Source organism: Eubalaena glacialis, chromosome 3, assembly GCF_028564815.1.
Source record: "Eubalaena glacialis isolate mEubGla1 chromosome 3, mEubGla1.1.hap2.+ XY, whole genome shotgun sequence".
Taxonomy (NCBI): Eukaryota; Metazoa; Chordata; class Mammalia; order Artiodactyla; family Balaenidae; genus Eubalaena; species Eubalaena glacialis.
In genome coordinates this window covers 186,537,668-186,661,210 of record NC_083718.1, presented here as the reverse complement: position 1 = coordinate 186,661,210, position 123,543 = coordinate 186,537,668, and the positions used below count along the sequence as shown (strand labels likewise).

Below are 123,543 nucleotides of genomic sequence, written 5' to 3'. Positions count from 1 at the left end.
TGATTTGACTCCCGCAGTTATCCCCTCTCTGGCGTCATCTGTCTTTTCCCTCGCTGCTGGTTCATCCCTAACAAACTACAAGTATGCTGGCATCTCTCCCAAATAAAAGACAAGACAGAAAACAACACTCCACCCCACACTCCTTCCAGCCACCGTAACATTCCTCTTGCCCTTTATAGGTAAACTTCTAGAAAAGGTGTCTATATGTTCCTACTGTAGTTACCTCCAGTTCTCTGGAACTCCTCCAATCAAAGGTTCCTCCCCATCCACGTCTTAAGGCACTTAGTGTGAACTCAAACATTTGTTACATGAATGCCTGGAAGAGCTCTTGTTAGGAGGTTGGCAGTATTAGGCAGCTCAGGGGTGGATTTGGGAAACCCGGCAGGGTGTGTCCTCTTTCCTAAGATCAGGAGTGACACACCCTTAATACAATTTGTTTGGCTTAGTAAATGTTAGCTCTTATCTTTTTCTTTGGCTGCACCTCACGGCGCACAGGATCTTAGTTCCCCAACCAGGGATTGAACCCAGGCCCCAGCAGTGAAAGCGCTGGAGTCCTAACCACTTGACTGCAGGGAATTCCCATGTTAGCTGTTAATCAGAATATCTTATTAACAGAATGCTTGTTTTTCATTCTCCCTGCCCCCCATTTGTGTACCTCAGGTACACAGGTACCCTGGCCGAACAAAGGCCTAGGCTAGCCTAGTTCATTTTTACAACTAATATTTTGAGCACTTAATACACATAGTTCAACCTAGGCTGTGCTGAATGCTTTACATGGATTAGCTCATCCTCAAAACAACCTTCTGGGGTAGATCCACATTTTCAACGGAGGAAACAAACACAGAGATTAAGTAACTTATCCAAAGTCACACAAATAGGATGAGATGGAGTTGAGATTTGAAACTAGGTAATTTGATACCACAGCCTTGACTCTTACTGCTTTACCTGCCTCCAAGGATTTAAGGCCCTCCCTTCACACAGCTTACATGAAACTATCCTGGATTGATAGGGGAATTAGACTGTCTTTTAAGGCCTCGTTTAGCACCTCACCTTCCTCTGGTAACTCATTTCAGCAAAGTCAGAGGTTTTGCTTAGGTATAACTTAAAACCCATTGGAGGGATTCCCTGGCAGTCCAGCGGTTAGGACTCTGCACCTCCACTGCAGGGGGCATGGGTTCAATCCCTGGTCGGGGAACTAAGATCCTGCAAGTTGTGTGGCCAAAAAGAAAAAACAAAACACAACAAAAAAAACCACTGGATTCACCAAACATCTTAATCCCAAGGACTCTCATGTCCTAAGGAGTATGTCTTTACCACTGATGGCCACCATTTTCCTGAGTCTGTTCTTTCCCATGGCCTTTATCTTTTGTGAATGGTATCGCTGTAGTCATTGATAGTTATTTCATATAGAATCTGATCATATTTTCAGGAGCAAAATAGTTGATACATAGCTTAGGATAGTTACAGAAAATCTGAAGGTATGAGACTTTCTAGCTGTGAGGGTTAAAACTGTTTTATCACTGTTGAGATTTAAATCCATCTTTTGTTTTTGGCCTCGATGTGGCATGCAGGATCTTAGTTCCCTGATCAGGGATTGAACCTGTGCCCCCTGCAGTGGAAGGGCAGAGTCCTAACCACTGGACCACCAGGGAATTCCATCTTTGTTTTTAATAGAGGAGTCCTCCAACAAATGTTTATGGAACACTACTGTGGGCCTGATCTTCTGGCAGATTTTGGGGATACGAATTCCCACAAGATATGGTTCCTGGCCTTATAATTCTCTTGCTCCCCCTATTACAAATTTTTAAAAAAAATTTTATTGAAGTAGAGTTGATTTACAATGTGTTAATTTCTGCTGTACAGCAGTGATTTAGTTATACATATATATATACATTTTAATATTCTTTTCCATTATGGTTTATCACAGGTTATTGAATATAGTTCCCCATGCTATACAGTAGGACCTTGTTGTTTATCCATTCTATATATAATAGTTTGCATCTGTTAATCCCAAACTCCCAATCCTTCGCTCTCCCACCTCTCCTCCCCCTTGGCAAACAAGTCTTTTCTCTATGAACAGAGTGAGTCTGTGAGTCTGTGTCAGTTTTGTAGATATGTTCGTTTGTGTTGTATTTTATTTTTTAAATATTTATTTATTTATTTTTGGCTGTGCCGGGTCTTAGTTGTGGCACTTGGGATCTTCATTGCGGCGTGCGGACTCAGTTGCGGCATGCATGCGGGATCTAGTTCCCCGACCAGGCATGGAACCCGGGCCCCCTGCATTGGGAGCTTGGAGTCTTACCCACTGGACCACCAGGGAAGTCCCTGTGTTGTACTTTAGATTCCACATCTAAGTAATATCATATGGTATTTGTCTCTTTCTGACTTACTTCACTTAGTATGATAATCTCTAGGTCCATTTTACAAGTTCCTTAAATAGCTTTTATGATTCAGTATTTCTTACTGGGTAGCTATGGCCCACAGGAATTTAGAACAAGAGATTTAGTTCAACAACTAAAAACAATATTCTTTGGAAGAACTCTGTAGGCATGCTTTCTCTTCAGAGGAACCTGTATCTAGTACTTGCCAGTTCCATATTCAAGTTCCCTCCTCTCCATTACTCCAACAGTTTTACTAGGCCTTACAGCTTTTAATTTTCTTTCCACCTGTTTGATACCAGTTTCTCTTAAAAACACTACTTAGGTTCTATTTCTCTGTTTTAAAACTTCACGTGGTTCCCTCCCTGTCGTCCACAGCATCAGGTTCAAACTCCTTGCCGCTGAACTGTGAGGCAGGCCAGTCTGGCCTGGTTCTGCTTTCTAGCCTCCTTTTAGTTCCTATTATTCTTTTTCCTATTATTCCTTTTATTTCCCACTGACCACTGAGCCAGACATGCTAAACCATGAGGTCCAAGTGTGTGAAACTGCTGTTTCACGTATAAAAATGGCCAAATATCTACAATCTAATATGGTTCAAGTTAACACTTGCCATTTCTGCACGATACTGTGCTTTCATACTTCTGCTGAGAACGCCCTCACTTGCTTCATCTGACAAACCCCCGCTCCTCCCTTAAGACCCTTGGCAAGTGTCCCGCCTTTCTGTGAGGCTTTCCTGGTTCGCCCAGTGGAATCAGTGGCCCTACCCAAGGCTAGCGCCCTGCACGTGGCTCTCCTCACCACGCAGCCGGCTGGCTTTATCAGTCCGCTCCTGAGATGCCGGCTCTGCCTCGTCCGGCCCGTGAACAAGCCAAGGATGGAGACCACGTCATGTAGACCCTTGTCCTGCACAGCCCCAGTACTCAGTGTTAATGAATGTTGAAGGAGTAACTGCTTCCTTTATGAACTAATAAGTAGGAATAAAAAGCCACTCATATACATGTTTTTAAAATTCTGATGTCATTTATTGGCACAAAAATTATTCAGATACAACATGGTGTCTAGACATGGCTACACTTTATATTTTGTGCATTTAGTTTAATATTTCTTTTGCTCCTAATTCCCAACATGTACTAGACCTTCCCTCTCTGTGTCAGCACCTCCATGACAGCATTCCTGTATTCCAAGGCCTTGCTCTAAACACAGAGCATTCAGACCTCACTGAAAACATCCCAGAACCATGCTGGGGGAGGCCAGCGTGGGCCTCCTACTGCTCTGTGATCCGCTGCGTGTATCTGCTCAGCCGAGGCCGCCCGGCGATCTGAAGAAACTCCCCTCCGAGTGGCTCCGGTCTTGAAGTGTGTACGGTGCAGCATCACGGGTGAGGCAGGAGACGGACCTTTCCCACCCATTTCGGCCCATCTTGCAAAAGTTGTTGCTGCCGTCCACGGACCAGTGAGGTAATGAGATGGGCGCAGGTGACAAAGTCAGCTTCTCATGCTTCCTTACAGTTCAGAACCCTAATCCGTGTCCTCCAGCACCTGAGGCTTCATGACTGTGCTGAGTTTGCTGTGTCCATGTTGAGAGGATCGACTAGGCCATTCTCCTGTCAGCAAACGCTTATGAGTTCTTCTGTGAGTTAAGTCAAAACCCGTATTTCTAAAGTTATGAAATCTTCTGTTCCCCAAAATCAATGGCTTGATTTCTGTAGTATTACTGCGTTTACTGTCCTGGGAACCAAATCAAGCCTTGTGTTTCTGACAATATATTCTTCAATATATTCAACAGCAGCTAGAAAGTTGGTTCAAACCAACTTTTAATATACAGTAGTTCTTTTCATTTACATTTCAAAATATTTAACAGAGCTGAACTTTCTGACCATGGCTTCAGTTTAGTGGAAGCATATACCAAAGTACAAAAGCCTCAAGAGAAATGCTGTGGGCATGTCTGGGCCTCCAGTTACCAGAAAGGACACCTAAGAAGACAGAGAGAAAAGGAGCATTTTAATAATTTGGGCTTCTTCAAAGCTTTACGTGGATACACCGAACATGGGAAGAGCAAGGTCTGACAGCCCCTGGGGCGTTCCCTGAGACCTTTCACAACTCATTGTGCAGGACACGTTCATCATTTCCAGTCCGGGGCTGACGCCTGCTGTGGTCCCAGAAGGACGCCTCCCTGCCACCCTCTCTCTCAAGTTTCTACCTTCAAGCATGCCTCGGGCGATTAATCAAAGCAGACCCCAGAGTGGTCCTTGAGGTTACAATCCTGGATGATAAATTTGTCTTTTCATTTCCTTCTCTCTGTCTCTGCTTTGGCTTCTTCTCCTGCCCTTCCAGTATCTCTGAATTGACAGCAAAAATCCCCAAAGAACCTCCCCACCCCCCAAATAAGGGGGCCTCACCTATTCTTCTAAACCACTATAAAATGTAATTTTAATTTATTTTGGTGTTTGCCTTCCAAATACACATCTGCGTTTCTCCATTTTCTCCTTTTTGGAACAATGAGCACACACAGCAAATACAAACTTTTTTTTAAAGAGATTTGAAACACGATTTCCCTTTATGGATACTGCCCCCCCCCACCCAAATCTTTTTCTGTGACTCTGGGTTTGGGGCACAGGGTGGGGTCCTGACTGCTTATCTGAACAGGTGCTTTGACAGGCCACTCACCACCCGATGTAGCACTGGCAGAGGTTTTCATGGGATGTTGCCTGTTTGATGAGCAGCTCAACTTGTGTTGGGACATCCAGCGTTTCATCGTGAGAGAAGTCCCGACCTAGGACAGGAGAAACAAAGCATCTAGTCTGCACCCGGTTATCCCTCCTTGCCCCCTGTTTGGCTTAACTGTCCCTGCAGCCCAAATCAGTTCCTCCTCATACATGAATATAAAGGCTAGACAATAGTTGGATTTTAAATTCTCCTCCACGTGACTTGGATAAACACCAGTCTCCTCTTAATACACACTCGGTCCTGGAGGGTAAAGTGCTACGGTCGGCTGAGTTCAGGAGTGGCGAAGATCTGGCCGATGGGCTTATGAAGACTCCTTCCTCTAGGCCATAATCATCCCTGAGTTGGGCAAGTGGCCGAGGAACCCGGTTCTTTTCGATCCTTCTAGCCTCCCCTTCGAGTCTTTCCTCCCGCAGGGCCACCTGCTTTCACCACACATTCATACTCTCCCACCTCACTCGCGCGCTCAGCGCTGCCTGGCTGGCTTGTGCTGCTTCTCGGGCAACGTGCCTTCCCATCTCCGCAAGGGCCACTCCAAGCCCTCTACTCTCCTGAACGTCCACACCTCTCCTCTGGCTCCTCACCCTCATCAGTGCCCTCATCTCCCCCTCAACGATGTAATGGACTCGCTAAATGCACAGTGTGTCGGGCAGTGTTCAAGGTCCTGGCTTCCTCTCCTTCCTTCCTGTTACCCCACAGAGCTGTCCCTCCTCCCCTTTAAGGCCGAGATCACCTGCACTTTGCTCCACCGCCTGCTGCCTTCTTAGGAGCCTTACATCGACTCTCCTGCCTCTCACTCATATCGTCAAACTCTCCCCATCACGTTCTCGCTTTTTTTGTAAACACGTTCCTCTCCTACTGAAGGAAAAAAAAGCCTCTCCAACTGCTCCTTCTCCAGCTTCATCCTCTCTCCTCCCTGCACAGCCAAACTTCTCAAGAGTTTTCACACTTGTCTCCGCTCCCTCGCTTCTCCCTCTCACTTCACATTCTCTTCAGTTGCTTTAGTCTGGCTGTCAGGCTCATCACAGCTCTCAGAAGGTCACCAGAGACTTGGAGCCACGCTTGATCCCGCCCCGCCCCTCATGCCCCATCATCAATCCTTTGGCTTTTACCTTCTAAACGGCTATTGAATCCACCTCCGCTGCCGCCCTTGTCTAATCAACTGTCCAGCCTGCATGACTGTGGCAACTGCTTCCTCCCCTTAGCCCCTGCTCCTCCCGTAGCCAGAGCAGGCAGGATTTCACAATGCAAACCTGCCCAGGCCCCCCAACCCCTTAAAACCTTTCAGTGGTTTCCCACTGCCCATAAGACATAGGATAAAAATATAAGGTCCTGTATGATCTGGCCCTGGCCTACCCAGAGTCAAAACATTTTGCATTGTGCTCCTCCCACCCTTCTCTGGGGCAGTTAAGACTGGCAGGCTTTCGGACCTTTTTTCTTGCTATACTCCCTCCTACCCCAGGGCCTTTGCACACGCTGTTTCCTTTACCTGGAACAATCTGCCCTAATCAACTCCTCTTTCAGATTTTAAGCTCATGGGTAGTTTGCTGAGGAAAGCTTGTCCTGAACTCCTGAACTTAAATTCCCTGTTATTGGCATCATAGCCCCAGTCTCTCTCTTCCACTCACAACAGTATTCCTCTTTGGATTCTAAGCCCCACGAAGGCAGGGAAGCTGCCTGTTTTTACCAACACCATTTCTTCAGCATCTAGCACTTGTGGGCGCTCAATAAACCAATGTGCCTTGACGACAAAGCTTATGTGCCAGGCCCTATGCTCAGTGCTGGGCCTCCCACGTCTCAGTTCATCCTCACCACCTGCTGAGGGGTCTTTGGCCTCCCCGCCTCCCACCCCCAAGTCACACCATCTGGTTAATGTGGCATGTCTCCTGTTCAAAAGTATGTGTTTCTCCCCTTCCACGTTCTCCACTCCTTAACAGCTACCTGAGTACAGATGGGCAATGAATCAAGTGGTCAGATTTGCTCTAATATCAAGCCATGATAATAAAAAAAGTTTTTCCTGAATTTGGCTGACTCTGGACCCAACAGAACTTTACTGTTAAACTTCACTGTTAAAACAAGGTTAACAACATTACTTAAAGAAAGTTTATTGGTCATTAGAGAATCAGAGAGGGTCCTTAACCGATGGCCTCAGAGACACTCCCATTAGCAGCATAGGGTCAAAGTTTAGGCACCAACACCACTGGAAACTGGGCCAACCACCCACTAAAGGAGATTTTATGTCCCTTTCAAGTAAACACATACACACACTCACCAGTGAGCTTATCTCGAACTCTGTTAATAATTTGAATAGCTTTCTTATTTAGGGCCTCTGGTTTCACCAAACCGTCTCCAACTGGAATACACAAAAGTAGAAATAACAGTAAGACTGGATCATCACAACAGGTTCAATGGATGCCCCTGTTTTTCTCAAATATTCACTTTGTAAATGTTGAGTAATTCTTCTTCTTTGTCTATCTTTGTCCTCAGAATATAATGAGAAATTCACAGGATCTTTTCTGCTCAAAGGCAGTTTTGTTGCTTCCTCTTACTGACCCTCATCATGGTGCACACAGCTGCTATTTTCTTAATGAGCTAGTCACTGGTGCAATTCCTCAGAGGCTGGACTTACTGAAAGAATGAATAGATTCTGGCACTGTGGTCCCCGTTTTCTTATGGGCTGGTTCCCCAAGTTCCACACCATCCAAAATTTCTAGGAGGAAAAAAATCAGTTAGCAGAAAATTCAAACACCAAGAAGCCACTGTTTCAAGGTATTAGCTCTAATTCTTCATGTACTATATTCCCTTTAACACCTGCCCTACCTATCTCAGAGGGGAAAGGAGAGAGAAAGTGTTATGTTACTCTTTATGTATTTAAAAGTTTTTAGTGAGTTCCTGGGTGGTCTAGTGTTTAGGATTCGGCGCCTTCACTGCTGTGGCCCGGGTTCAATCCCTGGTCAGGGACCTGAGATCCCACAAGCTGCATGGCGCAGCCAGAAAAAAAAAAGTTTTAAAATCTGCAAAGCATGAATTTGCAAACATACAGCATTAATAAAATGTTCTGACATACAGAATAGGATCACGAGTCAAAGATCCGGTAACAAAATTTGGTTGGACAAAAACTGGTAATGACATAAAGAAAACTAGCTTTCAATGGGTCACACACATGACTGAAATGCTATTCCTTGGAGGAGTTTATACATCAATTCTGGGGAGAAAAAGTCCACAAGCTTTAGGGTCACCCTCCAATGACTATGGCCTTCAGGAGAGCAGTCTAGAATCAGAACTATGAAGTTATTTACACATTGTCCTTGGACATCACAGGCCTTCAAACTGAAGCTAGTAATAATAATACTTTTATTAATGAGTCCCTGGAACTTCATTTTTTAAAAAAAATAAATTTATGTATTTATTTATTTATGGCTGTGTTGGGTCTTCGTTGCTGCACGCGGGCTTTCTCTAGTTGCGGCGAGCGGGGGCTACTCTTTGTTGCGGTGCACGGGCTTCTCACTGCGGTGGCTTCTCTTGTTGAGAAGCACGGGCTCTAGGTGCGCGGGCTTCAGTAGTTGGGGCACGCATGCTCAGTAGTTGTGGCTCACGGGCTCTAGAGCGCAGGCTCAGTAGTTGTGGCGCACGGGCTTAGTTGCTCCGCGGCATGTGGGATCTTCCCGGACCGGGGATTGAATCCGTGTCCCCTGCATTGGCAGGCGGATTCTTAACCACTGCGCCACCAGGGAAGTCCCTGGAACTTAACTTTTAAGCCACATAAAAACAACCAGGTCCACCAGCAGCTGGTGCCACCAGAACAGGCTGTCCTAATTCCCCTCTGCAATAATGTATTAAGGAGGTGGACCCTGAGAGTTAAACCAGTTAAGTATCACGTAATTTGGGTGAGGCCAGTCATCTGTATGAGGCCCCCCAGACACCGTGGGTGATTCAGGTATTTATGGTATCCAGTGTAGAGTCCAAGCTATTCATAGACGATACCAATCCAGGATCCCAATTTCCTGCCGAGAACACTCTCTTCCTTTCTACACATCCAGATTCCATCCATCCAGTAAGGCTCAGCTTAAATTCCACCAGCCCACGATCTCCCTAAACCACTGCAGTTCAGAGTGGTATCTCCTTTCTAAGGCCCACCATCCCTCTGTTACCAACCAAATCATGTGGTACCTGTGCAGTGCACTGTTCTCTTTATTATTTCATATATACTCTGGTTAATTCCATAATGGGATTGTGTGCTTCTTCAGGGCATTCTCGGTATCTCACATTCTTTTTGCACCTCTAAACACTATTTGGCTTAGCTAAGTAACTAGTTGCAAATGTTCCGTAAGTATTTGTAGAGAATATTTTACTGTTATACACCCTGACAGTACTTCCCAAAGGATGACTGTGTAGGATGTTGTTAGATGTGGGGGTCAAAGGGTTGGGCTGAGGGTAGGGAGCAAAGGGCAAGGGTAAACAAAGTTAAACAGCTTTACTTTGAGATGTCTCAGAGCATTTAATATGCTGACCCTGTTCTGGCTCTTGGAAGGACATTATCTTCTTGGAACCCTGTTCTGTGGACCACATTCTTGGAAACAATGTTTCATGTGGTTTCCCAGCTCCTCAGGCAGCAGTGTGAGTACATTTCTGCTGCTTCCATCTTCCTATTTCTGAGCTATTAACAAAGCTTTCGGATTAAGGTATTATAGCTAGTAATTATCACAACCCAGGCACCATTAAAGGGCAGGCTAAATACAGGCTAATATTCAGACATACTTTAAAATTATGTTTTTACAGACAGATTAAGATTGGATAGTTTGATCAAAATTTCTGAGCTTTAGCTACCCACTCCTTCCTGAGAGGCATTAAATAAAACACACGTTAGGTGCTTACTACTTTAAGTCATGCTTCCTAAAGGCAGTGACAAAGCTCACCCTCTTCTAGAAACACTATGGACAGAAAAGGACAGAATCTGCAACCCTTCAGGGGATGCGCCCACCTACTGACTGGCCAGCAGAGTAGGAATCTGTCCTCGTTCGTGATCGCTTGTTGCCTTTGGTATTTGCTAGGGAAAGAAATAAAGGGAGGATTAAAAAGTGCTTCAAACTTTGACTTGAAAAAAACTTGATTGATATATTTTCTTATAATCATAAAAATATAATTTTCCCAAAAGCTATAACCCCTAAGAGAGAACCAAAGACGTATTGCTTGGGAGAAAACGGGTAGATGTTAGCACAGGTATCCCATCCTGAGGGACACTTTATATGGTTGAGCTGGATTCAGACAATGTAAACCAGACAACAAGGTGAAAGTATGACAAGCACAGTGGAAAAGACGCCTCTTATTAGTAAACACCTTGTAAGGAGGTAGGAAAAAAGAATAGACTGAGATATTGCTGAGATACCACAACTGCTTGCATCTCCTGTCAAAATTCCATCTGCTACTCAACATGAAACCTAAACAAAAATCATGAGAGCACTTAATTTACCCTGAAAAAGGTTTCAGTTAGTATCTAAACTGATGACTGGAGTTTTGTGTCTTAGTTAATAAAAACACTTGAAATTCATTTCCAGCCACCAGAGCCGCTCTGTGAACATGTAACGCAGCAGCCTCGTAATGTGTCCTGGGCCCCGCGCTTGAAGGCGGACGGGACCGTGAAGTGGAGCGCGTCAGACGCCCCCACCCTGGGAGGGCGCGGGCCCCGGTTCCCGGGCACTTGCTAGGACTCACTGTCCATCAGCCTCCAGTTCAGCAAGGGGTCGTAGACGAAGGCTTCCAGCACGGCCATGACGCTGTCCTTGTGCTCCCGAAGCACTTCCATCACCGTGTGGCATGTGATTCTGTAGTTGCCATCCAGGCCCGTGACCTGCAGACGGGCCAGAGCCATTCACCACAGAGGTCACCAGTGACCACAGAGGTCACCAACACTGGCCCCTGAAGGCCTTACAACCGCAAGTCAGGCAGTCAAGAGGGCGTGTCACCTCCACGCAGGAAGACGGCTTAGCCCATGACTGATGGGCCAGGCTGGGAATGTCTTCAGAGCAAAGGGTCAGGTCAGGACTGTGATTCATATGAAACAAGGTCTGGAGTAAAGGTTGGTAAGGCTTTCAAAGACTGATCACTTCTAACACAACGGAAAATACCAGGAAACGACTACAGAATAACCTGGGCATTTGGGGAACTGGAGACCCAACAAGGAAGGAAGTCTGTCCTCAGAGAGGGTTGGAACTGTATTGGTCCCACTTCAAATCAGCTCGTTACCAATATCCACTCACCTCCATAGCATTGGTCAACATTCTTGTTAGTCTAAATGGAATCTTCTCTGGGAATTTCTCTCTGGTCATAGCAACCTAAGGATAATAAAGGGAAAAACCAAGCCCACTGGTTAGACTGTTTTCCTCAGCTGAAGCCAGGGGCAGGCAGGTGGCTTTCCTTTGCATCACCAGCACTGACAGGAAGCAGCTTGAGTTTAGTGACGGGTCTTGTCACTGGGATCGAATAGACAACTAAAAATGAAAAAGACGAGGGTGGGGGAGAGGGGGAGGGGGAGAAATGGGGAGAGGGGGAGAGAGAGAGAGAGAGGAAAGAGAGAGGGAGAAAAAGAGAGAAAAAAAGAAAAAGACAAGTGTGCATCACGCCCAGGCCTTTGACCAGCAGGCCACGTCGAGGATAAGGGATTCCTCCACTTAAAGAGGGTGTGTGGGGACTTCCCTGGCGGTCCAGTGGCTAAGACTTCGCCTTCCGGTGCAGGGGGTACGGGTTTGATCCCTGATCAGGGAGCTAAATCCCACATGCTTTGCGGCCAAAAAACCAAAACATCAAAAAAAAAAAAACCCAGAAGCAATATTGTAACAAATTCAACAAAGACTTTAAAAATGGTCCACATCAAAAAAAAAAAGAAACTTAAAAAAAAAAATAAAAAGGACTTCTCTGGTGGTCCAGTGGTTAAGACTCCACGCTTCCAATGCAGGGGGCGTGGGTTTGATTCCCTGGTCGGAGAACCAAGATCCTACGTGCCGCGCGGAGCGGCCGAAAAGAAAAAAAAAAACAAACAAAGGAGGGTTGTGAACCGTGCCCCCCACCCCCCTTTTTCTGAGTCCAATTACGGCAAGTATCAAAGAGCATGGATTTCATTCGTTAGACTGATTTTCTATCACCTTGGTAGGAGAGGCAGGGGTGAGGATACTGCATTTTGGGCTTAAGTTTGCCTAAATGGTTGGAGGGGGGTGGAAAGCGGTCATCCGGGAAGGTGAGGTTACGTGGTGTTCTGGAACGCGTGTTCACCTCAAAGCAGTCCCCAAAGTCAATGTGCAGGATCTTCCCGCTCAGCCGGTCCAGCATCAGGTTGGATGGGTGTCTTTGAGAAACAGAAGAGAGACCGGGGGAGGTCAAGAGAGCAGCACAGATGAACAAATCCCCAAGTCTGTGAGACTCTAGGCCAGGGCCTGGCAAACTACAGCACTCAGGCAAAATCTAGCAGCACCCCTCCAACTTTTGTAAGTAAAGTTTTACTGGAACACAGCCACACTCATTTGCTTATATATTGTTTCAGGCTGCTTTTATGCTACAGCAGCAGAGATGAGTAGTTGTGACGGAGATCGTATGGCCAGCGAAGCCTAAAATATTTATTATCTGGCCCTTTACAGAAAAAGTTTGCCGACCCCTGCCCTAGGGCTCAAATGAGAATTTATCTGTGTGAATCACAAGCTGCCCCATGATACCGAGACAATTTGCTTTCCCAAGGTCTTTGGTCACAGAATAAATGGTTTCTGGCAGTGCTGACATCTCAGAGCGACAAGGCTCTATCTTCGCTACTCGGCACCTATCATAGGGTCTCATCTCCCTGAGCCCCTGAGCCAATTCAACAGGTGTTTTACTAAGTTTTTTTTTTGGATCTTAGTTCCCTGACCACGGATTGAACCATGCCCCCTGCATTGGGAGCACAGAGTCTTAACCAGTGGACCACCAGGGAAGTCCCTCTGAGTTTTTTAAAAACAGGAATTTATTATTTCTGTGGGATAAAATTTTTTTCACTCTCAAATAATTGCATGAAACATGATCTCAGGAGAAGAAGAGTAGACGTCGGAATACTAGTTTTTTTTTGTTTTCAATTTCTGAACATTGCTAAACTACTTTTTCAGTCAGTACACTAGGATGAAATTTATTATGTAGGAATATCAGAAGGATCTACTTTGGTTGGTTTCAATTAAGGAAATAGAATTATTTATCTTAGCATGGTGGTGATTGATAAATGTTTATTGAATCAATAAAATCAACTGGATTTAATACGGGTTTTAATACATTAAACCAACCTATGGAGAAAGTAGTACCCTTGAACTATGGTTTTTCTTCTCTTTAGTTTGATGTGTTGTTCTGTTGGCATGGACAATAAATAGGGGACTAAGGTTGATGCCCCAAAAAGCGCCTAAAGTACAAAATACAAATATTTACCAAATGGTCATAAATCTCACTGGAAAACAAAATGAAGCCATTCAAGAAAACTACAATGGCTACAAAATGAAGCCATTCAAGAAACAAGACTCAAAGAAACAAATTCACTCACCTATCGCCCAGGCCCAAAATATACCCAACCATGGACATGACCGCTAAAGAGCGAGTGTAATTGGTTCTTCGATCAAACCACACCTAGAACACAGGAGCACACGTGAACCAAGGCTCTGGAAACTAACTTGTTTCAACATAATTATACCCCAATCAGTTGTTTGCTTATCGTCCATCAATAACCAGTTAGAATATATAAGGGAACCAAAATCACATTCATAATTACAAAGATAAACTATGCTCAGAATAAACTTAATTAGAAATGTACAGAACTTAGATGAATAAATAAATTAAACTTTGCTTAAAAATATACAGACTTGAGTAAATGAAAATATCCATTTAAGGATATCCACTTAAGATTGAAAAGATGTAATATCCTCCCAGATTATTTAATACACTTAATGTAAGTTCAATAAAAATTCATTGGCACGTTTTTCGGGGACCTTGACAAAATGATCCCAAAATTTATCTGGAAAAAAATTATATGTAAATAGCCAATGAGAAGAGACTTGTATTAACAGTGGGATACTTGAGGAGAAACAGGCAGAGAGATCAATGAAATAGAAATTCTAGAAAGAAATCCAAAGGCATATAAGAATTTAGTATATAATAAAAATTGACTCTTTTAAACAGTGGTGAAAGGATGGATGATTTGGTAATACTAAAATATTGCTTAATCATCTTAAAAAAATAAAATTTATGCCCTAACTTTAAATTCCAACTTGGGTTAAGGATTTAAATGTAAACATAAATCTTTTTTTTTTTTTTTCCTTGTGATAAGAACTTATGTAATTTACTCTCTTAACATCTTTTATATTTATCATACAGCAGTATCATATCATATCACAAATCTTATAATTAGTACAAGAAAAGATATGTAATCTTGAGGTGGAGACTTTCTAAATATAAAGCCAAAGGTAGACTTTAAAGAAAAGGATTAAAAATCTATTAACTTCTAACATTTAAAAATGCACATCAAAACCAAAACAAAACAAAAATTTCAAACCGAGAAACATACTGTTAACAAAATTGAAAAACCAAATAAATAGGAAATTTATAATACATACGAAAAAGATTTAACAGCCTTAATAAAATACTATCGTAAAGCAATGGTTGAAGCTTGAAACTACTAACTACTGTTAGACTGCGTGGCTCGCCCATTCAATTTCTGCTCTCAAAGACTGCCCATCACCCACAGCTAATCATTACAGAGACTCCTCCACCAGGTGCACAGGAACAAACAAGAAAACCATTCCTGACCAGAGGGGGTGCACCAAAGGGCAGTGGCACGAGTGGCGGGGGTGGGGGGGGTGCCGTACCTCGGAGCTGGGGCTCTTCAGCCACAGCAGCTTGGCCAGGTCGTCCCCAGCCGTGTTGTTGACGGCGTGCTCAAACACCTCAACCTTCTGCATCAGAGTCAGGTGGTCGTAGTCCGGAGCCATCTGCACCAGGACACAAGGGTTGTGAGGGAGTGGCCTGAGACAGGCAGCTCACAGCCAGGGAGAAACAAGGCTCCGCGGCCAGGCAGGGCTGGGTTCTGATTTCCCCACCACCGCCGAAAGGAGAAGGGAAACAAGGAAAAGCAGTGGCCACTCTAACCCAATGACCACAGGAAGTGCCAGGGCGTAAGGGTAAAACGGGCCTTGCCTCAGTACCAGCCTACCGGTATGAACGAGAACACTGGAAGGTTCAAGGTTTTGGGTAACAAACAATTCTCGTTCTCCTCACTCACACACCTACTAAGCAGTATTTCCCCATATGGCCAGTCAGTGCTCTGTATACATTGTTGGTATTCAGTAGATACATGTTGCCTGATAAATAATGCTGTCCAGTCTCACGGAGGGTGACGGAAACCTAATTTCTGGGCTTTAGGGTCTTTCTGTTTCTTAGAGAAGGTTATCTGCTTTAGGACTCACATCATTAATCCTTCGTCAACAGCTAATTCCCTCAAATAGATTTTTCAGTGATGGACACGTATAGGAGAACGAGAAAAGCAGCTTTGTACAGATTCCCTGACTTGTGAGTTTTGCCTCCGAGACATTAAAGGGTTGGGCCTGGCAGACTCATCACATACCCGCAGCATGATGCGATGCTCGATGTTGAGAAGGATCTTCTTTTTCTCCCTGTAGTCCCGGATGAGGGCGTGCAGCGTGTCACAGTGGGGGACCCAGCCGATGAGGCCCGAATTGGTTGATAAGGGAATGACAGCATATCTCTGGATGCTAAAACCCACGGGGAAGCAGGGTCATTGAGCAGAAAACAGAGTAGAACTCTGATCCACTCACGGCACATGCAAACTGGTTTTAATGAACCTGCCGGCACAGGGCTATTGTGGGGTGTGTGATGAGGGACGTTTTGTGAAGGATAAAGCATCACACAGAGTCAGGGGGCTGATGGTGTGAAGGCACCATCAGCCTTCCCAAGCTGTCTAACAAACTCACTCCTTTGGGGGAACAATCCCGTGATTATTTCTAAGCCTAAAATAACCTCCCCACTTAATATCCATGTTCTTAACAGAAAGAGGAGTAAGAGAAGACTGAGGACAGGAAGGGCTTGGCAGGGCTGTCATCCTGTAAGGATAGAAACACATTGAATTTGTGGAATCTCCAGTCTAAAGGCCACAAAGTGTTCCTTTCTGAATCCTCTGGAGGTTATCAAACGCATTTCCCATGAGAATACTCTAAAAACCTGGAGAATTTTTCTCTTTGACACCTTGGCTATTGATGACTTCCTGTCAGGTATGTAATTATTTATTTGGCAAAGGTACATGACTACCTGGAGAGATGTTAAGAAATAACTAGAAGATTTCTCAAATCAGTGCCATTTTCACGGCATCCTGAATACCTGAGGTTTTTCCGAAGAGATGTTGGGTCATTGGCCAGAAGGGTGTTGACCAGGCCGAAGAGCTGCATCACTCGCTCGTCCTGCCGCAGATCTTCATGGCCCTTCAAGAGGAAGACAAACTCATGCCCGTTGCTGCCTGTAAAGAATGGGGGGAGCAGTCAGCGAGGATCAGAGGGTCTCAATCCCACTGGCTGGTGGACCACCACTGCATTCACAAGTCTGTGGACACATAATTTACCCAGTCATACTGTCCCTACAAACAGAAGAAACACTCCCTAGAACGGATGAAAAGAATGGCCCTCCTGTTAATGGTCCCCCAATGAGATGTTGTTCAAATCAACATAAGTAAAATTTTTAAAAAACTCTGTCTTTGAGGGCCAGGAACAAGTCTGCACAAAGATGGTCACTCTACATGTCCCCTCCCCAACCCACTTTCTGTCCTTCTCTGTCCTGCTCTGACCCGAGAAGCCTGACCCCTAGAGACCACATCCCCTGGGCTCCCCTGTGTGCTTGGCCAATGGGGGCAGTGGCAGGAGGTCAGAGGGTGGGAAGAGGGAGAGGTGAGGGTACTTGCCCCTGACAACTGGCCAGGCTACGGTTCTGGAAATAGCTCCCTCCCACTGTCTGAGCCACGGTTTCTAGGGGACGGCCTCTCTTTCCAGGTTACAGCCCTTGCCGGGCTCTGTGCCCTCTTCAGGCTGGAGGTTGGGGGTGAGTACTAACTTCACACTACTGGCTCTCTTAACTCAGCCACACCTCCGAAAACAGTCCTTCGGTAAAGTCTCTTTAATTAGACGCTGCTGAAAGCTGACCAACACGTGTTTTAGTATTAGAAAAGGCCAGCCCATGGACAGACAATAACCCGTGGACCACCATTCGCTGCTGCCGGTGAATAATCACTGTTTAAAAAACATGAGCACTGTTAAAGGCAAGAGAGCTGAGAGTGCCAGCAGAGCGCTCAGGCCTCCCGAAACCACCCCCCTAGGTAACAAACCTCACTGTTAGAACTGATTTCTACTTCAGTCTGTTCACTTTACACAGCATTTCCCACAAAGACAGAACGTGAGAGTAAACAAGGACACTCAAGCCCGGTGCCCTTCCTTCGACGTGGCCTGTCACCTGCCGTGCTTGCATCTGGGGCCTCCTTCTTGCCTCATCAGCTCCCTGACAGCTGCCCACCCACCCATCCTCCACATCGCAGGCCTTCACAGCTCCCTTCCACCTGTTCGGGGGGGGGGGGGCGGCGGGGGGGTGGAGTGTTATGCTTCACTTAAGTAAGCACAGCTGTATGAATCAACGAGGGGTCCCACGGAGGAGGCAGTAAGGAGAAACCCACTTTTCCCTACTTGGCTCTCAATGAACGGGAGACAGATTAGTCGTGCAGACAGCAAGCAGTCGTTTCAGGAGAGGGAGGGGTCCGCCAGGGTGGGAGGGAGACTTGGGTCCTTACCCGAGTCTCGGGTCCGCACGACGGTCCTTACCCATAAGCGTCAACTTCCGGGGCCTCTGCTTGGATGTGATGACTTGTAGAGATGGTGCAATGGACTGAATGCGAATGATTGGCTGGTTGGGGTCGTATGTTCCCGGCACAGCCAATTCCAGGTCCCGGCACATCAGAAGTTTTGGGGACACATATTGCAGCTCTAAGGATGTGAGCTGTGAATAATTAACACAGGGTTTAGTTTTCTGCCTCAGGGAGGAATTTAAATGCCATTTAAGTATTTTTCAATGGGTTGCTAATAGCGATGACTTGTCCCAAAGTCTGCAGCTAGAAGTGGAACCAGGTGCTGGGGGGTTAGTGTTAGAATGTTCACAGACAATAAAACAGAAAGGACTATAATGACCGTTAACTCTGCTGGAGCCTCAAGATCCTACCTGAGGCAGCTGCTTTGAGATTCGTCTGAACACGTGGTAATAGAGGTCCCAGGCTTGCGTGAGGTCCTTGACATTCCCTGATTTCATGTACTTCCTGCACCACTCTTGGGCCTCCATTAAATCTCGACCATACGCCTGAGAGGGAATGCAGGGGAAATCTGCAAGTTGTCATTTGTGTTGACTAAGCCACAAGGCTGAGTCCCCAAGCAGACAGCAGAACTCCTCGGGAGCGCACCCTGGCCAGAAGGCACTGGCCTGGATCGCTCAGCAGGGAAGCTCGGCAGTATTCCAGCCCCAAAGTCCCAACCTCAGGATGGCTTCTCAGGTAAAGTAAGTTTGGAAGAGAGACGAGATGGCCTCGTGAGGAATCCCATAGTTTTCCAATTAAAGTTTCGGGAGGGTTCTTGTAACTTAGTGGCAAATAAATTTCTGGTGTTTTATATCCTATGACCTCCCTCCATCAGAATACATTTTCTTCAAGTCAGTAAAGAGGTTAGAGGGAAAGGCGTCTGCAAAAGCCTCTGGAGTCCCGTCAGTTGACACTTTTTCATCCCATACCTGGTTAAACGATGTTTCCTTCAGCGTCTGGGGTCCCCGCTCCATCATAGCATGCAGGGGCTCCAGCACCTCGAACATGCCTTTCACGTTCCTCTCCCCAAAGTACAAGCGAGATGCCTCTTCCAGGCCTTCGTGCCACATCTCATGCCACAGAATGGCCACTCGGATCAGCTCCTCACTCACCTGGATCAGAAAGGGGAAGGAGGGAAGCACCAAGGATAAGCTAAGCTCAGGAAGGCCTGTCTCGGAGAAACAGAAGGTACTCTTTCTGGCAGCCAGAGGGAGTACGCAGCCCTGTCATGAGGAAGAAAGACAATCCCACTCAAGACCTCTGCTTGGTGACCAGAGGCCGTGAAATCCGCCCCGGCCCTGACTCACCATCATGGCCTGTTGCACCAAGGTATTACTGTGCTCGCACATGTTCTTCAGAATCTTGTTGGCCGCATTGTGACGGGCCGTGGTGGTAGACTTAGAAGCCACCGTCAGCGGGTAGATGAGGGCCTGAAGCAAATACAGAAGGAATGTCTGCAAACTCGTGCGAAAGGAGGATGACAAGAATATGATACCGACACTCGTCCGAGTCTACCAGGCAGGGGCTATACCATCTTGGCGGGGGTTCTTTCTTTCCCGGAAGGCCCCTGGGTCCCAGAGCCTGCCAGCTGGGCAGGCCCTCCCGGGGGCAGGACAGAACGCTTAGCTCCCAGATGCACTCGTATCTCTGGAGCAGCTTTAGGAAAGGCTGACCACCAAATCAGAAGGTCAGCAGTTAGATGAGAAACTGCCCCGGGTCTCCACGTACCTGGGGGTGGTACCGACCAATGTCTGTGAGAAGCTGGTGAATGAGACGTCCCACCAAGGGCCTCGGCGTATCAATTCTCGCAATGAGCTGAGGTATAACCTGATACTCAGAAAGACACAGTGTGCAGCATGAGATGTGGAAACAACTCCAGTTATTCTTCTGAGCCACGAACAGCTCTTATGACTTATTTGGTAGATGCTGTTGGGCTTGGAAATGGTTCATTCTCTTCAGTTCTCTAAAAGGAACTGAAGAAAATATGGAGTCTTGACCTTGGGGTCGATCCCTACTTCCTCACCACTGTACAGCACATGCTTCCTTGCTACTCTCAACAGTGTGTGATTCTAAGAGGAGACAAACGAGGAGCAAGATCTGACCCATCCCCATCCGTAACCAAGTGTCCTCTCCCGTAACCAAGTGTCCTCTCCTGTAACCAAGTACCTCACCTGTAACCAAGCATCCCTACCTGTAACCAAGTACCCTCTCCTGTAACCAAGTACCCTTACCCATGACCAATTGTCCTCACCTATAACCAAGTAGCCTCACCTGTAACCAAGTGTCATCACCTGTAACCAAGCAGCCTCACCTATAACCAAGTACCCTCACCTGTAACCAAGTGTCCTCACCTGTAACCAAGTGTCAATCTGGATCGCTTTCACCCCTTCCACTAAGGCTTCGTTTACATCTGGCCAGTGACCATAATCAAACCATAAGGTGAGGACTCTGGAAAAGAAAAATGAAAGTCATAGAAAATTTAATTTACCAGCTTTTGTCTGTTTTTTCATCTTCAAGACTCTTGGGAAGAGAACTGGCAGAATTCCAAATCAGTGGCTCTCCAATGTGTTTGGTCTTGGGACTGCTTGGGGGTGGGTGGGTGGGGATGGCCAGCGGTGCTCGGCCAAACACAGGAAGATCATTCCAAGTGAATGATTATTTCATTCCAGGTAACACAGAGGGGTCACCATGGCATCAGCGCATAACTCTAATAGACGAGCCCATGCATAAGCTTTGCTTGTGCACAAAGAGTCGCCTGTGGCACAGCGGCAACTTGGAAACCTGGCACTTAGCCGGTGGAGACCCCCAAACGCAGGAGGGCTGGTCACCTAGAGCCTCTGGACTGGCTGGCCTGTGCCATTTGTTTAGGCCTCTCAGAGTTGCCCCCAAAAGCTGAAGGAATTTCAGCGATATTGTGAGAAACAGCTGGGTTTCTTCTTCGTACATAACAAGCCACACACGGGCAGTCCTTGGGCCACTGCTCCCTCCTCTTTGCAGATTTCACCCGCACAGGTGGGGCCTGGTCAGCTGCGACTCTGGGACGTGCTCATCGGGGTGGGTAGGGAAAGAGGGCTTTATGTGTGACTTCTGTGACCTGCCATCCACATGGCCCGCCAGGGCTTCCCTTCCTTTCCCTGATACCTGAGTGTGTCCTGGAGGTTGTTGCCTCGTGACAAAGAGATGGATCGGAAGAAGCCCTGGACAGCAGGGACGGTGTACATCAAGAGGGTTTTGGACAAATCCTGTTGGAACACACGTATGTTAGTGACACTCTTGCCTCAGCCTTCTCATCTGTAAAATGGGCATAACAGCATACTAAATAGTATCCACTTCAAAGAGTGGTTATGAGGATTAAATCAGCTAATACACCGAAAGCCTTTAGATCAGCACCTGGCACAGAGCAAGCACTCAGTAATAGCAATGGTGCCGTAACTGTTACTATCTTGGGCTAACGGTGGCTTCCTGAACAGGGTGGCAGAGGAGGTGGGGCTAAGGCCCTGAACATGCTGATCTCTGGGCTGGTCAGCTGCCCCAGGCCCTGAACCGACAGCCTCGGGGAGGTGGAAGGGGAGAGAAAAAGACAGGGGATGGACTCTGCCGGGCTCTGTGCTCAGAGTGGGCCCGAAGATGTGCAGGCTGCCTTCACACCGGTGCAGAGCATTAGGAGAATGAGCTCAGTCACATGGGAAGCATGACGAGGACCTCATTCTTCAGCACAGGGGCTACGTCAGTTCCCCAAACCCAAATATATAAACAAAAGTACTGTCTCAAACGATGCCGATGGCAAAGCATGTTTTCTGGCTTCAACCAGAGCTTCAGAGTAGGGCCTCAGGCTCCCATCAGCCTCCATCCCTCAGAGCGCCCGGTGCCTGGGTCAGTCCTTGACGGGGAGGAAGGAAGCGTACCTCAGTGACCTTCTTCTGCAGCGGAGATGGGGTAGGGCTGTTCTCAGTGCTCTCAGCCTCGCTCTCGCTGTTACTACCCTCGGTGCTGGTGGCAGTGGCCGTGGCCGCCGTGGTGGCGGCAGTGGCCACGTTGGTGATGTTGGCCCCGCTGGCGTGACGCAGTTTCTTCTTCTCATCGCGGGCTTGGTTCTGATGTTTGTAGTGGAGCACAGCCTCGAAGTTCATCACAGCCCACGCGTGCCAGGCCTGGGGGCGGGGACGAGAGGACAGACATCGGGGCTGTGACATCAGCAGGGGCAGGAAGCTCAGGCATCAAGGGCCTTGAGGGGCGTGAGGCCACAGCTGAGGAAGAGTGCGGGCCGCCCTTTCTTCTCAGTGGTCAGTAGAGCAAATCCTCACCTCAAGGAACACTGGGGAATGGGGCATTTTACTAAATTCATTCATTTTGTGGTGCACCTGCTGTACCGGGGGCTGTGGTGAGTGCCGTGGGTGGGGTGGGGGGCACATGAGGAGGAACAAACTATGGGCCTTGCCTCAGGGACCTGCTAATCTAGTAGAGTAGGTCACTCAAAAACCTAAAGACAGGCAGAACGCGACCGGGGCAACGAGAGACAGACAATGGGAACGCCAGGGACGGGCGGGCAAGGCGTCGCAGAGGAGAGACTGCGGTGGGTCTTGAGCAGCCTTAGATGGGCAAGGACGGCACAAGAGGGCGGCAGGGAGGGCGTCCTGGCAGAGGAGGAACAGGGACAGAGATGCAGGCGGGGCAAGCACGGCACAGTTAACAGGAAACAAGCAGACAGATGTGACTGAAGCTTAGGGCACACGCAGGAGAGCAGTGAGGGGGAGCCCAGCAAAGCGGCTGGCTCAGACCATGGAGCAGCTGGCATGTGAGACCAAGGACGTCCCATCTCAGTCTGTAGGAAATGGAGTTTTTAAAGCTGAGTTAAAAGCTGGGCTTCAAACATTCCTTTGGCAGCAGATATCAAACAGATTATTTAAGAGAGCACAGGTTCAGGGGGTGAGGGTGAAGGTCTTAACCAGGCCAGAGGACAGTGGGGAAGGGGACACACTGAGAGCACAGGACCACCACGGAGGGTGACTCTTGGTCATCGTTCGTCCCTCGCACCTGGCTTGGGGCCTGTCAGAGAGCCAGTGCTCAGCGACTGCTTGCCAGAAGAAGCCTCAGGTGCTAACCATTCACACCTCTGAGGCTTTGAGCTGCAGTGACGCTATGGAATAGCATTGCCTGGTGTACAGAGCATGAGGGAGAATTTGATTTGGGACCTGGTAAGTTTGCAGTGATAGGAGGATATTAAATAATCCACTCATTGGGCTTTCCTGGTGGTGCAGTGGTTAAGAATCCTCTGCCAGTGCAGGGGACACGGGTTCAAGCCCTGGTCCAGGAAGATCCCACATGCCGCGGAGCAGCTAAGCCCGTGCGCCACAACTACTGAGCCCGCGAGCCACAACTACTGAGCCCAGGAGCCAAAACTATTGAGCCTGTGCTCTAGGGCCCGTGCTCCACAACGAGAAGCCACCGCAAGGAGAAGCCCGTGCACCGCAACGAAGAGTGGCCCCCACTCACTGCAACTAGAGAAAGCCTGCGTGCAGCAACAAAGACCCATCACAGCCAAAAAAAAAAGAAAAAAATCTACTCATAGTTGGATTTTCTGGATAATCAGTAAATTCCTTCGCATCCCTTGCTAAAAACCTTTAACATGGAAGTGTCCATTTCCCCAGCTAAGCAGAGTAGATTGATCATAATCAACCTCTATTTGATGAATAAGAATCCTACAATGACCCAGGTTCAGTTTTGCCATACTTTTGTTTATTCGACAAATACCTCTTATATATGTACTATGAGCTGGGGGTCCCGCTGAACAAGACAGAAAGAGTCCTGCACGCACATGGGACTAACACACACCACTGATGGTAGAAGACAGTATAGACCCAAAAGGGCCCATGCTAGGAAAAAACTAAAACTAAAAGTCCCGGAGCCAGTTTTTTACTTGTGATTTGTTTCTTTCTGAAAAGCTGAATGAAGAAAAGTAATCTGGTTAGGACACAGTTCTAATTAGTAAGGTTCCAACTAACCAAGGGTTCACTGGACATATTCTTCCAGCCTCAGACTGAAGCTGTCCTAGAGAGAATAATTACTGCTGCTTTCACAAAATGAGCATTTTTCAGATCAGACTGAAGCATGCTGAAAGCAGCATAAGAATTTCGTTGTAGATGTTTCTGTGGTCTCCAGATGCAGGTTTGGATCCCAGAGGGATTAATTCACACAGTATCAGCCGGTTAAGGAGACACCGGAGAGAAATGGAGGACACCTGCCACACCACGTAGCTCTTACCAGGAGGCCCCTCAGAGAAGAGAGAAAAACATGAGAATGTGTGCTCTCACCAAAGACGTATACGCCCAAGACTCAGTCCTCGCCCAGTCAATCACATCTTTTATACATTTTCTAATTCTGTTTATCTTCTTGAAAAATTTCCTATGATATAACAGGATGTTACCCAGAGCTCTCCAATAAAAACAAAGTTCAGTTCTTAGATGAGGAGCAGAAAGGGATGGGAATCAGAAAGAAGCTGGGAAGGAACAGATGACCCAAGGGAAGATAAAAGTTCCAGAGACTAACCATGTGTCCAGATGCTCTAGGAAAACAAGCTGCTAAGAGTCTGTAAGACAACAGCATCCCCAGAGCCACGCACACACTCACGGTATAATAAGTCTTTTTCAAGTCAAAGAATCTATCAATTAGACGTGGAAAGGGCCTCTAACAAACTGGCTCCCAGCACTCAAAGAAGCCAATTCGCGATATCAGACCAGGCCACCAAGGCCTTGCTGTAAAGCACGAGCCACTGGGGTGCACAGGCAGGCGTCTGGAGGAGGCAGCGGGAGGTGCCCGTCTCTGGTTACCTTGTACCAGCTGCGGTCGTGCTCCGTGGCGGCGCTATAATACTGCAGGACTTTGGGGATCGTGCTCTCGTTGATGCCCTGCAGGTTCAGCTGCCACTCCCCGAGTTTCAGGAAACAGCTGAAAACAGAGAAACAAGCCCCCAGGTTGCCCCCTCCTCAGAAGAGCCCTTCCAAGGAGAACAATGAATTACGTCGCGGGAGCACAAAAGCCTCCCTGATATTTATTCCTCCTCTCGGGAAGCAACATGAGGGAACCGTCAGAATTCTTAAGCCACGTGGAAGGAAAAAGACGGGCTTTGGGGATCAATTCTTTTAAGGGATGGTCTCTTCTTCTTGCCCTCTGTCTTTCAATGCTAGCATAAACCAGGTACCTGGCACACGGAGGTCTGAATGGACCTACCTCCCCCAAATTCATTATGGTGGGTGGTAGCTGCTGAGAGCAATTTTTCTTTTGATTGCTATATGGCTGCTCCCTTACTTTTTCCTTCTCCTCCATTTTTGGTATGATAAAATTAACAGCTAACGTTTTACTGATGGCTACGCTATTCCAGGTTCTGTGCTAAAGGCTTGATGTATTCTTTCCATTAATCCTCACACCATTTTATTCCACCCTAGGAAAAAGGAACTCTCACTATCCCCTTTGCATATCACGAGGAAACCGAGGCACGGAGAGGTTAAGTAACTCATCTAAAGTCACACATCAAATTAGCAGCGTATCTGGCAGCAGCAGCATATCAAACTGTAAAGCCAGACACCAGGAGAACAGCACGCAGGTGCTCCTGGGCTGCTGGATCCTGGGAGAGTAAGTGGCAGAGGTTTTGGAGTGGCGTGATTCGATGGCTGCCTGGGACCCCTACTGGAAGAGGTGAGGGAGACGTCAGCAAGCGGCTGCCCCGGGAGCCCTGACCACGGCCCTGGCAGCAGAGGCTGCCGGCGGGGCCGGGCTGGCGCGACGGGCCGGGCCGCGGGGCGCTCACCGGGCCATAAGCTTGTGCAGCTCCTGCTTGTGCTGCTGGTCCTCGCTGGCGATGGCGTGCTGGGCTTGCTGCTGCATGGTCTGAACAAAGTGCTGCATGTGCTGGAAGGCATCGATCTGCAGCGGGACAAAGGCACAGGGAGCCACTCGGCATGGGGCCCAACCTCAGGGGACAGGAACCGCTGTTCACAGGCACCTGGGCCAACCCTCTCCCGACGGAACACCCTAGAACACGGGCTGAGGACCCCGTAGGATGCAGGACCGGGGTGTGATGCTGAGAGATGGCTGGGCTTTTCAAGAAGATTCATATTTGTTCAACTCAAGTCTTAGCTCTCCTTGGCCAACTGTAATTACAAGTCTAATAAGCCTTAGAAAAACTACTCGCCTGACTACCCCAAAAAACAATTCATATGAAGTAATCTCAAACCACTGCTTACTTCACTATCAATATATTGCCCTGGGGGAAATCAGGCTTATGGGGAATTGTTTCAGGCTAGTAAAACTTTAGCATGTGTTTAAAACACTGTGGTACCCTGGACACTAGCATAGCAAAAATTACAGTTTAAAAAAATGTGACAGATCTCGTGATAAACCATAATGGAAAAGAATATGAAAAAGAATGTATATATATGTATAACTGAATCACTTTGCTGTACAGCAGAAATACAACATTGTAAATCAACTGTATTTCAATAAAATATTTTAAAAAATCGGACAGAACCCTCAGTACCCAGATAGAACAGAGAGATGGGGTGAGGCCCCTCATACATCCAAGTGGCATGTGTGGGGACACAAGCCAAGCAAGCATTTAGTTGAATAGGGTGGCTTAGGAGCAAAATCTGCAGAGCGTCCTCTAGCAGTTACATCTCTTGACACCACGTGATTTTATACAACGTGAGCAGAGGGCATCTGGGTTAGTAACAGACAGTGGAGCCAGGGGAGAGCAGAGACAGGGTCAGAGATCTGAGAGTCAGCTACAAGCCATTTGTGTTAAGCCTGCCGTGTCCACACATACCAGCATCGTGATAAACGTGAAAAAGGGAGAGAAAAAACCCCAACACTTCAAATAAATGTCAGAATGATCTCCTTACTGTGAATCACGTAAGAGTCTTTTTCTTTTTCTTTTTTTGAATAGAAACGTGTCAGTAACGATGGCCCTGAAGGAAAATTGAAACTCCCTGGCTTGGGGGCCAGGACCCACCTCAGATACTTTTAATATATAAGGAATTAATTAATTGGCATCGAGAGGGCTTAACCCAGAGGCAGAATGACGTGACAACGATTTACCAGGCAGCTAATCCACGCACGAGGGCAGGGCAGACACAGAGATGTTCTAGCAGTTACCAAGACACCTGTCTCCCTCAGACATCTGCCTTCAGAGTTCCACTCCTCACCAGTGGCTTTGAAAAATGAGCTATATTAGCATCTCCCACCTGGGAAGTGATAAGTTCTCCTTTACTTTTTCTTCTATGGGAACTACACTGGCTAGACTTAAATCTGATTAGGAAGAGAAAAAAGAATTGGGAGGGAGTCCTTAAATGATCCCTCATGAAAAAGGTGGAAGATAGCTGAGGGTGGTTAGTGTGTACATCAAGCAGGTAAGAACTGAACTAGGAACTCGGATGCCAGGTGCTTTTCAGAGCCCACAGGTTACGTGTCACTGACTGTCCAGAGAGAGTTTAAATTCTCTTCGGGAGACTCCACAAGAACAAAACAAAAACTGCCAAAACTGGGAAGGCTGGGTATTAGTTTGGATTTGAAGCCCAATGTTAGGTTTAGTCAGTTTACCCAGCGTGCGAGACTCCAGTATCTTTCTACTCTGTGGCATGGAGGCAACTTATTTCCAAGGAATTGAAAATGTTCTACTAAAAACTCCTTCTTTTCTCCATCCCCAGGAAGTGAGGAGGGGGAAAAATGATCCTTTCTCTCTTACAGATGATGGACCGCTCGCTTGGAGGAAGGGGTTTCTCTCAGGCCCAGAGTGTAAGCTGGGCAGACTATTCTGGCTCTTGACTGCCTGTGTGGTTTGTGGGCAAGAACTATGTTCTCGGCTTAGCGAAATTTCACAGAAGGAACCAGCCTGTCTCTAGATTCCGTGAACTGTCTTGTCTAGAAAAGCAGTGGGCATACGCCTACTGCCCGATGCCTTCCTGCAGAACGGGATCTGCTTCTCCCCATTTCCGTCCGCCTGAGGCAAAGCAGAGGGCACAGCCCTTACTTATGGAGGAAGAGCACAGCGCTCAGAGAAGTAAAGCGACCTGCTCAACAGCACAGTTATTATTAAGTAGTCAGCTTTCTTGGAGTAGCTCCTGAACTCTTACGAAGATGTGGCATCTCTAGCTCCGGGCTTGAAGTTCAAGCACCTAATTTTAAACAGATTTCTAAATCTTTAATCCATGTGGTTTTATGGTCTCCCTCCAGAATCTGGGTTCCTAAGAAAAGGCCATAATCTGTGGAGAAGTAGGGCTGTGGTCCTATGTTGAAAGAAGCCACTCCTTGGTTGAAATATTAGCCAAAACACTCCTTCCGCCTGCCTTCGGCAAGACATTCAAAGACTTGGAGGCTACATATAGGAAGGAAACCAGACTGTATTCAGATCCAGCACCTCCTGTTTTTCTCATTTGCCTGGAGGAAGGTCAGGCTTTGAATCAGAAGTGCTCTGGCCTGGGAGGCTCACAGAGACTAAACTAAACAACCCCCTCTCAAACAACAACAAAAGAAAAAACCCCAAACTGCACATTTGGAGAAGGACACTTGGGCCACGATATCTGAAGTATGCCCCAATCAAAGACCCAGTGTGTGGTGCAGGGCTGTGGCTCCCACTCTGGGTGGCATTCAGAGTCACAGAATCCAGCACCCACAAAAGAAATCAGCTTCTGACACAGTCCAGGGATCTCCCAAGTAAGCCTTCAGCCAAGACTCCACTGCTATTTTATCACATCTTCCACAGACACAGCTCCAGTGGCTGCTCTGCATTCCTTTCCCATCTCAGGGACACTGTGGGGACAACAACAGGGAGAGGAGAGCTGGGACTCCCTCCTCTGTTTCCTAAGGACGATGATGGGGGAGCCAAAGCAGGTGCTGATTTTGCCTCCAGGGCCTACTTTTTGTTAATCATCATCATCGTCCAGGGAGATTGTTTTAAAAAATAAAAACAAAAAAGAAGCCACATCTATTTCCCAAGGACCTGTCCGTAAATAAAGTCAGAGGAATTCTACATTGGCTTCAAGGCGACTTTCCCCACTGGTTTCAGCATCACACTCTGGGTGTTGCTGCTTTTGAATCCCAAACTGACGACAGAAGAGGAGACAAGAAGTCTGAAAAACCAAGTTGGTCTTACGAAAGTTTCAGTCTGTGTTTTCACAAACATGCTGCTTTTTTGGGTACTTCTCTTAGGGGGAAAAACAACACAACCCAGAAATTTTTTCTATGTTTTAGCACATTCTAGCTGCTAGTAAATAGAACTGTGACTGCACTCGTTGGTTTGATCAATGGTATATGTGCATCTCCTCGAATATGATTCACTTTTTGAAATCAGGCCAAATAGCCTCCTGGCAGGAGTAAACTCCCTGGCATGGTGGTTTGGACGCTGTTTCCTTTCGGGCCTGGAGGAGGCAGTGAGAAGCAGATTAGGCGAGCATTCTGGAGAAATGTGGTCTCCTGTGGGATTCCGGCACAGACCTTGCGAGCGCTCTTCCACATATTTTTCATGTAGGCGTAGGTCACCTGGGGGTGAACTGTTGGCAGAGGGTGGTCAAGTTGCCGAGATGGATCAACTCCCAGGAGCAGCACTAAGGTTTTATGAGCAAGAGCCTTCAAAACAAGAGGTTGGGGTTATACACAGAACTGGGCCAGGAGCACCCCCTCAGACTCCCGCCCTACCCCCACGGTGGGGACACTCACCAGCCTGCCACTCTTGCCACACAGGCTTGCATACTTGAGCCAGGTCCTCATGTCCTCGTGAGGGCTGACCACTAGTGACCGCACCATGAGGATTTTCTGCCAGTCCTCCACAATACGCTGGCAGCCCTGGAACGTCCAGAAGCGAGGATGAGACACGTGCTCTGCTATAACTTAACCCCTCACAAGCAACAGTGAAACCCACCCCGAAACAAAAAAGAGATTCATTTTTATAATCTCATCTTTCTCGAGTGAAGGGTACTGTGAGTGAAACACCTCTCAGGAACTTCTCAAAATTCAAGAAGCAGTACAGCAAGGACTCTGGAACCTGAATCCTGGCCCGTCCACTGTACTGCCTATGTGACTTTGGACAAATTACTTAACCTCTCTGTGACTGATCTGTAAAATGGGATAAAAATGGTACCAACTTCATGGGGCTATGGTGAGGCTTAAATGAACTAAATTATTTAAATTTCTTTTCTGAATTGTAAATAATGTATTTTTAGCTTTAATTTTTTGCTTCAGTCTCTCTGGTTGAAGATGCCTATCACTGACAAGGAAATTAAATTTAAAATGTATCATTCAAAATTTTAAAAACTAATTAAGTGTAAAAAAAATGGAAATAATTAAATTTTCAATTGATGTTGTTTGAAAGTTGGTGGTGTTTATATTTCTGAAGTTATCAGAGCCTAAACTTGCACTCAGATCTTGACCTTGTCTTTCCTCTACATTTTTATTCGTCTCAGACCAAAAACTGCACATAGAAGGGAAAGGGACTCATTCATTCACACATATAAATTCTTTTAAATTAAAAAGAAACAAAGTGAATTAATCATCATCAAAGGGGCTAAGCTAATTTGATATCAAAAGACTGTTGAGAATAGAGCGAGCCTCTCCTCCTCCACCTTCCTGAGAATAAGTCAGATTCAGAGACATACACCAGGGGAGATGGGTTTCTGAGATCTATCACTTCATCAGAGAGTTCCATGAAACCAAACAACGAGCTGTCCTCCATGGAGGTAAGTCTAAAAGTCTAGTGACAATGGTTGCAGGCTTTTAAACATGACAGGACACAATCTGAGCCTGAATAAAGAACCCGAGGCAAGAAAAGACCCAACGCAAGTAAGGTTGACCTCTCAAACTGCCCCGCGGGAGCCAGTGGCTGGGGAGTTCAGTTTAATTGATCGCAAAACGGCACTCTTCCAGCCTAGGCAGTTGGTTGAGTGTTCTGACAGCAAGCCATCCACAAGAGCCAAATTCCTACCACAAAGTTAACGCTGTATTTTTAGGTCTTGGACCATAATTTTCTGTCCTGTTATGTGTAACAACAGTAATTTGGAAAGTTAGAAAAACAGAAAAAAGTACACTGAGTGACTGTTTTGGTGACTTCTCATCATCTGCTAGTTTCTCCCAGATGCTGAAATCACTTGGCCCCTGGAAACCAAAAAGCATCTTCCTGTCTTAAGGTAGGGAAGTCATGAAGGCCTAAGATGATGATGGTATCTTGGACACAGTAAAGTCAAACACGGGTCCCTCCTCTCTGAGACTCATTTAATCTACCCCCCTTCCAAGTCCACTTGTTAGAACGGCAGAAGATTCATCAGATCTCTGATTTGGAAACTCTTCACCTCATTACAGGCACTTAAAAACACCAGGGTGTGTACAAGTCAAGTGGGGAATTCTGGCTTTGTGGAATTCCTTTCTGGGGTTCAATGGACAATTTTCCATCAAAACATTCACTGGGCACTTCATAATTGCTAATAAAACATGTGAAAGAACTGCATGTGCTCATTTCAGAGCATAAACGACTGTATTCATAGGCAATCCTTTGCCCCGCTCTTTTCCTTTCCAGTGGAATGTGCCCGGAACTTGGTGGGCAGGAATGCAACTTGGAGTCGAAAGGCCCCGCCACAGCCTACTGAAAAGTTGGAAGCACAAACCTCAACTTGTCTGGGGACAGAATTTAGAATTAAGTGTGGATTGGGTCAAGAGGAAACAGCTTAAAATTGACTATGGCAAGCAGGGGGACAAGTGGTTTCTGGAGCAGTGAAGGCTTTGCCGACAAACTCCTCCTCCTCCTCCCTACTCAAGGAATGCGAGAACTGTCCTTTCCAAGGACACTGAAGACTCCTGACTCCCAGATCTGGAACTGACAGCTCCTCAAGCTAAAACGATCAGAATGTACAACGAAAATACTGATGGAGGACTTGGAAAAGTTTCTCGATGAGGGGAAACTTCAGTGGGAAAAAGTCCGCACAGAGCTTATGGGATGACTATGACCTGAGGAACTGTAAACGGCAGGGGTTCGTAAATGAACACATCGGGCCACCCCACTTAAAGGGCTGGATGCAGGTGGCCAGCAAGTGGATTTAGAGCAGTGGTTCTCAGCGTCAGTCACATCCTGGAATTATCTGGGAAGGCTGAAAAGATACTGATCCTGGGTCTATCCCCAGAAATTTTGTTTATTTGGTCTGGGAAGTGGTCTGGGTATCCAGACTTTTAAAAGCTCTCCAGGGGGCTTCCCTGGTGGCACAGTGGTTGAGAATCCACCTGCCAATACAGGGGACACAGGTTCGAGCCCTGGTCCGGGAAGATCCCACGTGCCGCGGAGCAACTAAGCCCGTGCGCCACAACTACTGAGCCTGCGCTCTAGAGCCCGCGAGCCACAACTACTGAAGCCCACGAACCCAGAGCCCATGCTCTGCAACAAGAGAAGCCACCGCAATGAGAAGCCCGGGCACCACAACGAAGAGTAGCCCCTGCTCGCTGCAAACAGAGAAAGCCCGTGCGCAGCAACGAAGACCCAACACAGCCAAAAATAAATAAATAAAATAAATAAATTTATTTAAAAAAAAGGCAAAAAAAAAAAAAAGCTCTCCACGTCATTCTATTGTGTGGCTAAAGTTGAGAACCACTGATTTTGAGGTCAAGTTTCTCAACTGGCTGGCCATAATGTCACTTATTAAAGATATTTTCTTTTGGGAATTCCCTGGTGGTCCAGTGGTTAGGACTCTGCGCTTCCACTGCAGGGGGCACGGGTTCGATCTCTGGTCGGGGAACTAAGATCCCACAAGCTGTGCAGTGCAGCCAAAAAAGAAAAAAAAAAAAAAAAAAAAGATATTTTCTTTTCTTCCTAGAGCAGGGTAAAAGGAGGTCGGAAAAGAGGTCATTCTCTCGCAGCTAGAGGCTTATTAGGTGAGAAGCCTGTGGGTGTTCTGCTCTGAATGCAAACGGAACCTCGGTGAGGAAGCAGGAAGCTTATGCTGAGCAGGGGAGGAGGGGGCAGGCTAAGCGGGGCTCTCTACCAGGCTCACCTGCAGTCTCTCCCACCAGATCTGGCGGATGATCTCCCGGCGCTCGGGGACAAGTTTGTACTGGATGACCTCCTCCAGCTCGGAGAGCATGTGGCAAGAAACCATGGCCTGATGGAAGTAAATCGCATTCCAACTTAATACAGCGTGAACAATCCGAAAGCCAGGCTTCATTTCAGTCATTCCTTTTGGTCCCACAGGCACGCTCTCAGCAGCCTGTGTGTCCTCACGAGCCCACTCTGCAAAAAGAACTGAAATGTGCTTCCAACCCTGCCCCATGCAGATGGTCCACACTCACCCCATACGCCCGGCTGTAGCTCTCTCCTGCCATCGCAGTTAACTCGGCGTCCAGCAGGTCCCGGGCTTTGTCGATGCACTGGAAGAGAAAAAGAGAAGCCCTGGAATTGAGCTGTGGACATGGGAGCTGAGGGGAGGGAGGGCTGTGATTTTCAGGCTTCCCAACTAGCTGCAGAAGTTTACCTGTCTCACTGAAATCCTAGTAACGAAGAGAAAAGTTCACTGAAGGAGGGAAGAAACCTTTTACCAGATTTGAAAGCCTAGAGAAGCGCATTATCTGATTTCTCAGAAAAGACAGAAATGTATGGCAGCCAAAAGCTTAACATCTTAGACCCTGGGTAACAAAGGAAGGGAAATTCGTGCTTAGAAACAGAATCACCGTTTTCTTCCATCTCAAGAGGACAACTTGTGGATCTACCTTCTTTCAACTTCTCCATGCTGGGCATGTTGGTAAGAACAGACTGTGCAAGCACTCAAATGGCCCAGCTGGTTGTCTCTGGCTTTTAAGCACCTTGTCCTCCTGAGGGAGTGCCTCTGAAATTGGCAGAAGAATGCCAATCCTCTCCATGTAAATGGGAGCTTTTGTGCCTGTGACTCGAATGACCCAGGTCTCAGTTCTCATTGTGTAAATCAGAGCTTGTGGGGGGGAGTATGCCATAGGACTGCAGTTTGAGTCTTCTCTGTTTCATCAATTAAAACCCCTGCACGTGGAGCTTTTCCTTTTTTGAATGTTTAAGGTTAATATGACTATGTCCCCGTCCGGTAGCGCTCGGGTCATTTACCCAAGCACCTCACCCAAGACAGTCGGGTGCCTGACAGGCTGGATGTGATTACCTCGTTATTTTAGTCTGCAAGTCAGCACAGGATTTCCAAATCAAGTGCTAACTTTCCTAGAAGGTAACCAGTGTGTGACACGCCTGCAGAGCCAGAAGAACCTTGTGACTGATTTCTGCTGCAGAGGGGGGCGTGCTGCTCTCTGAATTCTCCTTTGGTAAAACAGTTTCTCTCCACCACAAGCAATGCTAAAGCAACATGGTAAAAAGGATGCAACGATGACCCAAGAAGCCAACTCCAAAAGCAATCTAAATGGTAACTTCCAGAACACGTGTCCCTCTCTCAGAGCAGAAAGTGGCCCTGGCTGATATGCTGGGAGTCATCTTCTTACTGAGCCTTGCGCTCCAAAGCCATTCTAACGAGGCCACAGAGCCAAAGGCCAGAGCTGAAGTACAACAGCCTGTTTACACAGGCGCCACGTGCTAGGCGCGGACGGGGCGCACGTGATTACCTTCCCTTTGGAGGTGGTCTGGGTACGTGGAGGTTTGTACCTGCTGCGCCAAGGAGAAGAGGTCCTGATGCAGCGCCAGCACGGCTCTGTAAAATGCCCCGTCGTGGGTATCCCGAGGGATCATGCAGGTGTACTCCTCCATGCTGTCCCACTGACCTACATGCACGCACACACACACACAGAAAAGCATTAGGGTGGTCAGCTTGCTGGGCTAAAGGCAGCATCTCAAATAGGCCTTGTCACTGTTACTTGAATTTAGCTTGGGGTTCAAATAGGACACACTTGAGCCTGCTGTATCCGAATCCCGCAGAGAGCCTCTACACTCTGTGAGGCTGAGAGCCAGTTTAACAAGGCCACATCTGTCTTCCAAACACAGGGCTCCACTGCTGCCCCAGGGAGTTCCATGAAAGATGGAAGGAGCCGCATAAGCACAGGTCAGGAGGGTGCCACGCAGCACCTCATTAACCTAGAGAACTCGCCCAGCTTTCTCTAGGTGAGATGGAAGAGCTTTCTTCCCAACCAACGGAGAATCTCACAGTTCAATGGTACCTTGCACATTACATTTCCCCCTAAACAACTGATATGGCCGTTATCCGGACAGGGGACAGGATGAGACAAACAGTTTGCTTGTCTCACTCTGGCAGTACCTTTGCCTCAGAGGGAGGAGATAAATATTTTAAGAGGCTCTGTTACAACAGAAAGATGGGCTAGGTCATAGCACGGTAGTGTCATATCAGGGCAGACTGGGGAAATGGTGGCATCTGGAAAGACATAGTCACTTCCCCTGGTGGGGTGAGCATGTATCAAATGCCAGGATTTCCAAAACCATCTGCAGGAAAGATACCAGCTTCATTAGCCGCAGACTGCAGGGCTGCTGATTTTACGAGGCCTTTTCCTGCCTTTCACTCCAGACCACTGGTGCATCCACTCTCTATGCCTCTGGGCAAAAGCAAATAACAAATGATGACTCCTCAGGAAGCAGTTTGGTTTTGAAAAACGTTCTGGATCCAGCTCAGAGCTCATGAAAGGAAAGGATATAAGCTCTGTGACTCAGAGGGTGAGAATGGAGGTGGATGTTATGTAACCTTGCTCTGGACTCCACAGGTGCCGCTTCCACCTGGGACATCCATGGGCCCTTTCCCCTCTTACTGAGAACATCCCTGGAACAGACACTGGGAATCCTCTCTGCTGGGGTCTGATGTCAGAAAACGACACTTGTCTGTGGGGATTAGAAGGAAATCACTGCTTGAAAACACTCAGGGAGTGGGAGGAAGGTGGCTGAGTGTTGGGCAGCAAGGAGGAGAACAGAGAAAACAAAATTGCCAAAATGTTTATAACTGTTGGAGAAGGTGAACAGCATATAGGGGTTCATTATACTAGTCACTTTTATATTTTTTGGGAAAATTCTATAATAAAAGTTAAGAAATAAAAGGAGACAGACAGCTGACTTCTCTCATTATTCCTGTAGGATAAAGACATGTTGGTGGAGCTCCAGCAACCATACTGGATCTGGAGGTGGCGACCCCATGCAAAGCAGAAATATGGAAAAAGGCTAATGATGATGGAGCCAGAATACAAACAAACTTCACTAAATATCTCAGTTTTGATGCTTGCTCACTGTTTTCCTTGGCCTCCCTGTGAATAGCCATTATTAGACACATCTAACAAAGTTAGTCAAAGTCATGAGGTAGAAAGGACAGATGGAGGAGGGAGAAGTGGACATGAACAGTTTTATGCTTCTATAGACCTGACATCTCTGCCTGCAGCCACAGTGTCATACTTTTCCGATGTGAGCCCCCAGCCTCACTGTCCTCACCTTGACTGGGTGCCTGGGAGGGGAGCCTTACCTAAACCCCATGCGGCTGCAGCAGCCATCCGGGCCATCTTGGCTTGGGTCTCATCATTAACCAGGGTCCACTTTTCACAGCACTGCTGGTGGAGCTGCCCCCTGAAGGAAAAGAATTATACAGTCGGGTTAACAGATATCACCTCCATCTTTCTCTCTAGCCCCTTAGGTTAGCTGGAGGCTGCGGAGGAACGGGATGATAGGGGCCTGCCTTGAACCGGGAGCCTTTAAAGAAAAAGTACTTTTGACTGTGTGATATAATTGAGAAGTGACTGGCCATTTGTTGTTTCTATGGCCTGGTGGCTCATAATTTGTCTGAGAGCGAGTTTATCTTAAGCTAGGGACCGTGTCTAACTAGGTGTGACGTGAAATGTGAACATCTGGCCCCCTTCATAAATATTAAATAACTTTTCTCCTATGCCAATGAACTCTGGGCTCTTTCCCTTTGGCAGGCCTACAGAGAAAGCAATCGGAAGAGGCACATCTGGACATTCTTTTGGGCTCCAAGCTATAGGGAGAATTGGCTTTTAAAAGTATTATACCAATGGCTGCAGTCTGAAATGAAACGCAAATGAAATCAATCTGCACAGAAGGAAGAAGGCGCTACAACGGTCACATCTACCAGAAATCCAGATGCTGCTTACTCTCAGAATTGCGCACAACTACCGTTGAGTGTGGGTGTGACCAGGAGGCACTGAGATACGTATGGTGCTCAGCAGACTCTGATACACAGAGAGAGCAGAAGCCCTCAAGAAGAGATGTCCTGTTGGCTGTTAAAACTGCTGCCCTCCCATGTTGCACTTCTGAAGGAAAGGAAATAAAACTCTGCTACTGGGCAAATACGAGCTCCTGCTTTCACGTGAGCTTCAAGACTCAGCTAGGAGACTCCTTAATCTTTCCTGCTTTCTGAAAGAGATGCTGCAGGATGTTTTAACTTGGTATTGGGAGTGGAGTCAAGAGAAAAGGTACAAGTTCCAAGTGGCCCAGCTCAGAAGCCTCGTGGGACACGAGCTACACTGCACTATAAGGTGACATGGGGGACAGGGAGGGGGGAGGAGATAAAGATGCTGAAGGGATCTGGGCTGAGCTCACCGAGAAACTGACTGGTGACCACATCTAGGAGAACTGCTCGGGGCCATTATCCAGCATCGTGGCCTGGCAGTCATTACCTTTCACTGTCTCTCCGGCACAAGGTCAAGAGAGCCAGGGACACAAGCATTCTAGCTCAGTACACAGCCAAGATAAAAAAGAGGAAGAGGAAGTGGGCAGCCATCCTGCCCTGTGCACTTACTGAAGCTCAGAGACAGCAGCTGGATGAACCTCAGTGTTGTTTTCCTGCCGTCTAAACTGAGAAACCTTCACTCTGGGTCCTGCTGGAGGTTATCTTAGAGCAGCAGCTCTCAGATTGCTATGTGCATCATAATCCCATGGAGGGCTCCTTACACAGATTGTTGGGTGCCATCCCTTGAGTTTCTGATTCGGGAGGTCTGAACTGGGTGATACTGATGCTGTGCTCCAGGGGCCACAGTTTGAGAACCACTGGCTCAGAGCACAGAACAGCCCCTCTGGGCAGCACATTTTTGCTGGGGTCCTGTCTGGAGGTAAAGAAGAGCGACATGATCTCTGAATGCTCCTTCCAACCCTAGAATTCAAATCTGTATAGCTGGTAGCCACAGGCAATTCAGCCTCCCTCTGCTGTTTCGTCAGGACCCCCCATTTCTGTGTCACAGGTCTGGGATTTAGCTTTCCTCTTCGTCTCGAGGCAGGGAGCGAGTTCAGTGTGAAACACCACAAACTGTTAACTCCAGAGACAAAGCAGGGAGCAGCGCAGGAGCGGCATCCTGAAAGGCAGCCCCGCCAGGGGACACAGGCACTGACTTCAAGCTGAGGCTGTGTCAACAGTTGTCAGAACCTGGTCGGTGTACACAGAGGCGGGGTTCCTCTCCCACAAACATTTGTTACAAATAAGGATGCAGAATATACTGAGTCCTAACTCTCAAAGGCACAGGGGCGAACAAAAACAAATAACTAAAAAGTATGAGACTGTCTGTGGGGCAACCACTAGGAGGCTCTTTGGCACCTCTCACTGACACCGGGGAGGACTGGGTAAAAGGCCCTCCAAGACTCTGACTTTCCCACCTAGTGCAGCAGCAAAAAGTGTAAGCAGCGGTCTTCAATTTGCAACGCCTAAGTACTTGGCTGTCTATGATGTCATTCCTGAGGGGTCTGTCCTCAAGGACCCAGAGGCCAGGAAAGGAACAGTGCGGGCAGGAGGTTTACTTAGGTTCCAGTGGCTGCAGGTGTGGCTGCGGAGCTCGGGGAGGGGGGGCTGTCTCTTGTGCTCAGCTTCCGGAGGCTGATGAGCACGGGGAGGCGGTCTTAGCTCACTGGTAACCCTGGATCATTCCTGAGGGCCGCCTCCGGTGAACACCTGCCTCGGGCATGTTCAGGATACATACTCAAAGCAAAAGCAATCTAAAAGTTGCACTCTAAATAGAACTGACTGAATAAACCATATAAAAAACCTGCATATGATCAGGAAAAGAATTCTACTTCTTTCATCTCTTTTTAAAATCTCTTTTAGCCTACTACATTCTTAAACCCCTTGGTCAGCATCACTAGCCACTTATACTTTACAGGTAATTATAAAACTGGAACAAATTCAAGAGCTCAGAGGTAGATGGCACTGGGTAGTGCAACGTCAGGAGACCTGGATGACTCTGCCCTCGGGAGACCTCGGGCAGGCTATGTCGACTTCTATGAGCCTCAGTTTCCCAACTGTCACACAAGGAGATTAAACAAAATCGCATATAAAGTCTCTTCTAACGCATCCAAGCCAACCCTACTTAACCCACCTAAGGACAGTGGTTGTCTCTAATTATGAAAGGCGGGGAGGGCAGGAAAGGTTTCAAGGAGGGAGAAACAGTTCAGGCGGACCTTGAAAGATGGGGAGAATTTCAAAAAGTAGAAAAAGGAGAAGAGGAGGTGAGCAATTCAGGGCACTGAATGAAAGAATGCAAAGAAAAAAAATTCTGTGGGGTTTGGAGAATGGCCGACCAACAGCCCTTTGGTTAAAGTTCAAACTCTTAACGTGGACCATAAGCCCCACTTGATCTGGCCCCTGCCTAGCTCTCCTGCCTCACCTCTTACCTCTTTTCCGCATCACACTCGACCCCACAGCCTTACTGAACTTTCAGAACCCTAAACATAATAATGTGCTCCCTCCTCCTCATTGTCTGGGTCCGAGTTAGGTATCACTTCTTCCTGGAAGCCTTCCAGAACCTTCCAAGCTAGGATTAGGGCCCCTTCTGATATCCCACAGCCCCTGGGCTTCTCCTCTCCTTTATAACTGTATTCACTCTGTGCTACAGCAGCCTGGTCGTCTGCCCTGTAAGCTCTGGGAAGGCAGGGGCTGTGTCCCTCTTGTTCATGCTGTGTCCTCAGGGCCTAGCACAGACACTGGCAATGAGTAAGCGCTCAGTACGACTGGCTGAATGAATGAATGGGGGCACTCAGTCCCATATGCAAGAGGAAGTTGAGATAATCTGCTCGTGGGGAGGCAGTACGGCATTCTGTTTGTTATTTAAAACTGTAGTTAAACTAGTTCATGAGTGCAGGATGGCATTTTGTTTTAGCTATTTTAAAAACCTGCACTTGATGCTGGAAAACGGAACAGGAACCATTTTTCCTTTAACATCCCCTAACAACTCCCCAGGCCAAGATGCAGGCAAGTGTTCTAAATCAAGCATTACTGTCACTTCTACCTGGCATACCCTTTCCCTCTCCCCATTCTCCTTCGCCTGTCTCCCAACCGTAGGCCTTCCTCCAGGGAGAACTGCAAGATCACCCCGTTTCCCACTTCGGTCTTTCAGAGCTGTGTGCTCAGACCATTCATCGTCCCTGGGCTCTCAGGCTCTAGTAACTGCCTGCAATGTGCTTGTCTCATCAGCCTCACAAAGGAGGAGGCCTTGTTTTTTTTTGTGGTTTTTTTTAATCTCTGGAGCCTGGCATAGTGCTGAGCCCGTAGTAAGCATTCAATAAAGGTGAAGCACCTGAAGAAAGCAGTCATCTGTTCTTCTTTCCTAAAATCATTAGCAAGAGGTAATAAAGAAAAGAAAAAAAATCAAGGTTGCAGAGTAAGAATATGAAGTCTTCATCAGTCAGTCAAGGTCAAGAGGCAGAGAGAAAATAGGTGTAGATCCCAGGAGCACACCCACACCTGTCCTGTCCCAGAGCATTACAAAGTTTAAGTTAAAAAAAAAAAGAAAGAGGGGCTTCCCTGGTGGCGCAGTGGTTGAGAATCCGCCTGCCAATGCAGGGGACACGGGTTCGAGCCCTGGTCTGGGAAGATCCCACATGCCGCGGAGCGACTGGGCCCGTGAGCCACAGCTACTGAGCCTGCGCGTCTGGAGCCTGTGCTCCGCAACAAGAGAGGCCGCGATAGTGAGAGGCCCGCGCACCGCGATGAAGAGTGGCCCCCACTTGCCACAACTAGAGAAAGCCCTCGCACAGAAGCGAAGACCCAACACAGCCAAAAATAAATAAATAAATTATTTAAAAAAAAAAAAAAAAAGAAAGAAAGAAAAAAAGAGTCTTTCTATTTAGCACTGAGACAGAACAGAGAGAGAAACACTCCAAAGTGATAGATGATTCCTGGGAAAATAACCAAGTGAAACAAAAATGAGAGTCTTAGATGAGAACTCTGGTTGGGAGAAGCATTTCAAATGCAACTCGGCCAACATCCCGCTACAGCTTACCATTCCCCCAGGGCCTCGAGGCAGCGCATACGGCCCAGCATCAGCTCTGGGTCATCCTTGTTGGTGTCCATTTTCTTATCATAGGCCACAAGAGCATCCTCCCACTCATGCAGTTTCTCATACCAGGTAGCCTGGATCTCCTGCCAAGTGGCAAAGAAAGAGGACTGTTGGGAGGCACAGAGAACACAGGGGTGCATTTTTTTTAATCCACAGACTCTCTTTCCTGAGTGTGCCGTGCTGTATGCGTGACACTTCACCCATCACAGTATGCCTTGGCTTTGCCTGAAAAGAACTTCAGAATATCCAGAGGTATGTTTGGTGATGGTGGGAATGCTGGTTCCTTGGCACAGTGATGGAACAACCCTGGGATAATCTGAGAGCAGATGTCAGGCCATGCTTTCCCCCCATCACTTCCAGCCCAGACACAGGAGTCAGCAGAACTCCAGCATGTGGGGATATGAGGACAGGGGAAATCATTTAGGACGGCACGAAGCCCCGACCAGGGCTCCTATAAGGATGCCAAGGCCTCGATCTGCTGGAATGCTGACAGTGGGCCACATGGCAGGGATGGCAGCTGCTTTCCTGATGAGGCCAGAAAGACCAGGCCACATCTGCATATTTGCTGGAGGAAAACCACTCGCTTTTTAAAAGCTCTCGATTCTCTGCGTTTCTTAATGCATTTTAAAACTTTCAGGAAATAATAATTTAAAATACAATATAATACTGCCACTTAAAATTCTTTGGAAAAACCTTCCTCCCTTCTTCTAGAGTCTCCCATCCAATGTTCCCTCCTGCTTAGCACTTGGCAGCTTTACCAGTGGCAGGGGCCAAAGGACGGGTTCCATTACCCGGCAGATGGCGCGCCACGCTGCAGTTCAGTGTCGGCCACGTGAATGAGCGGTGCTGCAGTCTAGAAGCTGCAGACTACGGCTCTCTGAATGGCCCGGGGACTGTTTCACGTCTCTGTCTGCCCTCCATCTGCCTCCACCTCAGTCTGTCTTCTGGGCTCCTTCATCACCAGCTTGGTAAACGACCATTTCTCTACTGGGCCAGGGGAGTGGCTCTCCAGGGATTTATTTAACAACAGTATGATCCTGCAGTGGAATTTGTATGATATAATGCAGGGCCCACATTTGCTTCCCCCATTACCTTCCTCTCCTTTCTAAATGAAACTCTTATTTGAGCAGCACGTACACTAACAGCTACTGTGCTAAGCTCTCTGACAGAATCTTTTCTTCTTGAACCTCTGTGAGGAGGTCATTTCTATTTTAGGTAGCTAACTTGTGCCTGCTTCCCCTCGTGTGTCTTCAGCAGAGCCAGCCCCCTCTGCTTCCCCTGGCCTAATTCTGCGGCCACAACAGCCCTTTCCCCAACGTCCGTGTACAATGAGGTTTGCCAAAATGGACTCTGTGGAGGGTAAAACCACCTAAGCTCCATTTCCCAAGCTCGTCTAGAATCATGCCGCTCTACTACGCCTAAATATGAAAGCAAAAACTTACAGAGAAAACAGTGACTGCAGAGACTGTACAATTAAAAACTCTGAAATTAAAAAGTAACACTGGTAAATTTCCCATTTTGAATTTCTGTACTGGGTGGAAAAGAAACAAAGGCTCATGACTAAGGTATGGCACACACTCAGCATGAACAAGCAGAAAGTAGGGGGAGCGGCGCATGGAGCGGGTCACGTAGGGGGCAGGATATTTTGAATTGCAACAGATCGCAGAAACCATAAGGTTTAAGCAATGAATCACACAAAATTCTAATGAGATTGCTGTTACCTAAACTGCGCTGAGAAAGCGCAGGCCCTGCCAAGAAAAAGCAACCACTGTCGAGCTTAATGTGACTCAGCCACCTAAATATAACAGAAAATCTACCATAGGTTTAGCAGTCATCCTGGAGCAATGGCCACCTTTAGAACCTGGAGATGGGGGAACTCTTCATTTAAGGTTGGCACTCTGAGCCACCGGGGTATAAAATCGCCTGAATACCAGATGTTTGTGGAATCCTTGTTTCAATTACTGCGGTCTAAGCGCTAAGGATATCACAGGAGAGGACATCTCTGGGTGGAGTACATGAAGTGCCCTCTTTGCTGACCTTCTTCCCTCTGCGAACAAGGATTGTGGCAAAGACGGATGAGACACAGTCCCTTCTGCTTTGTCATCTGGAGATGCTTTCTTAGTCTAGTCACAGATACGTGCTCAAGATGGCAAGATATTCCCTGAAAGGTTTCAGTCCAATTGACCAGCCCTTGTAGAAGGCAAAAGCCCGTGAAGTAGTCACGTTTCTTCACTCTAACACACTGGGCTCTTGATTAAGGCAGACCAGAGTAAGTGACCTACTTGACTAATAAAAGGTTCCTCATCAAATATATGGACCCAGAACTTCCTGACCTTCCAGGAAGTCAATGTTAAGTTGATTAAGTCGATGCCTTATATATGGTTGGGAGTTACCAAAGCACTCTCCCAGGGCTACAGGGAGTAACGGAATCATTTTAATATCGGTTGGGCAAAGATGGCAGGAGGCAAGAAGCTATATAAGCAATAATGAAATGGAACAATCCCTCAATATCAGGTATAAATTATGGCACATTTTTTCTGGAGAATTACCCATGGTTTCCTCTGAAGTAGGTACTGAGCCTTAACTATGGGCCAGTGGCAATGCTGGCTGTCACAGATGACACAAAGACAACTCTGGTCAGGGTTAAACACCTGGGCTCTGACACCAGACTGCCCGGGGTTCAAGTCCTGGCTCTGCCACTTATTCACTCTGTCAGCTCAGGTAAGGTTGTTATCCTGCTGGGACCATAGTCTCCTCATCTGTAAAACGGGATAACAATAGCACACATTCAAAGGGTTGCTGTGAGGACTGAATTAGATGAAGTACATAAAGCACATAGCAAAGGGCTAGGCGCATGCTGAGAGTTTGATAAATACAAGTTATTACTGTTTTTTAGATTCTGCCCTCACGATCTCTGTTCAGCTTGAATACACTCCATACAGCCATTGCCTCCTTCAACCTCAAGATATAGGTAAGTCAGTATCAGATTTTTAACAATTGGCAAAAAAACAGAGGAGGAAAGTAACTTTCTCAAGGTCGTGGCTTAGTGCCTCCCTAGCCAGGTGGCTACCTCTTGCTCTTCTAAAAGGAATGAGGCAACTTACCAGCTCTCCGAAGTGTTTCATGGCATATTCTAATACCCCGGCAGCTGCCTCTGGCTGCTGTAGCTTATTATTAATGCTGGGAAAACAAAAGGAAGAGGTGGTTACACTCAGCATGTCAGAGGGTGGGAGGTGCAGGGTCATTTGTGGGCAGATGGCTCTCCAGCATGCTGGGGACAATGTCTTACAGATGTAGAAAGAGCATCAATTATCTATTACCACCCAGAAAGCTTGGCCTGAATGATTTCATCTTGATCTCATACTCCTAATTTTGAAGGGGCCACATTTGGTGGACAGGAGGCCTTGCCTGCTCTGGGGCCCTTCCTCCAAGCAGCGGACTGGTTTCCTCTCAGATATCATACGTCAGGCAGCACGTGTCTGTTTTTTAACTAGAAACCCTGGCTCCAGAACCGTTCCTGTTGTAGAACACAACCAGATGAGGTACCTCTGAACTTTTAACTCTTACTTCTTCTCATCAGTTGCCCTTGGTGATAAGAATAACCAAAATGAATAAAAATCATCAGGCTCTGTGGGTGACAAAGAAGTGGCACTGAGGCTGGGTCATCCACATCAATGACAGAGAACCCAGCAACAGTCTTGACTGCTCCCCTGACGGGGCCCATCTCTTTCAAATTCAGACGCTTCCCTAGTCCCTTTTCAAAGACCATGCCCTCCCTCTGCAGCAGGCTGTGAAGGGACCGCATCCCAAGTCACTTGCCTGGTCTCTCTGGCGGAGAGATGCTTTTCATAACAACACACAACTTTGTTGATGTCATCTGTGGGCAGCATATGGCCAGTTGGGGCTGGAGAACTGTTAAGTGTATTGGGGCAACTGGGCAGGAAAGCTGGAAGGCTTGCTGCCTGAAGTTGGTTCATCAGAGAGGCTGTGAAGAGGTCCTGAAAGTAGGGGAGCTGCAAGGCTCAGACCCTTGTTCCAATAGGGACCTATGTAAGAGGGTAAGCAGCAACTAACCCAACACTAAACATAAGCTTGAGTTATGGAAGGAAGGAAGGACGAGAGGGAGGGAGCAGGCTTGAGAAAACCACAGGACAACAACGACGACATCTGTTCATAGGCAGGGAGCAAAATGGGACAGACCAACTTGGCAGTCTAGACTGGGTGTCCAAGCTCAAGGCTCCAGGCTCTGCAACCAGAGGCGAAAGTAACTGCACAGACATCCCTCTCCTTTATTTACAGGAGTAGATGGGCAACCTTGTGTGGGATCTACTGGGCGGACTGTTTGGTGCTTCTACGTGGGTCCCAAGCAAAGCAATGAGCCCAAATGTTCTCCGTAAGTTTTCTGCTGCAGGATTCAGAAATATTTTTAATTTCAAAGTGAAGCTGTAACATCATGGTTTCCTTTAGGAAGCCCTATGAGAGTTCTTCTAAGCTGAGAATGAAAAGCCAAGTCCAAAGGGACTAATTCCACTGCATGCTCATTGTGAAGCAGTTCCCCATTCCTCTTGGCCTCTAAGTCAGGTTCTCAGCTTTGTTGCTCACTCACGTGGGGCTGGGTAAACCGTATTAATAATTAATATTACTGGGTACAGATTTGTGATAATCTAGTTCCTTGAGCCCAAATAAAGATTTTGGAAGCATAAGAAGGCTGGAAAAAAGAAAGCCAGTATATATTCTATATATTATATTATACTCAAATATGTAATATATCATATGTAACTATACATAATGATATAGTCTATGTATTATTTTTAGTCCTAATGTGGACTATTGGGATGGCCCTGGTAGGAATATAAAGTGTTCTGATGAGGAAGATAAGGAAAGTGTTCCTTGCCTGAACCAAAAGAAGTTAACTCTAAGAATCAGACATAAAAGTCCAGGAGTTCTAATAACTGTCTTCCAATCTTATGTTCTGGAACATACTCTAATTTTCAAGAACGAATTATAAACATTACCAAAACTTGCCTCACTCTGGGGAATAAAGCAACACAAAAACAAAAGCAAGCAAAAGTCACTCCCCCCCTCCACTCTCCCATTTGTTATACATAAAAAGGAGAATTTTACAAGAAACTGATCAAAATCAGGAAGTTGTGACTAGAGACCTCAGAGGAGAAATACAAATTTTACCTTAATGTTGCTATGGCTTTGATATACCTCCTCCAAGGACAGACCAACACAGCTTTGCAAACTTAAAAAGAAAACTCATCACATGGCCCCAACTCCTTTAAGAGAAAGTCCACATTAAGTCACCTGCATAGAACTTCCCGCTTGAATATGTGTGCAAGCAGGTGAGGATGCAGACAGAGCCCCGTGGGAAGGAAAGAGGGGCTGGGCTCACTGCGGACCCACACTGACCAGGCCTCGATCAATGGCCAGGAAAACCGGGGGTGCACCTTGAGATGCATGACAAGCTCTTGTCCAACAGTAAGGACAGTCACTGAAAAATGACAACTTTGACTAAATGGACTAAAACAAACCCATGAAAAATGAGTGGGAGCAGAGAGAAAGGGTCCCTTTGATAAATTAAGTTCTGGTTTGAGGACCTGAAAGTAAAGGAGATTGTACACACCTACTTTCGACTGTTCAGAGAGGAGAGATTTCAAGTTAACCAGCTGTTCTCATCCTGTTTATTCTTTCCTCCTCCCTGTTTGCATTCTTCTTTCCTATAGAACTTTCTCCCTAAATGCATTTCTGTCTTCTTTCCTTCCGTGGAGTCTCCCATGTGTGCCTACAAGGCTGCTGGAGAATGCAACTGCAGGGGCCGAGGCTCTGGAGGTTCTCCTGGTGCTCAGGAGAGTCTACCATCTTGTTTGGGACCTTAACTTTTTCTCCCTCCTCCACGGCTTCTGGCACTCCATCACGGGAGGCAATGGATTATAATAACAACAAAAAGATACCTAAATTTACTGAGAGCTCACTGTAGGTGCCAGGCACCATGCTGATGACTGCTGATACGTGTCATCTTAACCCTACGAGGTAGACATTATTAACACTCCCATTTTACGTATAAAGAAACCGTGGCCCAGCCGGTCATCCTTTCCCTTCGAAATTGTACCATTAAAAGGATCTGAAGTAATAACTAAGGGTACAGCTCTGCAGTGGGAGAGAAGCGTGTCAGCTGTCTACTCTCGGCATCAGTGGGCCTGAGCAAATACGTGTAAAATAAGTGACTGAAAGCACGGCATGCGACGTTTCCATGAGCTAACTCTGTATATAATCTGCTGTACGGGAAAAAGGAGCTGTAATGCACCTTCACTTTAGCTTCCTCACCCATACCATGGCTAACACCCTGCTCTGGCCCCTAAGCTCCGTTTCCTATTTTTTATTTCCTTTCAGAAGCCACTGGCGACGCCTCCACACCTCCCAGCAGGACAGTCAGTATACAGCCACAGTGGGCTTTTCTGAGGCAGCTTGTTCGAGGCTGCCAGGCTTACAGACAGAGCCCAGGCTGCAAAGTGGGGGATGAATAAGCCTCTGTGGAAACTCAGTAGTTCCCAGCTACTAAGGCCCCAGTCTCCTGCTTGCTTGGGTGACACAAGACTGTCTGTTCAAATACTCCCTTTTTAAACCCAGATGTGGTTTTATGAGACTGAAGGGAGAGACTGTACGTGTGGCTCATGTGCAGAAACCACCTTTGCTCAAAAGGCCCGCTAATGAGGAGCTCTCGTTTTATGGGGCAGCTGGGAGTTTTCTACAGCCCGTTCAATAAACGCTCCCTTGTGTGTCCCGGAGTCTTTCCCTATTAATGCTGGAGGCTTATAAAGGGCAAACTGTTCAAAGCTCAGCCCAACAGCAGAGGAGAGCTTAACAACACAAACCAGACCTCACCAACGCTAACAAACACGTGTAGAGAGATGGAGGCTTAGGCAGCAACGTGCCCACGACAACAGTGCACAGGATGACAGGTCAACCAGATAGCCTGTCTCCTCTCCACGCTCACCAAGGCCAGAAGGAAAAGATGGCTGCGGCGCAAGAATTTCTAGGCTAGTGGATCCCGTCCCAGTGCTGTCTTGGCATGGGTGGCGGGGTAGATTTGTATCCTACTTCATTGCGCAGTGAGAACATCCAGTTGAGCTCTTGTATAGTTGCGAGTCGACAGAGCAAACAGAAGCTGCCTACCCACAGAATAAAACGCAGAGCCCACAAATAAACCTGGTGTTAGAAATACAATGAAGAGAGACAGACAGGAAAACACAATGAATTAGGATATCAAGAGGGGAAAAGGCAGTTATTCAGACATATTCACTCATTCATTCCCCACCTCCCCTCCCTCACTCCAACATTTAATTTATGTTAAAGGAAGCTGAGTTGAAGAGCTTGAAACTGGGAAATTCTTGGCAATTGAGGGAAACACTTTTTAGAGTTGAGTTGAATTAACAAATAAGAATAAGATATGGCCTCAATGCCTCCTACACCAAACAGATTACACCAGGCATCTTTTCTCCACTATCCGAAACTCTCTTTCCAGGAGTAGGGAAAGTGTGTAAGCTGAGTAAGGGACTCAGACGTGAAGGAGCTTCTCAATGCCTTGGTGGGTTCCTTGTCCAAGAGTGATGGCTGAGAAGCTAGTGCTGGGAGTGGGGACTGTTTACTTCCCCATGACTCGCCCCTTCAATCTTCTCCTCAGTGCTTTTCACAGGCAAGTGGTGACCAGTCTCACTGAGGATGAGACTGAAGAAACAGCGGGTCATTAAATGCTCCACATCCTAACTAACGCTGACCCATTAGCAAACCAATAGGAGGGTCTCTGGCTCGGCATCCAAATGCCACTCCTACCACCTGAAGGGAAACCTGAGGAACCGTGTTGTTTCCTAAGTCATTGCTCCATGGGCTTCTGGACTGATGTCAAATCCCGTGTCATCTGGCCTGGTAATTCCTCCTGGTACGGCTCACTTGGTTATCGACCTCATCTCTTAGCCTTGGTGCCTTGATGACCTTCGGCTACTAAGAGCAGAGTGATGCAGGATCACTCAACACGCGCTGGAGCCCATTGGAAAGCCGGTCACACGAGGAGCATCTGCAGTCACCTCTGGGGGACTACTCAGGCTTTCCTAGTGCTCCCATCAGGAATTTATGAGAACGTCATGCACTTGCCTCCCAGATGGCTCTGGGCCTTCTCTCTCCTATTTCTAGTGCAGACTGTAGTCTACATTTTATTTGGTTCTCTGTCAAGTAAGAATTCTCTGAATTCCCTCGGTGCTGGGCTGGTGACACATGCAACACAGCTGACAGCGGACCTGGGCGGGTCTGGCTGAGGAGCTCCTGAACAGCCAAGTCGAGGCCCAGATGGACCCTGCTTTGGGTCTTCACCACTGTATCAAGCAGTCTTTCTTTTTTTTTTTTTTTAATGAATTTTTTCTGTTGCTTTATCTTTTTTTTTAATTAATGCACTTTAAAAAAATTAATTAATTAATTTATTTTTGGCTGCGTTGGGTCTTCATTGCTGCGCGCGGGCTTTCTATAGTCGCGGTGAGCAGGGGCTACTCTTTGTTGCGGTGCGTGGGCTTCACATTGCGGTGGCTTCTCTTGTTACTGAGCATGGGCTCTAGGCGCGCGGGCTTCAGTAGTTGTGGCACGCGGGCTCAGCAGTTGTGGCGCACGGGCTTAGTTGTTCCGCAGCATGCGGGATCTTCCCGGATCAGGGATCGAACCCGTGTCTCCTGCATTGGCAGGCGGACTCTTAATCACTGCGCCACCAGGGAAGTCCCCCAAGCAGTCTTTCTTATTTCTCTTATAGAGCGGTCGCTGCTTCTGTCCATCCCTGTCACTTCTTCCAGCAGCAAGACTTCGCTCTGTGTCCAACGGATGATTAAAAACAAAACGTCTTGATTCCTGTACAGAGCCAGGAAGATCCAGGATTGGTGGGGCCCTGATGTCTTTTCATCAGGCAGTTCCCCTGGGACTCTGGGGAGCTCAAGGGTGTGACAGTCTCTTTTCGAGTAGGACAGCAGTGAAGACAGAAGGCTACGTGAGAACATCCAAAATGTGCAGCGGAGAAAGGCGGTGAGGGGCAATTCAAACGCAGGTGGGTAGGGAGAGCGAAGGGGACTGGCAGGCCTTAGGGTCCCCCCCTTAAAGCCACAGTCAGGGCATGAAGATAGCACCCCAGGGTCTGGCAGGTCAAACTTTCCTTTCTTGCTTCAGAAACTTAGGAAGAGTAAATTTACTCCTTTTCTACATATTAAGAAAAGGAGGCTGGCCTCATTAGACAGTTTCAAAGCTGGGACATTTGGTGTCCTTGGCACCCTCAGGGACCTAAGGCACCAAGACAAAAAAAATTTGGTGCAAGGGAGGTGGGTGGACTGCCTTGGACAATCAAATGGGTTCCTGACGTCTCAGACCACAGTGGCTTAAGGATAATGAGCTCTTACTTTGTCTTCACCCTTTCCTTTGTCTGCTCGCAGTGTAAATGACACGTCTGCCATGATATCTAGAAGACTTGCCAGATCTGTATGTGAGAAAGTGGGGCCTTAAGAATAAAAAAGATAGAATGCTAACAACTGTGTAGATTAGGGAAAGGAGAAACAAAAACTATCTTTTTGAGACTGGTAGGGGGAAGTATATCTTTTTTTTTTTAAATTAAGAAAAACTGGGGGGAGGGAAGTTCACCACGATATGAGAATGTTACTTTTGCCCATGCATATTCTGTATAAATACATATTTTATACACAGTGCTAGCTAGAGTGATCATACAGTTTTGGATTCTGCTCTTTCACATATCACAGGCATTTCCTACTGTATCCAGAGTCTTCATAATTATTTTTAACAGCTGCATAAGAATGTCACCCTGCTGCTGGATCGCACGTACGAACCCGTCTCGTGGGCGCAGCCTCGTGGCTGGGTGAGAGCAGCACTAGTTAAGCCACCGGGGTGCCAGGAGCGCGGCAGGAGCCCACACTCTCTGCTCACAGGTGATCTGTCCGGTAGAGGTCTGCAGGGTCGGCCCTGGGAATCAGAGCGGCCTCCCTGAGGATGAGCACAGCGCCCAGCAACAAGCAGGGCAAGCGGTCCCGTTTCACCCATCACCTCCAGGCCCCTCCTGGCTGGATGCGGGGCCCGGGTTCCCCAGCACAACCAGCGTCAGGCACTGAGAGGTCGCAGAGACCCGGAGTGTCAAAGCACACGAGTTGTGCTGGCCGGGTTTCCAATCCAGGGGCCTGTCAGAGGCGTGCTGTAAAAATGATGAATGGCTGTCACATTTCCAAGGCTCTGGCTGATTTAGGGAGCCACTGGCATGCGCATCACTCCCAGCATGTCAGCCAGTTAATTACTGCCAACTTCATCTTTCTTGTCAACACTTCTTGACAAATTGGCCATTATCTTTTTATTCTACAACAATGAGCACTGCTCCTTTTCTGGTGATGCCTGGAGGTTTTTCTCCTCCTTTCCGCTTCTTCATATCCAGAGTGAAATGAAGAGCTCTGAGAGAGACGATCAGGAAGAAGAAGCAGTCAGGAAACAACGAAGCGGGGAGGGCTGACAGACTGAAGCCCAAAGCTTATTTTCAACTACCTTGACTCAAAATAGAGTTGAAATTTTGGGTAGAATCCTGATTTCTTGGCTTCTGCGTGTCCAAGAGCTCTGACTCAGTCTATTATGTGGATGAAGTTGGGAAACAAAAATTAAATGACCTGGCATCCAGTGACTCGGCAGCTTTGAACTCTCCACACTTATAATTGTGTGAGCAGATGTGCGCTGGCCTTGTACTCCAGTACGGAGTTAGGCCACATTGTAGAAATACTGATGCCCATTCTGGGATCCGGAAAAGGAAAAAAATATGCCTACCTTTTTAGTAAGGAAAAGCTGACAGACGAGGACCATAACATACTGTAACTGAAGCACCAAGATTCATAGCCAATGAGATGTCCAAAAGAATCTGGAGAGATCAATGGTGTCACCACTGATACATTTCATTGTCACTGGGACAGACTGTGTCAGAGGTGGCCATGGGGCACCTACCGTATTTCATCAATTCTAAGAGGTACACTTTAACAGCTCTGAAACCATGATACAGCTTATAATTCAAGGTTTCAGAGTGCTGTGACCCAGTTTAATTGCCAGCAGTTTGTTCCCCCTCGCAGTGGTACATGAAAATCAGAAGCAGCTTTGCTAACTCACCGTAAGAGTGATCTCACTAAATCTCCCGCCATTCCTGCGGGTGCGCTAGATGCAGTGGAGGAGCAGAGGTTAACTACTGACTGACAGCAAGCGGCACCCTTTAGAATGGTCTTGGGTTACAATGAAAGACCCTCTGTCCTTTTGGTCAGCTTTAGGAGAAACCCCAGGACTCTTCCCTTTGCACAGCTCCTCACTCATGGTCAGCTTTCTGCACTGAAAAGCAGCTTTCCTTGGAGTTTGTAAGATGCTCTATAGAGGCAAGCTGTTGTAAAGTGAACCTGTAAGAAGTCTTTAGAGCAGCCAGAGATAAATTTAAGCTCTACTGATGACTGGTGAGGGACCTGGCCTCTTGGGTAATGGCTGGATGTTAGAGGGCATTAAAGAAAAAGATGGGGCTAAAAAGAAAGATATAATCTGTGCTTGTGCTCTGGCTACACAGGGGTTTCCTCCATCTGCCCACTCTTTGCTGCTTGGAGCTTTTCTACAGGGGTACGGATTCCTCGAGGCACACTGGCACTTTTGAAGGCAGCATGAGTCCAGATGTTTGGAATGTGTTTTTACTGAGAAGTGCGAAGCTTTGAGCAAATCCTTCCCCTCTGGACAGAGCGTTTTCTCTTCCAGCAGAGGTGCGGGAAAAGAACAAGACTGTGTACCTTTTCTGGAAGCCTGGAAACAACTGTAAAAGCCGGGCTCATACTTCCAAGCAACACAACAGAGACACCTTGGGAACGTGTGTTTAGAATTAAGACCCAGGGTGGGTTTGTTTGTCCATCTAGCCCCTTGCCTGTAGGCTGTAAAGCCCAGTCACCCTCACTGTTAATTGGTTGCTCAGGCACAAACTGGTTCAATTTCTTTAACATTCTCAAAGAGTTACAGGCCATTTCCCGTTAGTGCTGCCTAAGTCAGGGAGGCTAAGACCCAGGCTGAAGGGAAGCTCCTCAGTCCCAGGGCAACTGCACATGGACTTGAAATCTTGTCCTGCACCCTGGCAGGAATCCGTCTGTGGCTAAGAGTGATTTTTTGCAATTGCAATGTAATGGGTGTTTGATTTCCCTTTGGAGACAGACAAGATTTGTTGGGTTCCTGGATTAATTACGGGGAATACAGCTGCCCAGAGATATGACATGTTACTTTCTGTGTTCTGTCTTCAACATGAGCTGCTGCATGTGGCCCCTCAGGCCGTGATGAGGGTTAACCGACAGGTCGATGCAGGGTCAAGTTATCGGATATGCCATTCATACAGGCCTCCAGAATCAACGGCGGGGGTGGGGGGCTGGGGGGTACAAAACCCTACCACAATGCTCTATGGCCCTCTCACTCATCTTCATATGTAAAGAAACAGGGGTGAAATGCAAATCGATGGTTTCCAGGGATACAAAGTGATCATACAATCAGGATGCTACCTCAAGTTACTGGTTAAAAAAAAGAAGGCTGAACCAAATGATCTCAACTCTTCCAGTTCTCACTTTCTTTGATTCTATAACTAAAATCTATGGAAGAAAATGTTAAAGCAGGAGAGAAGGCAATCCCCTGCAATGAAGAACTCACCATGATAAAATACTGGCAATGACCATGGACAGAGGCTCTAAGTCTCCATGTCAGATGTTTATTTAGGAGAAAAGAACCTTCTGCTGGGAATTCATTCTTTCATTTGACAAGTTCCAATGCAGTATCTCTTCTGTCTCAGGCTTTGTGCTAAGTGCTGGTTGCTAGAGCTACTATGGTAGATAAGACAGGTATGGTCTTTGATTTCACAGAGCTTATAGGTCAGTGAAGTAGATATACAAAACACAAATGGTAATAAGTGCTGTGGAGGTAAACACCATGAAGAAAACAGAGCACAGAGATGGAGAATGGCACAGGGGACTTATTTTAGATTCAGGTGGGCAGGGAGGTTTTTCTGATGAAATGATAATCGATTACCTAAATATCAATACTACTTAATATTTGCTAGATATAGACTACGTGTCAGACACAATTCAAAGTGTCTTACAGCTCATACAACTCAATAACAAAAAAACAAACAACCCAATCGAAAAATGGGCAGAAGACCTAAATAGACATTTCCCCAAAGAAGACATACAGATGGCCAATAGGCACATGAGAAGATGCTCATCATTGCTAATTATTAGAGAAATGCAAATCAAAACTACAATGAGGTACCATCTCACACTGGTCAGAATGACCATCATTAAAAAGTCTACAAGTAAGGGACTTCCCCGGTGGCGCAGTGGTTAAGAATCCGCCTGCCAATGCAGGGGACACAGGTTCGATCCCTGGTCCGGGAAGATCCCACATGCCACGGAGCAACTAAGCCCGTGCGCCACAACTACTGAGCCTGTGCTCTAGAGTCCACGAGCCATAACTACTGAGCCTGCATGCCACAACTACTGAAGCCCATGCACCTAGAGCCCATGCTCCGCAACAAGAGAAGCCACCGCAATGAGAAGCCCACGCACTGCAACAAAGAGTAGCCCCTGCTCGACGCAACTAGGGAAAGCCCGCACACAGCAACGAAGACCCAACGCAACCAAAATTAACTTAATTAATTTTAAAAAATACTAAAAAAAACCCCAAAGGACTAGTGTTCAAAAAAAAAAAGTCTACAAATAATAAATGCTGGAGAGGGTGTGGAGAAAAGGGAACCCTCCTACACTGTTGATGGGAATGTAAACTGATGCAGCCACTATGGAAAACAGTATGGAGGTTCCTCAAAAGACTAAAAATAGAGTTGCCATTTGATCCAGCAATCCCACTCCTGGGCATATATCCAGATGAAACTATAATTTGAAAAGATACACGCACCCCTATGTTCACAGCAGCACTATTTACAATAGCCAAGACATGGAAACAACCTAAATGTCCACTGAGAGATGAATGGATAAAGAAGATGTGGTATATATACATACAATGGAATATTACTCAACCATAACAAGGAATGAAATAATGTCATTTGCAGCAACATGGATGGACCTAGAGACTATCACACTAATGGAAGTAAGAAAGAGAAATACAAATACCATATGATATTGCTCATATATGGAATCTAAAACACGACACAAATGAACATATCTACCAAACAGAAACAGACTCACATAGAGAATAGATCTGTGGTTGCTAAGGGGGGGTGCTTCCTGGCTGAAGTACAACATATATACACAGGAAAGTATACACCTAATTGTACAGCTTGATAAATTATCACAAAGTGAAGATACCCTTATAACTACCACCCAGACCAAAAAACAGAACACAACACACTGCCAGCATCCCAGAAGCACCCAAGCCTTCTCCCAATCACGGCTTCCCTTCTCATCCCCAGAGGTAACAACTCATAAGAGGTAACAACTATCTCACTTCTGATACAATTGGTTAGTTTCACCAGGTTTTGAACTCTATATAAATACTCAACATTATGTTTACGAGATACGTCCACGTCGTTGCATGCCACAGTAGTTTTGTCTTTTTACTGCTCAATAGCATGTCACTGTATGAACATACCACAATTTATCTGTCTTACTGTCGATAAGGGTTTACGCTGTTTTCAGTTTGGGGCTATGATAAGTCACGTTACTACATTCCTTTTTTTTTTGGCCGCACCACGCGGCATGTGGGATCTTAGTTCCCTAACCAGGGATCGAACTCACGCCCCCTGCATTGGAAGGGCGGAGTATTAACCACCGGACCACCAGGGAAGTCCGGACAAACATTCCTATATGTGTCTTTGGCGCGTGTGTGCTCGCATTTCCGGTGGGAACAAATCTCGCACTAGAATTGCTCGCTTACAGGGGCATGTTCCAGTCTCAGAAGATACTGACAAACTGCCACTTTACATTTCGACCAGAAGGGTATGGAAATCCCAGTTGCTCCACATCTTTGTCAACACTTGGAATTTAGTGTTTTCCATTTCAGCCATTTTGATTGGTGTGTAAGTTGCACCTTCTGGTTTATTTTTTATTTTAAAAAAAAATTTTTATTTTTATTTATTTATTTTTGGTTGCATTGGATCTTCGTTGCTATGCGTGGGCTTTCTCTAGTTGCGGTGAGCAGGGGCTACTCTTTGTCGTGGTGTGGCAGGTTTCTCATTGCGGTGGCTTCTCTTGTTGCAGAGCACGGGCTCTAGGCACGCGGGCTTCAGTAGTTGTGGCTCGCGGGCTCAGTAGTTGTGGCACACGGGCTTAGTTGCTCTGCGGCATGTGGGATCTTCCCAGACCAGGGCTCGAACCCGTGTCCCTTGCACTGGCAGGCGGATTCTTAACCACTGCGCCACCAGGGAAGTCCTGCACTGTATAGTTTAAATTTGAGTTTCCATAATGACTAATGAGTCTGAGCAGTTTTTCATGTGTTGACTGGCCTTTTGGACATAATCTTTTGTGAAATAAGTGCCTGTTCACATCTCTTGCCAATCTTTTAATTGGCTACCTTTTGTTTGTTAGGAGTTCTATATATACTCTGGATACAGTATACACAGAAGTATGTACTGGAGATACTTCTTGCCTTTTCACTTTCTTCATGGTGTTTTCCAGTGAAAAGAAATGACTCCTTTTACTGCATTTAATGATGTTTTCCTTTATGGTTAGTGTTTTTCAAATCTTGTTTAAGAAATCTTTGCTTATCCCAAGATGCTGAAGATAATCTCCTATGTTATCTTCTAGAAGCCCTACTGTTTTCCGATTTAGAATTTAAATCTCCTGGACCTGAGGTTTTGGGTGTGGTATGGGGTAAGGGTCAAGAACCTTTATCCTCCCATAAGGCTATCTAGCCTACCCAGAGGAACTCACTGTTCTATAGTGGTACCTTGTCATAAATCAAGGGTTCATTTATGTGTGGGTCTGTTTCTGGACATTCAAATCTGCTCCATTTATCTATTTGTCTATCCTTGTGCCAATACTACATTGCCATAATTACTTACTGTAGCTTTAAGATAAATCTTGATTTCTAGTAAGGTAATTCCTCCAAATTTATTTTTCTTCTTCAAAAATGCCTTAGCTATTTTTAATCTTTTGCTGTGTTTAACTTAGTCCTCACAAAAATCCTGTGAAATAGTTATAATTTTTTTTTTTTACTTTTTTTTTTTTTTTGGCTGTGCTGCACAGCATGTGGGATCCTAGTTCCCCAACCAGGGATCAAACCTGTGCCCCCTGCAGTGGAAGCATGGAGTCCAAACCACTGGACTGCCAGGGAAGTCCAGGAGTAGTTAAAATTTTTATCCCCATTTCACAGATTGGTCAACTCTGAGAAGTTAATTAATTTGCCCAGGGTCATATAACTATCAAGTGATGGGAAGGGATTAGAACCCAGATTTATCTGATTCTAGACCTAATTACTTTAAGTCCTTCAGATACCACCTCGTTAATCCTCAAGCCAGATGAGCCCTTCAGGGCATTTAATATGAATGCATTACAATTTTAAGAAATTCTAATGTTCTAAGCCACCCACTTCCAGTTAAAAATCTTGTTTGGTAACTACAAAGAGCCACTGTCCTGGTGAGACTCAAAAAAAAAAAACCAAAGCAAGAAGTAAAAGCTTCCTGGCTTCCTTCCACAGCCCCCTGTCTCCCAAGTAACACTTACAGCCTCGCTGGGATGCACAAGGGCCTCAGGCCCGACGCGCCTCCACTCCTCCAGCTTTAATTCCTGTCACCACTCCTCTTCCTTCTTGCCCCTTAACGCCACACTTGACTACTTAGGTTCTATAAGCCCAGGATTTTCATACAGCTGCACCTTGGCTCAGAATGCCTCTCCCACTTCTGGCTACTTCTTCTTTTAAAAAAAACAAAAACACAAAAAAAAGAACAAAAACAACAACCCTGGATATCACTTCCCTCGGGAGACCTTCCAGAACCTCATCTGGGTTGGGCACTCCCCCTCTGCTGTGTCCCCCACCCCAGCATGTCACATTGCCCTGGAGTTCAGCTGTCTGTCTCTCCACCTAGCCTGCGAGGCACCTGAGGCTACAAATTCCTGAGAGGGTTCAGAGACAGACTTTTTTGCTAGGTGCTATAATTAAACAGTAGACTCTAAGAGGAGGCCTGAAAGAAATGGTTTCTAATAAGCCCAGGACACACTCTTTGGGAGAAGTGGCAAACTAGAAAGCTTAGGGAAGAGGTGCAAATACCTTCTGCGATGGACCTGGACTTTGGGCTGAGATGGAAGTAGGACTGAGCGGTAGAAGGGTCAGGGATTAAATGGCCACATGTAGTAAGGCAGCTGTGGCTCATTAGAAGACTTCGGAAGTAAAATATGACCACAGGGCTTCCCTGGTGGCACAGTGGTTGAGAATCTGCCTGCCAATGCAGGGGACACGGGTTCGAGCCCTGGTCTGGGAAGATCCCACATGCCGCAGAGCAACTAGGCCCGTGAGCCACAACTACTGAGCCTGCGCGTCTGGAGCCTGTGCTCCACAACAAGAGAGGCCGCGATAGTGAGAGGCCCGTGCACCGCGATGAAGAGTGGCCCCCGCTTGCCGCAACTAGAGGAAGCCCTCGCACAGAAACGAAGACCCAACACAGCCACAAATAAATAAATAAATAAATAGCGTTCCCTTTAAAAAAAAAAAAAAAATGACCACAAACACACAGCTAAACTAACAACAAGGCAGATTCTTCTGAGATGTATTCATTCAACAGAGCCTGGCACTGAGGGCAGCTGTTCCTCCCTCACCAGTTTGGCAGGATGGTGTAAGAGTAGGCAGGGGCATGAATACACTGGAAAACGAGGAGTCTCTCCAACAGGAACATTTTCAAGAAAATGAGACATGACGCCCCTATTGGGGGAGAAGGAAAGACCAGCTCTAGGCCCTTCTCAGCTCTGGAATTCCCAGGCTGCTCGGACACCTCCAATCCTTGGTGCCAGCCTAAGGCAGCACAGCCCAGACTGTGAAGTAAAAGCTCACTGGCTTTTCCCAAAAGAACATAAGCTTTATTCTCATAAACATCTTTCTCAGGAGCTCCAAGCTGACCCTCTTTCACCACCAGCAAAATGGAGAAAAGGAAAAACTGTGAGGTGTCCAACACAGGTTTTCCATATTTTCTCAATTAATTCCCATTTTTTATGGTCACATTGTTCACCGAAGGGCAGAGAAGGGATTAAAAGCCTCTCAGAGAAGGGAAAACTGCTCTAGTCTTCCGCATTTGTCCTGGTTTTCCCTACTGGCTTAGCTGTACTCAAAACAAGGACTTATTTTTCCTTCTTTCAGAAATTCAGAATCTAGGACACCCTAGGGTTGTAGATGTGTTGGAGGACAGATAATCTTCTGGCATGGGATATACTCTTAATTAGCTATTTTTCTCAAAATGGGGCAGGGGGGTGTTGAAGATTTGGGCAGCTTAGACAATTTAAGAAAATCTTCAAATAAAAAAAGCTTCTGTCTCCAACTTAAGCCTTATGTTAGAAATAAGTTTCCAGAAAACAAATGTCAGAGAGTAGGCACTCATGCTAAAAGCTAGATGCTTCTGATCCAAACTTAGGAACCCCTTCCTACCTTTCCTGGAAAGGACTGCTACATGGGTTGCAAATATGAATGATCGATTCATTTTCTGCCCAGATATGAAAATCTATTCATAACAAGATTTTTCTGTTTGGGCAGAGGAAATGGTTACTGGAAAGAACAAACAAAAAGCCGGCCAGGAATCCATAAAGCGCCATTGTTCCGTGATGTTCTCTACCAAGGCAGCAGCATCATGTGTGATGCCACATACAATTGTGTGCCACACGGTTTAAGCTCAGTGCTGTCGGTTAAGCTGGCTAGGAGATCATCTTGAAGATCCTCACGGAGTTTAGCAGACCCTGCTAAATGACCCCGTCGGATGCTGGCGGTCGGGGCCAGGTTCGCCTTAGTGAAGTGAGCTCCATGAGCTAAGGCTGCAGTGCCCGGCGGGACTAGACATGTGCAAAGAGAGAGCAGGGACTGGCTGACGGTGCCAATTCTAGAAAGACCCCTTTGAGCAGAATGACAAGCTGCTATAGGACTCCAGCGACGTCCTCACTCCTAAGCAGGCAAAGGAGATGAGGAGGTGAGCAAGCAAACCCTGATCCACCTGATCCGCTCCTGCTTTTTGATTTACAGGAAAAAAAAAAAAGTGTTTGGTAACTCCAGCTGCCTGAACAGAAATGACTTCCTGAGAAACAGAAGCCCTGACTGGAAAAAGGCTCTGGGGGTCACGGCGGGAAGGGCTGCCCGGCCTCAGGCTTGTGTGTGAAGGGCCCATACGGAATAGCAACAGTATAAGCACTGCACCTGGAAACAGCGAGAGTATGTTCCGAAGACAGTTACCGTGCATGGACAGAGGGAACTTTGTTTACCTTCTTAGTGAAAAGCTCATTTTAAGGATTTAAGATTTGCTGAAAACCCAGCTTTTTTCCCCATTTGTTTTCAAAGGAGGAATCTCCTTTAAATACAGTACATGAAAAATTACAATATCCCTATTGTCAGGGATATATATATCATATATAGAGAATAAATCTGCAAACCATATTCCATAGGAAAAGGGAAATGAGACTCTAGACATGGATTATTAGGCAATGGGGATGCTTTTCTCTACGTTTTAACATACTTTCCAGGTTTAGAACCATGGGCCGTGGCCGTGCCTGTTCTCTGTTCTGCCTGAACACTGACGGGCGTGCAGGTGCCCATCCCGGGACCAAGTCCTGCGTTTTCACCCCTGCTGCCATCGCTGCCACTTCCATGCCAAATGTCAAGTGTGAGAGGCGAACGCTGGCCCATTCTTTATTGAAGGAGAAAGTATGTAAAAAGAAAGACAACTGGGTAAAGCCTGTGGGTACAAGCTACAAAGTCTTTTTTTGCTTCTTAAGAGATTTCCTCTATCCTTCTATTTCTAAAGCTTTTCTAACTTGGAAATTTTCAAATGTGAGATAGCGTTAGATCCAGGCCAAAAGAGGGTTTTGTAAAACACTGAATGATGATCAGAGAAAGGAATAACGAGCCTTGTTAAAAGCACATTCAGAAGGATGCCAAAATAGGCTAGAGCCTCGTATAAACAGCGTGGATTGCATTAACAGGTCTCCCTGTGAGTGGAGAGTCTTATTCCCAACTCTCTTTGCCTACCCTATGCTCACCCCATGGTTATATAACCTTTAGAATGGAATCTGGAAATTCTTCTGACCCTGCCCTGCTTGCTGATAGAGCAGAGCCAGTGGCTGGCAGGGGTACAATCTAATAGGCAAAACTGGAAACACACGAATTCAGTCCTCTCGTCTTAGCCCAGAGACTGTGCAGGCAAGGAAAGAAAGACTGCCCCTGTCTCTCTCCTCCCCTCCTCTGGCCTAAGTTTACGCTGACTTCACCCAACAGGCACCTGACCCTCCCAGATGAGCTGGGAGGGGCTAAAGCGCTATGCACAGCCATGGTAGGGGTGGAGGTGCAGGCAGCAAACAATATTTAAGATGCTGAGTTTGTCGAGCATTCAGTCTTGGGAAGGAAAGCTATAGGATACCCAATTAAGCTGCGCTTTCAGAAACTCAAGTTTTGAGAAAGGCTAAGAAAGAGCAAGGAGAGAGGAACAACAAAGTGGTAAGTCCACCAAGAGCAAAAGGGCTAGGTTCTAATTTGCCGCAGCTTTGCATACCTCAGCTGGGCACAGCCAGATTTCCCCAGAGGAAGAGCCTTCCTCAACCAGGCCCACGAAAGATGCTGAAAGAGACTCTCTCGGCCGTGGCCTGGCTCTGCATGTTCACTGTGGCCTTTGTCAGCCACCCAGTGTGGCCACAGAAGCCCCCTAAGCGCAAGACACCTGCAGAGCTCACCGTGGCCGGCTGCTGTGAGGAGGCGAAGGAGCTCAAGGCCCAAATTGCCAACCTAAGCAGCCTGCTGAGCGACCTGAGCAGGAAGCAGGAAAGGGACTGGGTCAGCGTGGTCATGCAGGTGATGGAGCTGGAGAGCAATTCCAAGCGCATGCAGTCGCGGCTCACAGAGGCCGAGAGCAAGTACTCCGAGATGAACAATCAGATCGGCATCATGCAGCTGCAGGCAGCGCAGACTGTCACCCAGACCTTGGCAGGTAAGGAGGACGTGTCCTCACGCTACTCACCACCTTCCCCCTCACATAGTCGAGCGCCTCCCGTCTGCAGCATTGCTTCTAGGTGACGTGGTCGTCAGAAGGATCCCTGTGGGTTCTTATGGAACTTACTTTCTTGGGTACGTGCCACCAGCTCTATTTTCTCCTTAGCAAAGGCTTACGAAGTATTTCTTTTGATTTCTAAGGTTCTGTATGTTTACCCAGCTTTTTTTTATCCCTGCAATGTTTCGGCCTATTGAAGGTATGAATTACCATCTCGGAACACAGAGAGATCATGCGGTTTGCTCAAAGTCACAAAGCAAGTCTTAGAAACTGGGTTCAAGTTTTCCTGATTAGTCCACTTCCTTACCCAGAGCTGACCGGCTGTACCCTCAGTCCCAAGGAAGCAGGAATGAACACCAAAATCATAACGTCTCTAGAAGCGAAGTTTTGCCAAAAACAGTTCTCTCGGGTCCCTGGGATTTAGTGGAATGGGCATTAATGGACTTCGGTGTCCTGTCTGCCAACCTAATTCTCACTGGCTCAGAATTAAGTGCACAGACGCCTCCCAGAGCCATCTGAAGGATTCCTTCATGTTCAAAGAGGACTGGCTCCTCAAGGTTCCTCAATTCTGGTGTTTCTATTTTTTCCCACAATTGCAAATAAAATTCTCCCCAGTTATACAGGAAAATGCAATGTTGAAATTTACATTTTTAGTAGGCTGAAAATAAGATACGTTTACTGTTTTCTTTTCCAAAACAATTTTCAGTTTCTACTTAGCTTGGCTTAGACAGGCCAAGGTGAATTTATTGTTCAGACAGAAATTTGGTTTGCTGAAATTATCAGGAAATTATTAGTTACAAGGAGCATAGTCTATAGATATGTCATTTCTTGCTGATATAAAAACTTAAAAGAAAATCTTTTTGGTCATATTATAAACCAAGCCAAGAATAAAGAGCAGAGTAAGTCTCACTGGTTATCCTCAACTCAAATGAAGAAAAAGTTTTAACATGAAATTAAGCTTAAAAATTTTGTGTGGGATGAACTGGGAGATTAGGTTTGACATAAATACACTACCACGTGTAAAATGGATAGCTAGTGGGAGCCTGTTGTACAGCACAGGGAGCTCAGCTCGGTGCTCTGTGACGACCTAGATGGGTGGGATAGGGGATGGGGGGAGGGAGGTCCACGAGGGAGGGGATATATGTATATATATAGCTGATTCACTTCACTGTAGAGCAGAAACTAACACAACATTGTAAAGCAATTATACTCCAATAAAAAAATTTTTGTGTGTGTAAATCACTTTCTAAGCATGTCCTTCCTGACTCTCAGTTTGGGACTAGAAAGGTCTTCTCAGGCCATTTTCCAGACAAGTGAGTCCTGATTTGGTCTGTGTGATGAAACCAGACACACAGGAGACCATGCAAGACAGAGGAATCTGACCAATGTCACGTCCTGCTCCTCCAAACGGGATTTTCTCATCTCCCAGCAAGGAGTTTCTTGGGAGTCAAATGCAGCTGTCTTGCCGGGCCTCTTACTCTTCCTGCCCAGGCCATCATTCCTTACTTTTCTTTTCTGCTACCAGGTGCGGGGTCACCTTTATACTTTGTAAGTAGCTAGCCCCTTGGAGAAAGCAGTAAGTTGATGCTTTCATCAGTAAGAGGAAGTGATGACCTCTGATAGGGAAGACAAGGGTCTCCCATTTCCCCTCCCCAAAGTGCTCTGCCTTGAACAATTCCCACAGCGGGAAACTGCCGACTGTGTCCTCTTCTTGAAGGTCCAGTGCAGCGGTCACCAAGAAAAGAATCCCAAGATACAGTGGGCAGGAGACATCTCCTAGACAGGCGAGAGTTCCTGCTCTCTGAATCCTATCTGGAAAGGCTGTCCCTTCCACAATGCTCTTTGATATTTAGAACAACAAGGAGACAAAATCTTTCATAAAGCACTAGCCCCCAGGGCAGCTGAGGAAACATTAAAATCAACCCCAGAGTGAAAGCCCGCCTGCCCAAAGCTCTCATTTCCTTGTCTTAATAATCGTGTCAGGGGAAGGCCTCCAAGGGTTCCTTAGGGTGTTTGCATTTTCATTTGTCTAGCAGTGTTGGATTAAGGAGGGAAAGATAAAATTATAAATCTCTGCTAATAAGGGACCTAGTAGGCAGTAGCCATTACCTCTGAAAAACAAGAAAAACAAACCGAGAAACAATAAAACCAGACCCTATGAGATCTTCACGACTTATTTAGGAATAGAGGCTGGCTGTCCCAGAAGCTGCATCTATTAAACAGGAGGATCTGTGAGTGGCCCTCACACACTGTATTTCCAGAATTCATGCCCTAGAACTACAGGAGGATCATTTATTTCAGCACAGACCTGAAGCCACCTGTTTGTACCGTTGTGCTATCCAGGTGAAGGGTTTCCCTAGCCCTCAGCCCTACTACCAGTGAGGCCAAAACACACCCGTTCCTGGCCTCCTGATGCCCACCTCTCCCAAGTCCAGACACTGCCCAGCAATGAACACTCCTGTGAATTTTGTGGTAGAAATGAAGTCTCCCTTCCTAAACTTTCAATTTAGATGCAGCAGGGATGCCGGCTAGCCACAGAGCCCCTGGGTTTGGATGCTCACCCTGTGGTTTTCTCCTTTTGTAGATGCCATCTATGACTGCTCGTCTCTCTACCAGAAGAACTACCGCATCTCTGGAGTGTATAAGCTTCCTCCCGATGACTTCCTGGGCAGCCCTGAGCTGGAGGTGAGGTCATCACAGCCCATGTACTACCATCTATCCTCCACCCCCTCAAAGGCTGGGGACAACAGGGCTAGTCACACACAGTCTAAAGAGAGGGAAACTCAAGACAGAGAAGCAAACACATCAATACCAGAGAACTATCTAAACACTCAATTTATGGGGGGAAAAAATCCAGGCGTCTGCTTTGCTCCTTCAAATCATTAGCAACCAAACACTAAACCTTCTAACATAGTTAGATAATGCTATAACCACCACCTAACTAGCTGCGATCGCTTGCCGCATCCTACGGCGGTGACTCTTTGGGGAGGAGAAAAGAGAACATATAGGGAGTGTGTCAGAAGGACCTGGACTTTTTCCCTTCAGACTCTCCGTGCACTTGCTCTTATCCTCCATTTTGATCTCAGCAAACCACCAGCCTGCCCAGCTTGCCAACCCTGGGGCAGAATCGTTGCCTAGTGAGCCAGCATGGCTGTGGAAGGGCACACGTCCCCTGGCTCTGCGGGGTGGGAGAAGGGTGGGAAGCCACGCTCAGGCTCGCGCTGCCTGCCTCGGCACATCCTGACCGGGGAGGGCACCCCCTCTGCTCCAGGTGTTCTGTGACATGGAGACTTCAGGTGGTGGCTGGACCACCATTCAGAGGAGAAAGAGTGGCCTCGTCTCCTTCTTCCGGGACTGGAAGCAGTACCAGCAGGGCTTCGGCAGCATCCACGGGGACTTCTGGCTGGGCAACGACCACATCCACCGGCTCTCCAGGCGGCCAACCCGGCTACGCGTGGAGATGGAGGTAAGCACGAGACCAGGCCCGCCGCGCCCCGCTGCGTGCAGCTCCTGGGCGTCATTCCTACTCCTGTTCACCATCGGCTGGGGTACTTGTTATGATGGTTTTCCTGCAGGTTGCAGTACAGTTGAGGAAGAATAGGGTTTTTTTTCCTATTTTTCACAAAAACGAGGCTGCAGGTACAAGGGAGAGGCCAGACTCAGGCCAGAGCAGAGGAATCCAACAGTCAGCTGGGCTGAAACACTGTGGTCCCTGCCCTGGCCTGGGGCATGAGGTCCTCTACATGCAAGCCTTACTGGTATTGGTTGGTGACCCTCACCAAAGGCCCTGAAGCGTCACTATGTTCTCAAGTTACTCTTATGACATCTCAGAGTGGGATACAGCAAAACACACACACGTGTACGCCTTACAGACAGGGATGTAAAGGGGAAGAGAACGAGAGACTAACCAGGGTCATATGGTGACCCAGGAGAGAAGTCTGATCTAGGACCCTTGTTTTCTGATTCCCAGGTTAGTGTGTTAAACTAGAGGTAGACAAGTAATAAAAAAGTAAAAAGTAGTAAAAAGGTGTATGGCTGCAGCTGGGGAGAGGGCAGAGGTGCAGGATGGTAGGAAAGGAGGCCCCGCTGCAGTTTTCTAAGGCTCTGCCCCCCGGACAGGACTGGGAGGGCAACATGCGCTACGCTGAGTACAGCCACTTTGTTTTGGGCAATGAACGGAACAGCTACCGCCTCTTCCTGGGGAACTACAGCGGCAACGTGGGGAACGATGCCCTGGTCTATCACAACAACACAGCCTTCAGCACCAAGGACAAGGACAATGACAACTGCTTAGACAAGTGCGCCCAGCTCCGGAAGGGTGAGAGTTGGGGTTGGGAGGTGGGAGTTCAGGTACAAGGCCATGGTCCCACTGGAGGAGAAAGAGTGAATTTGTAACTGCAGTTGGTATTCTGGCTTTGGTACTCCTGTTTGACACTGACCCTAATGGCTTAGGTATAGTTTAAAAAACATCACAAATCCCTGCTGCCTAGTCTATCAGCTATTTCCAAGGACAGACTAGCACTGACCTGTCTCCTGTCCCAGGTGGATACTGGTACAACTGCTGCACAGACTCCAACCTCAACGGCGTTTACTACCGCCTCGGGGAGCACAACAGGCACCTGGACGGCATCACCTGGTACGGCTGGCACGGCTCTAGCTACTCCCTCAAACGAGTGGAGATGAAAATCCGCCCAGAAGACTTCCAGCCGTGAAAAGAAGCCTGCTCTGGAGCAGGGCTGGAGAAACGGAGACAGACGGAGGCTGGGAAAAGGCAGAGGAGGAGAGGAAGGGAGTACAGAAAGGGCAGGGACAGAAAATGGCCTATCATCTTCAGTGAGAGAGTAAGTCTCTCAGGAGAACAAAAAAAACTATGTACTGAGGACGTTACAGTAAATGGGAGGAAGTATTTAAACACAATGGGTCCAGACACATACTTCTCAGGGGGCTGGCCTGAGTGGGCTGTCTGCCTGTGATCCCTGACATAGCAGCAGCTTCTTTTCCACATGATTTTTCTGTGAAAGAAAAATAATTGTGAGCTCACTTTAACCATCTTCCTTAAGGCCTAGGTTATGTGAGGGCAGAAAATAAATCCCTTTGCTAAAAAGGACCAGATTATTTTGATTCTCCTGGGTGTTAGAGAAAGGAGTGAAGAGGGTGGTGGAGGAGAGGAGTTTCTGCTTTTAAATCCAATGAAATTATCTTCAGTCTACACAATTTTTTTTTTAAAGACAAACATTTTTCTGCTGGAGGTGAACGGACCCAGGCTGGAATTGACCGGAGGAAACTCCAGGGCTCTGGGCCTTGCAATTGGCCTCTGAGCACCTCCCCTGCTCGGCCTCCATCAGGGCCCAGCACTGAGAGGCAGGAAGTGGGTCCAGAGGTGGCAGGAGCTCCAGCGGGAGGGGAAGATAAGTCCCTGTGGACGCTTGCAAAAAACTGCCTTAAAATAGTCACAGTCAATACAGATAATGTCTATTTTTATTTACTTTGTAAGAAAAGGGCTCAAAGAGCTTCCTCTTTTATCTCATCTATAAAAAATGGCTGAAGCAGGAAGGTAAATGGCACTATGGTTAAGAAATAATTCATGCTGTATATAAGCATTTTGCTTTGTAGAAATACAATATTGTAGTTTGTTTTAAACATTCAAAGTTTTTTCTTCCTTCTACAATAAACTCTTTTAAACCTCGGTCCTTTTAAAATTATTACTATTACCACTGAGAGCATGGTGGAAAGTTTTAAGTGAAAAATCAGAGAGTGAGCCGTGAGAAAGAGAATCTGAGTGTGTTGCAGTCTTCAGGGAAACCAAGGGAGGAGCAGGAAGCCAAAGATGAAAAAGCGAGGGACAAAAAGGGCAGCAGCATCCACTGGAAGAGGTCAAACTCTGTCTGACCTCCACCCAACCGCCACAGAGGCCAGTGCCACCACCTGGCTTCAAAACACTTTGCAAACCAACACTCCTACTTTCTACTTGAGCAAACTTACATATACGCAGAGGGAAAAGAAACATCTTTAGTCATAACAGATGTCAAATAATTTTGACCTTCAGGAAGCAATTTTTCCTTGTCAAAAAGAACCATTCACTTGAACTAGTCAGTGTAAGGTAAGCATAATTCTCGAACTCACTATTTTCTACTGTACTTATAGTCCTTTGATTGTTGGGAACCTACTTAACCTTAAAAGCAAGACCCTCAGGATTTTCAAAGAAGTAAAGTGAGTAGAGAAGAAGTACACTGGAGTAGGGCTTCCCATGGGACAGGCAGTCAGACAGAAACTTCCTAAGGCAGGCAGGGGATCTGAGACGCTCATGGGCCAGCATAGTACTGCTTGGAGAGAGGAGAAAAAGACTGGGGGTTAGGAGATGAAGAGAAGGAAGAGCACAAGATGCCTAGGGCAGAAGTAGCTAATAATTTTCTCTCATCAGCTATACACCCCACAACTAAAGAAAATTGAGGCTCTAGGCAACAAAAGCTAAAATAAATTAAGTGGGACTACCTCAAACTAAAAAGCAAACTTCTGCACAGCAAAGGAAAACGATCAATAAATTGAAAAGACAATCTACAGAATGGGAGAAAAATATCTGTAAACCATAACCCAGGGTTAGTATCTAAAATATATAAAGAACTTACACAACTGAAGAGCAAAAAAGCAAATAATCCAATTCAAAAATGGGCCAAGGACCTAAAAACAGTCCATTTTTCTGAAGAAGACATCCAACTGGCCAATGGGTACATGACCGGGTGCCCAACAGCACTAATCATCAGGGAAATGCAAAGCACAGCCACAATGAGGTATCAGCTCACACCTGGTAGGATGACGATTATTAAAAAGACAAGACATAATAAGGGTTGGCAAGGAAGTGGAGAAAAGGGAGCCCTTGTGCACTGTTGGTGGGAATGTAAAGTGGTACAGCTACTACACCACTGTACCAGTCTGGTGGTTCCAAAAGACATTGAAAACAGAAGTACCATGTGAGCCAGCAATTCCATTTCTGGATATATATTCAAAGGAAACAAAATCACTATCTCAAAGAGATATCTGTACTCCCATGTTCATTGCAGTATTATTCACAATAGCCAAGATATGGAAACAACCTAAAATGTCCTTCAAAAGATGAATGGATAAAGAAAATGTGAAACATAGTTTATGTATATATATATTATGTGTGTATATATATATGTACATACACACACATATAATATACACATAATGGAATATTATTCAGCCATAAAGAAGGAAATTCTACCATTTGTGACAACATGGATGAATCTAGAGGGCATTATGCTAAGTAAAGTAAGACAGAGAAAGACAAATACTGTATAGTATCACTTATATGTGGAATCATTTTTTAAAAAGCTGATTTCATAAAAACAGAATAGAATGGTGGTTGTCAGGGGATGGGAGAATGGGGAAGCGGGGAGATGTAGGTGAAAGGGTATAAACTTTCAGTTGTAAGATGAGTAAGTTCTGAGTATCTAATGCACAGCATAGCAACTATAGCTAATAATATAGTTTTGTATATTTGAAATTTGCTGAGAGTAGATCTTAAGCATTCTCACCACACACACACACAAAAGAGTTAACCATGTGAGGTGATGGATGTGTTAAATACTTTGATCTCAGTAATCATTCCACAATGCGTATCAAATCATCATGCTGTACATTTTAAATATATACAATTATATTTGTCAATTACTCCTCAATAAAGTTGGGGGGGACAAAACATCCGTATTACATTAATCAAAACCTATAGTTGCTGAAATTTACTCATACTTTTATAGATACACAACTGAATAACTGAAGTATAAACTTTTTGTGACAAGGTTAATGTCAAAAAAAAAATGTCACCATATGTGGTATTTTAGAAATCGACATTCAAAGTCCAATTTATTTGGGCAAAAACCTGATTCTATTTCTATCTTTTTGGTCACTCTTTAAAGTGTTTAAAGGAACACTTTTTAGCATCTACTCAAAAGCAGAGCGAGCAGAGAACTTGGTTATTTGATTGTCCTTTCCAATGAAGGAAGCGCCGCACACAGCAGGCTGTTTCAGCCACAGGGGAGGTGCTCATTAGCTGGGTGGTTTTTCCTAAACTATCTGTAGTGAAATGATCAACCATGTTAGCATTTACATGAAGATAATTAGATCCTGAAGTTAATATTCTCTGATGATCATTAGGGGAAGTGAACAGTTCTCTAGGAGCTGTGGCGCTAACATTTAAGGCTGCTTGTAATTTCATAACAGCAAAAAATTTATTAAACAACCTATTTTTTTCCATACCCAGAAGACTCAAAACCATCTTATGAGAGAACATAAGCAAATGAGGGGAAAAGACCACTGAATTTCAGACTCTGTCTTTTACATTCATATAACTCCAAGGAGGAAGACTCAGGCACTAACATATTTAGCCAATAAAAACCCACCCTGCCCTTGGGTGGTCTTTGAGGCACAGAATCCAGCTCCTAGTCCCAAGCCAGAGAGCGCGATCTAACCCGGACGTAAAATCTATCTTTCCTAGGCTGCTCTGTCCACAGAACTGCTTCTAGGCTAATTTCATTGGGACAAGTAAGCACAGGTTGGAAAACAACAGAAGCCCAGGTGCTAAGGGTCAACAGAAATGACACTTCTGGCTAGAATACTGGGGAGAGCCATCTGCAACCACATCTCATTTAAACGTGCTGGCCAGGCCTGATGGCAGATTTCACAGAGCAGAGGTCTCCAAGTGCCTCCAGTGAACTGTCACCAGGCAGTGGGAGAAGAGAGGTCATTTTAGATGAAGGCAGCAATTAAAAAGGGTTTATGGCCTACCTGATGAGAGACTCTAGGATGGCAGGGGTGGGACCTTTCTGGAACTCCAGTTCTTTGTAGTGTAGCGCTTTGGCATATGCTCGGCACTTGGCAGCCCTCTCACCCAGCAGAACAATGCCATTGTCATCTCTCAATGGCAGGGGGCCCTGGAGAAGAGAACCCCACAGCATAGGAAAATGGCAGACGGGGCACAAGCAAGAGTGGGCTGTGCGGGCGCTTCTCCCCTCTCACCACCTGGTTCCCTGTCAGGCTCCATCTGGACAATCGGGCAAAGTCTCACCTTGTCACTGTGTTCCATGAATTCAGCCAAGTTTAAGAGGGTTTGTGTGACTTCAGCGATGTCCTGGGAGGTGAGGGCCAACTCGATGCTTCTGATGAGCTCATCCTGCTGGTCTTCATTCAGCTCAGACCAGCAGGACACAAACGCAGCGTTAAAGAGATCCCTGAAGGCAGACAGGAGTGGAGACAAATGTTGGAAATGCCTCTCCTGCCTCTGCCTGGTGCCACAAAGTCACACCTATCAATCTACTCCCGGCATCACTGATTATGGTTATACAGGCCAGGGCTGTCCAAAAGAACTTGCTGGAAATGGTCTATATCTTCCCTGTCCAATATGGTAGCCATTGGTCAATGAACACTTGAACTTTGATAAGTGTGACTAAGGAACTGAATTTTAAGTTTTAGTTAATTTTAATTAAGTTAAAATAAGCACACGTGGCTAGTGACTGTTGTATTTTACAGTGCAGGTACAGGGAACTGGGGGAGGGGGCGGGGCGGGGTGTGTGGGGAGAAAGAAGAGCAGAGAAGAGTAACTTGTCTCCACAGTGGTTGCATCACTTCTCTTCATTGGAGGGGATGAACAGAAAGGGACTTCTAACATAGCAGTTGACATAACAGATTCAGAAAACAATAATCTTCAAATGATTCTTGGGATGTTTCTTCTCAGGCAATGTCCAAAGTCCTAAGATCAGAAGTGGCAAAGGCAGCATCTGCTATTGCTTTTCAAAATATAAGCAGAACCTTTAGTAGGATGGTCATAAACAAAATGACAACAGAACTTAAGAAACTAGCAGTATTAGAAAATAGAATCCAAATCCGTAAGTCTTAAAAGATTCTCTTAGCCAAACCTCTAAGAGCTGGGGCCTTGGGAAGACCTGGAAGCACAGGTATCATTTCTAGGATCACTACAACTATTTAAAATCATTACAGCACCACTTGGGTGAATATATTTGCTACCCCTGACATCTAAATTTTAATCCTACCCCCCTCTTTTTTTGGTGAATGTGTGGAGAGGGTAGTTGGAAACTACAGGATATGCCTGGATAACGTGTGGGGTAAAGCATCTGATGCTTATACATCTACTTTTCATTACATATTTTAAAAGGTTAAGTCAGATCGAGGTATATATAATTTTGGAATCTGATGGAAGAAAACAAAATTTGAAATTCAAAGGATAACATGAAGACCGAAAGAAACCCTGTGTAAATTAAGAAGTAAGCTTTCTGATCTAGGTCCAAGGCCACGCTGGCTCCCAAATGAACATACTTGGCACTAAGGGGATAGACACATATGTGTATATTTATCACAAGCCTCTTTTGGATGACAGTGTGCCCAAAAGGGACTTGGAGCAGATGAGAGGTACGCTACAGTAGCCGAGCGTGTGAAATCTGCACACTATGGAAACAGAGAAGTCCTAGGAATGATCTTTAAGCATTATAAAATATTTGAAAGAAATCAGATGAACTAAATCATGGCATCCAAGCAACAGCCTCAGGGACCATCGCTATTCTTGCTAAATACACTCCAAATAGCAAACCAGCTGTGCTGATGAAAGTGAAATGGAACACCTCATTTTTTGCTTCTTGCTAATGAAAAGGATTGTTAATTAAATCACCATTTAATGCCTCATTATAAATAAGAACTGTCCATTGTAGAAAAATTTAGAAAATAAGGAAAAGAATTAAAAAGAAAAGAATTGCTCCTTAAATCCTCCTACTTAGAGATAATCATTATTGTATTACTTTCTAATCTTTTCCCTATGTACATATACTTTTAATAGTTGAAATCACACATTTATACCATTTTGTATTCCATTTTATTCACTTACATCATACTATGGATCTTTTACATGCATTAAAACTTTTTATAAACCAAATTTTCAATGACTATTTAAGATTCACTGTTAAAGGTTTATAGTATTTTTTTATGGCAAATTCTATTTTCCGAAGATGGCTGCAGCACTAGCTCCTGTTCCATATGCTCTTCTAGGATCTTTCCACTCCCCTATAAAAAGGTGGCATCCACGTCTCCTCCCCTTGAGCCCGAGTAGGCCTTTGTGACTGCCTTCAACAACGCAGTGGGACAGAAGTAACACCATGTGACCTCCAAGACTAGGTCATACAAGCACCACGCACTTCTGCCTCGTTCCCCTGGGGACACTCACTCTTGAACCCAGCCAGTATCCTGTGAGGAAGCCTGAGCAACCCATAGGGCAACCCACGTGGAGAGGAACCAGGGCCCCCGGCCAGGGCTGAACTTCCAGCCAACAGTCAGCCCCAACTTACCAGACATATGGATGAGCCGTCTTGGAAGTGGATCTTCTAGCCCCTGGACAAATACCCCTGACACTGTGTGGGGCAGAGACAAGCTGTTCCCACAAGTCCTGCCCAAGTTGCAGATTTGCGAGTAAAATAAGTAATTTTAGACTGCTGTTGTTTTAGACCACTAAGTCTTGGGGTATTTGTAATGCAGCAATACATAACTGGAGTATCACTATTATCGGAAAACAGGTTATGTTAAGCTATTACATAGTTGTTTTCAGAGTTATAAATGACTTTGTAATTAAAGTTTTGGACCCAGATCTACTAAGGAAAGGTATACTAGCAAGGTTAAGATGGATGTTTTTCCTATAATAAGAGCTTGTTCAATTTGCCTTTTTATCTTTTCCCCCAGAGGTTAACAAAATTAAAAAACCCTTTTACTATTACTGCTAATAAAAACTAATTCTTATACAACATTTTCTACGTGCTGATCCTCTTGATCCCAATCTGAAGCTGGGAGGAAGGGAGCCCTGACACACCATACCTGGCCATCGGGTTGTAGGCCTGTGCCAGGGCCCAGCAGGAGCGCAGGGAGGGTGATGAGGAGTCCTTCAGCAGCTCCAGGCTCAGCCGCCTCAGCCATTCCAACCAGTCATCTTTGGAGACCCTTCTGGCAGCTCCCCAGGCCTATCATGCCACAGGCGACAATGGAAAACCATCAACTGCAAGGGCCAATTGTAAAGAGCCCTTGCCTATCTAATGATTATTCCACTTCTTTGATTTATAAAATTATACCTCTCATGATAAAATTCCCCAAGCACAAATACAAAAGAGTAATATTTAAAGCCATAAAACAAAAGCAGCAAACTCTCATCACCTAAAGAAAGCCTGTTTTACACCTCATTTGCGCTGGACTGTATCTGCAAAGCAGAGACCTCTACAGCCCCAGAGTGGATGGGGACCGTCACACTCAGAATGCATCCAACAAAGCCGAATGGCCTCCAGCAGTGTGTGAGGGGCCCGGGACACCCTGCAGTGGGACACTGGCTCATCTTACAGCAGAGTCACACAGGGAGGGGGGAAATGCTCAGGTTGACACCATCCTCAATAGTGTGACCATCAGGTGAGCACTGAGCCCAGAGTACACGGCAGTATGGCGGAATGAGACAAAAGGAGTTGAACAGATTGAATTTTTACTTTGCAGTTTATCCCCTCCAACTTTCCTCAAAACTCTGAGCTCTCCAGGCACCAAGAGGTACTAGCAGGGGCAGCTTAGGGAGGTGGATGGAAAGATTCAGGCCCTGGAGCTGGGCAGTAAAGGGGAGTGGTCAGCAGCCACACTCTGTGGAGCTCAGTGGCTGGAGTTCAAATCCCAGGTATGTAACGTATTGGGTGTCTGATCTTGGGCAAGTTACTTAACTTCCCTGTGCCTCAGTTTCCTCATCTGTAAAGTGTGGATAATAGTCCCCACGTCAGAGGGTGTTCTTTTTTAAATTAATTAGTTAATTTATGGCTGAGTTGGGTCTTTGTTGCTGCGCGCGGGCTTTCTCTAGTTGCGGTGAGCGGGGGCTACTCTTCGCTGTGGTGCGCGGGCTTCTCATTGCGGTAGCTTCTCTTGCTGCGGAGCACAGGCTCTAGGCGTGTGGGCTTCAGTAGCTGTGGCTCGCGGGCTCTAGAGCGCAGGCTCAATAGTTGTGGCGCACGGGCTTAGTTGCTCCGCGGCATGTGGGATCTTCCCGGACCAGGGCTCGAACCTGTGTCCCTGCATTGGCAGGCGGATTCTTAACCACTGCGCCACCAGGGAAGCCCCCAGAGGGTGTCTTAAGGATTAATTAACTAAGTTAGAGACTTCCCTGGCAGTCCAGTGGTTAAGACTCCATGCTTCCACTGCATGGGGCGCGGGTTCAATCCCTGGTCAGGGAACTAAGATCCCGCATGCCACACAGCATGGCCAAGATTTAAAAAAAAAAAAGATTAACTAAGTTAATATGTGTAACGGATTTAGCACAGTGCTCAGCACAAGTCAGTGCTTTACGCGGAGTGCCTGCTACTCCGAAGTTAGAAACACCTGGCTGGAACCCTGGCCCTGCCACTCACCTGTTGTAGTGACTCTGGGCAAATTACTTGTACACTGCTGTCTGAGTCTTAATCTTCCTCATTTAGGGATAATGCAGCTAAAGGGCCTAGCTGGAACAGACGAGCAGAACATGGTGGCTCGTATTATCAAAATGACATCTCGTTGAATTGGCTTAGCCCTAACTACTAAATCCCTAACTTTTAAAATATATTCTTAAAGGATTTTACTGGCAGAACAGACATGTCAATCCTCCCTAAATAGGGAAATCAGATAAGTTAAAGCAGAAGTTCTCAAGTGAAGTAGTCCAGGGAGTGCAAGAGACACCCATGTGCTACACCACCTGACCATCAATGACTCAACCCATCACCTCCCTGGGATAAATGGAGATTTGCTATAGCTTTTGATGAGTTACCAAGGAGTAACATTACATAAACTAATATTTTTTGTCAAAAACTGAAGTAGAGATACTACGAGAGACAAATTAAAAATTTATGTGACGGATTCTCACTCACCATACAATGAGAACCCCTGAACTAGAAGAAGATACCAAAGACTTTTAGACCTTGTTCTGTTGAACGAAATGGGAACATCAAGTCCTTTTCGATCCACAGATTTCTGGTTTCCTTCCTACACAGCGAGTCTCTGGATACCGGCACTGTATTACAAGGCATTTAGAAGTCAGACACATACAAGGAAGCATTACTAATGTCTTTTGCCCTCTAATGATATGAGGTTGAGCTTGGGCAAGGCGAAGGCAATGCAACACAGTGGTTAAAAGACTGGTCTCTGGAGTCATAACCTGGGTCAGATCCTGGCTCCACCATCTACTGGTTGACATTGGGCAAATTACTTAACCTTTCAGTACCTCAATGTCCACATCCATAAAAGAGGGACACTAATGACAGCGTCAAACTTACAGGGTTACTGTGAAGATTAAATGAGTCAATACATGTAAAGTGCTCACAACAGTGCCTGACACATGGGAAGCGCTCAACAAATGTTGGTGGTGGTTAGTGCTATCATTAACATTGGTACCATTTGATAAATGGTAGCAAAAGGCTCTTCAAAAAATTTCAGCTTAAGGAACAACTGCACAATCTATCAAACAGGATATGTCCCTCACCTGGGCCTTTCCCCATTGCTCTGTAATTTAAAACATAATCAACTCTCAATTCTCTGGGTTCTACAGTAACTGTTGAAACTCCAGCCAGTTTCCTCTCCTCACCCACCCGCCGCTGACTGCCTCATCTGGCTACACTGGTGCACGCTGATGGAATGCCAGCTTATTCATTTAGAAGGTAAGCCCGAATAGATTATCATGAGACAAGAAAGCTGCTGAGAATCCTGGAAGGCATCCTAGAGGTACACATAAATGGTTTGTATGTTTTCTGTACTACGTAAATCCTCTATTAGCATAGCCAACAGAAAGGTGACTGAGGTGGCAAATTATTATTCTGAAAGCTGGTTAAAACTGACAAATATACCAATCCCTAATTATCATCACATGAATATGTAGAAGCAAAATTTACTTTTCGATGAAATGGATCTGAGAGTCAGCTGTGGAGAGCTTTGTTTAGGGTTTTTTAACTTGATCTGTTCTCTCAGGTGAGACAGACTGAGATTCTTTTTTCTGTTTGGCAAAGGTTATGCTTATTTTTCCAAGTCCTGGGTAGAAAGCAAAACTTTCTGGAAGCAAACTAGACCAGTGGGGAATTTCCTAAAATAGAGAGAACAAAGCCCTAAAGCTGAGTGGACAGCTGCCTGGTTGGAAGGACATTCTGAACCTAGGCAGGCTGAAAACATCTGGGTGGGAACGTGCACCTGGCCTCCTTGTCTGGCCCCTCCCTCAAATGTGAGGTGTCAGCATGGTGGCCTCAACAACTGCTTGGGAATGCCAGGTGTTGATGACCTTTCTCCTCCTGAAGTCTTGGACTAGCAGTTACAAAACACACAGAGTTAGAGCAGCATCACTCATGACCCAGGGGTATTTTACCACTTTCATCTTAAATCATCAAACGTTTCTCAGTAGTGGTCACTTTGCAGCTGTCTGTGTGGGTGAAGACTGATGTCAGGAGTACAGGCCAGTGTTTCAAAGCTGTGGGTGAGCACACGCACACAGCTCTGTGTGCAAATCGTTATGGGCTTGGCCAAAAGAAGACGCCAAGTCAACTAGGACCCAGCCCTGCCCAGTTCTTTACCTCTATCTGCTGCTACACATGAAATGCAGCTGTGTTGCATCAGCTGCTAATAAAGAAAACTACCACATTGAAATTCAAACTGGGAGCTGCTTACAGTCACTAGAAGTACTAAAGACTAATGCAAAATGTGGAGAATAAGCAACCTGGTATATTTATTTAGAAGTCAGTGAAGTATATGATTACTCTGTTTAGATCCATCCATTAGAGATGCTTTGAAACTGCCTGTTTTTAAGTGCATAGCTGGTGGCATACATGATGAGAAGCTGGTTATATCCCAGGCTTTGGTCAGCATAGAGAATCCAGTACTGATCTGCAGAGATCTAAAACCTTGCTACTCAAAGTGTGGTCCGTGGACCACTGGCATCGGCATTACTTGGGAGCTTGTCAGAAATGGAGACTATCAAGGCCTGAGCTTGGGCCTGAATCAGAACAAGCATTTTAACAACAAGCTCCCCAGCATGTGGTAAGCCCAATGAATCTGAGAAGTTTGAGAAGCACTGCTTTAAAGAGCCTGCATCAGGCTCAGTGCTAACTAGGAGGCTCACTGGTTGTGTTCTGTTCATGTAAAAAATGAGAACGCTATTTGCAACAATGCATTCCACTGTCAAAGCTCCAAGGGAACACAAAAGGACACCTTGTTCTTTATTTTCCTTCTATTAAAAAATTGTATAATTCAGATACTTGGAGAAAAAACAAAATGACCTAAGTTCGTGGTATCTAGATTTTCAGAAAGATGCTTGGTTTTTGGTTGTTTTAAACAGAAGACAGCAAGAGCTGAAAGTTTTGAACAAGAGAGAAGAGCAGGGGCTCTCCTTTCCAAGCCCCCCCCCCCGGAAACGATGGACCTGCCTTTTGGAGGTTGATGGTGCTGACGTGCAGTTTCTTCATGGGTCCCGTTTCCACTGGTCCACTAGCCAAGGCATCCCCTTGGCCACTCCGCAGCATTCGATGCTGGTAAATCAAAGGGTCCTCTTCTTCATCAGCAAGGGTGTATCCCTGCAACCAGAGATTTAGAGAACCACCCTGCAACTCCACAAGCCGCTCCCAGTTTAGAAAACATCCTTAAACCTTGGGAGGGTCACACCTTCTGGAAGAGCCAGGATTTAGGTTAAGATTCCACATATGGACAGCTTGAATCACAGGTGGGCTATATTCCGCACTGAGACCAGTCTGTGTTGGTCACTCCTGGCCACTGGCAAGCACTGACTTAGTAGTACGAGCATGCAACTGGCAAATGTGAGACAACCGTGAGCCATAAACGTGACAAAGAGCTGGGCCGGCAAGGAGCTGCTGCCTGTTTTTGTAGGACCTGAGAGCCAAGGATGGTTTTTGCATTTTTTAATGATTGAAAAAAAATTGAAAGAAGATTGATATTCTGCAACACGTGAAAATTATTAGAGAACCATAATCTGGTGTCCATAAATACAGTTTTACTGCAACGCAATCAGACTCATTCGTTTACATATGCATATGGCTGCTTACAGGCTGCAGTGGCAGAGCTGAGTAGTTTCATCAGAGACCACATAGCCTACAAAGCTGAAAAAATTTACTATCTTGACAGAAAAAGTTTGCCAATCTCTAGTTCAGAGCTAAAAAGCTAGATATACCCCCACTGCTAAGATTACAAGAATACCAATTGAGAAAGACAATGTGGGACTCGGAAACAGAAACAAAGCGCAGCTCACCTTGACAATCCTGCAGATGAGGACATCGTAGCGCTGATGGTTGATTCGGTGTCGCACCAGAACTTTATTTACCATTGGAATGAAAATTTGGTACTATGACAAGAGAGGAAGCAGATCAGAAACCATTACTTTGGAGAGTGGGAAATAGAAAAAAGAATATTACCCCTACCACATTACAGCTACTACTTCTGGGTTTGGGACTAGCTCTGTGGTACTTTTTACCCCTTGTGCTATGATCCTCATCCCCATCACCTTCCATCTGCGTCACTGCAACAGCCTCTTATTTTAATGGTCTCTCTGCTTCCCCTCTTGGCCCAGTCTATTCTTCCACACAGCACTGAGAATGATCACTGAAAAATGTTACGTCAGATCACAGTATTCCTGTGCTCAAAATCTCCAAAGAATTCTAGTCTTGCTCAGACTGAAAGCCAACTGTAATGGCCTACAACAGCGATGTGCAAATTTTAGTGGGCATCAGAACCACCTGGAAGGCATATGAAACCAGAGATTGCTGGGCTCCACAGTCAGAATTGCTGGCTTGGTAGGTCTGGGGTGAGGCGTGAAAATCTGCAGTTCTAAGGAGCGCCCAGCTAAGTAGATGCTAATGCTGCTTGTCCGGGGATCACAATCTGAGAACCACTGGCCACAATACCTAGCTTCCATGCCTACCGCCAGCACAGCCTTTACAAGGTTCTCTCTATGGCCTTTTCCAAGTACTTTCCCCCTGGCTCCCTCCCCTGAAGTCACCGCTCTCCTGCTGCCCCCACCCTTCAAGCACACTGCCATCTCGCACCTTTGCCTTTGCTAATCCTTCTGCCTGCGGCCAGCTCCCTGGCGTTGGGTCTTTCCTTTATTTAGGTTTCTGCTGAAATGTTACCTTATCAGAGAGGTCTGCCTCTAAAGAAACAGCATCTCTCCCTACTCCCTCCCATTCCTCTTACGAGATAAATTATGTCTCGTAGCTTTGCTTCATTGGAATGTAAGCTCTGTGAGAACAAGGACATCATTCTGGTTACAGCGTTATCCCCAGAACAGCACTCAGCCCACATAGGTGGCTCAATAAATACTTGCTGAATAAAGAAGGAAAAAAAGGCACAAACAATTCCTAGCTCTTTGTCAGTGATTGAGGCCTACAGACTAACAAGTGGAGGAGTCTGCAAAGGCAGAAGAGCGCGCGTGTCGAGGACTCCTGCCTCACCTTCTTCCCCAGCTGAAACACGAGTGAGGACAACGTGTCCATGGCTGTGGGACGCAGTTCTGGGCTCTGGTCCAGCGTTCGCACAATCGGGTGAATGATCCGAGAGGCATAGTCAGTGAAATCCAGGGACTCCGTCAGGCGGTCCACTGTCTCTAACGCTGCCCTACAACAATCGCTGACATACAGTAATTGCTAACACACAGCCCAAGAGTAAGAGAAGTGGCTGAGGGCTACCTTAACAATCAGCGCCCAACGGGAAGGAATGGCTTCTGACATTATTTTGGGTACTGAGATCTAACACATATTCCTGTGGGATGCGGACAGTGAAGATTTCCATAAACCTGGTACATATCTGGACTAAACTAATGAGAGTTGAAATAACAAAAAAACAGAAAGATGGCCTGGGGACTTAAGAAAAGGGCATTTTCAACAAAACATTAAAAGCTTGATAACTGTTAGTCCTAAAGGGCAGGTGCTCACTTTCGAGATGGCAATGGAACTTCAGGGGCATCAAACAACTTCACGATAGGGGGCAATAACAAATGCAGATAGTCATCCAGGTTGGCGCCAAACAGCTGGATTGCAGCAAGCAACTGCAAAAAGGAGTAAAGGCACGGCGATGAACAAATACAGTCAGGTATCAAGTATCTAAGTACCTGAAGGGCGGCAGTGGTATGGATAATTCAAAATTCTTTGGGGACTCTGAAAAGCCTTTATTAAATGGCTCTGAATTACATTCTCTTGGTAGCACTTTTCCCCGTCATTTTATTTCACTTATATGTTACTTTGCTTTCTCTGAACTTATTTCAGCTGGTAAGGAATCAGTTGCTGGATAATAGAGAAAACTGGTATGCTAAATAAAATATTTACCAAGAATAATCCATTAAAAGAGACAAAAGATAAGGATAATCAAGAGAGGATTAGAAACATCCTGTAAACTGTACACTGCACGCATCAGGTACTACAGTATTCTTTAGAGTCAGTGTTATGGACCGAGCATCCCCCGTCACTCAGAACAGGGTCTCTTAGATGACCATCCAGGGACTCTGATGGACTCTGGGAATCTCTCCAGAGGATGTCCCGGGTTACTCACCTTGATGGAGACGATGCGGCCTGGGCTATTGTCATGCATGAAGACTCGTAGCATGTGTGGGATCAGCTGGGGCAGGTAGAGCTTAAATTCACCCCCAAGAGCTACCACAATCTGCTCAATGAGAAGAATGATCGTGCTCTGGATGGAGGTGTTCATGACCCAGAATTCCTATAAAGAGGGAAGAGACAGAGGAGCAAAGTCGGGGGCCCTTCTGCTGAAATATGAACCAAGGAACTGAGACAGCCAAAACGAAGCACAAATGCAGTGAGCATGGTCTGTGCCATGGGACTCCTTCCTTATCCTCCTCTCCCCAGGCCTCCCTGTATCCTACGTCAGTCACAGTGAGCAACTAAACTGCATTTCCCCAAAAGCACCAGGCTACGTGGCTCCTCTGTGCTTTGGTCATGCTGCTCTGGGCTTAGAATCCCACCTCTTGCTCAGCTAAGCCCATCTGTCTTTCCAGACCTGGCTCAAGCCTCACTTCGCCTACGAAGGCGTTCCTACCTCCTTCCATTATCCACTGTGGGTCCCTCTGCTCTGCTCTCTTCTGGCACCTGCAATACTTAATTTTCTTTGCCGCCTTCCCTCTACTCGACTGTAGGCTGGTTAAGGGCAAGAAACCCTCCGATCCATCTCTGTCTCCCTGAATCCAGCAGAGCGCCTGGCATATTCCAGCCACCCAAACCCATCTGGCAGAATGAACGAACGACCAGGCCTGCATCACTCTAGGAGCTCTCCAGCCGTCTAGGGGTGGTCCCACTTTGGGTAGCACCCGGGCTCTGCCAGAGGGTGACTTCAGTGTTAACAAGATTTCCTGCCCTTTTGAATTTAGACTTTGCTCGACAGCATCTGACATCTGTCCCAAACCATTTTCAGGCCTGGAGAGTGCCACAAGAGGAGCATTTTCCTACATTCATCTAGTTATATCCCACATAAATTACTAAAATAAAAACTTGGCCAACTGGCTCCAGATCCTGTCTCGGTACTGCAAGGCAAATTGGTCCAAGTCTCTCACTCCAGGAAAAGCTGTCATTTCAAATCAATTCAGAAAGACAGTGGCCTACTGCCTTCTTTAAAACCTCCAGAGTAGGAGACTTAATGATGGCAACATATGCTTATTAATACTCTTGGGCCCCCATTTAATTCAGAGTAGAAGTCAGTGGAAAAAAAAAAAGATAACTCCTCAGATGGAAGGCTTTAAAAGAAGCCTAAGGTATTTTTATTTAGAAAAAATTGTTCTTAAATCATAGTAGTTTAGAAAGTAAAAACATTTCTAAAAAAATCTATACTAAAAGGTGCTGGTAAAACTTTCTTTCTCTCTGCTTGGAGAGAGGTATTCTCTTTGAAAAAGCTATTTTCTCTAGATAAAAAGCTTCGACAAAGAAACACCACAAATTTTATGGCCTCCGTGGTTTGTCTGATGTTCATTCACTGGGACCACACTCTGCCTTCTTTAGAGAAAGCCCGCCTACCTTTCCACTGCAGGGTCATCGGGGCTCCTCACAAGGGGTTTTCTCTAAGTCAAAGACACCAGGCAGCCTCCCCAGGGATGTCGGCTGGATCACCGTTCACAAAGCCCCGAGCTCTTCCTGGGCTCGGAGGAGCGCACTAAAACGCCCAGGATCAAGAGCCAAAGAAGAGCCCTGTTGGTACCTTCTCTATCTTGGAGGAAATGAAAGCTGTATTTTGCAGGTGTAAGGCTCCCAGCCTCAAACCCCTATATGTTTTGTCGTAAGTCATTTTTGGGGAATAAGTCACAGATTACTTCAGCTTCAACCCCCGAGGGCACTGCTTCCTCCCTCCCCGCCCCACCCCCAACTCCCTTAACACCACCCGCAGGCTCTTTAGCATCCTGCCTAACTCTTCCTGTACAGAGGCCCCTGTGGCAGGAGGCAGGGAACAGAGCAGCTTTTACTTATTTATACAAATAGGAGTTTTTCAGTTCTGAGACTCATTTTCAGGGAAGTTCCATTTTTGAAGCCAGCCACTTTCATTTTAGTCCTGCTGCTTCTTCCAAGCTAACTACAAAGGTCTGGTGTAGAAGAACAAAAATCACTGGAATAATTGTCTTCCAGTTCTTTGAGGACACAGCCATCTCTGCAAAGCAATCTCCCCAGCAGAGACACTGAAATTATAGAGAACAGTAGGAAGCAGCCTCCCACCCCCAATACAGAAAAACAATAGTGCCATCAATGGGGAGTCCTTTGCACCTACTTAAAGCATGTTATAAAATTTGGGACGAGAGCCTCTTCTCAAACACTGTTGCAGGGACTTCCCTGGTGGTGCAGTGGTTAAGAATCCGCCTGCCAATGCAGGGGACACGGGTTCGAGCCCTGGTCCGGGAAGATCCCACATGCCATGGAGCAACTAAGCCCATGTGCCACAACTACTGAGCCTGCGCGCTAGAGCCCGCGTGCCACAACTACTGAAGCTGTCGTGCCTAGAGCCCGTGCTCCGCAACAAGAGAAGCCACCGCAATGAGAAGCCCGCGCATCACAATGAAGAGTAGCCCCTGCTCGCTGCAACTAGAGAGAGCTTGTGCAGCAGCAACAAAGACCCAACGCAGCCAAAAATAATTAAATAAATAAATTTATGTATTAAAAAAAACCACAACACTATTGCAGTCAGAAGGTGGCATTTATGCTTTTGAAGGTAGCAGGGAAAAGCATCACCTTCTTCCTCAGGGCCTGACAGGAGTCCATCATATTTAATGGCCCCAGGAAAACCCAATCCCCAATCCTCTCTTAAAGCCATGGTTTTACAGGCAGTAAGGAAGAGGGCTTTTGTGAGAATACTAAAGCACTATTGTGATGTTAAAGTGAAATTGCTTCGCTGTGTGTGAGGCAAAGAACTCGAGTTTATTTCTGGCAGAACAATTCCTTCAGGATTTCTCCTCAGACTTTATACCTTGAACTCTTGTACCTGGGAGCCTGTAGCAAGAGCCCCTCCACCCCCTTTCATAATCCAGTGGGATACCTTGCTCCACTTTTTATCCTCAGGTTATAACGGCTCTATGATGACCCATGAAAAAAATGTCCACATCATCCAAACCTGCTGCTGAATGCTCCTGGACCCAAACACTGAGGAACAGGCCAAAGCATTAATTTCTACTCACTCTCATGAGTGTGACTATTTCATCCATATAAGGCCTGATGTGGCTCTTCACAAAGGACACCAACATTCCCAGCTGCTGGAACAGAAACTGAAACAGAGAAGAGGTCAGCAAGTTGGCACCACGAAGGATGTAGAACTCCCAGGCTTACCCCAAGTGCACGCTAATGAATAAAGACAACTATGGAATCGATTTCTGCACCACCCTTTCTTCTGAGAATAAGCTTCAAAGAATGAGATTTAAAACCATCGGTGGTAATGGTGGTGAGGGCTGAAAAATATGTCAGTGGCTTTACTCACCAGGTGAGGCAGTTTCTGCTCAGCAGGGGCTTCGGGGCCAGACTAGCTGTTCTGAACTGTTTCTGTTACCTACTAGCTTTGTGACCTTCATTTAATCTCTCTGCACTCAGCCTCTTCTGTGGGAAAATGGGAGGTAACAATTCTTGTCTCATAGGCTTGTGGTAAGAGTTCACTGGGCTAATACCTGGAAAGCACTAGAACAGGGACACAACTACTGTTAAATGCCCAATGAACATCATCTATCATTGAAGGATTTCTGGAGTCACTGAAAACTTAAAAATGGACATGAAATTTTTAATTAACTGTAGATGTATCTTTTGTTTATTCAGTCTTAATTCACTACCACTTACTTTCTAAAATAAATACAGCTAACTATTATGGGTATTGTGGTTCACTTATAGTAATTAACTCAATTAATTAGGTCTTAATTAATTAGTTAATTGTGTCTCTAAGAAACTGTGGGGACTTCCCTGGCGGCGCAGTGGTTAAGCATCCGCCTGCCAATGCAGGGGACACGGGTTCGAGCCCTGGTCCAGGAAGATCCCACATGCTGCGGAGCAACTAAGCCCGTGCACCACAACTACTGAGCCTGGGCTCTAGAGCCTGTAAGCCACAACTACTGAGCCCGTGTGCCACAACTACTGAAGCCCGTGTGCCTAGAGCCCATGCTCCGCAACAAGAGAAGCCACCACAATGAGAAGCACGCACACCGCAACGAAGAGTAGACCCCGCTCGCTGCAACTAGAGAGAGCCCGTGTGCAGCAACGAAGACCCAGTGCAGCCAAAAATAAATAATAAATAAAATAAATTAATTAAAAAAAAAAAAAAGAAAGAAAGAAACTGTGAACCAAAACAGCAAGCAAATTGAGGGAGGGCTGGGATAAGGAGATTCTATTTAGGTTGGTATCTTGCAACTGTTAAGAGATGCCATTCACGAAATAAAGTTGGGAATAAAGACGGCGTAGGTAAGAGAAATCCCAACTACTTTCCAGGTTAAAGATGTCTTCAGGGTGTAGTTTTTATTTTGTTATGATCCTCAGATAGTGCTACATGTCAATATCAAGTCGCAAATCATAGTGTAAACCTCCCTTCCCCACCCCCCCAATTTTTATAGCTCTCTATGCCTTTGCTGCCCTCCATTAACAAGAATAATTTCGTACATATGTATTTTCACCCTTATCCACATGTTAAAACTTGGGTAAGTTGGGGAAAAATAAAAAGTATGTTTCAAATAGTGAGTAATGGACTTATAGAACTCATTACCTGAAGAGGTGAGACTGACAGGACACACAGGACTGGGCTCAAAGAGAGTTTGGACTAATTTCTAAGGACAGGGACACCAGTGGATTCTAAGGGGGTTAGAACCTGGTCTCACATGGCACACAGGTTCAACTCGGTAGAGCCATCCCTACCTATCTCCTGGGCACCTCCTCATAGAATCACTGCTGACAGTTTTTGTGAAATGGTCCCTACGAAAGTATATTACAGAGATCAAGGGACAGGAGACTCTAAAATACAATGGTTTTTGAGTTAAACTTTTGTTATGCAGAACCTGAAAGAAGGTAGAAAATCTAAACTGGAGGAAAAGCAGGGCATCGGGGATGGCAGGTCAGGGGAAACCCTGAGACGAAAGGACAAAAGCCTCCTGATCCTTGCTGTCACTTCATATGAGGTGTCCATGGGGCAGCCTCTCCAGTGGCTGATTCATAAGGATCAACGGATACCCCCAGGCAGGTGCCTCATTCCCAGGGAGGGGGCCCGAGTAGCCACCTCATTTCTTCTCCCTTAGATTCTTTCACAAGCTTTTTTCTCTTTTCCCTCCTGAACATTAGTATTTCAAAAGAACACGTAGTTTTGTTCCTGAAAACATGGTGGGTTAGATCCCCTCCTAAATCCCCTGGCTATGAAAAGCTTAAAGTAATGCATAAAAGATAAACGTTGTTATTAGATCATCAGAACTGAAACCTTTCACATAAAGCCAGACCTTCAAAAAGCTACATATCAAAAAAAATGGTGAAACGTCCTACCCCCAAATCTGTCCACTGGCAAAGGAGACAAAGTAATCTGTGAGTCTTGATGGGAGGTCTAGGTAGGAAAAAAAAGCCTTCCTAAGAGTTTGTAATTTCAGGCCACTCTCATATGAGTTTAGGGGGTTATTTTAACTACCTGTGTGGCCTGAGAAACTCTAAGCCAAGAAACTAACTAAAAGTTCTCCTAGACCACCTGGTAGAAGCAAATGCAAGCCCTCTCTGGAGAGATGCAACTTCAGAGCAGATATTCCAGTATTAACTGCTCCAGGGGAAGTCCAGCTGAATATGATGCATGATCCAAAATTGTAAAACACATAAGGACAGACTTACAGACTTGCTGCGAGTATGACTCAGCAGAAACAATAAACAACAGAAGTAGACTCATCAAAAACCTTATGTATATTGGAATTATTGGATAGAAAATATAAAGTAAACCTGTTTAAAATGCTTAAAGGAATAAGAGAATAAAAAAAAATATGAGTAAGGAACAAGATACTATCAAAAATACTAGGCATGTTTGAAAGAACCTAGTATAACTTTAGAAATTATAAAATGTAGTAGGAACTAAAAACTCAATGACAGGTCAAAAAGACATAGCTAAAGAATCAGTGAATAGAAAATGGATGTGAAGACATATCCAGAATACATCTCTGAGAGACAAAGATGAACAACACAGACAAGAAACTAAGAGACATTAAGGACAGAGTGAGAAGCTCTAAATGTTGAATCTAATTCTGGAAGGAAAAAATAGAAGGGTGGAATCATCATATTCAGAAAGCCCACAAATCCCCATCAGGATAAGAAAGAGAAATGCATATCTAGATTTACAATAGTGAAACTTCAGGACAACAAAAAAAATGAGAAGATCTGAAACAGCCATAGAGAAAAGGGAGATTACATAAAAAGGAATCATAATTTCTCAACAGCAACAAAAGAAGTCAGAAAACAGTGGGATAATATGTACAGCTGAAGGAGAACCCAGAATTGTATTCTCAGCTAAATAAAGATTTTATAAGAGGATGAAATAAAGATTTTTTTCAGATAAACAAAAACAGAGCATTTACTTTGATGGATGCTCAGAAGAAGAATTTGCCTTAGAGAGAAGGAAAATGGTCCTAGGAGGAAGCTCTGAGATGGGAGACAGAAATGAAGTGGCAAAAGGGATAAATATAAACACTGTCTGCATAAAATAACAGTAACGTTTAATTTGGAGTTAAAAAAAAGTGATACTAGATAATAACATAAGAGGGAAGGGAGATATAATACTTTGATCAGTCATTCTAAGTTTTGTATATTGTTCAGGGAAAGGATGGAGACAATGACTAATTTTAGACTTTGTTAAATAAGGTATGCAAGTCAGATTTTATGGGTGAAAAAGATAAAATTGGATGCATTCCTCATACTGTACACTGGGACATATTCCAAAGAGCTCAAAGATCTAAATGTAAAAGGTGAAGCCATTTTAGTACAAGAAGAAATAGAGGTGAAAATGATGTATATACAAAGCTTTTCATTGCAGGATTATTTTAAATATCAAAGACTGGAAAAACACAGTCATCAACAGGGACTGGTCAAATAGCTATGGCATGTTCACACAATGAAGTACCAATTGCCTCTAAAGGAATGAAGACATTCTCACTATACTGCTATGGCATGAACTCCAGGATATGCTGCTGTGAAAGTGGAAAAAAGTAAGATTCAGAAAGTTTATATTATGTTATTCTTCTGAGGAAGGAAGGTGGGGGACATATATTTCCTTATATTTTCAAAAATAAACACTGAAAAGATAAATTTAAAAACTGATAAAACTGGTTAGCTTAGGGGGAAGTGTGGTAGGCAGAATTTCGGTACCCAAAAAACGTCCATGTCCTAATCCCTAGAACCTGTGAATAAATTACTTTACATGACAAAGGGGACTTCTGAAGACGTGATTAGGGAGCAGGACGCTGAGATGGGGAGATTATCCGGGTGGGCCCAATCTAATCACAGGAGTCCTTAAAAGCAGAGAACCTTTCCTGGTTATATTCAGAGAGAAAGATTTGAGGGAAAAAGGAGAGTCAAAGAGATACAATGTTGCTGACTTTGAAGATGGAGGAAGGAGGCCAAAGAATGCAGGCAGCCTCTAGAAGCTAGAAAAAGCAAGGAAAGGGGTTCCCCCTAGAGCCTCCAGAAAGGAACACAGCCTTAATGGCACCCTGACTGTAGTTCAGTATGATCTATGCCAGACTTATGACCTAAAGAGCTGTAAGATAATCAATTTGTGTTGTTTCAAGTTACTAAATTGGTGGTGATTTGTTATAGCAGCAATAGTAAATGATAGAGGAAGGAAGAATTATTTCAAGTGACTTTGAACACAGTATTTTGGTGTATATCCCCAACAAGACACATCCTAAAAACAATAACAAATTGCAAAAGACCTTGAACTGCATTCAGTGATCATATTGTTAATACTAATACTGGTCATATACTATTTATATGTATACAAAAATACATATACTTTGCAAGATACAGCAAGAAATTACGGAGATGTCAGAACCAAGGAATCAAGTTTTTCAGTGTAACAGAAAAGAGATACAAGTATAAAATCAAAGAAGTAAAAACTCTTTAATCTTAAATCTGAATTGGATATATCAGTATTAAGTTATGTATTACTTTTTCCTTTTTAAAAATCATTACATATTTCTAGTTCTGTTCACTGAGAAGACCTAGAAACAATGACACACCAGCAGCAATGAGCACCCTAGCACACAAACTGCAGTCTCTAAGTTCCATCTCTCACTTGAAGAAACCATAGCTCCTTGGAAGTGGCTATGTCTAGGCTTGAGTGAAGTATACTTGATAAGTCTGAAATAGCTTTTTTTTGCCAGAAAGAAAGAAAGTGATCAAAGACTAAGATTACTGGGCAATGTTAAAAGAACACAAAGCCAGGTTGAGTGGGATGATTAGATCATTGAAAGAAGACTGTCTTCAATGAATAGAAACACTAGATAGATGGACAGATATCCATGAGTTGTTAATGATACTTCAAAAAATGGCAGGGGGTCGAGGGGAGTGCCTGGGTCACTTTTAAGAGGGTGCAAGGGACTTGATTCATTATTCTGAAAAACTGATGAATAAAAGGAAAGAATCATGCATTTATTCTGCCTTTCCTGCACAAACTATCCATCAAATTAACTAAATAGTTGATGACATAGAGTTCTTTATAGGTGATTTCTAGTTTATAAATCCAGAAGGAATAACAGAATTAGAAAACCGCCATTTTGCAGTTGCTATTCAAATAATGGTTCTGGGAAACAATCATCAATAAACGATAAAATGATTGGGAGAAAGGCTGATGGTGAACGCAGAATCACAGCACCTGAATCCTCTGGTTAACCTTCACATTACTAGAAGTGGATCATTTAGAAAATATCTGCTTATTAAATGTTGAAATAGGAAGTATATGGTACCACCTATGAAGTATTTCTTGCCGAAAGAATAGAACCTGAATCTAATCAAGCCTCTAAATCTAATCGGTTTACAAAAAAACTTAGAAGACATCTTGAAGACACAATCAGCCAAATCCAGAATGGAAGATTATGTAGGACAAATGACCTGGTTTCTTCCACAAACACATGGCACAGAAAGAAAAACAGTGAGGGAAAAGGGAGAAGATATAGAAAGAGAATTAGACATGTCAACCAAATGCCATGTTATTTGGATTCTGATCTGAATAATCCAATGTAAAAAGAAATTTTTAAGACAAACAAGGATATCTGAAGAAGGACTGGTATTAGATTAAAGAATTTTCATTAATTTTGTAGGTGTCATAATTGTGGTTATATAGGGGAAAAAAAAAATTGAATGGTGAAATAATATGTTATCTGGAATTTGCTTTAAAATACCCCAGAAAGAAAGTGTGTGTGTGCGTGTGTGCGTGTGTGTGTGTGTGTGTGTGTGTGTGTGTTGGGGGTAGGGGGTAACAAGATGAAACCAAATTGATAAAATAATTGTTGATGAGTATGAGAATTTGATATAAATTGTCTACTTTCTGTTTATGGTTAAAATATTCCATTACAAAATGTTTAATGAAATTAAAGGTGGCCAAAGAGTAGAGGGCAAAAGATAAGAAAATGAAAGCTCAATCAAGCCCAAAAAAGACAGAAAAGAAAGAAAATAAATACACAAAGTAGGACAAAAATAAAGCACAATGTAAGATGATGGAAATCAACCTAAATTTATCAGCAATCACAATAAATGTAATTGGATTGAATGCACTGATTGAAAGACAAAGATTTTCAAATTAGAATAAAAAGATAATCTAGCTATATTATTATATATATTATTATGAAATACCCATCTAAAGCAAAAAGTCATAAGACAGTCAAAAGTGAAAGGATAGGGCTTCTCTGGTGGCGCAGTGGTTGAGAATCTGCCTGCCAATGCAGGGGACACAGGTTCGAGCCCTGGTCTGGGAAGATCCCACATGCCACGGAGCAACTAGGCCCGTGAGCCACAATTACTGAGCCTGCGCGTCTGGAGCCTGTGCTCCGCAACAAGAGAGGCCGCGATAGTGAGAGGCCCGCACACCGCGATGAAGAGTGGCCCCCGCTTGCCACAACTAGAGAAAGCCCTCGCACAGAAACGAAGACCCAACACAGCCAAAAATTAATTAATTAATTAATTTTTTTTAAAAAAGTGAAAGGGTAAGAAAAGACATACATCTCCAAAAAAAGCTGGTATAGCTAAATTAACATAAGGCAAAATAAATTTTAAGGTATTATTAAAGATAGAAAGGGTCACTGTAAAATGATAAAAGATTCAGTTTACCAGGAAGATACGATGATTTAAAATGTGTATGCACCTAAAAATATAACCCCCAAAATATATAAAACAGAATTGACTACACTATGAGAAATTAATAAATCCATCATTATAAAAGGAGATTTTTATCTCACTTCTCTCAGTACTTGATAGATTAAGCAAACAAATACTAACAATACAAAATATTTGAACACAGCAAGTTCAAATCTAATAACACATGTAAAATCTTGTGCAAAACGTTAGCAAACACACCCTATTCCCAAGCATAAAGGAAATATTAACCAAAAACAACCAAGCATTAGACTATTAAGGCAGTTTCAGCACACATCAAAGAATCATAAACCCAAGGCAATTAAGTTAGAAACCGACATCCAAGAAAGAAATTTAAAATCCCATGTTTGCAAATTAAAATATCCACTTCTAAATAACTCAATGATGAAAGAAATCATAACAAAGATTGGAAAATACTTATTTCTGAACAGTAATGAAAATACTACATTACTATTCATCAATAAAAAAGGAATGAACTACTGACACATGTTACAGCATGGACGAATCTCAAAAGTGAAAGAAGCCAGACACAAAAAACTACGTATGCTTCCAATTCTACGAAATGCCCAGAAAAGGCAAATCTATAGAGACAGAAAGTAGATTAGTGGTTGCCTAGGGCTGGGATAGGAATGGAAAATGACTGCAAATGGGTAGGAGGTTTCTGCTGGGGTGATGGGAATTTTCTAAAATTAGATTGTAGCGATGGTTGCAACTCTGTAAATATACTAAAAATCACTGAATTTTACTTAAGAAGGGTAAATTTTATGGTATGTAAATTTCATCTCAATAAAGTTTTGAAATGCAGTTAAACAACACTTGGAGTTAAATTTACAGCCTTAACAGATTACATTTAGGCAAGAAGAAAGATCCCCCATTGATGAGCTAATATTCAAACAATAATTTTTTTAAAAAAGCAGAAAAAAGAAAATAGGAGGAAAGTAATAGTAAAGAACAGATTAATAACATAGAAACAAAGATATGAGATAAGAGAAACAAAGGCAAAAGTTGGTTCTTTGAAAAAGAAAAATATGATGACAAATCTCTAGCAAGAAATTAAAATGTAAAAGAATAGTGAACAAGTTCATGCCAATAGGTTTATTACTTAGATAAAACAAATAATTTCTTAGAAACATGTGACTGAAACTGTCTCAAGAAGAAACAGAAAAGCTAAACAGATCTTTGAACCTATAGTTTTTTTTTAAAAAAAATTACAGGTCAATTCCACTCAGGAACACAGATGCAAAAATTCTAAATTAAATATTAGATATAAAATCAATGTATTAAAAAACTATATCATAACCAAAATGGTTCTGATACAAGATACCAAGGATGCTTCAGCATTAAAACATATATCAATGTAATTCAATATATTAACATGTTAAAAGAGAAAAACCAAATGATCATCACAAGAAGTAAAGAAAGGGCATTTGAAAAAAAGAGAAGGCATTTGATAAATCTAATACCCATTCATGATAGGAATTCTAGCAAATAAGACTGTAAGGGAACGTTTATAACCCTTATGGACCTACAGTCTTGTCATACAGAGTGAAGTAAGTCAGAAACAGAAAAAAAAAATATACCGTATGCTAACACATATATACGGAATCTAAAAAATAAAATAAAATGGTTCTGATGAACCTAGGGGCAGGACAGGAATAAAGACGCAGATGTAGAGAATGGACTTGAGGACATGGGGAGGGGGAAGGGTAAGCTGGGACGAAGTGAGAGAGTAGCACTGACATACATACACTACCAAATGTAAAATAGATAGCTAGTGGGAAGCAGCTGCATAGCACAGGGAGACCAGCTCAGTGCTTTGTGACTACCTAGAGGGGTGGGATAGGGAGGGTGCGAGGGAGATGCAAAAGACAGGGGATATGGGGATATATGTATACATATAGCTGATTCACCTTGTTATACAGCAGAAACTAACACAACATTGTAAAGCAATTATACTCCAATAAAGATGTTAGTAGAGAACAAACATATAGATACCAAGGGGGAAGGGGGGGGTGGGGTGGGATGTACTGGGAGACTGGGATTGACATATATACACTACTGATACTATGTATAAAATAGATAACTAATGAGAACCTACTGTATAGCACAGGGAACTCTACTCAGTGCTCTCTGGTGACCTAAATGGGAAGGAAATCCAAAATAGAGGGGATATACGTATACATATAGCTGATTCACTTTGCTGTACAGTAGAAACTAATACAATATTGTAAAGCAACTCTACTCCAATAAAGATTAAAAAAAAAAAACCCTACAGCAAACATTATACTTAGTGATGAAATCTTAACACTAGTCCCATTAAAATCAGGAACAAGATGAAAGATTTCCACTATCACAGAGTCTAATCAACACTGCAGTGAAGGTCCTAGGAAAGCAGTAAGGAAAAGTAACAACTGCTTTACCGACCAAAACAAAAAAGCCAAAACTTTTTTATTTTCTGCAGACTATATGATTAGCTAGAGTGAAAACCTGGGAAAATTTACAGGTAAATTATTAGAATTAGTAAGAATTCAATGAGGTTGATTACGTAAAAATAAACTGCACTTGTATATTCCAGGCAGAAAATTAGAAAATATACTTTCTAAAACAAATACTATTTCCTCTGAATGTACATCAAATTGAATATGTAATCACAGAAGAAAAAATAAGTAATTCCAGGATCTTTAAAATGCAGTACTCTGACCATACACCTTGTGGAATACTTTCTAAGAACAGTAGGAACTGCAAAGCCACCTTGAACTGTATTCGGTAGGATCGCTGTTGGTAGTGGTACAGGTATGGTAATCACAGAACCACTGTGCGTGCTCTATGGTTCAGAGAAAAAAAAAAAAAGAGAAAGAGCAAGAGAGAGAAAGAGGGAGGGAAAGGGGGAAATTCTTCTTTACAGAAAAATGCCAGCTATTAAAAGTAGAAGGAGGGGCTTCCCTGGTGGCGCAAGGGTTGAGAATCCGCTTGCCAATGCAGGGGACACAGGTTTGATCCCTGGTCGGGGAAGATCAAACATGCCGCAGAGCAACTAAGCCTGTGCGCCACAACTACTGAGCCTGTGCTCTAGAGCCTGTGAGCCACAACTACTGAGCCTGCATGCCGCAACTAATGAGGCCCGCATGCCTAGAGCGCGTGCTCCTCAACAAGAGAAGCCACCGCAATGAGAAGCCCGTGCACCGCAACAAAGAGTAGCCCCCGCTCACCGCAACTAGAGAAAGCCCCCGTGCAGCAACGAAGACCCAACTCAGCCAAAAATAAATAAATAAAATAAATAAATTTATTTAAAAAAAAAAAGTAGAAGGAATGATAGAATTAAAAAGTCATTACTTTGCAGGCTTCCCTGGTGGCGCAGTGGTTAAGAATCCGCCTGCCAATGCAGGGGACAAGGGTTCGAGCCCTAGTCCAGGAAGATCCCATATGCCGCAGAGCAACTAAGCCCATGTGCCACAACTACTGAGCCTGTGCTCTATAGCCCGTGAGCCACAACTACTGAAGCCCGTGTGCCACAACTACTGAAGCCCACGTGCCTAGAGCCCGTGCTCCGCAACAAGAGAAGCCACTGCAATGAGAAGCCCGCACACCACAACAGAGTAGCCCCTGCTCGTCGCAACTAGAAAAAGCCCACACGCAGCAACGAAGATCCAACACAGCCAAAAATAAATTAAAAAAAAATAAAAGTCATTACTTTGCAACCAACGTGATAATTGATTCCAGCAAGGATCATCAATGGTGGCTAAAATCATTGGGTAAAAGGTAGCTGGGGAATAGGACAGTCACACAGTCTCAAAGTATCACCCCACACATTACTTAATGACTAAGGAAGAAAGGTAACTTTACAATGGAGAGATCTGACACATACCAACCTCACCACGTGCTCAAACTTAGGACCAACAATAATTGGACAAACTGACATTATGAAGCATTGTAACTGCACCTCTGTAGTATTCCCACTAAGCGTTTGACTTAAATCTAATCATGCCGAAGCAACCAGAAATCCACTGTGGGATATTCCATCAGATTATTGGACTGAACAGTAGATTATGGAGAATAACAATGCTGTCCTCCCACCTCCCCTCCAGCCACTCATCTTTTAGCCATTTTGAGGTATAAAACAGGAATTTGAGCTGAACTGATTATACCTGTACACTTAGGTGTTAGAAGTTCAGGGGGAGGAAAGGCATTAGGCATAACGGCAAGCAGAGTACATTATTAGGAAGCTGAGGCACAGATGGACTTTCCATGCAGGCATGGCACGGAGCAGGGAGGAGCAAGGGTTGGGGGTTTACCCACTTACTTCCCGGATGGCCCCGTCACAAACCCGAATGACATTCAGGAATGTGGGCATGACCTGGGGCAGGAACTGCACACACTTGAGCCCCAGGGACTTGAAGATGAAGGTGATGGCCTGGACCACCATGGTGTGATGGTGAGAGAGGGACTGGTCTCGGAAGATGCGCATCAGGGCCACCATGGACACGGCTGGATAGAACTCGTCCAGAGGCAGGTTTCCCATGTTGACCAGCATCTCACTGGTGCTGTAGTCAGCTAGGACCAAACAAAGGTGAGGATCATGAGCTATACATGACTCTGACTTTGGACAAAGCACAACCTCCTGACGGTCACTAGCATTCATATCTCTCTCCCTGCTATACTCTAACACCATTGGGAATACCAGGTATATTAGGAGCCAGTGAATAGGCTCTCACCATGAAGGACAAACAGTTTTTGGCTTGTCTGTTATCTAAACTACAAAAGCCTAACACAGTACATGATGGCTTTTCTTTAAATTGCTACGTTTAATTTAGCTTCTTACCATTCCAGTTCACAACTTCAGTAGCTGAAACCATCAATAAAAAGTTACTCCGCCAAATGAAAGTAAAGGGGATTAAATTAGGCAAACATCTGTTCAGCAGCTGCTTGGTCCCCCTAGGGAATTCAGAGAAGTTAACAACAAATACTACCTGACCTGAACAACAAGGATCTCAAGGACTGGGGGTGGAGGAGGGTATGGAAGGTGGAAGGTGGAGGGTGGGGGAGGGGTGGAGGAGGGTATGGAGGGTGGGGGAGGGGCGGAGGAGGGTATGGAGGGTGGGGGAGGGGCGGGGGAGGGTATGGAGGGTGCGGGAGGGGTGGAGGGCATGGGGGGTTGGGGAGGGGCAGAGGAGGGTATGGCGGGTGGGGGAGGGGCGGGGGAGGGTATGGAGGGTGGGGGAGGGGTGGGGGAGGGTATGGGGGGGTGGGTGGGGGTTTAACAGCACAATAAGGACTCTAAGAACCAGAACATCCAAGAGACTGGATGACTGCCACTTCTGAGGACGGAGTAAACTCTGGAGGATGTAGCTCAGGCTCTGCTCAACGGCTGTGGGTCTGACAGGATTAACACTGCAGGCGCACTTCTCTCATATACAGAAGAACAAACTGGAAGCAGTATGATCCCATTCACAGAGTTCAGAAACAAATTATTTTATTTGGGGAAAATAACATTTTGCTGAACTAGATGGGAGAACCACTGCTGAACTTTCACACTTTCAGAAATACGCCTGCCCTGATAGACACTGGGTTAAGTCTAGAAAACTCGCCTGCATCCCCACGCCCTACCCAATCTCTTAGGCTACTTATCTAAAGACAAAGGAACTCTACGGCTAGACCACTTGATGGAAGAAAGAGCCCTGGATCCTGATTGCTACTAGTTTTTCCACGCCCTCTGAGCCTTAGCATCAGATTTCCCTATCAGTTAAAACAGGGAGAATAAATTTTACCCTCTTCCTCCTTGGGTGCCATGGGAATAGAAAACATCAAAGATACACTAACAAAGAATGACAGATGAATGAGGGTGATGGGGTGATAATTCACGTCTCTCTCATCAGCACCAAAGAGTGACTACAGACATAGCCTGCTGACCTTTAACAAAGAACCTGGACAAACGGGAAGACTGGACACACTGAGAAGCATCGTCCCTGCTGTGACTCAAGAGGAAACTACTGACGTTCCATTCAAAAGTCACAAGGTGAGTCAATATGCAATCATTTCACAGTTATCCAGCCCAAGGCTCTTTCTAAACACAGCCAGTGAGGGCTTTGTGAGGCAAGAACTTGGCAAGCCACTCACGGTTCTCCTCAACTTACAGGAATCCTGACTTGACTTGGATTCTGACAGGCTGACAGCAGAAGCATCCCGGGACTGGTCGATCATGCCAATGTTCACTTTGTGCTTATAGGGATCCAAGGCCCCCAACAGCCCTAACACACGGATAGCCTGCGTGGGAAAGGGGAGGGGAAAAGAAGACATTCATCACAGCACCTGACCACCACAGCTCTCATGGACACTCGTGTTCCATGATGCCCAGTTCACATCTCACGACCAGCTACAGGGACAAAACGGAGAGGAACAGGAAGTCCCATCAGTACTGTCAGAGCACGTGAATGCCGCCAACGTCTCTCCATTCTCCCAGCAAAGTCTTTAAACACCAAGTTCGCTGTGTTTCCTACCTCTCGCCGTGTGCCCTGGTTCTGCTCAGTCTTCAGGAAATTCAGCAGCACCTCAAGCAACGTGGGGTACTTCCTGTAGGGCTCCACCACGTAGCCAGTGCTGGCCACCAACTGTCCCAGGGTCCACAGAGCCACCTGGACAGGCAAAAGATCACATGGTTTGTAGCACCAGTAAGAGAGAAAAGAAAGCATACTCCGTACTCTTCATTAAATGGTTATAACAAAGCGTTAGAGGCTATTACAAGAAAAGAATGCCCAGTAAAGGCACTAACCATAAACCAAAATCCTGAGAGCTGGGACATAAAAACAAGGCTACAAACCAACACAACAATCGCTGGATCAAAGGTAAAGAACAGTCCCGCCTTTCTCAGAAAGTATATAGTTCTTCTATACCCTGGGTGATTGACAGGAGAAACCGCACTCAAAAGGAAATTAAGGTTGTTCTTACTTTCAGTCTAGTCACCTAATGACCTCGATGACCAAAGCGAAGCCAGGGCCGGGGGAGGGTGAGCTGAAGCTCCGCTTCCCTCCACAACCAGAGGCTAAGACTTTCTGTTTCCCTTTAGGGGCCGGGGCTCTGATAGATGACCTGCATTTTTTTTTTTTTTTTTTTTTCTGTCTAGAGGAAATGGCACTGGTCAGCCCTGATACTGACAGTGACTCTGGGTCAGGATGACAGCTAATTCTACCTCCAAGTCTTTCTTCTTTTTACGCAGTCAACAAATATTTCTGAGTACCTACTAGTGCTAGGCATTACTGGCTGGGCACACTAAGGTGACTGAGAGAGACGAGGTCCCTGGCCTCATGGGGCCTATCCTGCTCAAACACGAAGTAGTGGTACTCACCTGCCTTTTGGCCAACAGAGAGGAGTCCTGGAGCATGTCCATGATGATAATAAAAAGTTCATCAACCCATTTCCTCATTTCTAGGCCACTAACCTACAAAATGAAAAAGGAAGTAGTAGATAGCATTAGAAATTATGGCATTAAGAAGTATTTTGACTTCATTAGAGGTGAAATAATTCTTCCCATCCTATGGAAAAAGCAGTTGTCCCCTTACCTGAGCCAACTCTCCTATTGTAGCCAAGACATTATTGATCACACCTGGGTTTGGATCAGGGTCTGGATCTTTCAGTTTCAAAATTAAAGCCTATGGAAAGAAGGCATGAGAAAATGAATGCTGGTTAGAGTCTACTAGAAAACTTTTCTTCACATAAGTAAAATTCACCCAAGAGACCATCTCAGTCATAGATAAATTACTTCTAAGGCTTTATGAATCCAGGATTCCTCTGGAATGTGGATTCTTAAGCCTTTCTCCATACTGCACACAAGTCTGACGTATGAGGGAGCTGGGAAGTGCCATGATCTACAAACATTTCCCATGCCTTCTCTAAACTGAATCTGTGTGATCATGTACCCAGATTCACATAAGTTGTGAAAGACTTCACATGAGTCTAACATAGACTTGAAGGTTGACTCAGATTTTAAAGCTCACTTTTTCTTCATTTTGGGGGAGCTACTTTATGCCACTATCTTACTTCTCCTCTCCAAGCACAATGGATGAGGTGCTTGAAACATCATATCTTATCTCTTAGAAGGAGAGCCCTTTCCTGCAACTGGTGAGATTCTTGGTATTCTTGAACTGAGGGTGCTTGATGTGGCCCTTGTCTGCGAGCCTGGGACCAAAGAAATTATCTACTTTGTTCAGTGTACCAGTGAGCACCGAAACACTCCCATCATCCCAAGACATCCTGGAGAGAAAGTACCAGTCTCTGTCTGTTGCAAGTTACCTTCAGAATGGGCTCCATGTAGGGGCGGATGAGTCGGGGGGCATTGGAGACCAGGTGCCCCAGCATGCGGGCACTCTGTTCCTTGATTCTTCCAATGCCGCTGTGCTCCAGCTCTGTCAAAATCTGTAGGGAAGAAAGGCTTACCATGGCAGAGGAAATTCGAGAGGGACTGTGTGTTTGAAGCGAGAATGAGGCGCAGAACTAGAGGAAGGAACCAGAACTCCACTGCGGATCAAGGAGCTGCTAGATACTCCACAAGCAAGGCCATCTCTGCAGCTCACAGAACAGTCCTGGATACAGCAGTGACCGGAGGAAAAACTGTTTGAAACCGGCCCTTTCTCCTTCTGTCACAGTACTCCAAGGTCCCTCAGACCTCTGCAAAGCATAGCTTTTAACGGTGTAGACAGTCATAGAAGACGGAGAAAACCAGCAGGCCTCGCTGTGAGCAGGGTTTTGCAAAAATAAAGAATGAAGGGGGGGTGCTTCCCTGGTGGCGCAGTGGTTAAGAATCCGCCTGCCAATGCAGGGGACACGGGTTCGAGCCCTGGTCTGGGAAGATCCCACATGCCGCGGAGCAACTAAGCCCGTGAGCCACAACTACTGAGCCTGCGCGTCTGGAGCCTGTGCTCCGCAACGGGAGAGGCCGCGACAGTGATAGGCCCGCGCACCGCGATGAAGAGTGGCCCCCGCTCGCCGCAACTGGAGAAAGCCCTCGCACAGAAACGAAGACCCAACACAGACAAAAATAAATAAATAAATTTATAAAAAAAAAAAAAAAAAAGAATGAAGGGGGGACTTCCCTGGTGGCTCAGTGGTTAAGAATCCGCCTGCCAATGCAGGGGACACGGGTTCGAGCCCTGGTCCGGGAAGATCTCACATGCCGCGGAGCAACTAAGCCCGTGAGCAACAACTACTGAGCCTGCACTCTAGAGCCCGTGAGCCACAACTGCTGAGCCCGCGTGCCACAACTACTGAAGCCCACGTGTCTAGAGCCAGCGCTCTGCAGCAAGAGAAGCCACCGCAATGAGAAGCCCGCGCACCACAACGAAGAGTAGCCCCTGCTCGCTGCACCTAGAGAAAGCCCACGTGCAGCAATGAAGACCCAACGCAGCCAAAAAATAAAATAAATTATTAATTGAAAAAAAAAAGAATGAAGGAAGGGCTCTCTGCAAGAAAAATATCTGTACAGACAGCAAATCACTCAGAGTGCCTATAAATAATGACAATGGAATCAAAGACTAGTCAGAACAGCTGTGATGTGGGAAGAAATATTGATACTCAGTTGTGGTTTCAGGCACTTCTAGATAAACCCAAACAGTTAGGGATCATATCAATAGAATCCCCTTGGACCTTAATGAACAGAGATAACATGTGCGATCTAACCGACACGCTGAAAGCAAATCAGCACGTTATGCTCCTGGTGACACAGACATAAACAACTTAATATAGACAGACTTCCGGAGAGCTGAAGTTGCCAGAAGGAAATCTCTGCACAGTGGGAAAAGTGAGAAACAAAGCTCGTGTTAACTCAGCTACCCAAAGGAGTCGTCTCCAATTTAATGTTATGTTTTGTCTCACATTATTGATTTAATAATCCTGATTTCCTGGACCCCCTTGGCAGTCTGTTTTCACCTGGTCACAGCATACAGCAGTGAGAAGGGATGGAGAGGGATACTAAGAACAGAAGCATAACTGCAAGAGATGGCTGTCTGCGGGGAAATGGGTACCAGTGAGGAGAGCACAACTCTCCGGGACACTGCAGGGCCAGATCAAACAGCCCCCAATTTACTCCAGAGCCAAAGAGCGCCGCTGCACCCTAATAACAATACCCAATGCCCACCTTGATGAGCAAGACACCAAGAAAAGGCCAAAGCACATTTAGGCAAGGTCCCTTACCAAGGCATGAAAATGTACAATTCAACTTGGGGAAATCTGTATCAAAGTTTAAAAACAAGAAAAATTAATAAAAATTTTTTCCCAAGCTGTACTTGTTTTGTTCATTCCTTTTGCTAATGAGGTGTTTGTAGATTTGCTGCCTTCTGTTAAAACAGAAAAAATAAAATAAAATAAAATTCTGGAGTTTCAAGGGCTAAGTTCAGTACATAGTAAATTCATTTAATGATGCTTCACATTTTCCAGTATCAGAAAAACGGATAGCCTGATAGCTTACTATAAGCTTCTTGAGGACACAGCCCATGCCTGCCTTGTTCACTGGCATGCTTCCAGAACCCAGCAGTATTTGGAACACAGAAGGTGCTCAAAACATCTGTTGTCTGAATGAACGTACTGATATTCTCATTAGGAGATATTTCTCTATCAAGCTTATTTAGCATGGTTTGAGCAGGCAGGCTCAACAATGATTTCTTTTCCTTCCCCAAACTTTAGCTATTTCAAAAAGACTTAAAAGGACAGGCACTCCTAACACGGGCCAGCAGTTAAGGAATGAACCATTAGGCTAAAAACACAAGTGCCAACATAAGTATAATCTTTTAATTTGTTCACTGATGATATAACTCACAGTCACTTTAATTATGATAGACTGTGAATAAGTGACATTTCTTTAGGGTAGAAGTTATATTAATAATTTTCTATGTTTAAGTTCTTAATATGTTATGAAAAGTCTTTATTTCAAAAGAAACTATGGGGAGGATCACAAGGCAGAGGGTGTGGTGGGGACAGGATGGGGTCAGGGGACAGTAGATGACCGGGTGAGCCACACTGAGACCCAGAAGAGGTGGGTGGAAATAACTCGAGGCGGGAAGGACTGGACTCCGTGCATCGTTCACAAGGCAGACAGAGAACTTACTCGGCCGGGTGAAGACAAGAACCAGAAGACAGGCTTCAGCAGGAAATGGAAATCCTACCAGCTCTAGCAGCAATGCCAACCCGCATCTACCCGAGGCTCTAGTCCAAGCAGCTTAGCTTGGCATCTCACATTATTTAGGAACGACAGCCAGGGACCACAGACCAGGGGCAAGGATGACGAGAAACAGCGCTGGAACCATCCCCGTATGCGGTCTCTGTGCTTGGCCTGGCATCAGCAGAAGCAGGGGCGGAAGGACTGAGAGGTGCTGCGCAGACTGACACCATCTGCAGCAGAGGCAGTGAAGAGGGGCAAGAAACGGACTCACTGGTGACTTCCCAGGAAAAAGGAAGAGCCATGTGAGAGGTTAGCTTGCGAGTCACGCTGACAAGAGGCTTATGAGGTGATAAGCACTAGAACCGCAATTACCAAGCCGGGAAAACATGTGGGCTCTTGGAGCCAAATGTGGCTTCTACCAGGCATCTCACTCTTTCTCTCCCTTCCTCCTCCTCAACTCTCGTTCCCCAAAGAGCACTCACGATGAACGTGCCTTCCCCACTACCGCGAGGTGTGACCGTCACATCCTTACCTGGATGAGCATCTTGCGCAGGAAGGGCATGACGAAGGCTGGGTTCATGCTGCTGAGCCGGCCCACGGTGCAGATGGCCAGCTCCCGGATCTCAAACACCTGGTCATTCAGGGCCACAAACAGGGCCTGCAGATTCTCTGCCTGGGCCAGGTGTGCGTCAAAGCGCTCATCCAGGGATGCCAAGACACAGTAGCGGATGTCGGGGTCTGCAAGAGCAATGGAGCCTTTCAGTGCCTCTCCACTCCTCTCCTCCCTCCAGTCCTTTCCTAGTTTCTGCTTCCACTGCCATCAGCCTAGGGAGAGGATTCCAGATACCCTTCTCTCACCAAACCTGTCTTTTTTTTCTCTACTCACAGGAGCAAAGATAACAGAATTTTTTTAAAAAATTAATTAATTAATTAATTTATTTTTGGCTGCGTTGGGTCTTTGTTGCTGCGCGCGGGCTTTCTCCAGTTTTGGTGAGCGGGGGCTGCTCTTCATTGCAGTGCGTGGGCTTCTCACTGCAGTGGCTTCTCTTGTTGCAAAGCATAGGCTCTAGGCTCGTGGGCCTCAGTAGTTGTGGCACACGGGCTCAGCAGCTGTGGCTCGCGGGCTCTAGAGAGCAGGCTCAGCAGCTGTGGCGCACGGGCCCAGCTGCTCCGCGGCATGTGGTATCCTCCCGGACCAGAGATCGAACCCATGCCCCCTGCATTGGCAGGCGGATTCTTAACCACTGCGCCACCGGGGAAGTCCAAGATAATAGAATTTAAGGCCGATTATCTTACAGCAATAGGCTGGCGTAGCCAAGCCTAAGGCTTTGCCAGAGAAAATGCTGGACATCAGCTTGTTGAGGCCATGAAAGGAAACTGGCTACTTCCAACTGCCCCAGGCACCTACACTTCCCTAGACTGCCTCCGTCTCAAACTTTACCAGGATCTGTTATCCCAACCACGAGCAGTTTGCTGAGCACATCCGCCACCACTTGCACTGCGGTCTGGCTAACCACGTGAGCGTGGCCACTGATGAGGTGGACGGAGGGCGTGAGCAGGCGGGAGCAGGTGCGGGCGGCTTCCATGCGGATCTCCTTGTGCTCGCTGTTCAGGAAGTGATCCGCACAGTGGCGGACAAACTGGGTCAGAGAGTGGCCTGGATACAAAGGCAGAGAGAAGACAGAATAAACACTGCTGCTTTGGACAGCAGGTCTGCAACTCGCTAGCTGCATTTTCCATTCCATGGCTACTAATTTAATTGTCAACAAGATACTGAGCAGCAAGATATTGACCCCAAGCTCTTCTCTTAAAAAAGTAACAAATGATCTTCCAATGAGCAGAAAGGCAGAAGGGAGCTGGAAAAGGAGCTGGGAGACATAAAAAAGGCATTTCCTCCCTGCCTCCATCCCAATCCTTTATTTCCTTCAAAAAGTGAATTATTTTGTTTTATTCGGACCCAGCCCTTTATATTCTCAGAGAGTAAAACAATTTTTGATCAAATTTACCTCGTCTATTTTAGTTCCCAGATTTAAATACCAAAAAGAGAGTTTGATATAGGCTGGGTTTAAATATAGCTACTTTCTATTCCTTAGAAATAGATTTGGAGGAGATATGGGGATATATGTATATGTATAGCTGATTCACTTTGTTATACAGCAGAAACTAACACACCATTGTAAAGCAATTATACTCCAATAAAGATGTTAAAAAAAAAAAAAAAAAAAGAAAAGAAATAGATTATCCTGGGTGTTAATCAGTGTAAACGGAGGAACTGCAACAGGGAAACTACCGATGCTGTAAGTATTCAGACAGCATGTCTACGCTTTTTGTACTTGTTTGTTTCCCTGTAGCCTTAACCAATACCACCTACACAATCTTAAATTTCAAAAGTGTCCATTTTTCTCTCCTGAAACGTATCTCCCTAAGGCATTAATGTGGGTTTATCTGTAGCTTAGAATTCCAAACTGAACTACACAGTACAGCAGTCTTGGCAATCACACCGCCCTTGTAATGAAAATACCCCCAAGCCCTGCTTATACATTTTAAAGAATTCAATGCCATCTCAGCCAAAGGGAGGTGACAAGGTGAGGGGGATCCATCTCTGCAGCATTAGTTCCTTGGATCAATGCATACTTCTCCTCAACACCATCTGCCCCCACCCCCTTTTCCTTTGTCTTTGTATGGGACAAAGAAACAAACGGTAGGAATTAACAATATACGGGAAGACTATAAAAGGACGAGCTGCTGTAGAATCAGCTACCCTGTCTCCAGGACCCCTAGCAAGATCCAGGAATTCTAGGCACCCTCATTCTTTTCTCGAGGTTCCCAGTATCACTGACTATCTTGGCAAGAGCCACTGCAATTTCTTGGTTTTTAAAAAAAAATTTTTTAATTTAATTTATTTTTTTATACAGCAGGTTCTTATTAGTCATCTATTTTATACACATCAGTGTGTACATGTCAATCCCAATCTCCCAGTTCATCCCACCACCCACCCCCCCCGCCACTTTCCCCCCTTGGTGTCCATACGTTTGTTCTCTACATCTGTGTCTCTATTTCTGCCCTGCAAACCGGTTCATCTGTACCATCTCAATTTCTTACCTTCAAATTCAAAACTGCCAAGAGTTCGGAGGGCAAGGGTAATGCTGCCCACATCGCTGGCCTCAGGGAGGGTCGTGAGGCCAGGGGAAGCCAGCTGATGGGCCAGGCCCTTGGGCATGCCTGGGTGCCGGAGGGGTTTGTGCATAAGGACCAGGGACAGCATCTTCAGGAGTCCATCTTGGATGTCCTTTTTCAGCTGTGGAATCTGACGGCTCAGGTCGTAGAGCACAGCTGTGAGGGCAGGGCTGAGGGAGAGGAAACCAGTCACATAAGGGGCTGGATATATGACATTTGGTCTGTTCTTGGGAAGAAACAGCCCTTCTTGTCCAGCAAGGGGATCAGGCCCCATCTCTGCTTAGTCTTTAAAGCAGAAAGGATACAATGAAATAGAATATATATCTTAAACTCTCTTGGCCTGATCCCATATTTCAAAACAATCTATGATTTTCTGGGTTTTGCCTTGAGAGAACTTGTTTACTGTAATTCAGTCACTATGGAAAACCAAGTCTCAATAAACAATCTGGGAAGCAGATTGAGAGCATCGTCCTTATTTTATAGATGAAGAGAACAAAAGTGTAGGGAGCTTAAGCAATTTGCCCATCATAATATAAATGATAGCTGCAAACATTAACGGAGCACTTTTTTTTTTTCTTTTTTTTGGCCACGCCACATGGCTTGTGGGATCTTAGTTCCCCAACCAGGGATTGAATCAAACCCGCGTCTGGGCAGTGAGAGCGCTGAGCCCTAACTACCGAACCGCCAAGAAATCCCCAGTGGTGCATTTTTTATACACACTGCACTGTACTAAGAGTGACTATTTCGTGAACTCTTTCACTTAATCCCCACGACAAACCTAGACCATAGGAACTGCTACTGTACCCACTTTTCAGACTAGAAAGCTGAGGCTCAGAGAAGTTAAATAATTTATTTACGATCACCCAGCTAGATAGCGATGAAACCTGGATTTGAAACTAGCCTATGAGTTTAGTGTGAGCTATTCTACCTATCCAATTTAACATGTAAATAGCCATGCCTCGCTCTTTCAACACAGACCCAGGACTGTGGCTCAAGCCTCATACTACCCGAGCCGGGGACAGCTCAGGTTCCCGACACCCACCTCAGTCCCACCGCCAGCATGGGCTCCAGCAGCTCCTTGATGTCCTGCTGGATGCCCGGCCCCATCGCTCGGGCCAGCATGCTGATGCAGGTGAACACTGTGGCATCCACCTGCATTGCCTTCTGTCTCCTGCAGAAAACCAAAGAGTGGCTAGTTTAGACATAACGCCATTTTGTGATACCCTACCTCAAAATTACCTTGGGGCAAGGAGGGCAGGTTACCCAGGCGGGGCCACCCCATGTGGGTGTGCAGGTTACCTACTGCACAGTCTAGGGGCCCATCACACTGTAGTCACTGCAGACTTGTATATTTAAAACAAATGACCAGCAGATGGCAGTAAAGTCTCTTGAGGAAGGGGCCCCACTTCAGAATTCACACAAAAGGCACCATGTGGGTTAGTGTGGTGCTGGCCAAGGTCCCTATTTAGGAAGCAAGCTGAACAACGTGCACATCAGGGACCACGAGTGCAGGGCACAGCCATCATATGAGAAGAAATTCTTCTCCCTATGAGGAGAATGCTGGGCTTGAAACGGGCGAGGCTTATTAATTCACCAGCGCAATCCTCGCTACTAACACAGGGAACTATGAAGACACAATTCTAATTAACACTGACCCCCTAAGACTTAGAGAAGATACTCTAGCCTTGCCACCTTGCAGGGTGCTGAAGGTCTATCTCATATTTTATTCACTGGGACGTTTCAAGAGATAGGATAATGTATCCAACTTCAATGATAAAGAAAAAGGTGACCGTTAGGTCCCCTCAGTTCCAGTCTAGGAACCCTCGCTTTAGTTGTTATCAAAATCAGACCTTTGAAAGCCAGCGAAAAGAACAAAACTAGGAGATTCCCAGTAAATAATATTGAGAACAGCATTGGTATCTAACATGTTCACAGGTATTCAACCTCCCCAAGTATTTACATCCATGTCACTTCATTTGGGAAAGGCTGGAACTCAACTGAGGGAGGGCTATTCATTATATGATCTGCTGGTTAATGACGCAGAGAACAGGCTTCAGCTCCATGGAAACTGGGATGGAGCATCCTCCCTCTCCAACCAAAGGGGGTGGAAGGTGAAATCATAATAGAGATGCTTACTTATGGGCAAAGTCCTTAGGAGGCAGGGCTGCTCGGATGATGTCCAGCACACGAGGTAAATAGACCTTAAACTCAGACCTCACAGCCACAGAAAGTAGCCCCAGGGCTTGGAAGGCTGCTGTCCGTTCCTTCTCCTTCTTGACACAGCTTAGGACATGGTTCATGGTATCTTGGAGGTACTGGGTATCTGCGCACAGAAACGACAAAGTGTACATGGCTCAAGGTGAGGGGTGGTCTACATATGAAAGGTCAAAGTTTCTATAAAACACTTAAATTTAAGAATAAATTAAGAAAGCCTGTTGGAAAGATATTAAGAAGAATTTAGAGAATGCACTAACCAAACTCTTTGCTTGATAATCACTCCTCTGATACAGCTTTTAGAAATATTAGAAATATAAGCTGTTTTTCCTTTAATTAAAAAAAAAAAAAAACTTAAAAGTGTCTCCAAAACAATATTGCATTAATTATCCCCATCAGCATTATATTTTGAGGGAAAGATTACATTCTTTTGTTTAAGAAATATATGTTAAACCTTGGTTAAAAACAAAGAGAGGATCATCTAAGCTATTTTATATTACCTGGAAATTTAAAGTAATATTGAAAACTGTTTGCAATAAACAGGCTATTCCATTCAGCTTAGGCCTAGAAATCACTTTGCTATCACCTAAAGACTTCTGTTACAGTTATATTTAATAGAACAAGATTTAGTCCGTAATTTGGAAAGCCACATATGCGTTTTCATTAAGTTTACATAAGCCAGTGTGCATGGGTAGGCGATTCCTGGGCAGTTTAAGCTAAAGTGCTACGACTCCTCAGAAGGCTGGTATTTCCTGCCTCTTGCCCCTCTTCCATTTCTTCTCTTCCATCTTTCTGGCCTCAAGTCTGTGCACCAGCAGCACATACAAGCAAGACCACGCATCCAGTGGAAAGTGAGGGGTGTTCAAGGCCACCAGGACCACATTTAGGAGACAGCGAACTAGACTCCCAAACAGCACACATACATCACTGCATTTATGCTATCGAGAAATGTCTTCTCCCACAGCTCACGGTCAAATGCCGTTGAAGCATGCTGGAGCTTGAAAACAGTCAAGAGACCAAGGTGATACAACTCTCAAATCAGAGTGCACCAGCGAGAAAAATGGGACCTTTGCAGAGCAGGACAGCGTTTCGGCAGGAAATGAGCTTAAATCAAGAAGGTAATTTCCTTTTCCAGACTTAACACCCCAAGAGATTAGGAATCTGACATTGCTAGAGATTCCAGCTCAATCCTAGGGGAAGTATTTTTGATATTCCCAAAGCTTGCATCATCAGGAAGGGCAAGCAATGACTTCCAAACTGCCAGCTTTAAAAAAGTGGCGCATTCCCAATGAGACTGTACTTATGGAGGCTGCCCAGGCTGAATTTCCAGAACGTATTTTAGTATATTATTTAATAAAACAACAAAAACTCACATCAAAAGAACAAACCTAGGGGCCCTCTGAGCCTTTGTATCCTGCTGCTAGGCCGTCTTTTGAACTTACTAAGGTAACTGCTTCTACAACATGCCAGACTTTGATCAAATTTGGCCTAGTTATTATTCTCTTTTGAGCCACAGACTTTCAAACCAAGATCATTTAAAGCTCTACTGAATAGGGGCATGTCTGTTCATTAAAAAAGAGAAAAGCTGCTGGGTACCAGGTGAGAAGAATGGAAAACTGAAAAAATATGGGTGATTCTCATTATATCTCTTCTCTCTGGTTCAGTGATTTTATGTGGCTAATTGTCTCATCCTCGCTCAACACATCCTATTCTCACACCCAGCACATTTAACACCTCACCGGCTGTATTTCTCTGCTTTCATCTGAGCTAGGTGGTGTGAAGTGAGTCTGTGCTAGGGAACGGCATCTGCTGAGGGTCAGGCTGGCCTTTCATTTCCCATCCTGCCTCTCACTGGGTCCTGAACGCTTATTAAGCAGGCACCATAGTGAAGAGGAAAGAGATGTAGGGCCGGGCTCTCTACACTCAGCAAGGAGGCAGGTGAGACAAGGACACTAAGTATGAACAGGCAACTGGAGTATTATTATAATTTTTACCTTTATCTTGTTTCTAAAATGGCTTCGAAATAGCTAGGGGAAGCAGCAACAATAATGGTTTCTAGTTCTTGGCGCTTACTCTGTGGCAGGCACTTAGAGAGGTGCTAGACATTAAAGCAGCTCACCTCGTGAGGCAAGGACTGTCATTCTAATTTGACAAGTCAGGAAGTGGAGGCCCAGGAAGGTCAAATAACCTGCCCCAAACCTCACAGTTAAGAACAGAGGCAAGATTCACCCCAGGTCTGATGACGCCAAAGCCTTTCCACAGCTGGGGGTTGTAACGCAAGAGGAAAAGCACGTTTCTAGCTAGAGTGACCCAGCAAGGCCTCAGGGAGAAGCCAGTGTCTGAGCTGGGCCAGCTTCAGGAGCCAGGAATTCACACCGCCCAGTGGGAACAGGGCAAGAATTCAGGAATTCGGGAACCCACAGTCTATTACCCGTGAAACCAGCCTCTGAAGCGTCCAGTCCTTCCTCCCTGTGAGGGGGCGGCAGCCCGGTGCCCACCTCAGGGGCAGACACAGGCCTGTCACCAGATCCTCCCTGCCCCACAGACTGGAGGCTGCACACCACCGAAACCGATACTGCCCTTCCTGTGGTCTCTCAGAAGTCCACTCATGAATGTGTTGGCTTCCACACACGAGAACTTGCCTGGCTCTAGAAGTGCCTCTCTGCCTGCACATTCGCATTGTTCCTGTGTCTGCTGCCTCAGACGTTTACAGAAAACCTGAACTAGATGCCACTGAAGCTGGACAGAGGCAAGAGACCAGAGACTAGCCCCTCAGCAGGCACTGCTTCAAATGAGAAGCAGACATAACTTTCTGGCATCTCGTCTTCTCTGTTTAATTACCCTTGAATGGGTAATGACATGACACGTCCATGGACATCCTCACCTGTGAAGGCAGAAGGTCGGAAGGCAGCCAAGCGGGGCAACAAATTCAGGATTGTCATTTGGATCAGCGAGTTCTTGCTATTCCTGCACTTCAGCACCCACTGGCACACCTGAGACAGGAAGGACACAGGGTTGGCAAAGGAAAGGGAGGCGTGGAGCTTGGGAGAAGAGGGAGCGGACCTCCTGCCACTGACCTGATCAAATTTCTCCTCCATCAAGTCTCTGCAGCAGCGACTCTCCACCAGGGTGGACTTCGCTGGGCTGGGGGAAGCCCCGAAGCCCATGAGGCCTTGGTGAGAGCTGTACCCCAGCAGTCCCACCAAGGCGTTTGACTGCTGGGGCTGCATGGCCTGGAAACTGGTGAAGGGGGTGATGTGACGAGGTTTCGTTCCGAAGCCCATGAGATCCTTGCAGTACTTGTCATGTACCAACTGCTGCTGTGTGATTTCTTCCATTTCTTCTCTCAGGCGCTATATACATGGGGGAAAAGTCACCTTTACTTACAAGTGGCATTTGCCTAGGCACCAGGGAGTCTGCCGACAACACGAGCCCAACCCTGAAATGCAACTCTTCCCACAGTGGGCGGCGGCCACTCTTCATCTCTAGGATTCGATTTCCCCAGAACCTTGCAGGGGGCCTGAATCTGCTCTAATTTAGGCAGAAGAGCACCACCTACTGAACGATGAAGAAGCAGCAGGGGTCTGGCCCCCAAGAACCCCCTACCCCACCCTTGGTTTGGGAAAGCTGACTTGCGGATGGCTGTGACAACAGACCTAGGATCTAGCAACAGAGCTTCCTGCGAGGGTGAGGGGCAGCCCCAAGCCAGCATCCTGCTAAGGACGTTCTGCTCTCCCTCTTCTCACCAGAAACCCAGGTAGAGACAACTCAGGCAAGTTAATTTTCTCAGAGTCCTAGGAATTCCATACGAGGCATGGAGTACACTGACTGGCTGAGAACCCGCATCTCTTACCTATTCAAAGGGCTGCTTAATAACTCACTCTCCAGCTTTCCAAATTGAGAAAGATATAAACCAATTAATTTCCAAACTTCTAAACTCTTTCCACAGATATTTTCATTTTTCAGAAAATCTTATCCACTATTCTTGTCAAGGTCACCAGTACTCTCAGGCTGCTAAATCGAATGGTCTGCAGCATCTGACTTGTCTGCAGCATCTGAGCCAACTTAGTGTCTCCTCCTCCTTGAAACCCTTTCTTCCCTTGGCTCCTTGGACCCTGAGATTTGCTGGCACCCCACCCCCACCCCTGCTGCTGCTCCTTCCTGGTCTCCCTTTGTTCTTCCTCATCTCCTGACCTCAGGTTCTCAGCCCCCATCTCTCCTCCAACTAGCCTAGTTCCCCGGGGGTCCTCATCCAGTCTCACGACTGGAAATAACATCTATATGCCAATGAGCTCCCCAATCTGTCTCTCTTGCTCAGGTCTCTCCCCAAAGCTACTCAATAACTCCGCTCAGAAGCCCAACACGCATCTTAAACTCAACACGTTCAAAAGCAAACTCCTGACCTTCTACCCCAGACCTGTTCCTCCCATCTCAGTAGATGGCAACTCTACCCTTCTAGTTGCTCAGGCCCCAAACCTTGACCCTTCTTTCTCTCCTATCGACCTCCAAATCCCAAATTCAGAGTCCAGCCCCTCCTTGTACCCCGACAGCTCCCACTACTGCTGAGATGCTGCAGTTCCCCCCGACTAGACTCCTGGCCTCAGCCCTGGCCCCTCCCGTAATCCATTCCCAGCACCGTCTGTACAGGGGCGTCTGAGACCCTAGGTGACGAGCCCCCTCCCTGCCCCAGGTATTCCCCCAACCCCATCTCCCAGCTCCTCTCACTCAGCTCAGTCACAACAGCAATCGTGCTCCCTTCATAAAGCAGCACGCTCCTGACACGGGGCCTCATGCTTCCAGGACCAGCGGTCGGGAAGAAAGCTCATCCCCAGATGTTTGTATGGCTTTTTTCTTACCTCCTTCATGGCTGTGCTCAAACATCATCATATTTTAAAATATAATCCCTGATCCACGCTAGCATCCCCTATTCCTTTTCCTTGCCCTACTTTTCTTCACAGCATTTATCACCATATGCCACGCTATGTATTTTTACTTATTTGTGTATTGTCTGCCTCCCTTGCTAGAATGTACTGTTTTATTCACTGCTGCCTTATTCTTCTAGCTCTTAGGACACGGTATAGCTGGCCCATAATAGGTGCTCAATTAGTATTTGTTGAATGAATGAAAAAGTTATGAAATTATAACACCTTACATTTGGATAGTTCTTTATAATTTACAAAGCACCATCACAAGTACTATTTCATTTAAACCTATCAGTTAGGTGATATTACCCTGTTTCACTGGAAGAAAACAAAGATCCCAGAGCTGTGTGGGGTACAGTGGAAAGTACCACATTATACTTGGGTGGGGAAAACTCTGAGGGTGACCATTTATGGAATGCCCACTAGGTATCAGGTGTTGTGCTAAGCACCTCACATATATTTAGAAACCTCACAGGAGCGCAATGAGGTGGATAAGATCCCCATTAAAATTGAGGAAAATAAGGAGGGAAAGTAATTTACCCAAGTCACACAGCACAGAGAGGAGCGGGGATCCAAAGCCACTCGCTGTGCTCCTACACACACTGCAGCCCACACTGCTCCCACACCTAGGGCACAGCCAGCACCAAACGATCGCTGCATCTACGAAAGCAGGAAGCCCGGGGGTGAAAGTCCACACCAACCGGCTCCCCACAGGAAGACCCACAGGTGGGGCTCTACCTCCCAGATATACCCTGAATCTGGTGTCAGTGGATTGACCCTGAATATACTTGTGTGTCTACACTGCCAGTGCCAGTTGAAGCCACCACCACTGCTTGCCCAGGTAACTGCAATCGCCTCCTGGGGCGGCCGTGAAAACAGGACCTCCAGGTACAAGGAGTGTAACCGACCCAGGGCCCCAGCTGCTACTCTGAAATCCATGGCCATGTCTGTGCCAAGGCCACACTTTCCACGAGCTGCTTCTAGCCGACGACGAACACGGTAGGAAGGCTACGGTGGGCCTCCTCTTGATGGCCAGCTCTGGCCTGAGGACCCTGTGATGGCTCCGCACAGCAGACTAGGGTGCTTCCATCCAACTTTTCTTCCCGCTCTTGTTCTCTCAGGGTCAGATACGCACTGAGGCCTGGTGGTTCTCCCAGCCTCTCCCAGCTCCCTCCCCATTTTCTCTCAAAGTTTATTTCCCTAATACAGTCCTTGCACTTTTAAACCCATCTTTGCAGCTGCTTTTTGAGCCAGCACACCTCCTAACTCACCTCCCTGCTTCCCTTCCTGCCTCTCCACAAGCTCTTCCCCACAAGTAGCCAATGATCGTTAAAGATGGATGCCATCACGTCATCCTGTGGACACAGCCCTGTGAGGAGAACGGGAGCCAGTCGGGGCCACGAGCTGTGAGGCCCCCGGTGCGGCCCCTCCCGCCCTCTCCCTTGCTCCCGGTGCACCAGCCACACTTCCCTTCTCGCCTGAACTTATCAAACTCTCTTCCACCTCAAAGTCTCTGCCTGGAGCACCACCTCCCTGCCCGCTGCAAGGCTGGCTCCTCCATGTCATGTGGTCTCAGCTAAAACGGCACCAACCTCAGGGAGGGAGTCACCCGCACCCCCGTTACCCACCACCCCATTTCCTCACAGAACTTGCTGCTACCTGAAATGTTCCTATTTATTTGTCTATTGCCTGCTCCCCCCACAAAACGTCAGCTCTTTGAGGACAGGGATCTCGCCTCGTCTCGCTCCCAGAATGGCACGCGAGAAGACTGGACACGCTGAGACGCGCTTCTCACCTCCCCCTCCATGCTGCTGATGCGAACCAGCTCGTTGAGGATCAGTAAGGCTCCGTGGATCCGATCATCGCGATTCATGCCCTTCTCCTTGGCCAAGGTCTCGTCAAACCCTTTCTCTGCTTCCTCAAACGTGTGCTACGGAGAGATACAGAATGCCTAAACTACCCAACGTCCAGAGTTAGAAAGCAGCCCCACCCATCTACGTGGGGGGCTCTGAGGTTACCATGCCTGCTGAGGGCCTCGTGCCGGTGTCACCAACAATCCTAACTCATTGAGCTCTCTCGTTTCATTTAGCTTCAACTCTCACAACAATACCATGAGGCAGATACCACTACCACCCCTATTTAATAGAGAAAAAACAAGAGGCTCAAAGAAGCTAAGTGACTTGTCTAAGGTCACAGAGCGGCCAAGACGAGAACCCAGGTCTCCAATCCCAGGTTCCCATGTTCAGGGCTCTTTTTGTAGGACAAGGCTCCTTAGCAGGTTCACTTGGCAGCGGCAGTCAGCACAGGACTCACGATACTAGAGGAGCACTGGCATCTCTCCAGAGACACCCATATTTCTATACTTTAACATCTCTGAAAAAAGATGTCTTATAATTGTTGATAAGAAGGCAGTGAGTTTAACTGGCACTACAGTCTCACTCGTAGTGGTACAGAAAACAATGGTGTGGCTATCGATCAATCTTTGCTTTTGTGAAAAACAATAAAATAACTACTGATTCATACTGAGCTTAAAAAACCATGGGAGACCAAAGCAGACAGGGTACTTGCTCTATGGCAGGGGGCCTGCTGCTGCCCTGTAGGCCCGGTGATACTCTACGCAAACGTGCTCTGCTGGAGGTTGGGATGGAACCATCTCCTCACCCTGTACCACTGTGGCTTCTGCATCTCCTTCGGCTCCCGCTGGGTGGTGAGGATCAGACAGGCACGAAGGGCGGCAACAGCTCCCTCACGGATGGCCTGTTTGGGGTCCCACACGGCCACAAAAATATTGTCAAAGAAGGGCTGCACTTGCTGGAAGAAGAAGGTGGGGACGCTGATGGCCAGCTCACGAAGAACCAGGACCTGGGAGAAAAGGCATAGAGAACTTTCATCTGGGTCAGAGTCTTGTTCTCTCAGGGACACAGCCTCCTGTCATCCTAGAGCCTACATACACTAGGAAGAGAGCACACTTGCCCACTCTTCTAGCTCAGAAATCCTGGGGACCTAGGAAGGAGAGTGAAATTGATCAAACATCTCAGTGTTCATTATCCTAGGGTGTTCAGAAGCAGAATGCTTGTAACGTTAGAACACAAGTTCTGAAAGGGCAGACGTGTTTAATGCTTTGTACACTGCTCTACTGATAGCCTAGAATGTGCCCGAAATACAGCAGGCATTCAATAAACATTGTATTGAATGAATGAATAATCCTGTTTAATATGTAATCTTGCTATTATTTGCATCTGACCCTGGAAAAAGTGAAGGTTCGGAGGCTGCCCCCAAGTTAGAGTTAGGAAGTAGCACCAGGGTCCATGTGTGGGCCCCTCACCCAGGCAGGCTCCCTCCGTGTGGTGTTGTCCCCAAAAGAGGGAACCGACTGGAAAGGATCCAACTGAAGCTTCTGATCTCCATCACATTCATTCCTAGATTCTCTCTCTTAAGGACAGACTCTCCCCCATCTCACAGCCTGGATTCCTAGCCCATCAAACCAGCCTCTTTCAGGGATAAGCCTCAGAAAGCAATGAGTATGTGCGTCTAGAAGAAGAGGATAAGAAGCCACCACTTCCTCAAGTGAAGAACAGCCAACGGGAAAGAGGAAGTCTGGACTACGTACCGACCGATCAATAAATGACTAAAAAATAAACTGGAAAGGCCTGGGAGAAGGCAGCCCAACTCTCCCAGCACAGGGAGTGAGTCCCTCCCCTGCTCCTCTCTTCAGCCCAGTACTCCCATTTTCCCACGGGATACGGAGGGACCTTGACAGAGGGATCCTGCAGATAGCGCGGTTGTCTGGGGCTTTGTAAGCCTCTTGGCTTGTGGCTTCTTCTCTTGCCTACGGCTGAGGGGGTGCCTTCTGCCTGGGAGGCATTTTTGATTCTGGAAAACTGGAGGTCAGGATAAGCACTGCACATAGGGCTGCCTCTCAAGCAACAAAAGAGAACGTTAAGCCTCCTCTTCAGGTACGGAGCTCAGGGTGAAGAGAGAAAGGGATTCAGGACAGAACCGAAGGCCACCAAGAAGCCCAGTGCCTTTGCCTAGAGCGTCCCTTCTCATTCTTTGCCTTTCAGGGACCTGAGCACATCGTGTGAAGGACCCCGACACGGAGCCACCACTCGCCACGCACTCACAGCCGCATGTCTCCGGCCCTCGTTGCGGTCAGCACCCAGCCATTCCAAGGCTCGCTTCACCTCAAACTCCACATACTCAGCGGTAAAAGTGTCCCCTGCCATGGCGAGGCGACCGATGGCCTTGGATGCCATTTCCATGACAACTGGGTCATTGGAGGGGAGGAGGTTCCGAAGATAGTTAGCAAATCTTCCGATTCGGGTGGCATTCCCACCTTCCACTCCTATGAGGCTGGCTAGAAAAGAGAGGAAAGCAAAAGGTGAGGAAGGGCACATGCTGTCCAGGAAAGTATGCTGCCTTCAGAGGAAAGCTAGCCAGTGACCCCTTCCTTTTACTTTAAGTACAGACTGCAATTTCCAGACAGTAAGGATGCAAATAATTTTCATTTTAACCAACAGATTTCATATTTGTGCCAGAACTACTTATATAAAGCAAAATAACCTCATTTTAGTATACATAATTTGTTTTCCCAAGAAGAAAAGGAAAACAAACTGGGACTGAATAATAGTTCACAGGATGGAAGACCAGTCCCTGGAGGTTAAAAATTACCTGCCTTTCATTCACTGCACCCCAACTCTACTTTTCTATTCGTAAGCCCCACTATGCCAAACTTTACTCTACAGAGAAACCAGAGCCTGCATTTTTGCAGTGGAAAGAAGGCAGGCTTCTAGTTTCAGTTCAGGCACACTGGCCCTAGAAAAGTCGCTTAACAGTTCTGAGATTCCATATCTGAAAAAACCTGCTTTGTTGACGTCCCAGGACTATTGCTAGAATTAACAGCTGGATAAGTACACTGAAAGCCACAAGGCTCCTTAAAATTCATTAAACAAATGTGAACTAAGTGTCCAGTAAGAAGCAGACCCAGGGTGCAGTAGACACAAAGCTGAAGAGTCCTTTATTCCCAGTTCTCACCTTACCAGAAACTCTGTCCTTACCTATGGCCAAGATGCCACCTTTCCTCTCATTGGCATCTGAGCTGGAAACCAGTTCAAAAATGTGATGGTTCAGCTGATCATAGAAGCGAGTAGACTCTTCTTGACTCATCTACAAAAGAAGATGTACTCAGAACAGTTTCTAATGTCTCCCTGGTGGTGGGGTGGCTTCCAAAGACTAGGATCTGAGAGGTAGCCAGGAGGTACAGTTCCAACCAAAGATGACATGGCTACTGCCTATTTCTATAGTTTTAAACTGGAGAGCAATTCATCAGTGTATTTAACAAATACTTATCGAGTATCTACTCCTCTGCAGGCCACGTCCCATCCTAGATTCTACCTAGTACCAAGGGTATAAGAATAAACAAGACATTGTCCCTGACCTCAAGTCTGGTCTCTATTTAGAAAGCCCCAGGACTTCCCTGGTGGCACAGTGGTTAAGAATCCGCCTGCCAATGCAGGGGACACGGGTTCCAGCCCTGGTCCGGGAAGATCCCACATGCCACGGAGCAACTAAGCCCGCGAGCCACAACTACTGAGCCTGCGTGCCTAGACCCCGAGTTCCGCAACGAGAAGCCACGGCAATGAGAAGCCCGCGCACCGCAAGGAAGAGCAGCCCCCGCTCAACGCAACTAGAGAAAGCCCGCACACAGCAATGAAGACACAACACAGCCAAAAATAAAAATAAATAAATAAATTAAAATTAAGGGAAAAAAAAAAAAGAAAGAAAGCAAGCCCCAAGCAACCAACTCATCAAACCCATCCCAACCACTGTTATCAGGCAGAAAGAGTGGAAGGTCTGGAATGTGGCATGAAAAAGAAAAAAAATGAAAAGAAGCAGCCGACTCCTAAAATACCACAACACAGGAAATGCCACAGAAATGTGTAACTGCAAAGGAACCTGCCCATTCTACAGACATGAGAAATCGGTGCCTTTCTAAAATGGAATCTCTGCATTTTCCGAATCCTCACTTAGCTGTCAAGAGGCATCTAAACCAGGGGTGGTATATGTAACCCCAACACTCCATGATGAACGGCCCCGAACCACAGCAATCCCAACCTCTCGGAGCTCCATGGTGACATAGTGCTGGAGCTCCTTGGCGGCTTTGGCCCTGGTCTCCTCATTCCGGCTCTTCAGGCCGCTGGCAAACTGCTGCAGGACGCTCACGTTGCTGGACGCGGTGGTAGCTGTGGCAGCGGCGGCAGGGCCGGTTCCAAGCATCTTGCCCTGAGGTTCTCGGAGAGAAGCTTCCTTTAATATTCTGAATAACAAACCATGGCGAAGAACTCATTTATGGCCCCAGCTCCTCAACACAGATCTTCACCCTATCCACGTCAGGCTGGGGATCCTAAAAAGGTTGGGACACTCCACTGAAAAACATGCAGAGAGTCTCGATCCATTCAACAATGACTGATGTTTAAAAGAGGCAGCATAGGAGAGAGGGTCAAATTATGGGCTGTGCTGCCAGACTACCTGGGTGTGAATCCAGTCCAAAATTATATACCTTGAGGAAAGATACTTAAAATGTCTTAGGTTCCTAAACTGTAATAAGAGGATAACAGTACCGAACTCATAGGATTGATGTGAGGATTAAATGAGTTAACACACTAAACAGTTAAACAGTTAAAAAGTGCTTAAAATAGTGCCAGGCGCACAGTGAGCTCTTAATAGTTGTTAGCTCTGATTATCATTATGACTATTATGTACATGGCACAGAGTCAGGTACTAGAGGTGGGGAGGTAGAGAGAAAATAAAGCATGCCTAAGACTGTCCTTTTCCTCCAGGAGTTCAATTTAAAGAGAGAAATTGATTATTATTCCGTAGCAGCACTGCCCAATAGAAATACAAGCCACAAATGTAAAATAACTTTAAATTTCCTTGTAGCCATATCGAAAAGGTAAGAAGAAACAGGCAAAATTAATACATTTTATTTAATCCAATACATCCCAAATATCATTTCAACATGTTATCAATATAAAAATTATTGATATATTTTTCTATTCTCTCTTTTGTACTGAGTCTCCAAAATCTAGCGTGCATTTTACACTTAGGGTAATCTCAACTTGGACCAAGCACATTTCAAGTGCTCTAAGCCACATGTGGCTGATGGTTATTGTATAGGACAGCGCAGTTCTATAGAACATTAGGACTTGGAATGTGCTCTAAAAGAGACTGATTCGTTCCTGAGATCACTCATTCATTCCTCAGTTATGCCCTGTCCCTTCCCTCAATAAGCTTACAGTCTAGGGAGAAATACAAATAATCAGGCGACCACAATAAAGTGGCCATGATAGCGCTCTGGCAGACTGCTATGGCAGTAACATATGCACCTATCCTAGGTATGTCCAGATTATATTAGAAAATCAAATTTTCAAAATTTCTTATTTTTCAAGGAATTTGTGAAATGCAGAGAAAAAAAAAAACAAAAAACAGGGAATAATTGGTTCTGAAAAGCTTTTAAATACTCCAGTGCCGAGAAGAGTGCAGAAGGAAGTGTCAGCCTTCAGGGGAGAGGAAACCCAAGGACTCCAGATGAGAAAACCACAGAGTGTGTGCGCTTGTCTGGGGGAGGGAGGCTAGCAAGGAATTTCCAGTCTCAGGAACGAACCAGCATATCTTTATAAGGTCTAAGGCCCACAGGCCATCTGCTCCAGGGAGAATTCAATTAAAATACTAGAAGTTAAATATCCGAAGGGTCTTGGCGAGGGCTTACAGAAGTTAAAGTCAGGTGGCCGAAACTAGGGCTGGGGGCGGGGGAAGCAGAGAGGATGAAACTCTGGGATGGAACCAAGCTCAGCTCCGGGGAATGGGTCCTTGAGAGGCCTCCACGGTGGAGCGCAAGGGGCTGACACTGACGTTGGTCCTCTTTGAGGACAATCTGTAGGGGGCTCTGAAGAAGGGGTGACTGATGGGCAAGGAGACCCAAAGGCGCCCCAGCAATACAGGAGCTGATGGGCCGGCCTTCGTGGCGCCAGAGACGCACAGCAGGCTAAAGGGTTCGGGGATTTCCTGCGGGTCCGGGAGGAGGTGGGCGTTGCCTCGGGGGTGCGGGTCCAGGGCTCAGGCGGCGCCCAACTCCGTGGGGGCCAGTACTGAGTGGACCCCACGTCCCAGACGGACGACTTCCCGGGGTCCCCCCACGGACCAGGCTGACCGTGGGTCTGGAAATTCCGCCGCCTTGGAGGGGTCGGTGCCAGGTCCCAGACTCACCGCGCGGCTTCGGCCAAGGCCTCAGCTGCCGCCGCCAGCGCCGGTACCGCCGCTGCAGGACCCCGACCCCACCACCCGCCTTCCCCGCTGTCCTCTAAGCCGGGCGGGAGGGAAGGCGGGCTCCCAGCCCTAAGGACCAATCGACGGGCGTAAGAGGAAGATGGACTGGAACACCGGCCAATAGTCATTAAGGAGAAGTGAGGCTTCGGGACCCGGCTTCTCAAGGGGGCGGGGACTGTTCAAATAGACAAACCCCGTGGCCAGTGGCAGGCGAAAGGAGGCTTAGGGCCACTCGGGAGAACCAATCGGTCGTGAGTTGACTTCAGTCACTTCCACGCACACATCCGGTGCATCGCTACTATAATTCCCCTCTGCACCTGGGCTGTGGAGGTGCGTATTCCGCTGTCTGGGTACCATGCAATGGACCCACGAGGCGGTAAGCGGAGGTTCGCGACCCCGCCGGGTTTAATTTTCGAGACCAGAGTGTGAGCGGTGCCAGCGCCTTGTAATTACTGGAGCAAAAGAAGTGGAATTTTCAGACTAGCGCTACTTGTGCATCCGTGATTTCTCTTTTGTGAAATGTAATACGCATTTGAAAGCGTTTTTAGTTATATTTCCCCACTTTTCCAAAATTATCTAGCTCACAAGATCATTCGCGAGAAACCGTAGACAAGTTTTAGCTAAATAAGCTGCTCGTAAACAAATAATTTAAAAGTAGTAGTATTATTTAAAAAACATCCTTTCGAAAATCAATAGCAAAAATGGAATTTGACTACATCTCTTTTTTTAAAAATCACGGTCTGTTTATTATAGTAAGCATTGAAAATTCCTAAATACCTCACAATAGGAGTCCGATTAAATAAAATATAGTAATTTATATTAAGGAAAATGTAGGTAGCCATTAATAATCGTAATGTAGATGAATATTTGCTAAGAAGGAAAAGGGTTCACAATTATACCATGTAAGTATAATATAACCTATTAAAAATTTATATGTTTCTTATGTGTCTATGTTCACATGGGGAAAGTATACAACTAAGGTGTAATGGAATTTGGGGAAGGCATATTTTTCCTTTACACATTACCATCATTTACTTTTTTACTTTAATTAAATAAAAGGTGTTTGTTGAAGAGGTGTAAGTTTCCAGAAGTACTAAATTACCAAATAAAAGAGGTTTGGTAATATTCTGTGGCTAAAAAACGCTTTGGCAGATTTAAGAGAAAAAGAAGTTATGACTACTTTTTTTTTTTTTTTTTTGATGTGGACCATTTTTAAAGTCTTTATTGAATTTGTTACAATATTGCTTCTGTTTTATGTTTTGTTTTTTTGGCCATGAGGCATGTGGGATCTTAGCTCCCTGAGGGGATCAAACCCACACCCCCTGCATTGGAGGGTGAAGCCTTAACCACTGGACCGCCAGGGAAGTCC

The 123,543-nt window shown here is 45.9% G+C and overlaps 2 protein-coding genes across 4 annotated transcripts; one reads left to right on the top strand and one right to left on the bottom strand.

Moving 5' to 3' along the window:
* Positions 1–3,395: 3,395 nt before the first annotated feature.
* Positions 3,396–122,205, bottom strand: MTOR (mechanistic target of rapamycin kinase). Of its 3 annotated transcripts, none has more exons than XM_061184971.1 (58): positions 122,115–122,205; positions 119,964–120,165; positions 118,907–119,015; positions 117,974–118,206; positions 116,511–116,711; positions 115,645–115,779; positions 112,005–112,280; positions 111,812–111,920; positions 108,850–109,036; positions 107,756–107,884; positions 106,639–106,883; positions 104,978–105,193; positions 104,069–104,274; positions 100,677–100,799; positions 99,947–100,036; positions 99,733–99,825; positions 98,888–99,022; positions 98,525–98,654; positions 96,694–96,944; positions 85,214–85,300; positions 82,099–82,266; positions 81,486–81,598; positions 81,006–81,168; positions 79,808–79,900; positions 78,972–79,118; positions 74,392–74,534; positions 71,588–71,750; positions 71,308–71,453; positions 44,354–44,429; positions 41,193–41,332; positions 36,437–36,537; positions 34,630–34,745; positions 33,306–33,383; positions 33,011–33,118; positions 29,700–29,825; positions 29,478–29,609; positions 25,798–25,913; positions 24,821–24,938; positions 21,899–22,144; positions 21,135–21,235; positions 20,345–20,441; positions 19,722–19,820; positions 19,301–19,423; positions 18,923–19,105; positions 18,365–18,499; positions 17,971–18,145; positions 16,490–16,625; positions 15,720–15,867; positions 14,965–15,087; positions 13,647–13,729; positions 12,368–12,440; positions 11,359–11,433; positions 10,814–10,949; positions 10,083–10,148; positions 7,731–7,811; positions 7,374–7,454; positions 5,045–5,150; positions 3,396–4,350 (listed from the first exon to the last, which is right to left on the bottom strand). In XM_061184971.1, exons 2-58 carry the CDS (start codon positions 120,123–120,125, stop codon positions 4,335–4,337), a joined length of 7,647 nt encoding a protein of 2,548 aa, XP_061040954.1. In that variant the 5' UTR covers positions 120,126–120,165; positions 122,115–122,205; the 3' UTR covers positions 3,396–4,334. The 3 variants fall into 3 exon arrangements, with proteins under 3 accessions (XP_061040954.1, XP_061040953.1, XP_061040955.1); XM_061184970.1 differs by having other exon boundaries at positions 119,964–120,131; XM_061184972.1 differs by lacking the exons at positions 3,396–4,350; positions 5,045–5,150; positions 7,374–7,454; ... (6 more) ...; positions 14,965–15,087; positions 15,720–15,867 and having other exon boundaries at positions 16,524–16,625; positions 17,940–18,145; positions 119,964–120,131.
* Positions 62,073–67,214, top strand: ANGPTL7 (angiopoietin like 7). The gene is made up of 5 exons (XM_061184973.1): positions 62,073–62,442; positions 65,087–65,187; positions 65,774–65,968; positions 66,622–66,820; positions 67,045–67,214. The coding sequence occupies exons 1-5, from the start codon at positions 62,073–62,075 to the stop codon at positions 67,212–67,214; spliced, it is 1,035 nt and encodes a 344-aa protein (XP_061040956.1).
* Positions 122,206–123,543: the final 1,338 nt, after the last annotated feature.

Coding starts and splice junctions, on each gene's coding strand:
- MTOR (XM_061184971.1), bottom strand. CDS start 120,125: ATGCTTGGAACCGGCCCTGCCGCCGCTGCCACAGCTACCACCGCGTCC. Junction 85,301..96,693: donor GTGACGGGGCCATCCGGGAA/GTAAGTGGGTAA, acceptor TCTCTGTTTCAG/TTTCTGTTCCAGCAGCTGGG. Junction 5,151..7,373: donor AGTTCGAGATAAGCTCACTG/GTGAGTGTGTGT, acceptor CTCCTGTCCTAG/GTCGGGACTTCTCTCACGAT.
- ANGPTL7 (XM_061184973.1), top strand. CDS start 62,073: ATGCTGAAAGAGACTCTCTCGGCCGTGGCCTGGCTCTGCATGTTCACT. Junction 65,188..65,773: donor TGGGCAGCCCTGAGCTGGAG/GTGAGGTCATCA, acceptor CCTCTGCTCCAG/GTGTTCTGTGACATGGAGAC. Junction 65,969..66,621: donor GGCTACGCGTGGAGATGGAG/GTAAGCACGAGA, acceptor CCCCCCGGACAG/GACTGGGAGGGCAACATGCG.